Below are 144,179 nucleotides of genomic sequence, written 5' to 3'. Positions count from 1 at the left end.
ATGTCTTGAAAATTAGGACCAATTAGTATCTAAGAATACAATTCACGCATGTGCTTTCCCTGACATGCAATACATTCGGCTATTATCACAATTTTAGCTGTATATTTTAGAAAATGTCTGCAAATTTGCAAATTCAGTGACACATATTGCGTTTTTTTTTTATGTTAAAACATCCGGTCATATTTTTGGGATATAAAGAAAACTTTACACAGCCTTACATAGATGAATAAATAATTTATTATGAAAATGATCCAAATGTATCAAAAATAATTTCGTCACAATTAGAAGTAAATAGAAATTAAATTAATACGTTTTAATTTGGTTTGTCGTAATTTTTATATCATACAAAATAATATTGTCGCCTGAATGAATACGTTTTATTAAAAAAAAAAAAAAAACGTTTTGGCGAATCTGAACCACTTAAACCGACCGGTTCTTGAATGTATAAAAGAATACATTGAATTTTATTGAATGTATGCATTAATATTTATGAATTTAGTTTTGGTAACATGTGATTAAAAATATTAAAACAACTATTTTATTAAGACGGCTTACGCAATAAGTTTTATTATCATGCTGGAAAGAAATGTACAAGTTAAAGTAAGCGAAAGTGTTTAAATTAATAACAATCTTATTGCCTACCAGTACCATAATAATTGGTGGCGATCGTTACGCAATACGAATGTATTATGAGTACGTGTTTAGTTTTACTTTCGGTTATGATAAAACAAAGCCGCTCTTTAGGGAATTCAAACGAAAATACCTACTAATGCCAAACTGTATTCGACTTTAGACAGAAAGAGAAAGGTATAGATTACCATTGTACCCACTGAACTGCTGGTTAATACGTTATTAATATCGTTTTGGTTTCGATGATTTCAATTCGTGTGTGAATATTTTATGTGTTTTAAGTTACACACGAAGATCATACCAATATTTAAAGACTCGGTCTAGTTAAGGAGACAAGACAAGCCCAATAATGTTTTTTTTCGTCTCTCTCCCTCTTGAGCATGTACTTTTGAATCGACATTTTACTTGATTAAATTTAATGTAAAGCAACTGCACCGAAAAGACCTAGTGATTATCGACCAATCTAGATTTTGATTGGTTACCTTATTTTGAATGAATTGGAAGATTATGAATGAGACGAATGAACCAATCAGAACAACGTATCTTCAAACTTTACTACTAATGAACAGTTGAGTTCCTAATTTAAAAATCAGAACACATATCAATCTTGTATTTAAAATCATTAAAGATTTTACGAAAACTCTTTATTAACTTTTTAACTCTATTGTTCGACCTTGAACGACATTAAAATATATTCATAAAACTAACATAATACTATCATAGACACGCCACCGTCGTGAGAAAGTTCGTCGCAATGCTAGAGATCAAGATCAAAATTCATTACAAAATAATTGAATAATAAAATAGATTCACCGCTGTTCTGAAAAAAAATATCTTAAATGCCAAAGGATAACTGCAAGAAAGCGTTCCATATGGAATAATCCATACAGATTTGAAAAGTATAACTGCAAGAAAGCGTTTCTTATTCCATACAGATTTGAATTTGATGCAAATAATTTTATTACAATTTCTTGTAATGACAATAATAATAATTTTGTTCGATATAGATTCGTTTAAACTATTAATTTTTTTTTTTGGAAATATGTATTTAGTTTAAAATTCAATATTGGCTCGTTACTTTATTCTATGTAGGTATTTACGTTTTTTTTTATGTATAGCAAATTAGAGGAATCTTTATTGGTTAATGTTCCTTTATGTAAACTTAGTTATTATAGTTAAATATACAGTTAGTTCCAGTTGAAAAATATATTATATTAATATATTTTTTATCTATTTCATTTTTATATAAACTTAGTTTACGGCGAACGGCGTTCTAAATTATTAAAGATAAAAACCGAATAAATGCACTGAATTTTTATGTGCTTAATTTGTGTTTCAATGAAATTCTGCCACGTGACTATCTACCAACACCCAATGGAGCAGCGTAATGGAATATTCTCCAAACCTTCTCCTCAAAGATAGAGGAGGCCTTAGCACAGCAGTGGAAAATTTACAGGCTCTTACTATCATTTAAATAATATGCCAAATGTAAAAAAAATATTATCAAAAAATGTTTATTAATTAAAATGTGAGTTTGTTAGTCTATTTAAAAAATAATGTGTTGTCGTGAAAATTTTGGACCTAATTAAATATACCTACAATATTAACCCGTATATAAAAAAAAATATTATAAATAAAGCGTAAATAAATATTTTTACGACAGAGTAATATTACAATTAATTTGGGTTACAATTACACTAAAGCTATAAATTTATATACTAAAAAAAAAAAAAATAATATATTGAATAATTATATTGAAGACAAATTGTGTGGATCGTATTCGTTGATTTCCATAAAAGATAATATTTAAATTGAAATGTAATTTAATTGGTGGAATATAGAACCTTACTACAAAGTTTCATGGCGCTTCATCTCAGTTGAATCTACATTACAAAACGGTTGCAACTTTAAATTAATTATAATCTTATGAAATTACGATTCAACGGTGTTTAAAAGTATCTTTTAAATCATATCTATATTCATTCGATTCATTGAACTATAAACACATATATTAGGTTTGCTATAAATTACTTATAAAAAAATCTATATAAAAGGATCATAAAAGTTAAACTTATTTTAATATTTCTTTTTAATATATGATCTTGTCTATTAAAATAATATTTATTATGTAATCAAGACGTAATGTCATTAATACATAAATGTCGTCAACTTACATAACCTTTATAAGAGCTTGGAAAAAACGGTCTACATACTTAGTTTAATTTTATAAAAAGATTTATTAATTATAGCATTAAATGCATATAAACACCGAATCCAAGCCGCATTCGGTGTTTACATGCATCAAAAATCACGGAGGCTCACCTGATGGAAAGTGACTACCACACCTGTGGCTTGCAGCTGCGTTGACGGCCTTTAAGGAGTACACTCTTTTCTTGAAGGTTCCCAAGTCGTATCGGTTTGGAAAAACCGCCGGCTAAAGCTGGTTCTACAGAGTGGTTGTACGTTCTTCCACACAAATTTTTACCCTTAATTGCGCCCACTTTACTTTTTTACAGTAGACTTAATATGTACATTCATATTCGTTTATTATATAGTGTAAAAATATTTGTAACATCAGATGTGATGATTTTCGAAACACACTTTCATCCCCATTTATGAGATGAATTTTGAAAAATTTTCTCATGGTAATGACCTGCGGTTTCAAAATTTCACCTCGTTAAATCCATTGGTTTAAGTTAAATGCACATCTTAGCAAAGTTTCCAAATATATTTTTCTTCTGCATATAGTGTCATCTGTAATCTGTTTAGTAGAGTAGACAACACTAATTAATATTGTTGTAATTTTGTTTGAAGGAGAATTTTGTGAGAGGAGTGTAGTTACAGGCCCAAGAGGCATAACTACCCAAGGTTGACTGACTAGGGGCTATAGTTATCAGTTACAGTGGTATTACAGTATGATTACAACAATATTATTTACGTCCAAAATATATACAGATTTTGATAGCAGCAATGATGAACACTGTTTGAGCACGAGAAGAAAAAAAAAAGTTAAAACAATGAGTTTCCATCTCAGAAAAGTTATTTCATCCTTGAGCGAGGTGTTCGCTTAATATTCGCTTCTATAATGCCGATGGGCTTACCTAGTAAGTAACATTATTATGCATTAAAATACTTTTTTAAAATTTTATACTATTTTTGTAAAAAAAAATGTTACTAGTATATATATATAGTAAACTTATACTTATAATATATATATAGTTCTTCCCGTCATACTGTTTGTCGTGAACCGGTAGTAACTATAAATTTCTCAAAAGTTCTAGTTTTCTAAGTTCTACTAATACTAAAGTTCCACCTACCAATTATTTTATCGTTGACTTAAATTCTCATACTCTATCGAGTAAGTATATTTAGTAATTTTTAATAGGAGTAGTATTACAAAAGGTGCTTTAGGATGCTAAATGATATAGGAGTGACTTTGTAGAAGGTAGCCCACCATCAGAATGAAATAATCGCCTCGAAGACATTTCTAAACATTTTGTAAAATCATAACATTATCTTTGAGGTACAAAGTATACCAAGATTTTTTAGCTGATTCTTCTCTGGCATTTCTTTCCAATTAGACTTTTGATATTAAAATGCAAATAATTAGCTTCGATTTTGGGACAAGCTTGTACTTACTAGCATTATATGTCTTACTAAAATTATTTTTAAATAGGGACATAACGTCCATAAACCTGTATATGTCGGAAGAAATTTCAAGAATTAGCATGAAACCGGCTTAATTTCTAAGTGATGGATTGAAGTCGAAGTAATTCTCCTAAATAAGAGTTGAGGTCATTGACCAGCGGATTTATATGTTCCGGTTGTTGCTTTACCGAACAACTGTATAAGGAACGCTAATATATCAAAATAATTAAATGCTGTATTCAAATTTATTAAGCATTGGTATTACAAGTACATTTAATGAAAAAGTCAACGATTACACGATTAAAAAAAATATATGTGGTTGATGTCTGTGGCATTTAACATTTAAAGTGGAAAAATTCTGAAATTAAAATATAATACAGTAAATACAAATTTCGATTATGGCATTCAATTGTGCGAAAATTGGAATTCGCTTGAAAAATAACGATTGTAAACTCGTCGAATTCCTGCAACCTCGCTGTACCATTTCAAAACTTTTACAGAACGTAGGTACTAAATACTATTTCTTAAACAAACCTGTATCTTCAATAACGAATTATAAACTTTAAAGCCAAGTTTTAAGCAAATACAAGATAAACTTTCAAACACCAATTAACAGTTTCAGAGTTAGATTACTAAAACTGCGAATCGGTTTTCATTAATGTATAATGTATTTGCACTTTAAGCGTTCTAATAATAAATAAATAATCGTAAAACAGTAAAGTAAAGTAAATAGTACTAATAGTAAAAAATACTGAATAGTCTATTAAATTCAATTGTCATTGGAACATTTGGGCTCTGCTAGTTATAGGTCGGGTTCATTTATCAATCAGATAATCGGAACGTTCAACACTAGGATAGGAAAATGCTGCCATTTTTGTCTTTTTCAGTTTATTTAATTATCAAAAAACATGCCATTAGTAAACGACACTCTCGCTTTTATTTCGAAATATTTCTCTAAAATATTTGTATCGATAAGATTTTTTGACGAGCAACGAAATAAGAAAATCAATTATATTGATGATATCATACTGAGGAGAAAAATGTAATTAATATAATCGCATTACTTCCATAATTACACATTTAATGTTGCCGAGACCACCAAAGTAAAAATTAATAATAATTCAGAGCTATATCGACCAAGCCGGACAATATCAAATAAAGCTAGCTAGTATTATATTAGAATTTAAATTAACATGGTTATTTTTATTACTTACAATGTTTAAAACGGGATATTTACCATGTTTTTTATTTTCATTTGTTTAAATACTGTTAGTATTAAATTCTTTTATTATAGGTCATTTTAAGCTGTGTACGTGTGTACACAAAGATAGATGTATTAATTATTCTGTTAATCTTTTAATTAAATGAAACTGCAATATGATACGAACAAAAAGAGTTCAGGCTTTTGGTCCGAAGTTATATAAGTCACTAGAGATCAACGAAGCAGTGAAAATACAATAAAAATATCGCTAAGATAAAATAAATACAGCGTGTTATAACTGTCTAGTCACAGACAATGCTTTCGAGCCCATGAACAGTGACAAAGCGCCGGTAACCTTGAGGATCAATTTGTCTATCAGTTAACGCATACAATTACAAAGGTCCCTTCACGATTCCCATTCCACAATACACAGTATTGTCGCTTGGCGGTAAATGTATAACTTCATAAAAACCGGAGATTGCATAAGTCAAAAGGCCGGTATCCAATCTGTATACAATATATAAAGAAATCTGCATGTGAAATCGCCTAATAACGTAAGATTAAGCCCTGAGTTTAACAAGACAATAGTGCATGTTTTGTCTGACAGCGTCAAATGAAATGAAGGTAATGATTTCACTTATCTTTGTATTAAAATCTCGACTAATGTAAAAATACACGTATTATATTATAAATTTAAAAATAATTTCATTTACTATTATAATATTTTTAATAGCACTCACAGAGAACTCAATTTCCAGTTTTACGAGGATTAATAATCCACCTTTTATTGACTTATCCAGCATTTCCCAAATTATAAGCGCTGGTCCAATGGTAAGTCGCAAGCTGATATTGCGTGGGCCCTGCCAATCCTTGTTTTGCCTCATTGATAAAGCTACGAAAGTCCTCCTACCCTTCAGTAATACATGCCTTCGCATTCATGAGGCGATACTTTCGGTTGATTCATATTACAAATTAATACCGAAATATATTTGACTTGACAAAATTGAACATCATTATATCTTCAAAAATAGGAAACAAATACATCTCTCTCATTCGTGTAGTTATTATATGTATATTAATTAGTATATTTCATGATATCAAAGCAGTAAGTCCCGTATTTGAAAAATGAAATTGTTTTTTTTTTTTTTGATGCTGTATCGCGGTCCAGTTTCTTTGAGAACCATTGGACAGATCTATTTATAGAAATATTAATTATTTGAAATGGAAAATGTAATTTTAACAGAGTTTAATTAGTACATGAGTAGGAACGAGTATGAAGCGATATTCATTCGTCAATGTTGTTTATTGTGTCCTACAGTTATATAGGTTATTTAACATTTATACAATGTTATATATAACGTTAAATATTGTCGAACATTAACGTCATAATTAACATTGTATAAATTTATATTCCTTTTATTAATTAACTAGCGACCCGCCCCGGCTTCGCACGGGTGCAATACTGATACTAAATATACTACAGAATGTTTCTAAGATTATCAGTGTTTCTCTACTATATTGTGCATGTATTGTACATATAAACCTTCCTCTTGAATCAATCTATCTATTAAAAAAAAAACACATCAAAATCCGCTGTGTAACTTTAAAGATCTAAGCATACATACGGACAGACAGCGGTAAGTGACTTTGTTTTATACTATGTAATGATTTAGTATTGTTACTAGAACCACCATGTTCAACATTTCAACAGAATTGTTTGAAGTACTAAATTCAACAACGATATTAGAAAACAGTTGACCCGCACACTAACAGGCGAAGTTAAATAAAAAAATCATAATCCAACGAATTGTTAACTCTTACATACATTTTTCATTTCAATAAACATAAATCACGAACTATTGAAACGGATTGCAGTATGAAAATATAATTTAAAAACGATTTGCATTCACGTCCGCCTTTGCTTTGCTTTGTTTTATAAACCGAAGTAAAAGGAATTGACTATAAACGGAGCTTTAATTTGGTATGAATGTTTGATACTATGAGTGTGACTTTATATCGATAAAAATATAACTAGGAACTTTGATACTATGAGGCGACCTCCGTGGTCGAGTAGTGTGTACAGCGGTTTTCATGGGTAAGACACTCCAAGGGTTAGATTCCCGGGTTAGATTCCCGGCCGAGTGATGTAGGAAAAGTTCATTAGTTTTGTATGTTGTCTTGGGTCTGGGTGTATGTGGTACCGTCGTTACTTCTGATTTTCCATAACACAAGTGCTTTAGCTACATACAATAGGATTATACAGAGTAATGTATGTAATGTTATCCAATATTTATTTATTTATTTACTCGCGGTTACTCTTGCATGTGACGGGGTGGGTCAGGTGATCCTTTTCTTACCCCTGACGATGTAATATATGCAAATATGACCGGAATACTATTCCAATTATCCGATTAAAATAAGCAAAAAATTCTGTGATCAAGATATCAAGAATCTTATGAAATGCTTAAGTACCATAGCTTCAAGGTCAACGTCATAAATGAGGTTTCATCATTAAAATCTTAAGCAAACGTGCAATATCCTAACGAAAATACACGGAGATCAGTTTTAAACTAATATGATCGTGAAACAGTTTACCGCAAAGTTCAAATCGAGAAATGTTATGTCATATGCGTTAGCTTTACGGTGCAGAACAACCTTAAACTGAAACGCTCTTGTCATTTAGATTTTAGCTCACGTTTGAGAGAAAAGTTTAATGCTAAGTCAAAGGTAAATTAACAATTAACAAAAGTTTAAGCCTCACTCATATCCTAAACTATGTTGTATTTCCAGTTCTATTTTCAGTTCCATATAGTTTGAGGACTAATTTTGTTTTAAGCGTACGTACGTCATCTACATAATTGGTTTTGCGTTATTTGAACGTTGAATTTATCGTAGCTGTACAGTACCACGGTTACATATATAATTAAATACCTATTATGAAAGTAACAAATAAACATGCCCTTAAATATAAATATTCAAATTACATTTCGGACTAATGTCACAGCGAAGTAAGTTCTGTACGGTTTTGTTTTTGGTTTCACTCAAAAACTACCTTTACATTTTGATAGTTTCAGGACGGATTTAGGCTATTTAAATATATATTGCGTTCGAATGTTTTATAGGATATGCCTCGTTGGTCTAATAGTTGACGTATAAGGCTCAAAGGGTTTAAGAAAGAAATCAAATAATTACTGTGTTATAATTTCATTTATGTCTGTTATATAAAATTACGAATTATTTACAAGCAGCTTAAGAAGAAGAAAAAAGAAGTTTACCGAGCATTATTGTAGAATTTTCGATATAAGATAAAGTTAGCCGCCGTTCATCCGCCCGGACGCTTTCTTAGACGTTCCTGGCACCGCTTCAATCTGTCATTTGGTGTTTTATGGGTATCACTTGATTTCTCTTGAGAAGATTTTACAATATACGATCTCTTTATTTTGTTTTGGCATTTTGACGAGCATGTTGCGCTATATTTGAATTAAAAAAAAATTAACATCATATATATTCACTATAACTATTAAACGCTAATTTTCATTCAACTAATCGATTTTGAAAAGAGCCGGCGATTAAAAAACACAAAAGAACGTCGTTTCTTCGTCGTTTCGAAATTTATACTTAACGGAAATTATGGGATGCAGCGAAACGATCTCGTAATGGCGTCGCTTCCCGCTCGTATCAGACACAATACTTTGATATTTTAACTATCACCAGTTTTAATTAAATTTTGCATGTAGATGAGAGATGTGCAGCTACTACGCCAAACTGTATCTTCCGATTTTGATGTCATACGTTTAATGAACTTCCTCTCGCCATCTAATTTAAACGCATATTCACGCCAAAACTAATCTCATCTAAGATTCGTTTATTTGATTAGCATAATTATATTTGCCTTAAGCATACTCCGTTTCTATTGTATCTTCAAGTAAGTCTAAAGTCATAGAATATTAAAATTGAAATTATTTATCTTGAGGGTTGATAAAATATTTATTCATATGATTTTAGTTTGTTCATTACTCACTGCGTTCACTCATTTAACTCGAACATAGGAATAAAATTGCTATCAGAATTCATATTGGTTGGATTAGAGGTACCAATAAAGGATCGAATTGTCAAACAAAGCTGTAGCGAAGGCTTTTCAGGGACTAGGACAAAAGCTAACAATATACTCAAACCATAAACAAAAGTTTCAAGCTTGAAGTCACAAATGTCTGTTGAACATTTGACGATAATAAATACACATTTATATTAATTTATCAAACTTGAAAACTATATTGCAAAGTTTTTGAGCTGGAGCTTAGATATTCTTGCGGGTCAAGTTTATTATTAGTTAACCAAGTGTTCTATGTGTAGGAACATAAGTTACAAGATCTATGTATATACTAATAATTATAAGGAGACAAACATTCATACACTTTTTGTAATGTCTAACATAAAAAAAAAGATTCTAAACCAATATATGTAAAACAGAAGATGCAGTGCTTGTAAGTTTTGGCTTAGCTTCTCAGTTTCACATGCTTTATATTTAGACTATTCATCTGACAAGCCTATTTTTAATGTTCTTGTTATATTATAAACTAAGATAACATTATTGTCATGATAAGTATTATTTAATTTTGATAAGTTTATATATAAGTATATATTTTTTTCAGTTCAAATGTGTAAAATAGAAACAAAATGATTGATAATAAGTTAGTATTAGATTGATTACACTGTTAAGTTGTAAATAACTTAACATTCAATAATTTTGAAATTAAAAATTTCTGAAAAATATATTGATAATCTTCCAATCTAATTTGAACTTGGCGTTACCGACATAACGCTACGTAGCGTACGTTAGTTAGTTAGGTGGCTGTTTCATAGAACACAACTTACACACCGTTATTCTAACCCGGCGATTCAACAGTACTCTACACTAAAGCAGATATGATATTGTAAAAATGAAAATTATCCCAATAAATACATTTAAAGCTATAACATAAAAAATAAAGCACGTATGTAAAAGATTATATAAGACAGACCAGAAACATTTTATTGTACGTCATTTGATTGATAAAAAAGGGCAACTGCTGAGTTTCTCGCCGGTTATTCTTGATAGAATCTACTTTCTGCACTGGTTTTGTATTAAATTAAATCATGTAAAACGGCCATTAAAAGTGCTTGTTAAACTATACTCGAATAAAGTATTATTTTATTTTGATATTTGATTTCTATCGACATTTACGTCGTGACTTCGCAGCATACTTACGTGCTAGGACATTTTTACATTCCTGTCTTTATATGACGCGATGTCAAGGAAGGAGAATAGCATACTCCGTGTGCGCTGCGCCGTGTTGTACTCGCATTCATGAGAACTCTTCTACACTAGACATATCTTATCGCAAAGGCAGCCTCTGCATTGAACCGTGTCTGTACACGTCCGAGCGATACAACATGTTAACGGCACGGTCGTCGTAACCGAGTACAACATTTAATATCTTGTAACTTAAAAAAGGGATATCGAAGACCATAGAACGTGTGAATCTTAAAATAATATTCGAATACGGACAAGCCCTTCTTCATTTTCATGTTCTTAATTCACCTATAAATTAAATCTCGTGTTTGGTTATATGCAGGACCCGATCTAACATATGGCTTTTTGGGCTTCAGCCCAGGGCCCCGTGGATTCAAGAGGGCCTCAGCTAAGCCAAGTCAAAGTAAAAAAAGACGATGATGCGAAAGAATCCATAACTTTATTAAATTAAGCAGATAGTATGGTTTGCAGCCCTGCGAGTCCTGCAATTAATCAAACCCATTCAATTAATTTAATTCAAGTCTACGTTCAGATATGCCTTAGGTCCCTAAGTAGTGTTAGCCCAGGACCCCCTAAACTTACGGTCCGGCCCTGATTATATGTATACAGTGGGTTGTTGAATTGGAATTGCATTGGAGTAGCTTGGTTGGATAAGCTTCAAACCGTCTCGTCAATAGCACATTAGGCTTAACTTATAATGAATGAGATAATATGACACTCGCTTATATATTATACAAACGATAAACAGGCATGGCTTGGCTTTAGCATCCGTTAACAGTTATATAATTAAAGATGCATAAAATTACGTAGATAATATTTTTTAATTTTTAAAAAAAATAATCGTATAGTTTATTAAAACGAATAGTACAAAACACATGAAACAGTTCCAGTAACGAAAATAATCGAAACAATGTCGTGATAAAATAATATTTGAATAACAATTATTCAAATATTATTTTATGAATATAATTATGTTTATAATGAATATATAACGTTATTACATGAATGTTGTCATTAAATTTTAATTAATTTGCAATCAATGAAATGGAACCTAATTAAAATTTTATATTAAGCATCGACATATCACCTCGATGCGAAAATAATGTGTATTACCGGCGAACGATCATTTCATTAAAATTACTAGTAACTCAACATGAAATTTATTCGTTACGTAAAATAAAATTGTTGGCGTAAATTTGATGATGTATGAATTTATTCACGTAAAAAAATATGCTTCGAAAGCGTATTTTAATCGGGATATGGGAAATAATTGAAACTGCTGGGATAAGGACTCCTCTCCTGTTCAATGATGGGAATTGGAGCTTATATTAGGTTAGATTAGTGGATATACATATGGAAGACTTACACTTGAAACATACATTCCTTACGATATTTTTCTTCACCTTATTGTTGGCTGATTCAAATAACGATAATATTTTACTCTATTATTACTCATGGCTCGATCCAAGAGGCCGAACGAACACTTTTGACTCCCAATTTTGCTCAATCGCTCGCTCGTCTCTGCTGAAAGCTCAGAATTCCTTCGTCTACGCCGTATTTCGCAGAATTTCGTGCCTTCATCTCACAGGATTCCTACCACTTGCTCAAGTTCCTGGTCAAACTCGGTTGTGGTTTTCAAGGCAGGGAATTGATGCTCCAGTTTTAATTGTAAAGCTTTGAAGCCAACTACCCTGAAGTACATAAGATGGCCAAAATCTAAGGTGATTGTGTCCTCTCCCTCTCTTCGGACTTCGCAGAGACCTAAAACATACTATTTTATATACTTCAGTTCCTCTTACATCTGCACCAGGTGTTCATCTGACCTAATCGTCTGTCCATTGTACGTCTCGAGGGTCAGTTTGTTTGGGTGGCCGTTTGTTACGCGGATATTCTTGGCACCCCCTGCCCTACATTTACTGTGGTCGCCGCCGTAACCAGGAATGCTAGGGCCACCGTGGACTGGGCGGGCCGATAGTGTCATGATAAGTCCAATATACCCAATATTGGACTTATCATGACACTGCTGCCCGTTACCGGTCTTTGTAACTTTCAAAAGCTTATACCGCCATCAATCGGTCGTCAGAGTCTCATTGGTTAATCAGCAGAGTGTACCACGAGCAGGTGAGGTTGATTTGGAGCATTGAGATATAGTCGCGCCCTTACCCCCCCCCCCCATGCAATTATGCAAAGAGTTCAGATTTTTGGCTGTCACTATGCAAATGTAACACTACAATATTGAATAAAGATTTATAACTTTGACACAACCGAGCATGAGTAGAACTATAAACACACAGAGTGTTCTGGCAACGTGGCAACCCGGCATTACTTATACAGATAAAATATATTATTTCGGTTATTCCTTTTATATCGATTTCTTGTTTGTATGAATAGAGCTGTGAACTTATATTATGAAGCATGTATAAACTTTATGTATCGATTTACGGACGGTAGCAATTATTATTTTCAACGATTCGCAAGTGCTCAGTCTAAGTCTTGTATAAAATATTTGTCTTTTTTTATCCTGTGCTTATAAATACACGTAGTTATATTGCGATGCCACTAGTCTAAACAATCAGTTGTAGTAGAAGCATTTATCTTTAATTACTTCTAAATTAAAATAACATTGAATATTTCAAGAACTAAATTTCAAACAACGGAAGATATAAAAATTGTTAAATATTTAAAAATATAGGATTTTAAAGATAAGTGTATATGTAGTTTAATTCGGAATCATATCCACTCGTCAGTTATTCGGGTAGAATATTATCAGTATTTACTAGTCATTGTATTTCAGTTTAAAGGATTAGTGAGCCGGTGTAATTACACCTACTCGTTAGTAATTACTAACGAAAGATTTAAATTATCATTTGGCGTTCGATGGTGATCACTTACCGTCTGTACCATTTGCGGCTCATTTGTCACTCTGCTTACACATGCAATATAAAAGACAAAGAGAACGAATAGATAATGAATTATATTTTAGACTAGCTGAGCCCGCGGCTTCGTGCGCGTTGTTTGAATTTGCGCGTGATTTTATTTTTATTCTATATATAATTCTAAAATAAAAGTAGCCTAAGTTACTCCTAATTACATCCGCTATCTGCGAATATTGAAAGTCCCGTCGAAATCGGTTCAGCCAGAGATTAGCCGGAACAAACAGACAGACAGAAAGACAAAAATTGTAAAAAATGTTATTTTGGTATATGTACATATACGTGTATACATACATATTCATTTAGTAAAAATGGGTTATTTTAATATTACAAACATACACTCCAATCTTATTATATGTATAGATTTATTCAGGGAAATTAACTTTACATTTGAGTCTCTAGACTGAAATATTTTATAAAACGATGCATTCAATTTTATGATGACAAAATCATTTCATTTTGCAAACATGCGTTAAATGAAACAACGAGCAATTTATGGCAACAACGGTCCATTATATTAAATTTCCATTGAAGTAATGTTTACAACGAAAATGCAATATTATAGATTCTAAGTAAAACATACCTCGAAATTATCAATAATGTTAGCAATTCGGTAGTAAATACACATTACACATAACTCCATATACTATGTACAATCGAGCCCAACCAACAAAACAGCCAGAGACTGAAATTAGTTTAACGTGTAAGAGAGCGTCTTTGCCTTTTACTTGTTAAATGAACTGGCAATTATTCTTTCTGAGCTATACTTTTATTATACAACACGCATGTCCGTCTAACCGCGTCTTGGAACCATCAAATTGTTATTACGCAAAGAGTTCACAGTTTCTCCGCTTTGTGGTCTAATGTTTGCTCGCGGCTATTCGCGTAGAACTCGTATTTATTTTTTAATCGAGATATATTGTCAATGTGCTTTGCCGCGTGCTCCATTTAACCAACGATCGATTAAGGCGTGACACTTAAGAGCAGTACAGACGAAAATACGCTTTCACATCCGTAATTATTCGAATTCCGTTTTGCAAAAAATATAAATTTAATTGATAGTAATTCATCAATTAATATGATTGTTTATATGTAAAGTCAATATACTTTTGAAATTAGTTTCGATTGAGAATAATTGCTAAGAAATTCTCTACACCTTTTCATTTAGATGTAGACGTGAATATCCTTCTTGAAATTCAACGAGTACTAACTATTATTTCCAGTAATAAATAATTTATATTATATTCTTATTATTTATTTATTTATATATTTGTATATTATACGTGTATCATAACATATTGTGTGCTTATTGTACTTGTTGGCAGGGCTTTTTCAAGTAAGAGTAGATACCACCCATTCTTCACATATCTGATCCATCTTACTCATCATAATATATTGTATCACCTAACAGCAATGCTTAGTATTGTTGAGGTCCGATTTAAAGGTTGAGACACATTACATCTTAATCTCGGTTAGTGGTGCATTAGCATAATTAAGGAATACTTAACATTTCCTACTATGCCAATTTCTATGGGCTGTGTCTACTTAGAATCAGGTGATCCATTTGCTCGTCTCCTTATTTGATAAAAAATACCTCCTATTAATATTGTAATTAGTATGTATTACAGAACATATTAAGTATAAATACTCACCGTATAGTTTATGTATACAATCATTTTATATAAGGTATAGGTACACGTATATTCATATTACTTACTATTCTCTACAAACTGCGAGTCTTGACCGTTAGTTAACTTTATGTAGTAAGGGACATCGTTCAAATATATTTTATTTATATTTAATATCACTCAAATTTCAACCATAATCGTTCGGCCGTATAAAATAATTGTGGTTAAGTGGTTGTTTGGAATTTGAAGCTTCAGTCTGTCTACAGCAATGTTGTGTAGGTATATACTTGCCTATCTTCGACGACGTATGTTAAGGTATTATATATTTAAGAAATAAAGGTGAAAAAGGAATGTATGTATGTATAATAATGTATAAATGTCGCTATTTCGACATTAACTACGAATGTCTTCTTCACGAGACTCGTGAACAAGACATTCGAAATAAAAAACATGGTAGATGTCCTGTTTTAAATACTTGTAGTAATAAAAATAACCATTTTAATTTAAAATATTATATACAATAAAAAATACTTCCACTTAAGACAGCCGATACAAACACATACAATATACACCCAATTTAAATTTCCGAATAAGTTATTAGTAATTGAACTCTATTTGTAGTCCGGTCTTTTGATCTTGTTGTTATTAATTACGCCGTGATGGTGCAGTTAGAAGTTTAAATGCAGTTAGAAGACCTGGATCTCAACCGAGTTAAAATCCAGTCAGGCACCACTGAATTTTCATGTGCTTAATTATGTTTATAATTCATCTCGAGCTCGGCGGTAAAGGAAAACAGAGTGAGGAAACATGCACGCGGTGGATCATAATGTGTCACGTGTGTCAACCCGTTTTGCAGCAGCGTTGTGGATTGGACTCTAAACCATCAGCGCAAATGAGAGGAACCCTTACTCCATCAGTGAGACATTTACATACTTTAGCTGCCCTTGGTATCAATGCTATCAGGAAAAATCTTTCATTTGTATTCGTAATTACAGTGAGCCATTGTAACGAGGGATATAAAATATTAGTTCTCAAAGTTGGTGGCGTGTTGACGATGTACTAGAATATTAAAACCTATTTAGAATGTCGGTTGTCAAGTAACAGACGTCATTTAAAAAAAATATGTTCAAATTGCTCACATCACTATTATTTTTTAATAAGTGTAACAAATATTTAGATATACAGACACAAATTAATTGTAATTTTTATTCATGTGCTCCTTTTCGTATTTAATGTACATGAAAGAGCCAACTGTTTATATCTGCTTGTACTTATATTTACTTGAAATCCTTTTTAACAACGTCTCAAAGAGTTCTACCTGCACAGCTTTAATGAAGCGTTTTTGAGACTAAATCCTCTTCTAGTACTGAAACTAATTAGATATTAAATTAATAAAATTGAATATAATACAAGTAACGTTATTTTATAAAATTCAGTCCTGTTTCGTTTATTTATTTAAACAAGGTACAATTAAAGTTTCTTTTAATCATAGTTATTTTTTTCTCTGAGTATTTTTCTTCCGTGTCAGACACGCCGTTATTATAAAATTTGCAGTTTTATTGTTGACGTTTTTAAGCCCAGCATCACGATCTATGTCAAATGTTATTGATGTAATTAGATCCTGAAATGACTACTACAAGTTCAATGACCTGAAATGTCAATATACATGTTTTTTTGTGTCTCTTTATGTTAATCATCTGAAAACGATTGATTAAAACGATTTATCGTTATAGGACCATGGTCAACACGGAATCATTCATAGAAGCTATTTTTTTTTAAAGTTCGTTATAAGCTTCCCCTTTTTCAGTTTTATTTAATACCCGTCACAGGGTTTAATTAAACAGTTTTTATTATAATATAAAATGAACGTGGCCGTCGTGTTGCCCTCGATGACATGACACATTTAAATTGATGATTATTTAAAAAAAAAAAATAAGTAAAGAAATTGAATAAATAAACAAATATAACAACATGGTTTCTTTAATAAAAAACGAGAGGTGTCGAGGGACACCTGTTCGCAATGACGTTGCTTTCGCTAAATATTATGTATCAAATAACAGACAATAAAATAAATTAAAAATGTTTCAGAGTATGAAAAGAAATAAAATTGATAATAACATCCTGTCTGAATTAAAAGTTTAAATAATAAATCCGTATTTAATGGAAAGAGGAAGAGATAGAGGGGGTAAGGGGGAAAGGCTTTTTTTCTTATGTGACGATTTCTGTCAGTTCTAGGCATGGGCGATATCCGAATTTTGTGACATCGGTTGCGTAACGAATATTTGGATTAAATTTCGGTGTTGAGATCCGATTTCAAATAACGTCCTGTCTTTGTTTACCTTACATTGTACGATAAGTAAGAAAGAGATAACACGAATGTGATATCGAATTCGGTTTAGTATTCGCGTAATCTCTTTCTCGCAGATGGGTTACCGTAAAGTTAACGAGAGAATTGATCGAGAGTACTTCAAATGCTCGGTTCTAAAACGTTATTCATAGTTTTTTATATGCAGTGGGTACGTCAACATCAAATCGATGACATAAACCGACGACATCCGATTTTAGATTAGTTTCGAATATCGGACGCATGCCTACAGATCACTGTATTGTTAGCCGCATTAAAGCTAGACACAGGGTAGCGTGTCAGCCAAGTTCAAGTAAAAGAACTGGCTAGCAGCACCGTGTGTAATATTACACGAACCATTTGGAGCCACTTTTGACCTCCTCATAACTCAAAAACTATTTGACATAAACGTGTCAAATTTGGCTCATATACTGAGACTATATATAGGCAGACCTTAGGCAACAATATATTATCCTAAGCTATAAGAAGAAATGATATTTTATGTAGTTATAAATAAATTTCAGGAAGGACCATTGAACTTGGCACCTTTTTAGATCTCACTTCTTTTGTCGTTGAAGTCAACAACCAAGGTATATATCATAATATAGGACTTGGCTCTCCTTTTTACATTTATGTTTTTGAAGTTTATAGTATACGCGCCACGTAGACAGAGAACAGATAGGGAGAGAGGAAGGCGTCATAAAGTTTGTCATCACGGCATGCGAGTCGATCATTACCCCAAAGCCCCAAAAGAACTTACAGGTGAAACATATCTTGAGTTAATCGTACGAATAATAATACGTGTATTACAAAGGAAATGCTTTACATGAACGACGAAAGAGTATCGAAATAGCGATTCAACGGAAAGAGAAAGGTTAGCATTCTTGCCACCATTCCGTACGGTCATGATTTGTAAAATTTTTGACATGTAAATAATCATTATATAATGCAGTGACCTTAAACAACAATAATAATAAAAAAAACAATCATATCGAGGTTATCATTGTTATATACAACCGTTAGTAATCAAGTAAAAGATTTAAGACATATGTCACGGTAGCCGCCCTCAGTTCAATTGAAAAATAAGGAATTTTATTTCTGCTCATTTCTAATTTTTTGGCATATTTTATTGGTTTTATTAGTTATTATTTATATAGTAATAGTTCTTTTTTTGTTAACATAAGAATTAATAACATTAAGTGCTTCATTATATACAAATATGAATTAAAAATAGTTACTGTTTATAAATCTTGACCGCTTGGAATGGTGGCAAGAATGCTAGCAGCATTTCATGTTGGTCATCTCTAATCATTGATTATGTATTTACATTTTTCATAGATATTGTGTAATGTGATAGTTGAACATTTGCCAAGATAATTTTGATATGTATTTTCTTTTTCTTTGGTTTGATATTGTATCTACTGTTGGTTGTCCTACTGAAAATAAAATAAACATTGTTCTATAAAGTTACTTTGGTTAAAACCAACAACCTTAGTGATTTTAATATCTGCTTTGGTTTGATATTGTATTTACTGTTGGTTGTCCTACTGAAAATAAAATAAACATTGTTCTATTATGTTACTTTGGTTAAACTCTTACCTTAGTGATTTTAATATCTGCTTGAAAAGAATATAACTAATCCATAGTATTGCCCTACCCGAGATCTTTACTGGCAATTAACTAATTAATCGTGCGACTTCAGCGCGACAATTTTGTCGTGTCTTACAAACGCATACATTTTTATTTCTCTTGCGATATGTAATCAATTAAGTTAAATGTTGTTTTTTACCATCACCCTTAAATTCCTCAAAATAAAAACTACTAAGTTAAGTGACTGACTGGAAAAATGTCTGACTAATATAATATAATGAATAAAAATATATAAATACATTACTTAAGTTAATACTTAATACTGATAAAACTATATTTACAATGCTTAAAAGAAACCAATGTTAGTGGATGGATAAAAAAAAACGAGTTAAGTACTAAGTATACCATTATATCGTGTATAATTTGTACTTTGCTAGCGTGTAATGTTGAAGAGTATACACCAATAGCGCCGAATCATGACGATCTACCCAATTACAAAAGAACAAATAATGACAGTCATTGTCTCCTAAAGGTTGCTCAAGACGCGTGAGTTGAAGTCCTACTCATTTATATTTATTATATATTATTAATCAAAACGGTTCGAGTTATTCACATTAAAAAAAAGTAATCACTCTATTTTTTTTTTTAACGGACTTCTTTATTCTTTTTTATTTGTTACGTACCTTAGAAATCCGTCATTTAAGAAGTGATTCGGGAAATTATTTTTGTGTATACTTCCCGTTTAGCTCCATTTTAATTTGAATCCGGTTATTTTTATAACATTTTTTTAATAATATTGTTGCATTTGGAAGGAAGCAGGATGTGGAGCAAGGTCGGGAACCAGTGCAGAGAAAACTCTGTTTCTAATCAATCAATAGTTCAATTTTGATTAAAACAAATTCAATGAATATAATATATAAACGACTCAAGCACATGGCACACGTTGGTTCAAGCATATCACAAAGATGTTCTATGGTTGGTGAAGTATTTAATGTCCTAAAATTAAGACCGATTTCAGCCACAGAGGCCAATCTTATGGTGACTAGCCACCAACGCTAGAAACATTGCAGTATATAACCGCAAATATACACTCTATTACACTCACTACACTACACTCTATTACTGCTTTCTGATGCACGTGCTTTCTGATGTACAAGAGAATAAATACTTCTATCATTCAAACTTCGGATTGGTACTAAGAATTATTCATAAATAATCAATATTTTTTTACTATAGTCGGGCCCTCGAGATCTGCAGCCACATAAAATATTCAATAGACCAACGAGGCAATCAGTATTTTAACATTCGCAACATTACGAGAATTTATATCAACTTGATTCAATACTCGCATACTCGGCTGTATTTATTTTTTATTAAGAGTAATTTAAATTCATCGGGTTCATATACGCGAAAAAAAGCGTGTAAAACGTAAGAGGTTACTTAAAAATTCTTTGTGAAAGTCGACACGGAACCTTTATTTTCCAAATGAACTAGTTTAATATGAACTTATTTATATAACAAACATTTCATTAATACTATATAACAACACATAATATGTCTAAAGAATTACGTAGAAAAAATTGTGGTCGACGTGGGACGCCTGGTAGATGTAAACCATCGAAATTGATGGTATTTGAAATTATTTATAATGAAATAAAACAAATGAAAAAATAAATATAGTTAAAATTAATACATTTTTAATTGCATTGGATTACATTAATTACAATATCATTTTCTTATAAATAACATTTTTTATGATGTGAAATGTAATTACATTTGTTTGTTACCATTTTTATAAGACTTAGTTAAAAATTAAAACATTTTCAATTTATATTTGTAATGTAAAAATACATTGTAAATAAGATATCACTTTTAAAAACATCTATATAAAATACGTCATGATGACAAATGTCAAAAAAATTAAAATAATCGAATATATTTCTCTCGCTCTTTTTTGTCTAAGTAAGTGAGATAGAAGTACAAGGTGTGAAGTTGTTTATTACGAGCGACTTGACACTTAATTGGTGGTCTAGCGAGCAACTTCATCTTGTACTTTTCACTTCATTCTGCTCGCGCGCATCATAAAAATCTGTTTTTATAATTTATTTTGATAACACGCCAATATAAGTATAACTTCAATAAAGACAGCGTTCATACCATAAGTATTTTTCGCTTTGATCGCCTCGTTGGTCTAGTGGCTAGATATAAGTTCGTAGATCCCGGGGCTCCGTATTCAGATCCCAGGTCGGGCCGGTAATAAGTTGGTTTGTCCAACGAAAAATTATTAGTAACAGCTCATAATCTGGAAGTTGGAAGTATACACTCTCTCCGGTCGTGTCGGTATTGCCGTTCCATCGGATTTTGAGAGTGCATCTGTGTTAGCGCATACATACATTTGTGCCCTGTAATATGTCCTGTGTAGTTGGCTGATCATCCTTGGTATTGGTATAAGTCAATATAATACTATGGCAGCACTGGTTTTTGTTTTGTTTTTAGATATATAACGGGGCGCGGTCACTTTGGTTGTTGATTTGGATAATTAAGAAATCGAGTAGTTGGCAATAATGCTTGATGGCTGATTTACTTTTAAAAGCGGTATCATGGCAACGCGAGTCGTTATGTTTTGATAAGCGATTCGAATGCGATGGTTGCTTGCAAACCCATTTGCTCTTAATCGAGATGAATTATTGTAATCCTTTGATATTAATGTGGTGTACGATTGTTGAATCAATTCATACAGTGATTAGACGATATTAAATGTTTTATTTTGTGAACATCTCCATTGCACGCCCACATAGTCTTTCAAATATCGGATCAATCCCCGAACCCAACTGTTCGGCATCCTGCTCCTCCGATATATATATAGTCTATATCGACGCAGTGGGTACTATTGTTCTAGAAGTAAGTTGTTTTTTAATTAAAATAAAGAACTGTCAATTTAAAACTTGGTTTAACTTAATAATCGAACAGGTCAGGGGAACAGCGCCATAATCCTGGAATTTGAATTTTAATTGGAATTAAGTAAAACGAAAAAGGAAAAATTAAGACGGTGGCGTCGACGCGGTTGCATACGCCGACTTTGAGGTTAGGCTGACGCGACGCGGGCTCGGGATAATAAATATCGTACACTTGGGACCGAAATCGACCTGGACGTCATTATTATTTTTTGCTTATTATGAGGAGCTAAAGCGACGTTTCCAAACGGTCAACCAAAGACGAGCCATTCATAAATTTATCACATAAATTAATATTTTAATAACAGTATAACAATCACTTTATTGAAACACATATCAGTTAAATATAAATTCAAATGTATTTTTCACTTTGATTTCCTAACGAGAAATGGTCAACCCCGTTCGAAGGCGCTGAATTAAATATCAACCATTTCTTACATAGCCTTTGCACCAATGACCTTGAGAACTAACATATAGGTCTAGATACATTGGTGTACCTATCAAACTGGAATATAACAGTACTAAGAACTGCTGTGTGATATTGAGTGGGTGGTACCAACGTAGGCAGGCTTGCACAAAGCTCTAGTAAAACCTTAATGTAAAAGTAATATGTTCAACCAGTCCAACTTAATGCCAGCACTACAAAGATACAACAGTAAGCCGAGTGTTTTTAATATTTTATATAAAGTCAGTTGAAGTATGGAGAAAACAAGGGCGGTTAATAATTTGTTCAACTAAATGAACTGCATCTTGAAATCTCTTTAATAAACACTAAGAGCAAATGAAAACTATAAAACTGTTTTAATCTCGGCAGAATAGAAATTAACACTTTCAAAGATCAATATCACTGTACTTGGTATTCCAAATTCAAATTAATTTAATTAGGTATTATAAAGTTATGATTTTGTTTCATTTTTTGCTTACCAAATCTAAAATACCTACTCCTGTAACACGTAATATGTAATATCACATGGTCAGCAGTAAAGTAAACCATATGGTATATCGGATGAAAATCTGCCAGATGTATATTCACCAATACGAATTGGAGATGTGTGGTGGAATAAGCTCTATAAATTTCCTCATAAAGTAGAGGAAGCTTAGGCGAGCAGCGTGACACTAAATAACATAAGTTAATAATTAAAAATCTTTCTTACTAATTACTGAGTAAGGTGTAATAGTATGAAAGCAATTAATTGTCCTCAATTTTAATAATTTCGACAATCCATAATCAAAATTTTTTTAATTGGTAATTTAGTATGGATAGTTTAACGTCCATACTGGAAAGTTTGTCGGCGTTGTGACGTAACGATCGAGGTTTGGATCAATCGTAATTGCATCTGCAATTTGATAGTAGAAAACTAAAGTTCGGAATCGTTTTCGATCTTTGATCTTCAATCCGCCGATTGCTTGCTTCAAGAACATACTTTACAAGTCTAGTTCGTTCTCTCGAATAGGGAAATGCAAAAATGTTTGATTATACCTGTTAATAAACATTATTATAAGAAATCATAACAATAGTGTCACTTAAATATACTTACAATAAATGCAAAATAAATTACGATAATTCAAAGTTTGGGAACATTTAGTATGGAGGAGTATTTTAACACTAACTGCGGTAAATTAAAAATAGTATTAGCCTTATAAAGCATCCTCTCGTTTTCTAGTTTGAAGTTTATTCTGTCGACAGTGGTGGAATAATGTGTCACGTGGAAGATGCATCGAGAAGAGGATGAATGATAAACAAAAATTAGGTACAAGAAAATTCAATAACGACTGCCCTGATTTTAGCCAGTAATCTTAAGTTGAGATTCCATTACTCTTATGTTACGAGACTAGCCCTAGCCTCCAATACGGTGCTACGTCATAGGATATCATAATTAATAATATCATTAATAATGTCACATTATTATTATTACATATTATTACAATTATTATTGTAATTAATTGATCAATAATTTGTACAACTTTAGTTGATATTATTTTATAACATTTAAAACTGGCATGTAACACTATTTCTTATTTTAAAAGTGATTGAGCTGTCATAAGGAAAACAATTGGATGATTGGGGCATTGTAAAAAATATAGAGAGAGATTGAAACATCATGGTACAACATAATTTTATTTTGCCATCCCGAACTACTGAAATTACACTTAATAGTTCTCAGCTCGAAAGAATTAAGCACAATTAAGAAATATAAATATATATATATACTATTTAATATACACAAAAACAAAACAAAAAAGGAAAGATAATGTAAAAAAAAGATTTGCTAAGCAATGATAGTAATCGTGTCCAAAATAGGTGTACCATTCAGCTTGCAAGTTGGGTTCCAAGATCCCAACGCTGATTTTCAATGGTAGCCTATGTAGTAATGACGAGCTATGACAATCTTTCACTAACTGTATAACGACTAGACAGATCATAGACTTAGACATAGATATATCTTTTTATCTTGCACGTTGGACGCGTGAGATGAAGCGGTACTCTGGTACTAATATATATGTATTTACACAATGTATTCAGTGAGAATATATTAAAAATAGAAGTCGTAACAATTTTGTATTTGTGAGGCACGTGATTCTTATTTCAAGAACATACTTATTCTGCTGAAATCTCGAATTGGAAATAAAAATCGATGCTCGAATATGTACATTATTTTATTTTTTTATATATTTATATTTAAACTACGAGCATGTTCGTATTTAGTATAGATATATATATATAGCACGCTATTATTGTTTCGTAGCCGGATAACGCTATAAACTATAACTTTACAAAGACCGAGGGCAACGAAATATAATCCGGAAGTTTATAGCTGGAACCCCGTCACGCTGACCTCCATGACATAACGCAATTATCTGACTCATGCACTATAATTTTATGCGAGTCGAAATATTAACAAACTTCTAACTATATTAACAGGCGAATGGTATTACAAAATATTTTACTTACATTTATGTTACGTGGTTTTAACGTCAAAGCGGATCTTTTAACATCTTAATTCTTAGCTCCGGAAAAATGGCGCAATAGTGAATAGTTCAAATACTAGATTTTTATGGTATTGGAAGACGGACCAATGTACCACTAGGTGGTGGATGGTCACCACCGTCCATAGATAATGGCAATGTAAGAAATATTCACCATTCATTACATCACTCAATGCGCCACCGACCTTGGGAGCTGATTTCCCTTGTAGGTATAGTTACACAACCTCACTCACCCTTCAAACTGGAACCAAACAACACCAGGAATTGGCAGGACTACCGTTTATCGCGGTAGGATATATGTGAATGGTGCCTACCCACATATGCTTCCACAAACCCACCAAGCACAATTTTAAATATAATATTCTTCAATTATTTATAGAGTTTTGTTACAAACAAAGTAAGGCAGAAATCAATTATGGCAGCACACCTTCGAAGAGAAACGATCCATGCAACTTCTTAAACATATTAAAAACAAAAGAAATACAAAATACCCCGCTGAGATTATTTCCAATCCTCTCCAGGTCAAGGACGATAGTATCAGTTTCTCCCATCAATGTCAATTAAGTGTATAATTAAATAAATGTATTTTTAATTTGAAATATATCACAAGCATAACAAACTTCTATGAGCTTAAAATAATTAATCTTTCCAAAAATTAAACGAATTTATCGTTTAGAATTGAATGTTAATAGTTAATTCATGGGAACCTATAAAAATCATCATTCTTAACCCACAATGTGGCACTGTTAATCCTGTTAATATATTACTGTTTTCTAGAATATTCTCTTGATAACCTTTAGTGTAGATTCACATTTAGTAGCTGTAGATTATATAATTGTACAACGCCTACAAACTTTCAAACGTGACAATATCACTGTGATATCATAAGGTCATCGTATACGTGAATACAATTATAATAACTTACATCATTTTTTATTACGTGATTAATTCATGTCAAATTACTTCGTTCGAAGGCTATCATGAAATTGAACTCGTTAGTCGAATGACTAGCTAATAAAGTTGTACATCCGAAAGTTTTCGATTTCCGAAACCATATTAAATATTTTCATCCGAAAATATTTAATATGGTTTCCGCCAAGAAATTCTGAATAGCACGGAGTTCTACTTTTGACAATACTTATGCTCCTATGTATTGGAAATTTCGTAAAGTCATTGTTTTTGTAATTGTCTTTATATTCCGCGCACAGGCCTAGTCTCTCCATATCTCCGTGGCCAAGATCCGTCAGACGTACATTATCATCATGAAGTTTATCCCTCTTGAATTGCTAGACATCAAGCACTCACTAATTATTTTTAATATTATCAAAGTATTTTGTGCGTGATAGGAGCCACAATAAATATGATATATTATCATTGTTTCATATATGGTCGTGATGAGATGTATATTAGAATATTGAATTCTATTGCAAGGTAAATTAAATAAAAGATACGATTCTAACGGTTTGGAACACTACCTTAAAAGATTATTCACCGCAAATTTGGGTAACTTTCAAACGTGGTCGAACTGCGAACAAAGATGCGTAATAGATTTTAATATTTATGTCACGCTAAATATGATTATGTAAGTATTGCAACCAGCGTTGAATGGAACGCCAAAATACTGACGTCTTTAATAACAACAACAAAAAATAAGTAGCAATATTTTTCGCGTTGTATTCACAAATATATCAGAGTATTATATCGTAATAAAAAAAAAAACGTATTGTATATAATTAGTACCTTTTGGTCCGTTTTAAGCTTGACCTCTAAAGTAACTCTACAAATGTATATTTACAAAATACATTATTTAAAAAAAAAAAGAACTAATGACATATTTATTAACATAAGAATTGATAACATTAAGTGTTTAAATATTTACAAATATGAATTAAAAACAGTTACTGTATAAATTTTGACCGCGTGGAATGGTAGCAAGAATGCTAGCAGCATTTCAAAATACATACAGTAACAGTTTACAGTTATAAATATTACATTGCACATATACGATAGTAGATGAAAAAAATACATACTTTTCCTCTTAAAATAATAATCTCCTTTCAAAGAGAATACATTTAATTTTTTCTTTTATCAATCTGTTGTGCATGATCCGATTTATTAATTAAGACAATAGTTATATTAATATATAATTGTATTTTTTTAATTAGACCGCCAATAATTAGAATGCCCACGCACGAGACAAATAAGAAAATATAAGCCATTGAAACCTTTCGAAAGCCCACGAGAAGCTTAAAATATTGAATTGCTATTTTCAAATATTTTTGTCTGTTTTTTACAAACCAATTAACTGGACGATATACGAGTATAACAGCATCCAGGCCCGCAGTTACAATGAATGGCCAACTGCTGCGCCAACCAATAGTCAAAAGCTCTTTACTCAATATATGTCACTGTTTTTATTTCATTTATGAGCACACAGTTGAAAAAGAATTTGGCCGACACGGGACGCTCGGAAAATTTGAATCATCGAAGTTGATGTTAACTGAAATAATTTATGATAAAAAAAACGATTAATACGTATAGAGGATAATATATAAAAATAGGGTTAAGTTATTAAATATATATTTTCCCATTATAAAATATAGCAATTTAAACGTGCCACGAAAAAGAGTTATAGATGCCATGCTAGCCGTCACGGCATACGATGCGATCTTAATTATGACTCTATTTCATTGTGTTGAATGAGCGTAACATTTCACAATAATAAATGCAGACGTAACGTAACGTAAAGGTAAGTAAGTTTTTAATGGATAAGAAATGCTTTTGTACATCCAACAACGTCAACGTCACACCTAACGGAGTGCTTGTCTACGCACTAAAAACGACTTTTGTAGCGTCAGGGGTCATTGGCGCATACTACTGCCGTACTTATGCCACAATTTGAATCACTCAATATCAGATAAGATCCATTTAAATTCTATAACAGATGTAACATTAACCGATTTAGAAATATTAAACTATATACAAAATTTCCTTTAAACTCGCCGACTGTAACGGTACTAAGTATTATGCTTAACTTACACACACATACTTTTATTTGTAGATATTTTACATATTACACCTACACTTTCAGATGTGGTCTTATAAAATTTTATTTAAGCGTTATTAATTCGAGTTCAATTAGAATCTCACTGCTTCTATACATTTTCCAACATAAAACAACATCGGGTCGCTTAATTTCAACAATGATTAGTTTATTGTCCTCAAATAAGATATTAACATAACGGCTAATCTATAATTTGACCACTCTTACAATAAGTTGTGAACTTAAAAGGGATAGAAAGTATTGTGTTAACATTTCAAGACCTACGATATCCGTACGATATTTTATCAAAATGAATTCCACCATTTTAGAGTGAATTACGATGAGGGAATAACGCTAAATTAACCACAGAAACGTTCATTTCCCGAAATGAAAAGTATCATGTTTGCAATATACAAGACCTAAGCACTTAAAACTGAATTTCGTCAGACATTCAGTCTAGTATAAACAAGTAATTTCATTATTACGATACTTATCTTTGAGAGGAAAACACCAGCACGATCAATTGCCGTTGAAAGAAGGAAAAACAAATGAATACACATTCACGTGAATAATCTTAGTATTATTAGTCAAATGTTTATTTTATTTTAAATAATACGTAACTGGGAACGACTTTTTTTTTAATTACGTTTAACGTATAAGCAACGGTAATGAAATAGGACTAACCACAATCCATTCTTTAAAAAATGTATAAAAAAAAAAGAAACTTCAAACTTGCGAAATACTTTTATTACTGGTCATTCAGCACTTGTAGTATATTTCGAAAGTATTGGTACAATATATCTATATCTATTATCTATATCTTAAGAGCCGAGATGGCCCAGTGGTTCGAACGCGTGCATCTTAACCGATGATTTCGGGTTCTAATCCAGGCAGGCACCACTGAAATTTCATGTGCTTAATTTGTGTTTATAATTCATCTCGTGCTCGGCGGTGAAGGAAAACATCGTGAGGAAACCTGCATGTGTCTAAATTCTGCCACATGTGTATTCCGCCAACCCGCATTGGAGCAGCGTGGTGGAATATGCTCCAAACCTTCTCCTCAAAGGGAGAGGAGGCCTTTATCCCAGCAGTGGGACATTTACGGGCTGCTAATGCTAAAAAAAAATATCTTTGAAAACATTCGAATCAAATCTTTATAAAAATGTTCACGAATAATTCTATTTCCAAGGTCATATACAATTTATTAAATAATAAAGTGAATAAATTAAGAATTAAAGATAATAAAATTTAATTGCATTTATTTCTTTAAGCATTGTACACGTTCAATTGAAATCAAGTATAAATAAGATTATACGAGTATAACGAATCCGTTTTGAGCCGATTACGCAATGGGCGCCACTCCGTTTATATGTAATACATCGAGTCCACATTATACATGGATAACGTCCAATAAGGTGTGATATGAGGAAGCTTGGTAAACTGAACCAGGGCTGCCGCACTTCCGACTGACTTTTCATATAACCGTCATTCGTTAACTAAGAACCCATTTTGCATAAAATGATCAATTTATCCCGATGTCATTTGTCTGCGGTTGCATATCGGATATTTAGTGACGTTAATTGCGCATAATTCATTGTATAATCAATTTTTGGTTACATAAAATACGACGTATTTATCTTGAAATTGTAGTTCGCACCGCACATGTTGGAAACGAGATCGTAATTCATTACACAAATGCCAATCTGTTATAGCACAATGAGCGAGTGACGTCTATGTTTTAGTGCATATTAACAAACAAGCTTTTAACGTTGAACTTAATTTCAGCCTTACTATTACCAATTCATTTTATATTATGACAGTAAAATCTTGTTGGTTACTTTAATTTTCTAGGTATATGGATTTAGATTAAATTGGATATGGAACTAGATTTATTCTAGTAAGTTGGACAAACATCGAAATTCTCTTATTTAATAAAAAAAGTATATGTTTTACTATTGAAATTTCAAAGATGTCGATGATGACGCACTCAGGTTTCCTGACTACGCATATGATTTATAAATTAAGCCCAATACAAATTCAGTGACGTTCAAACGGGTATGAATTTTCGGTTAAAATTGACGTGTACCAACCATTGAGCCTTTATTGGTTCTCATTAAATTTATCTATTTTAATATATAATTAATATTTTTTCCTGTAATGGACAACCCTATGTCTTATCGTAAAATGGACGGCTCGCGGAAACCATATCAGAAAACAAGTTGAATTACTTTCTCGAACTTGCTTCGCCCTACACCCACGACACTAAGTAAAGAAGATATTAATAATTTTGTTAATTATATTTTTCATTTTTATATTTAAAATAATTTAGCAGCCGAAATACGTCCACTTATGGAAATAATCACCAGATCGTCACTTTAAGAAATTTTAACCGGACAACAGTCATACTTAGTATTTCAGTTAAGCGGTAGAATATAATGTATGTATACTATAAAATATTATTGTCAGACAACTATTTTGACCGCAAGAGATTGGTAAGATAAAAATTACGTAAGATGTGATAAACAATACCATGCTTGTCCGACTTCCGAGTCTTTATTGTTCAGTGATAGTTTATCGTTCAACGACCTGCGTGAAAGTGCACACTCCACTCTTAATATTTCGACACTGTAAATGTACTCATTACATTTACAGCGTCGACATATAGCCCAGTGGTTAAATACGTTAATATTAACCGATGACTGCGGGTTCAAACTGGAGCGCCACTGATTTATCATGTGTTAATTTGTATTTATGCTCGGTGGTAAAGCAAAACATCATGAGACATCATCATCCGTCTCACCAAATAAAGAAGAGGCCTTAGCCTAGTAACTTTACTTTTACTTTTTTACTTAAATGATAATAATCTGTATTTGTACTTTGTACAAAAATATATAATTAATGTTTATACAGAAGATCGTTTATTTTTTTCATTTATCGCATAGTCTAATACAACATTAAAACATGGCATTAGGGATACGATTGGTATGCAATGGCCTGCAAAAGAAAGTTTAGCAAGAGTAATCAAGCAATAAATCATATACACATAAAATATGCACTTATCCTTTCTTTGGTGTCCTAGTGCACCAACTTGCTTCATGGTGACTACGAGAGAGTCCATTAAGCTTATATAAAATTTTTTGTGGTAATATGTACATCATGAAAAATAAGCATTGTCGTATGTTGATGTTTTTATTATTTTATTGATGCTATTATTCTGGCAACTGAATAAAAAATTCCGTCTGTATTAAATGATATTTTGATTTATGTAAATTATAAAATCTTGCGATGCGCAATACGCAAATAAATTTTGTCCTCGGCAACTAAGATGTTATTTCCCTTATACCTGTAACTATACTGGCTCACTCACTCTTCAAACCGAAACAAATAGAAAACAACATAATATATATACCCAGACGGGCCACTCACATGTATTTTCTAGTCAATATATAACATATTCATACATTACAGTATATTCATACATATATGTCAATATATTAGAAATAATGTTTATGTTTCTGCGATGTTTTGCAATGTATATTGGAAATCTACCCAATTAGGACCAAATTAAGCCAAGCCGGATGACGAACGCTGGGTTACGTGGGCATATGAACATGGCAATAGAAAATCGTTATGACAACTCCTCTCCAATTGTTTGCCAATTTTGAAGATGTTCGTAACAGTCTGTTATGAACGTTACGGCTTAGTCATTTGGAAAATACGTTTAATATTAAATGTCAAACTTTGTTTAAATATGGAAACACCTTTTAATCGAATTTTATAAAGGATGATATTACCAAATTGATATAATGGTTGATAAAATAATATAAATGAGCTCAAGACTCATCTGTCATAGTACAAATTACTGTTTTTAAATAGCAACTTTCTTTGAGATCTGTGAGAGTAAATATCAAAGGTCAAATAAAAAAATATACTTAATTCATATCGTTCGTTAAAAGCACTTGTAGGTCTTGAATGTGGGTTCTATTGAAAATAATTGAGCAGAATTAATCTCAGTAGTTATTCTTTTGTATCAATCATACGTAATCATTATATACAATTACATTTATAGTGATGATATAATGAATGGATATTTTGTTCGAATTTTATTACAACGATTTAAGTATAATGTTTTAGATACATATATAAGGAGGGCTAAGTTTCACTTCTAACACGTGTTGAGTTGCGCTATTTTAGGGCCAAAGAACATTATAATCAATGTGACCTGATGCCTGTCGTACATAATTAATGTAGTATGCATTATAGCATGCATTTAAATGAACTTATAATCGACATACTATATTACATATTTATATATTATTATCGCTTTAAAAGGAATTTGCATAGACTTTAAATGTATCCTGTGTTTATATGTGATATTCAGTACCTAAATATATTTTAATATTTTATCACTTTTTTTAATAAGATAAATTTAAAATTTATACTGAGCATAATCAATACATATGTCTAGAAAATGAATACGATTTAACGAATTTATATTAAACATAAATATAATAATCTGAATTATAATAAATAAATCAAATCAAATTAAATAGTTTAGTATAAAGCGTTCAATTATTTGTTGCTAAGCGATCAAATAACAATAGTTTACTATTAAGTTAACTATAGTCTATTCCAATGGAAGTAGGAAAAAAGATACAAAACCTTAGATTTACGTATTTTATGCGATTTGCTAATAACTCAGCTACATTGCGCACTACTAAACGTTTATGATTAATATATATTTATTTATAATATGACACCATTGCACTTAACTACTTATTTTCACTTTAATTTTACTCGCAAAATTCTGATAACAGTTTCGTCGATGTTCAAAACGAATAGTGAATATCATAGATTATTGAATATGATAGATTAAACAAGCTCTCAAAAAATGATATCGCGTCAATTTGCTGTCAAGTGTTGTTAATTTGGCTTTTTTCCTGTTATGGTTGTAATAGAGTATAGGTACATTTTTTTATAATATTCTATAGGTATGCGGACTGACAGATGAGAAATTCGTACTGAAAGAAATAAATGTTAGAAGTACGTCGATAACAATGTTGTCATAGCAGTTTTAAACACATCATTATCAAATCAAAATATACTTTGTTCAAGTAGGCTTTTTCAAGCACTTTTGAAACTTCATTTAACAAACTATCAAATATATATATAAATATTAATATTAGGTTAAGCTACAACCGGTTCGGAATGTAGATTCTAACGAGAAGAACCAGCAAGAAACTCAGTAGTCACTCTTTTTCAACATTTAAAAATCCAGTCATATTAGTTAAATAAAATTATATACGTATGTAATATATCCTGCCTGGAAGTCAACAAGAAAGTTATCATGGAAATAATGAAAATATTTAAAAGTTATATATATAGATATATGTATATATATATATATATATATATATATATATTTTTTTTTTTTAATTAATTCTTGTTTTACTCGTCTATGGCACATTTGTCAAGATTTAATTAAAATGTACAAAACGATAGGATGGTTAGTTCGCGTTATGGTGATGTCATTGTTTGTACGTGACGCGGTGATTGATTTTATCATTAATTATGGATTCAACGAACCGAGGTTGTAATCAGTATATTTTCGACCAGTTGCCACATGTTAATATATTAATCGTATTTGAATTTCATCTCTTTATAAACAAACATTATTTTGAACCATTTTTTCACTATTTTTTTGTATGATATCTAGTCAAGATAGACTACGCACTAACACTTGCGGTACTGGTACTCTTCGATTCAGTCATGAGACCATTAGTTAAAGAAATGTCAACATATTATGTTTTCGGGAGTCACTAAAACCACGCCACATAATATGTTAAATAAATAATATGACAATAAAACATTTCTTTATATATAAGTATATAGACATATAGTTCATTAAGTGTTCGTTCAAAATGGATACCAGTAACCACACAAGTATCAGCACGGATGGCAATCCTAATACCGCTCAAATTTATATTTATGAATATACAAGATACCACCTATTTTACCCGAGTTAAACTTGGATTATACAAACCTTTTCCCATACATACATACTTGATTGATAGTACTATGATTTTATATTAATAGCTGAGATTATTTATACACATAGATAGTGTCGCACTACGAAATATGCCAACTTTATTATGTTGGTGTGCGTGACAGCTCGCTTGACACTACTTTACTAGTGCGTGTGCGACTAGCCAACCGCTGGTCATTATTTCTATATAACAATCAAAGATTAGTATATAACTTTTCAATACAATGTTAACATAAATCGCACTTGTAGTTCCTGAGATAAACGCAATACAACAAATTTATAAAAATTAACATTTCGATTGTATTGTAAATTAAAAAACTACATACTAAACTTCGATTTAATAATCGTTTTTGTACAATAGTAACTATACGTTTTTGAGTTACGAGTAATGGGCCGTTAAAGTCATTGCTACACGTTTTTACGTACCATTAGACATAAGACCTCGAAACTTACGAAGCGTTTTTATTTTAACGGGACTCTTTTGAATTACGCCTCGTAGACAATTTAGCACCGTGAGTAAAATGAATCACTTATTTTATACGAAGCATACTTATAAAAATAATATGCAACATCTTTTTTTTTAAGTTAATTATTTAATTACTTCGTCACGTCAATACGTGCGCTGTGTGTTACAGTATAATATTACAATATTAATTAACGATAGAATTGAACACAATATTATCTGTGTAATTGACGTGTTCATTAAATGAGTGGATTAGGCGATCCAGATGCGTTTAACATGACTGTTTGAAAATGGAACATGACAATTATGATTTCCAAATAATAAGGTTGTACTAGATTCAGACTAACGCTGAAAGTTAATATTATTATCGATATTTTGTCATTCTTTAATATTAACAGCGCGCATATATCGTTCGAAATTATATTAAGAGGATATGGCAGCGACCATCGATAGCGGTCACGTAGTGGTGACCATCGATAAGTTGATATCATGCTTCTACATTGAATAAATTAATTTTAACTTTAACTTGGATCAACAGTTTCGCATGACAGTAAGTACAAAATGGGCTGGGGAACAGCCAGCTTTATGCTCCACAGTTGTGTATCAGTGCATCTATCTAGAGATCATTGAATAAACTTGAATAATAGAGACAGGGCCGGATTTAAAGGTTGGTGATGCTGAGATTAAAGTAAATAAAATTATCGTTTATTTTTTAAAAATAGCAATGTGAATGTGTACGATTTATCTCTTTTATAGAACGGATGTTTTTTTCTTGTCCATAAAAAAATATAATAGTGCAAAGTAAAGACCTTAGGGCTGCTGTTGCTCTGCTCCAAATTTAGCTAAATCTATCTTATCTGAATAAGTCAAAATCCCCTCTACTTCTTATTTCCCTTAGTGCATTTTGTAAGAACTCACTTCGTATCTCACTCATGAAATATTATATTGAAATATACCATTCCATGCTGTCAAGTTTTATACAATAACTAATTTTAATTCATATTATACATATACATATCATCATCACCATCATCATCATATCATACAAAATATACTTATAAATACATTTAACGAAGTGTGTAAATTTTGAATGTTCTAATTAATAGTCAAAGACAGAATGTTTCATACGATTTTCTGGTACTGCATGGGTTTCTAACTTTTTTTTATATAATACCTCTTTAATGCATTATAGTTAAAATTGTGATATGATATTGGAACGCCCACCTAGGTAGGTTATATCGGTAGGTCACCACCCACTCATTACATTATATTTACTAAAAGGCAACTTCGGAATTATTCGGTTTCGGTTTGAAAAATGAGAGGGTCAGGCACGAGGAACACATTATCTTAGACCTAAGATTATTTTTGAAATTAGGGATGGCACATATTTCTTGCAATACCAATATATATAAGAACATGTTACCACGTACCAATTTGACAATTTGCCAATTCTCCTACCATTTAAAAAATATATATTTTCAAGTATTATTAAAAATTACATTCGAGTGCAGTCCTACATCGGAATGTTGTTATTAGTACTTAAAAATATTTCTTGTTCATGAAATATGCAAAAGCCGTCGCTTTGATACAACACAATAAATAAAGGGGATTATTAAATTTCATAAGATAAAGTTATCATGAGCTCGGGATTTAGTTCAAGTTGAACGGTTTTTGTTCGACGAATGCAATAAGATTATTCGTTTAACGCTTATTTTATCATTTTTGTTATTCTGATCTGAAATCATCTCAACCGTTTCGAGATAATTAGATCCTTATCCTCCTCCGCAGTAACGGAACTGCTTTATAAATTAAACATTAAGATTGAAATATTTGTAATTTTTATAGTAGTGGAAGTTTCCAAGTGTCGAGCGTCAATCTATAAATAATTGTTACCATTTATCATCGAGTACGAAAAAATGACATTTCCTTCTTTTTTTTAAAAAAAAAAATAAGATAACGAGTCACTTCATACGTCACGTTTGCAATGTATTCTTACATTATCGATGCGTTTCTTATGTTGGCTAATTCGTTACATCTCTTGTGGTTGTAATTACACTAGCACATATAAACTCGAATCGAATGGTCCACTGGTTCGAATACGTGAATCTTAGCCGAAGATTGCAGCTTCGATCCTGGCAATTATCATGAACTGGATTCATGCTTATGCTGCTCAATGTGAAAGAAAACATCTTTAGGTAACCTTCAAAAGATTAATGAAATTCAGCAAAATGTTTGTTAACAAGCCTGCATTGGAGCAGTGTTGTACAATGAGGTACTAAATAAGCTACAATTAATCTTAATAATAATAAAATTATATGATATGTTCAAAATTAGAGCAACTATATTTTGTTTGTGAAATACATCGTACTTCTAAAGATATTTCGGGAAGCTCGCTCCATAGCATGCTGAGCGACAGTGACGGGTAAAATGCATTAGTTGAAAATTTAATGTTTATATATAAATAGCATATGTATTATAATTTCCTTGATATTCTAATGAATAAAGAAATATTCTTATGCATGGTTATTGGTATTCGACGTATTCCCGTTAGATTAGGTTAAATACGAATTTCCACCAGCGTCCTTTCTGGTCATTTTATTTCAGTTTTGAGCTTTGAAATAAGTTTATCGTTGTTATACATTTTATATAAAAAAACCCGTGAAATAATCTGCAGAACTAATTTTTTTTTTTTGTTTTTGGTAAATATCGAACTAATATCGTTTTCCGCCTCGCATTTTTTAATTTCTACCGATAATTATTTTATTAATAATGACAAATAACCAGTGTTTAATCATTTTTAAAAATCAGAAGAAAAATATAGATTTTAATTAATACTTTTTTTTAAATAAATTTTTGAAGTTGCATTTTTGACTTATTTTGAAAAACTCTAAAAAACATGATAACTTAAAAATGGTTCACTTTTGCATGATGCATATGGGGGCTAAAATTATCGCAAATAGTCACACCTATTATCTCCTAACGGGAATACGTCGAATTACCAATATAACACTGTATGAATCGGATTGACGTGTCGTGCAATAGGTATTGATTTTGAACAAAATATAGGACGATTTGTTTGAGACATTTTTCTAAAGCCAACTCAGCTGGAACTGAAAAGGAATGGAGTTTGACGTAGGTGCTCAACACGAACTTACCCATGTGATAACTTAGTATAATTGAGGCAGATGCACATACATATTTATTTATATATATATATAATATATATATTGTATTTCCAGTTCACAGAAAGCACAAATACCAAATAAATAGACTGTCCGATCCTGTCGATTTCCCGTCTCGTCTTATTGTCAGAATGAAGGAAGAGAATATTGTGACTACAATAGCTCTAGCGCAGTTGGTCAGCATCCGTTGGGAATACTCGCCGTGGCCGAACTCGATCGGGAGGACACTACGCTGCTCGAAAAACTAAATTTGGAGAACCAAACGTTGAATCGCTTAAAGTTATCCTGCTATTATTTAATGTTTGATAAATATAGACTTTCCGTGACATTTAATACTCATAGTAAAACAAATACATATGGAATTTGAACCGATTCTCATAAAGCGAAACCAGGAATTATTGCAGGTTCTCCAAAATGTTATGTTTGTTTATTGATTTATTTGGCGGTAATGCTTTTTAAGTCCATTTGGGTAGGTACCACCTGCTCATTGTGTATTCTACCACCAAGCGGCAACACATAGGTATGTGTGATGTGAAGGGTAAGTGAGCCTGCTCCGTTATAAAAAATGAAAACTTTATATGTGTGTGTTTATATGTTGAAAATTACGTTTACGTCAAATAAATTCAATGATGTGGTGTGTGTGTTATATACAATATTATATTGTAGGGCGTTACATCCTTTCTAAGCAATCTATGAAATTTCATGTTCAACTATGTATTAGAAACATTATGTATATCAAGGAATTAGTTTGATAGTTTCAATACAGAGGAATTTTAAAAATCGAATAGGTACATTGTAATGCTGAATGCAAATATTCGTAGTCTAGATTTGTATTAATATTGAGAATGACATCGAACAATATGAATACTTATGGTACGTCGAATGCATAAAAATTTAAAAATAGAAAACTGCGGTGCATCTTTAAGGATTCGCTTCGTATCTCACTTTTAAAATATTGACAAGCGACCTACCTACGTGTACCTTTATAATTAATACAGCGTGAAATGACGTGAACACTGAACGTTGTTGCGTTGATGATGTTGATGTAAGTTTTTTTTTATTACAGAATAACCTGTACGAAATAACTTTGTTTTACTTTTTTGTTTTATTATAGGGCACCATAAAACCGACCATTTTTTTAAGACGTATAGCATTAATTTAATTATTATATATTATTGTAGTTAAATTCAATTTTCTTTATATAATTGTAGTTTATAATAATATTATTAAATAATATAAACTCGAATGCCAACAAAAGAACTTTGTTCCGCCTTAGATGCAATAAATGAGCAGATTTTGAATTTTATTAAGTTCAATTTTACGGACAAATTTACGGAAATTCTGAAAAAAATGAGATCAATCCGCTACCGATTACCATTACCGATACCGACCATTACCGATAGTTAGCAATTGCTCCGAGAAATCTTCAGCAGATGTATCATTTAGCAATGTAACTCTCATGTTTATTGTCAACTGAAGTTTCCTTACATAGCGCGATAGATTCGATGATTGGTGCCAAGGGTTTACTTCGTCAGCACCAGTTGATCTTGGAATTACTGGTAGTGTTCGACGGAAATAACCAGGCGGCAAAATCGTTGCACCTCCAAAACATCTCAAGTAATTGCGTACACATTTCAATGTTCGGCTAAGTGCTTCCAATGCACGTTTATGTGCCATTGTGTATTCGCTCCAGATGATGTTTTTTCGACGCTGATAAAACTTTGACCATTGCGGAGTATTTTTCCAATATTTTTTCTTGATTTCAATATGTTGGTTATTCAATAGTTTGAAGATTGAATGGCAAATTTAATGCTAAATGAGCCATACGGTATCCTTCTAATCAAGTGGCTGCTATTCCAGAAGAAGCAACTGCAACCTCAATGTTGGATCTCGCGCTAACAGCGGCTAAAACTACTGACATGAGAAACGTCTCACCAGTTCCACCAGGGGCATCCAGAAAATATAAACCACCATTTCCATCATCAATTGCCTTTATTAATATATCATAAACTTCTATTTGTTCAGGGATTTAACAGGGGTATATTCGTTTGAATTACTAAATCTAATTCCTGATGATCATATTCACGTTTCCTTTCCGAATCGGAATCAAAATCCTATGTCCACCTCCTGGTTCTAAGCTACTGCACTTCTCTACCAATTTTCAGCTAAATCGGTTCATCCGCTCTTGAGTTATAAGTAGTTTCATATTAACCAAAGAGCAAATTTGTAATGAATTCCGTAAATACAACCACAAAGTAGTTGGAGTCCTTTTTATATTAATATTAACATACGCGTATGTAAAGAAGCATTAAAAAATCCATTTTGTAATGCATCTACGAGATTAATTATTAAATTATAATTATAAAAATAACTTCCCATCCCCAAAGACAACGGCGATAAGCCGGCTTATTCACCCACACAGTGAAAATTGGACTTTTTTGGGAAAATGGTACTGGATATCTCACTAACGTTCCACTTATCCGGGATTTATATGTTATGTGTATATGCTTAATTATGTTATTTTAAAGAATAATATCAATGTTTATTGAAAAAATAACTTATACTCACATTTTATCTGTTTTACCTCCCGTTTAAGCGTAGATACTCCTAGGAGATACTCCTAGGAGTAGGAACGGACTTTGAAAGTATTGTACAGGCGAATTGTAATCTGTTAACTGTATAGCCACTAAAACAGTTACACATAACGAAGTTTTTATGTACTGATAAAAATAAACACTTAAATAAGTTAGTATTATAAATTATTAGAGTAATATAGAAGTTTTATTAAATTCCAAAAATTTTTTTTTAATCGAATATAAGTAAAAGTTGTGACATTTTGCCACCGGATGATAAGTGGTCACCACTGTACATAGACATTGGTACTGTAAGAAATATTAATAATTTCTTATATCACCAATGCGCCACCAACCTTGGAAACAAAGATGGGATGTGCCTTGTTTAAATCAAAATTTAAACCGGAACACAACAATACTAAGTATTTTATTTGTTTAGCGATAGAATATAATATAATAAGTATATGGTACCTACCGAGAACAAAGCATCACAAAACATTTTAAATTCTATATGAATGGGTTTTCTAAATTGTTTTTAATATTAACTTGAATTTAAAAAAAATGTATTGCAGTATAATACAGATTTGTAAGCCTACAAATTCGTATTAAAAAAAAAAGACGCGCGCCATAATCTCAATCCGCCATTTTGCTTTCTTTGGCAGTAAATTATTGGCGCGAATTGATTCGATATTTTATGAGTGAATTAACGTCAATTCGTATGATTCATTGTTTTATTTTTGTTTATTAATTCGATGTTTGTAAAAGGCAGTTCCGAATCTGGAAGCTAAATATATATATTTGAATTTCACGATGAATATTCGAAACCAACAATTTTCGTAACATGTCCGAGGATGAGAAATTGTCAACGAATTTGACGCAGTTGCTGCAGGCCATACTGTCTTCCCTCATGCATCTACATTAGACTGTTCAACGTTTATTCAATTTGAGTTACGTTTCCACAATGTGACTTATTACGAAACATAATTACTCCCACTGTAGTATATACACAGATACAATAAAGCAATGTCGCTTTTCGTATCGCATCTTGCGTAACGTTTATTTGCTTCATTCTACTAAAATATATAATGAATATAAATACGGTTTTCGGTATAGTTTATGGAATTATTCTTGGAAGGTTAGTGTAGATTGAATGATTGAATGTCTTATTAATCGATTTCAGCTATGGCCACCAATCTCAAGGGAGACCAGTCAACTAATTACGCTGGACATATTATAGTAAACTCAAACTCAAATTCCATTATTCAATATAGAAGTATTACACTTTCTTATTGTAGTTTCATATTAACCAAAGAGCAAATTTGTAATGAATTCCGTAAATACAACCACAAAGTAGTAGGAGTCCTTTTTATATTAATATTAACATACGCGTATGTAAAGAAGCATTAAAAAATCCATTTTGTAATGCATCTACGAGATTAATTATTAAATTATAATTATAAAAATAACTTCCCATCCCCAAAGACAACGGCGATAAGCCGGCTTATTCACCCACACAGTGAAAATTGGACTTTTTTGGGAAAATGGTACTGGATATCTCACTAACGTTCCACTTATCCGGGATTTATATGTTATGTGTATATGCTTAATTATGTTATTTTAAAGAATAATATCAATGTTTATTGAAAAAATAACTTATACTCACATTTTATCTGTTTTACCTCCCGTTTAAGCGTAGATACTCCTAGGAGATACTCCTAGGAGTAGGAACGGACTTTGAAAGTATTGTACAGGCGAATTGTAATCTGTTAACTGTATAGCCACTAAAACAGTTACACATAACGAAGTTTTTATGTACTGATAAAAATAAACACTTAAATAAGTTAGTATTATAAATTATTAGAGTAATATAGAAGTTTTATTAAATTCCAAAAATTTTTTTTTAATCGAATATAAGTAAAAGTTGTGACATTTTGCCACCGGATGATAAGTGGTCACCACTGTACATAGACATTGGTACTGTAAGAAATATTAATAATTTCTTATATCACCAATGCGCCACCAACCTTGGAAACAAAGATGGGATGTGCCTTGTTTAAATCAAAATTTAAACCGGAACACAACAATACTAAGTATTTTATTTGTTTAGCGATAGAATATAATATAATAAGTATATGGTACCTACCGAGAACAAAGCATCACAAAACATTTTAAATTCTATATGAATGGGTTTTCTAAATTGTTTTTAATATTAACTTGAATTTAAAAAAAATGTATTGCAGTATAATACAGATTTGTAAGCCTACAAATTCGTATTAAAAAAAAAAGACGCGCGCCATAATCTCAATCCGCCATTTTGCTTTCTTTGGCAGTAAATTATTGGCGCGAATTGATTCGATATTTTATGAGTGAATTAACGTCAATTCGTATGATTCATTGTTTTATTTTTGTTTATTAATTCGATGTTTGTAAAAGGCAGTTCCGAATCTGGAAGCTAAATATATATATTTGAATTTCACGATGAATATTCGAAACCAACAATTTTCGTAACATGTCCGAGGATGAGAAATTGTCAACGAATTTGACGCAGTTGCTGCAGGCCATACTGTCTTCCCTCATGCATCTACATTAGACTGTTCAACGTTTATTCAATTTGAGTTACGTTTCCACAATGTGACTTATTACGAAACATAATTACTCCCACTGTAGTATATACACAGATACAATAAAGCAATGTCGCTTTTCGTATCGCATCTTGCGTAACGTTTATTTGCTTCATTCTACTAAAATATATAATGAATATAAATACGGTTTTCGGTATAGTTTATGGAATTATTCTTGGAAGGTTAGTGTAGATTGAATGATTGAATGTCTTATTAATCGATTTCAGCTATGGCCACCAATCTCAAGGGAGACCAGTCAACTAATTACGCTGGACATATTATAGTAAACTCAAACTCAAATTCCATTATTCAATATAGAAGTATTACACTTTCTTATTGATTGTCAAGTTAAACACTACCACCGGTTCGGAAAAGAAAACACCCTTTTTTTTTTTTTACGTCAAATTAATTATATACATAATTATATATGAGTAGAAACAGCCAGGAGGCGATCGTTTCATTCCCAAGGTGTGCTATCAAACATAAACTCACTAATTGTATAGTAACCTTTCGCACACAAGCGTTCCTTAACAATTTTTTTAAATTTCGCAACAGAAGCATTTTGAACGCTTTCTGGGATCCTGTTGTAGAAGCGTATACATTGCCCCACAAAAGAGTTACTGACTCTATGCAGTCGAGTAACAGGAGTAACAAGATTGTGTTTGTTCCTTGTACCAACGTTATGAGAATCACATTTTCTCATAAAAACATTAATATTTTTCCGTACATACAAAACATTACAGAATATATATTGAGAAGCAACAGTCAATATCTTAATTTCTTTAAATTTATACCTCAAAGATTCCTTGGCTCCCAGGTTATAGATTGCGCGAATAGCCCTCTTCTGCAGCACAAATATAGTATGGATAGCGGCTGCGTTACCCCAAAGCATAATACCGTACGACATTATACTGTGAAAGTAACTGAAATAAACTAGGCGAGCCGTATCAACATCGGTAAATAATCTAATTTTTTTGACCGCAAATGCCGCAGAACTCAGTCTACCCGCCAATCCGTTTATATGGGGGAGCCACTGTAATTTGGCATCAAGAGTAAGGCCAAGAAATTCAGTTGTTTCAACTGGATCCATCGATTCCCCATTGATAAGTACATCGGGTTTTACATTTTGCACGTTTGGTGTGCTAAATTTTACAATTTTAGTTTTTTTATTATTCAGCCTAAGATTATTTACGCTAAACCAGTGTACTATATCAGACATAGCATTGTTTACATCGTCATACTGTACCTGTTTCCTATTAATTTTAAAAACCAAAGAGGTATCATCAGCAAACAATACTATATCATGTTTGTTCCCAACAAGAAAGGGCAAGTCATTAATATATATGAGGAATAGAAAAGGTCCAAGAATTGATCCTTGTGGGACCCCCATACCAACTAAGACCCCAGGAGACCTTGTCCCTTTAACGTCAACCCTCTGAATTCTATTGTTAAGATAAGAAGTCAGAAGGTCGAGTGCACATTCTCTAATTCCATAGTGATATAGTTTCCTGACCAGAGTTTCATGTTGAACACAATCAAAGGCTTTGGATAAGTCGCAGAAAATCCCTAAGGCATCCTGCGACCTCTCCCAGGCTTCATAGATATTTCTTATTAGTTCGATACCTGCGTCGGTAGTCGAGCGACCCCTCGTAAATCCAAATTGTTTTCTATGAAGCAGATTGTATCTATTGAAATATGCTAATAATTGATTTAAAATAATTACGCAAGTATGTCCGCAAACATAGGTGCTCTCTCTAGTTCTCGCTCTCATATTCCAAACGGACGGCAAATCCAACACCGTCGGAATGAATTTACACACAGGAAAAAATGGCTTTACTTGGTTTCCTGGAGTATACTTCAAAATTCCAGATTCCGTACTACTACGAGATTTCTTCGAAAGAAAAACTCGATAACTGTATATCGGCCCGACGTGGTTTTGAATCCACCTCTGGATCTTCGGCTTCAAAGCACAAATGAATATACATACATTCTGCTGAATCATAGATTTTTAAAGTAAAGGAAGTATATATATATATATATATATATATATATATATATATATAAATAAATAAATAAATAAATATTGTTATAGATATTGTCGAATGTCAGTAAATAACATAATATTGACAAAAGATAAATGATTATTCTAAATTTTATAGTACATAGTTAACCTTAATATTAATTCATTTTCGGGCTGTTTCTTCACTTTATTACTTCAAATCATAATAAATAAATAAATATATAACACAATTCAGCATCAATTGCACTAAGATTGGCTTATTGTTTCTATCGGCTTGTCCCAGAAAACTTTTGCTGAGAAAATTTTCGAACAAATAAGGGCCGGCCATGTGTCCAATAATGATTTCAAATAAAATATAAATATATAAAATAACATCTGAAACTATATGTTCTCATATATTTATTTACATAAGAGTTACGAGTACAAATCATTACCGCGTGGAATGGTGGCAAGAATGTCTGGGCTAATAATGAACCAGCCCTAGTGACCTCGGTGGAGGCAATAAGACGAGATGTTATACTTTTAATGTGTGTTACTGCACTACTACTCCACGGTCCAAGTCAACTGCAAATGGAACAGATATTTTCTCTGCTATTAATAAATACCTTTATACACACAATAGGAACGAACGTAATATATTATATTTGGTATAAATAAGAATCAAATAAATGTACCTACTCTGCTGAATGGTGGAATTATGAACTTTCATATATACTAATAAATATGGACATAATTTAATATACCTATAGTGTAAGTCTATAAATTAATTATAAATAATCATTAAAGGTTGTATAGCTTCAATCTATTGGGTTATATTCAATCACAGAAATTATATAAATGTAATGAATACTTTTTGGTTTGAAATTTTTAAATAAAATAAAAGTAGTAAAAGAATATTATTGAATTGGACGTGGGAATTGTTAATCTGGGTTGAAAAACGGAAGATAATGGATGATTGTAACAAAAATTGATAAAATAAATATTGTAAACTATATTCAATATTGTTAATTATTAATTCCTGTTTACTTAAAGCTGGGCCTTCAATAGTATTATCCATTATCGCATTGGCATAACAAGCTTGCTCCGTTCAAGTTTCATTAAAAACGGGTCAGGTTTACCCGTGAAATCGTTAAGTACAAAGAGACAATTATACAAAAATTTTTTTTTTTATATTTGTTTTGGTAACTCGCAAATAGTAATATAATTAAATTAATCGCAAATAGTAATTAATAAAAATACCTATATATATATATATATATATATATATATATATATATATATATATATATATTAAATTATATATATATTAAAGGCTAATTTTTAAATTCCATTTTATTTATTCGTATAGGTATTAAGCTTTCCAATCGGACCAAAATTATCAGTAACTCCACGGATTCCGGAAGTTGGGAAATGTTCATTCCCGTGTCTTGGAATGCGTGTAAACCCCCATGGCTTCCTGGGGATGAACTCTTTCCGAACGTGTCAGATTTGCCGTTCCATTGGATTATGAGAGTAACAGTTCTAGCGCACATGCTTGTGCACAATAGTGCACAAGTTTACTTGGTTCGTTATATATCGGTTCTTATGTTAATGCATTTTAAAAATAGTCTACACGTGTTTTTTGCTTAATAATATCAATACGAATAGTATATACTATTCAATAGTATATAACAGTATTCAATACTACATATACTATTTAATATTTAAAACAATTAGCGTCAACTGAATAAGCGATCCGGTATACGAGTCCAAATTGTAAAGTGTTAACAGGATATTGTATCTGTTTAAAACTTAGTAACATTTTAATTTGTAAATGTTATCAATTTTATAAGGATTATAAAAAAATATATCTATAACATAGTAATGAAAAAGAACATAATGAAATCTCCTCCTTTTTTTTGTTTGCTAAGTATTAAAATTGTCTTCTGTCTTTTTTCCTATCTATAAAAGATAGGAAAATAGATAAATAGAATAAAAAGGTCGAACCCTATCTTCCGTCCCGTTCAATTTTAGGAAAACAAAGTGAAAAGCGTCGTTTTAAAAATAACATTTTGTATAAAGTATCGAATACGGGCTAATGATACATGTGTAGACCCGGCATAACATGGTTGAATTGACTTTAAACTACAGAAATATCAGTTTCACTTATCAGTTCAACTTTTAGTGGTTACTTTTTTTAAATATTTTTAAGGGATTGTCTGATGTATAAAGATCGTTAAGCATATATTATTAATATGCATCATTAGGTTAAAAATATCATTATAAAAATTAAATATAACAAATATCTTTTTAAATATGTTTTAATGTTTTTGAAGCCGAGATCGCCCAGTGGTTAGAACGCGTGCATCTTAACCGATGATTTCGGGTTCAAACCCAGGCAGGCACCACTGAATTTTCATGTGCTTAATTTGTGTTTATAATTCATCTCGTGCTCGGCGGTGAAGGAAAACATCGTGAGGAAACCTGCATGTGTCTAATTTCAACGAAATTCTGCCATATGTGTATTCCGCCAACCCGCATTGGAGCAGCGTGGTGGAATATGCTCCAAACCTTCTCCTCAAAGGGAGAGGAGGCCTTTAGCCTAGCAGTGGGAAAATTTACAGGCTGCTAATACTAAAAAAAATAATAATAATATGTTTTATAATATAACTATTTATAATATTTTTATACAGATTTTTTTTCTACTTGTCAATTTTCAATGATTATGTACCTAACAGCAAACTTTTGTAAATATAATTTCTCATATAAGTAAATTGTTATATTATATTGGGAAATAAATCGTTTTAAACCTTATTTGGGGACTCGGGTGATTTATTTACTCGTGTTGTTCATATTGCCCTAGCTTATTAAACACAACGTATAACCCGACGGTACTGCTGCTCTGCCATCTATGTACCTACATATGTCTATGATTCATACTTGTAGTTAAACTTCTTAAAATACATTTTGGTACATTAAAATAAAACGATATTTTCCTAATATTAGGAAGGAATAATAAAAAACAACGGAAATTTAGAAAAACACATTTCATCACTCGTAATGAAATACTATCACTGGAGTTTTAATTTTTAGGGTTCCGTACCCGATGGGTCAAACGGGACCCTATTACTGAGACTCCGCTGTCCGTCCGTCTCTCCGTCTGTCACCAGGCTGTATCTCTTGAACCGTGATAGTTAGACACTTGAAACTTTTACAGATAATGTATTTCTGTGTTAAAATAAAATAAAAAATAAAGACAGAATTAAATTAATATTTAAATGGGACTCCAAGACAACAGATATAATTTTTTATATGCATAATGGATCATTCATGCGCAATTCCGAAACGCACTTAGGCGGATTTTTTTATAGCTCTATATATTTTTTAAATGTTTACGAGTCAACTTTGGTGCAGAATGTTGTTAACACGGGTAAGCAATTTAATTTTGACCGGTATAACTTTAGATTACACGTGGCTTATAGTGTGTACTGGCTTAATGAAGTGAAACCTCATTTGACACTCCATGTAAGGGTCAACATTAAATCCACACGACACTGGTTACCTATGTTAAAGACTACCTTTAAGGTACCAGCGGTAACATGATTTAATAAAACGTTCTCCGTTTTATTAAACTATTATTGCAAATAGATTTTCATAGTGGCAAATGGACCACCTGGTGGTATGGTAATATTGGCACTGTATTAATTATTTATCATTCCTTCCACCGTCAATGAACCTACCTTGGGAACTAAGATGTTATGTTCCTTGTGTCTGGTTACACTGGTGGATAGATGTGTGATGATTCAGAGCTAAATTATTACTAAAATTTTATAATCCGTATGTCTCAAATGTTATTAAAAAATACACACAAGCTTTGGACTTATCGCATTTATATTGACAATGTGATTATTTGTATGCGTAAATCTCGTTACACGTCGAAATGTTTTAAAATCAAAAGCCATTGTTTGTAGCACCAATATTTTATAGATGATTATTTTTTTTAATTCTTATCGATAGATGGGCTCGAAAGTTTCCTTCTGGTTGTTAATGGTCACCACCGCCACACACCACAGAAATATGTACTGAAAGAAATATTGATCGTTTTAGGGCCCTAGCCTTGTGAATGTGCTACCAAAAAAACTAAATAAGAACTGCTGCTTTGCGGTGATCAGCGCATCATATGATGAGTACAACAATATATTATACTCGGTATTCTATCGCTACTTAAATTAATATTCAATATAATTTCGAGAGAAAATGAACGTGAAAATTCAATCGAAGAATTGATTTAAATAGTTGATAATAAAATATTATAAACAGCTTAGTATAACATGTATAAAATAAACTGAAACAATATAAACTATGGAAGTATAATACCACTGATGCTGAAGGTAACGAGGCGGTATTTAATTTGAACCATTACGCATCGCAATTGCACCGAAATATTTAAATGCCTTCAGAAGTAATGATTATCCACTACACTCATTACACGCAATTACGTCCAACGTACCTTACTGCAGCTATTATTACGTATACGTTAACTCATTTTAGATTCAAGAATTTTAATTTTACGATGTTACTTTGCTAAATTTAATAATTTTATTTTTTTTTTATATTACGAAACAAGTTATTATTAAACATTTACAAAGATTTCGTTTAACAATTACTTTAATTATTAATTAAAAATTGCATTGTTAAATTATTGTTTGTAAATAATAGTAAGTTAATAGACAATAAGTATCATGTAAACTTAGTATATGTACTCAATTGCACTGAAAACCTTACCTTTGTTAATCCACTGAGCCATATTGGATATTTAGTAAATGATCTGTAAATTAACAGATTACATATGAAATGAACAATCCTCGGAGGAATAGGCGGCTGTTTCATCGTCCAGTGCACGGGAACACTCCCGTGGAAAAACATGGAAGAACTTCTCCTCCTTAATAAAACCAATTCTAGTAGTATTTGCACATTTCAACAATAGGAGTTGCTAGGAAGGAGTTTGTTGCTTAGGCTGTTGAATATTCAAATGCCTAAGCAACAAATATATATAATATTTTATTACGACCTACCTTTTTAACACCATCACTTAGAATGGATGAGTGTATATCGTTTTAATCGAGGGATTTGTAGTAGTCGGATGCATTATAGTTTTTTTTTTTTAAGTTAGATTTTAATTCAATAGAATAATTCGAAGTTTTCGAGAGACAGGGAGAGAGTATGGTGAATAAGTATCGGAAACTAATTCTATTGATGTATCAGAGGGTTCAAGAGGAGGATCAATGTCCACGGTAAAATTAAAGATAAAGAATATTAAAATGTTGTATACACCTACAAGATGTAAAAATGTTATAACCCAAACACCAAGTCAAAGTACTATTATGAGTAAAATATACTTCAGAACGTAAACACTTGAAATCTCTTAATACGTGTGTTAACCAGCGCTAACGCAAGCGAAGAACCCCATATGTGATTACAGTAAGGCTCCCTTGTTTTGACACTTGACAGTTGACACAACTTACAACTGCTTATTATCATTAAATGTCATGTAGGAAGTAATTGTACTTCATTTGACAAGATCTTGTGTTTAATTTGCAAAATATCATTTATTTTATTATGTTATATAAACCGAATAAAAATTTCTTTCTCAATTACTCACCGCCGCCGAGCTCAATATGAAATGTAAACACAAAATATGAAGCACGCGTAAACTCGTCGTTGTTTGCACGAATTTACTCGTAGTCTATATTTTTGACGTTCCATATTATAGATATTATCAACCCCGAAATAATTAAAATAATTTCTAACAATAATGATATAGAATTCTGATGATTCTGATGATAATGATATAAACTTCCTGCCATAACCTTTCCGTATGAAATGATTTACACGAAATGTATTAAGATATATAAAGCACAGTATATATTTATACTAAGAATTTCTGCATAAATCGCAAATATAAATCTCTATTATACTAAAAAAACTTGAAGGGCGTTTTTTTAGGTTACTTATAACAGTATATTATTCTACTTTTAAATACAGTGTAGTTAGTCTCTCTGTATTTAAATAAGTTTAGACAACCCTGGAAAAAGAAATCCAGAAACTTATTATAACTGTGTAAACTAGGTTATATTGTCAATAGGTCGCTTGTATTCAGCCGTGTTTGGCTTCATGTAGAGACAATGTATGCCAACTTATATTTTCGAGAATAACTCTGAGAACCGTCAATTTCCCTTGGGTTGTTCTTTAAGCATTTATAGATATATCTAGTGGACAATTCCAAACCGTCGATATTTGTTCCACAATAAGAAAATATTATAAACCTCAGATTTGAATCGAATATTTAAAATCGCTTGGCATTGCTTAATTTTATAAGAACGCAATGCAATACAAACATTTTTATAGATATAAGCGTCCTTTTTATTGATGAAAAAACTATAGGTAGGGTTGGTTTATAATATAGGTTTGCTTTATAAAGTAGGTATAGTTAATACGAAATATTTTCAAAATTTTATACAAGAATATACAATGAATGAATGAAATGAAATTATTTCGCTTAGTAAAGAAAAATCACGGTTATGGTAGCGACAAAAAATATTTCTTCTTAATTAAACAATAATATGACAATAATTGTTCAATTATTGAACTATACAGTATACTGAATCAGTCTAAGAAGACTGTAATTGGCAACAATAGTATATATAAGGAAATAAATTGTAAACTTTAAATTCATAAATAATTCAACAATTATTTTGAATTTAATAAACTATAATGAGTAATATAAAGTTATACAGTTATTTACATCGAAAACGAAACGAAAGTAGTCAAAAATACTTACTGCGCAAGGGCCCACTAAGCCACTACCACTAAAGCTCTGGATAACTGTAAGGTAGTTATGTTCCCCATGATTCATTTGCTTCTTGAGAACATCTTCTTCACATTTTTGAAAAACAGCACTAAACAGTCAAGACTAACTAGATAAGCCTTAAAGAAAATACACTGAGACGAACTCATCATCTTCGCCGTCGATTGTCTTTGAATTTAAATTGTATTTATATAAAATTATATATTTTTCTTTTATAATATACTTACTTAAAAAAAAACTTGATCGATTAAAAAGTAAATTAAAACAATAATTGGTAACATTGTTACAATTTGATTATATCTAGATATTTGTTAACTCGACGGAACCTCTCATGTGGAGGTCCCAGGGCAGTTGCCACGGTTGAACTCTTCTAAATCCGGCCCTGCATACACACGACTTGAATACCTGTGCTTCAAATCAGACAGAACACCAAATAGTATTATCTTTCAGAGGAACTTTATCTAGTTTTTTATTTCGAAGTTATTTGTTTCAACTATATTTTGTTAGAGGTTACAGACACAGTGAAAGATAAAATATGTGATATTAGTGTAATTTGTAACCTTACCTTAATCTGTTTTTCTCATTATATCATTAAACTATTAAACTATAAATACAAAGAGCAAAATGAAAGTGCGTACATTGAAGTACGCTTTGGGTATATCCGTTATCACGATTGAATTGACAGGTGATTAAATTCACCCGATTAAAATGGATACAAAAAAGTTTTAAAGCAAGAACACTTACATAACATTCCAGTCTGAACCGGTTCCATTTTATTTAAGAATGGGAGCAATTTGTTACTTAGTATGTATGTACTTGTCAAATTACGTTATGTTATTCATCTTAAGTATATGTATGTATGAGATAAGTCGAAACTTAAGACAGTTTACATTAAATTGGTGAATAGGATATTATACATACTTTCTCTTTGGATAGTCTATTATAGCCGTGATATTAATACATTATATAGACCACAGTTACAACATAAATATTATAAAAATGAGTTTTATATTCTAATAATAATTTTAACGAAAATTGTAATTCACGAACACACACTTGGCATCTTTATTTTATTTATGTCGAAGTAAATAATTATCATGCAATTGCGATAGGAATGGTGGTCTTCTACCTATTTACTAGGCTTAATCTAGTGTCGCAGTCCTAAATCAAGGGAAGCACTATAATTAAGTTTCTTAAGGTAAATTTATGTTTACGATTCATTTCGTGCTCAGCGGTAAGGGGTTTTACCATTGTGTTCGAAAGATATGTAAATCCGCAACGACAAACCAACGGGTTTTCTATAGAACAAAAAGTCTTGCAATTAGATGCATTTTTATACAAAATGCTTAAAGAATAAATAACTATTAAATTACTAGTTACAATTACCAGAAATTAATGAACAGAAATTCCTTGAGGACAATAAAATTATAATCAACAGTTTTAAAATGCATCGTTTATAAAACATAATAATTTCATATATCATACATATATTAAGCGAATGTTTACGTAAATCCCGTTTGAATACACTTCGTGATTGGAGATCTTGTTACGAATATGGATTTTACTAATGAATGTCATTAATTGAATATTAAGAGATATTGCAGTATAATTAAAGGTTCACTCGAATTATCGTAATTAACATTATATTCTTCAATATTTAAAGCTCATATTGTTAAATAAATTGATAAAATAGAAATAGCGACCAAGTGCGAGTCGGACTCGCCCATGAAAGGTTCCGTAGCAACGAGTAACTAGGTTTATGTTTATGAAATTAAAGGTTTTTTTTAATATTTGAGTTGATTGAATGAAAGGTAAATTGCGGTTTTCGATTTTAGAGATGTTGAAAAAAAACACTTACTAGATCTCGTTCGAACCAATTTTGGGTGGTAGTTTGCATGGTAATGTATATTATATATTTTTTTTAGTTTTATCATTCTCTTATTTTAGAAGTTACAGGGGGGGAGCACACATTTTATCACTTCGAAATTTTCTCTAGCGCAAGCTATTCAGTTTAAAAAAAAAAGTGGTATTAGAATCCTCATTATCATTTTTGAAGACCTATCCAAAGAATCCAAAAAAAACCTAGACGTATGGGTTTGAAAAAAAAAAATTTTTGTGTTCAGTTCTAGGTATGGGGAACCCCAAAATGTATTGTTTTTTTTTTCTATTTTTGGGTGAAATCTTAATACGGTTTACAAAATCATCTACTTACCAAGTTTCAAGAGTATAGTTCTTATAGTTTCGGAAAAAAGTGGCTGTGACATACGGATGGACAGACAGGCAGATATGAAGAATCTATAAGGGTTCCGTTATTTGCCATTTGGCTACGGAACCCTATAAAACTAACAAAACGTAAAACAAATACATGTAACTAAATATTTTGTATCGTTTTTACGGCATATAATTTAATTACAAATAGTAATAGCTGGTTTAGTTTCTAGAATAATTACATAGCAGGAGAGTTATGAACAATTATTTATTTACGGCCCCTACGCAAATAAAATAGCAAAGTTATAGGCGGAGAAATATTCTATTTCATTCGCATTTACAGTTTTAATTATTATTCTTATTAATTTAAGTGCTGATTCGAACTTTAATGTTGTCAATAGAGAATTTTAAGAATATAACGTTGATTTTACAAAAGATAAATATAATGATAAGTAATGATAATTCTTTACATTTCTTTTTAGCTTAAAAAAAACATGGGGAATTGCGTTGTGAATAAGTTTTATGTCTAAATCGCCATAATATTGTAATTTTCATTTCACTTTACAGGATCTTTTCTGTTTTGAGGTATTACCTTCTGGAACTATGATTGATTTTTGAGAATTGCAATATGCAAAAGTAATGAATAAAGATTTTCACTTTGATATTTAAATAGACAAAATAGTAGTAAGTTCACAATAACTCAGATAAACCTGAAAAATTCATATAGATCTTAATGTAAACTGAAGTTTTTAAGGATTCTACAGACCCATTTAACGTATTATGGAAAACTATATAGGAAATTTATCATAATTTTATAAATTAATATTGTACCTTAGTAGAAAAATGCCTCGAATGGTAACTCGTGTTTCATTGTACATAAAAGTACACCATGCATTTTTACTAACAAATTACATAATATTATGACTATGATCCTATATTATGAAATAATATAATTTGCTATGTACTTAAAATATGATTATACCTATGATTTAAATCAAAACAAAACCTACGATAGAATTGTAAAGTCTGCGCTCTCAATATTTTAGCTTTGATTTTTCTAATTACATTTAATTATTTGTTTTTATACGGCGAGCTAAACTTTGATTCCAAAATAACAAAAGGTCTCATGTACTTTATGAAACTAATTTCTTATGATGTACTCGACCTAATGAACATTAGTGTGATAATGCATCTGCAACGTGTTTTTTTTAAAATGTTAAGTTTAATTTATGTAATATAATGTATACATATTTCAGTAAATTTAAAATAGTACCTTTGTATTTACATATTTTATTTTGTATTCATTATTATTTGTAGCTAAAAGTACCAAAATTAAATAAGAGAAAAAAAAAACAAAAATGTATTTGTATCTGTATATCGTGCTAAATGTAATAAATGTCTCTCTTACATTGACATTTTATATGTCAGTGTCAAAAATAAAGTAAACATTGGTTGTTGTGAAACGGATTAACATATAAAATATTAGTTTTCTTCTAAATAGCTCAGATATGTGCCAAAATGAGTAATAAGGCAGCGAAGGTCGCAGAACTGTTCACAAAAACGATTGCTACAACAAAATGTTTTGATCATAACCTACGAAAGGTGATGTTATATTGTTTCATTTAATAATGGTAAAAACAGTTTTATCATCAATGAAATAGTTGTATCTAAATAAGAATTGTTTCTAGTACATGCTCCAGAAAATTCATTGAAAATGTTATTGCTATTACAATATGAATCTAACCTTGTTTTATGGAACGAGTTAAAATAAATTATGTAACCAAGATATTTGTTATTTACATAGGTAAAGGTAGTATGCTGTGACAATGGTAGATTGGTGACCCAATTCCAAGTTGGTCCTGAACATTTGAACCAACGTGGTACTCTACATGGTGGATTTATTGCACATCTGGTAGATGCAATTTCCACATATGCACTAACGGCTAATGAAAAAGTTGATACCAGAGGGGTCTCAATAGACCTCAGTGTGAGGTACTATTAGTATTATTAAGATTTTATTTTGCAATATCATAATATATTAAATGTCATAGCAAAAATATAAAAATTTATTTGTTAATCGAAGCAAAGATGATTGTTTGAGAGTATGTAAAGATTTTAACATTTCAGTTACATGAATGCAGCCAGAGAAGGTGACAATGTAGAAGTTGAAGCTGTTACCAGAAAACTCGGCAAGAAGGTAGCCTTTCTTGAAGTGGAAGTTAGAAACAAAGACAACAATCAATTATTAGCAACTGGTCGACATACAAAATATGTAGGCATTTGAACTATGTAGTTTATATTTAAAGTAGTAATGGCTGTATATATTATAATTTTTTTAAGAATAAATGATGAATTATTAGCAATATAATATGGTTATTTTATTTATGTCTTATAACATTTTATGAATTTATTGAAAATATATAACTTTTTGACTCCAAGCTGCGTGCATACATTTCTTTTTTTAAATAAAAGTATTGCTACTTAAAGTAGATTTATTGTTCAACAAGAAAAGGTGAAAAATAAAAAGCATATGTTTTTATTATTTTTATTTTCTAAGCATAATACACCAGTTTTAGTAATGTCTAGATTAAATATAGTAAGCGGAACCACTGTGAAATACAATCATTCGTAAAGAAGTAACACTATAAATTAAAAATTAAGAAAAAAAAACTTCTGTATAAGTATATTTAAAATCTTTGTATTTTTTATTACCTTTATATTATTGTGCTATATATTAAAGACTCTTGGCATCAATTTCTTTTATAATGCTAAGATGATTAAGATCAAGATGACCCTTTATTACTATATTTCTTATTTTATATAAAAGCAATAAAAAATCCCTATCACGAAAGTCTAAGGGACCTCGCCGGGAACATTCGTCTGCATACAGTTCATTAAGAAGGTTCTTCTTGCATCACATTGCACAACCTGTAATGAAAAACTTGTACACTCTGTTCCAACCATAACAGGAAAAAGCCAAATAAACAACATTTGACAGCAAATTGTCGCGATATCATTGGTTGAGAGCCTGATTAATCTATGATATTCAATATGGTTTTGCGAAAAAACGGCGTTTGAAGATCTTTGATTAAAATCAAATTTTATGTTGATTTACCACCATAAAATTAATATTAAAGAATATCCTTTAAAGTAACCTTCTTTTTCGAGTTTATTCAAATTGATCTTAATGTACTAACTAAAAAACGTTCCAAATAACAACTTATTGTTACTTTTTCTTAATGAATGTGTAAGTTTAATAATTTTCGTTACAACAATAGATTTATTTCGTTCTTAAATTAGACTAAATATACATAAAAAATAAAGCGTGGTTTCGCTTACTACACAAATACCTAAACATTTTACAACGCTGTAGTAACTTCTAAATCATGTTTTCTTAATTGACAGCGTGGCGTTTTGAACTATCGAATTAAATTAGGCTTTAAAATAGACCACGGCTTCATTTTGATCTAAAACATTCCTTGATTATAGGCAATAATCACAGTGTAGTTAAAATTTATCATCAACCCCACTGTCAATTAAACAATAGAAAGATATTTATAATATATATATATATATATATATAATATATTCAAAAATATATTGTATATTAAATTTTTACAATAACTCAATATTGTTCGAAGAAAAACGCAACTTTAATATATTGCAACTTAATCCGTATCCATTATTGGTTACATATACGTACATAAATATAAGTAAATTATCAAGAGACAAAATATTATGTATACCTAATAAACTTACTAAATAACAACAATTAAATAGATGTAGTAGATAAATACTCATACTTGACGAAGACAATCAATAAAAGTTACTACGACATTTTATTAAAACAGGACTACAACTAGGTTCATTATTGGAAGTCCTTAACCGAACTCTCTTTTATACGTTGTTAGGTCCAATATTAGAGTGTGTGATCTAAACATTAAAATTACAAAAACATTTATTTCTGCATACTGCGTTTTCCGATCTTAATAAATTGACTGTCTTTTATATATATGAGATGTTCTGGGTTCGTAATCGCCATTCGTTTTTCACTAGTAGATATTCAATAATTGCCAAAGTGGTTTCTCGAACTTCCATACAATCTTGCAATTATTGTACTTTTACGTCCTAGTTATAACCCTGATTTTGAATATGTTTATAGATATGTAAATAATTTGTTCCGCAAATTATAATTAATAAGTGAGACCGTTTTGCGCAAACAATTCATCATCGATTAAAATGTTTTATTAAAGTATTATTTGAGCTATTATTTAAAAAAAACGAAATATGTATCGGTAGGTTAATAAGCGGTTACACTTAGGCCTCTTTAATCACTCCGTCAGCGCATTATTGACTATTGCGAAATTATAAGACCGTCGTTTAGTAAATAAACGGCATATAACATGCATCCAATTTTTTATGTATAATTAAAAATACAGTTTGCTGAAACCGAGTTCAAATGTTTTTTAAGATTAACAATGAAGCCTTGTTTGCACAAAAATGTCCCACTTTGATAATATTATTTACATTTAGATCTTCATTTCATTTCAATAGAATTTGTACAAAAGGTAAAGAAACTAACCTAACCTAACCTTTAAAACTATTTTGTAAATTCACCTTAAATAAAAAGTTTAATTATTTTTGGCATTGTTGTGTAAATTTAAAACAACTAATATTGAAACTTACTTTATTAAAATCTGACAGTGATTTGCCTGATTTAATATTATTTTTATTATTTTTTTCTACATATTCCATTGAAATGAAGACAGTTATTATGAATAGATTTATTAGCATTTATTACAATAACTAAATTTCTATACCTATTAAAATTGCATAAAAAATACTCGGAGCGGATAAACAAAAAAGTATTCCTTGGCATATAACACTTTAGGCCTCCAAACCCTTCTATGTACGTATGTGGTCAATTACTTTTTAAATCAAAATACTGATCCTCATTCTGTTGTACAACATACCTCATGTAAAATAATTTGACAAACGAAATAACAGACCAAAGTGAAAATAATCTTTTTAAAAATTAAGTAAGAATATGAATTCTCTATGAATTTATTTAATCTGAACTGTAATTGGCTGAAGGTAACCAATGGTGCAAGAGGCGACCAATGAGCGTTCATTATTTTGACAGTTTAGTGAATCCGACTTTGACAATCAGAAACGGGAGATATAAACCTCTTTATTATGCTGTCATTACAAAGATTGTGTACAACATAATGAGCAGAGATAACAGTTTTTATGTACCTATAATAACATTTTGCTTTGAACTAATTTTAACAATGATAACAAAAAATATATCTCTATAATAGTTTGTTAAATTTGCTAGTATATAATTTATACTTTGATTTTGATTAAGAAATTCAATTATAATATCTAACAAATTAAAAATAAAATCGTTACTATTTTAACCAAAGTAAATTTAAGAACATAATTTGTAAATAATATGTTTAATGTAAATTTCGAATATTTATTAAATGTACTGTTAATATCGCTACAAGAAGGGAATGGGACGCTCCTGCTAAAATCTACGACATATTATTTTGTTGTCTTTTCTTAATTAAATTTGGTGTTAAACAAGCACAAATATATAATCTTGGTGTTGTATGCTTAGATCATGGGCGTACCCAGGGAGAATTAGAGATTACACGATCCTATTATTTAAGAGTAAAAATAATTTCCTTAAAATAATAAAATACTTAAATATATAAGAGCAACAACAATTTAATGAGCTTAAGGAACTGAGAAACAAAAATATAAATGCTCTTTTCCAATAAAACAAAAGATTTCAAGAGTCCTCCCTGAAGCTAATGCTGAGTATGTCCATGATAGACTCTTATCATTACACTTATATGACTTGACATCGATTAATAGATTTAATGTTAAATGTAAGATAAAAAAAAATGATGCAAAGTCTTTGTTTTAACATAAAACATTTAGATAACTATCTTAATGTTTTCTATACGATTTTATATTCGAAGTTATTATTATTGTAATTAAATACTATGCAGGCCATTTTACGTTACATTGTAATTTTTATTCTTCTATGAATTTATTCAATATTATTATTTAAGCTTACACAATCTTGCAATAAATGAATTTGACAATCTTATCGTGTTAAGTAATTCTCTGGTACAGTCAGCGACTGACATTTACGTCAAATATCACGGGTTCAACTTCTTACGTGACACAATAGTAGTATGTAAGTTATCGTATAACAACTCGAAATTCTATCATTTTCTATATAATAAAATTGTATCGCATATCAAAAAGCAATAATTATTACATCAATAATTTATGTTATAGCATTAAAATTAATTTATGTGCTATTAAAAGTGTCTTTTTACGATTACGGCGAAATTTTCGAGAACAGAATTTTTTTTTTGTATATTATTAATAATAAAATTAAAAATAACGACGAGTAAGAGGCTTTACATTTTCATATATCGTAGATTGTAAGGCTCGTTCTGATATTGATTTAATTAAGTAATGCAATAAGTGCGGATAAACTGGTTTACTCGTTTAAGGATTATGGAGGTCGGATGGAAATACTGCATTAAAGTTATTCAGTCAGTAGCGCTATTCTGCAAGGACTCACTCCGTATCTCATCCGTGTATCCTTTAAAAGTGAGTTTCGTGTTAGCTCTTATAAAATAGCCATTCAGGTGTAAATATTTAGTCATATTAATAATAATTTATCAATGACAGTGACTCTGCATCATTTTTTTAAGATAATTGAGATTACTCTACGAGATTATAAATGTATAATAGTAGATAAGGGTATTTTCAAACCGACCGCATGAAGACATAGTATTAAAGCCCGTAAATTCTTGGTAGAGACTCTTCTATTAAGGAAAAGGATTTAACCTTATTGCACTATTCTGCTCCACTGGACGTTCCAGCTATACAGACGCTATTGCTTGAAGATCTATGAAATCTAACAGATCAGTTAAGATCAATTGACTCTCGATTACTATGGGATATTTTTTTCCAAATTATAGAAGTAAGGTAAATCATGACGGGCTATTTTATTATCATTTTTCATGCAGCCTGTTTAAAATAAACCATACATTAATTGCCTACTGCCTTATAGAATTAACACATCTACAGAAAAAATCCATTCAAAGCGTATTAATAAATCGCGTATCGACTTTCAACTGTTCAATCAAGGGACCTTAGAATAGGTCTTCTAAGATGACTCCTACGAAAACGCCTACCTAATATATTATTAACGCTTGTGTATAGTTTTAAAAATGTGTCCCTTCAGTCAGAAATCTCATTAGCATCTGCCATGCTGCAGACTCATTCATTTAGTGTATGGAGATCTATTTATTAACATAATACGTAGACATATAAATTCATTGAAAGCGTATCAATAAAATTAGCGATAGGTATAACTCTTCCAAGATACTATTTAAGGGTAGCGCAGTCTCATCCACCTTATTTCTATAAACATTAATAAAGAGCAAAACAGCTTAAGTGCAATTCATAATCGCATAAATTTTAGCGTTCATTTATTATCCGAACTTGAAAAATACTCAGTCCTTATAAATACATTCTTAATTCGTGTCTCTGACCCCGCAAAATACAATTTAGGACGGATCTTGACCTTTCACCGTATGTACACATACCACGATACCCTTAAGAATCTGTTATTTAGTAAATGCAAATAACATTAATACAGCGAAACTTAACTCCTCGCGTGATAAATTACATAGCAAACTTAGCGTAATAATGGCACAACAGGTTGTTTAATTTTATATATCTGACGAATTACCGCAAATAAATACTATCGTAACTGAATCACAATACATATATTGTCAAATAAGTTATCCTTAAACTACCGTTTAATTCTTACGACTAGATTATGTTGCATATAGACACCTAACATTGAAAAGTGTAACAAGTATTTTATGTGATTATAATTTCAATGAAAAAATGCATAGTAATAGAGTTTTTTTTTGACAATACAGGCATGGATTCGAATTAAACAGAACCTGCAGTCAATTGTAAAAATAGGACAACAAAAATGTTTGTAATAAACTTATATATTTTATATATAGGTATAGCAAAAAATAAAATAATTATTTAAATGGAATTTAAATAAAATCTTAATTAGTTGGACCACAGAGAGAAGACTTACGAATACGATGAAGAATACTACTTTACACAAATATAGGGATAATATTCTGTTTTTTTTTTTTGTGTTTTTTGTTATGTACGAATACATATGTTTTTCTTCTTTAAATATTGGTGTACACATATTTTTTTGTATTTTTTGTTATTGTAACTTACATCAAAACATTTTTTTTGTTTTTTTTTTATTTTTTATGTCTTTTTTTGTATTTTTTTATTTTTTGAAACATCAAATACATCAATAAGAATATGAAGGATTTAAATATTATTTGTTGCCTTGTGTCCGGGAAAAGTCATTAAATTGATACGTAGCCTTAGTCGTTTGAAATATGTAGTTAGCTTTGTATAGCTTTTTATTCTATATCATTATTGGGACAAGATTCCTCCAGATGTCGAATTCGTGTTTTCAATTCTTCGATAGTTTGCTTCATCTCATTCTGAGAATCTTCCAATGTATTAATGCGATGATCGTTTTCTGTCAGTTGGCTATAATAGTCAACATCGGGTACAATTTCTCTGCGAACTCTATTTGTGTCGGTACCATAATTATCGTCACCGCAAGATTCACAGTCCGTCCAAAACCGAAGATCAATCGATGGTAGATCTTCACAAGAAATTAAACCATCTTGGACTTCTGGTAATAAGAATACATTTTCACCTATTGTATCAATATTATCACCGTTGTCGCACAGTATCCTTGCCAAGTTCGCCTTTTTAATTTGACGTAGTTGTTCGGGTTTGAATGTGGAGGGATTTTCAAACCAGAACCTATCACCATCTCGTAAACGCTTAAACTGTTCAATTAAGAGACAACGGAATAGAGGTCCAATTTTTCCACCTTCAACTTGGTCTTCTAAGATGCCACCGACCCAAACGTCAATGTTATGTACGGATCCATATAGTTCTTTAAGCTTATCCCGAACAGTTTTGTCGGAAATTTCAGTTGCCAAGTCATCAAAGTCATTAACTTCTGTCATGTTGCACACTTGCCGCCATTTAGTGTATGGAGGGATGGCATGATCTCTTCCTCTCTGTATATTAATAGCAGCTAAATCAAGAGCAACGGCGTGGGAAATATGGAATAATTTTTCTGTCAACTCCGTATTAAGATTTTGCGTTGATGTTTTAAGCTTAGCAGGTGTAGTAAACATACCCCTCAGTAAAGGATCTACTCCACCTTCGTCAACCAGTCGCCAAGGTGAGAAGAATGCATTGCGCAAGAGTAAATGACCCTGAGGAATAGGCTCAAAGTTTTCATCGTAGCGATGCAGAATTGGATTTATAATTGAGTGACCGAATCGTAAAGCCGCTGTTGCAAATACGTTGGAGATAGAAGGATTTAGATTTGGATTATATTCATTGTATTTACCAAGTTGTTCATATCCTTCAGGACCGAGTATAAGGGGCAGCCAGTGTACATATGTTATAACTTGCATTTGAGCTCCTACAATTTTTCTTGCTTCTTGGTACACTTTGTCTCCATCCCAGAAGGGGTTAAAGCCCTTCAATGCAGTAGCAATTCGATTATGTTCTCTCATCCAGATAGTATGCATTGCAGCCAAACCGATTTGTTCATTGGCTCTAATATCACCAGCCACAAAACAATTTCGGTTACTTTCCTCTAAATTACGTCTGCAATCCATACCATTCAGACCCGTAGTAGGTAGCAATGGCTTTTTCCCAGGAAATTTGGCTCCAACACGAAGAGTACCATTTTCGTTCGTTAGGTCTCGTAAATCTTCAGCAACAGATTTTTCGAATCCATAAACTTGTGAAGCGTCTAAATAGGATGTTAATTGATTGATTTGTTCTCTAGGTTGCAGCTTCCCAAAAAGTACTGAGGTCATGCCCGAGCCGCAAACTGAACTTGTTCTAACAAAATCAATGCATCGGCGGTTGGTTATTCGGGGATCACTTTCAGGTACGTCTATCGGAAAACACGGAGCTGCATAATCACACGTTTTTTTGCAATCAACGCCATCCCAAGTTTGTGAACTGACAGAAGGCAGGGCATGATCTAAATCGTGATCGAGCCACTGACCCCACTGCATAGTCATGTGTGTTATTTCAATATCTTCTGATATCTCTGTTGTACTTATTATAGCAGTAGATATCAGTCGCGCACTTGGTAAAGCATATCCATTGTATTTTAATTCCTTGTTCCAACCGGTTGGCTGACTGAATCCATTTTCATAGATGGGAAAAAGAATTCTTCGGAAACCACTAAGGGAACTGCCCCAGGTAGGAAAAGCAAAGTTGTTACAGCTCCCGTCAAAACTACGATACTTTTGGTGGAAGCACATGTCCGAACAATCTTTAGCTTCTCTATGTGCTACACAACCAGATAAACGAGCTATAACTTCTAAATGTTGAGCGGATAGTACATTTTCATAATTAAATGGTTGCACGGAAGTCACTTTTGAACCAGACTGTATAAATTCTCTAACTTTATCCAGAGTTCTCTCATAGATTTCCGCTGCTCGCGCTACTTCTCTTGCCGGTGCATTTGGAAATCTTGTTATTCTATACAGATCATGAAAGTTTGAATTTGAACTTTGATTACTAAATAATTCTTTCATAGTTTTTGCAATAGCCTGATCAACATCTCTCGTGGCTTCAGTTAGAGCAATATTTACATATTCATCACCAGGTAGTATATGATCCTTCACACTTAAAAATATTGACGCTGTGTCACGACCGTACTCGTTATAAACCGAACATTCATAGCTACCCGCATCACTAAGGCTGATGTTACTAATAATCAAACTACCAATAAGAGATATTGTAATCCGATCATTTGGTAAAATTCGGTTTCCATTTTTTCTCCATTCGACATTGGCTGGCGGCTCACTTTCATACTCACACGGCAGTTGTACGGAGGTTTCTTTAAATGCATCAGTATCTTCAGGTCTTAATAGAATTTTCGGAACGATAATTTGAAAATTTTGCACTTTAAGTATAGCTGATATTTCAGTAAGACCTTCAGAATTTTCAGCTCTACAGTGATATAAGCCATCATCGTCATCAGTTGTTTCAATAATAGTTAAGTTTTGGTTATCGTTACTTACTAGGATATTTTCACTCGGTGGTAATACCATAGTGTTTCTATACCATGTAATTACGGGCTTAGGAACTCCTCTAGCAGTACACATAAATTGTGCCGTATCACCAATCGTTACTGTTTGATCTTTCGGTACTATGATAAACGCTGGTGCAACTAAAACAAGCGATAAAATAAGTTTAGTTATAAACATTTTTGAAAATATTGATTAATTTATTTTAATTATTAAGATATTTACCCATAACTTCAAGAGTGACTGCTGCTGTTATTTTTCCGTTTATATTTTCAGCTTGACAAGTATAAAGTCCTGAATCTTCATGTTGTACATTTTCTATAATTATGGAACCGTTGTGTCTCATTGAAATTCTTTCACTCAGTAATATCCGTTTGTCGTTGAAATACCAAGATATATGTGGCTTAGGATTGCCGCGTGCCACACAATCAAAGCGTGTAATTGGCTGATTGATTTTAACTATTTGTTTTCTTGGCAAGATAGTAAATACCGGGTATCCTAAAAGCAAAACAGTATTTTAAGAAGACTAATCAGAAGTATAATACATGTGACTTTTAACCGTCTGAAAAATGGAAGAAGAACTATATGAAATAGAAGCATAGAGAAAACAAAAATGAATAAAAAAGTTTTTGTCTATGAATTAGATGGACGTTTGTACTTTTACGAGCATAACCATCAATAATATGCTAAAATTAAAAAAGACGAAATTAAATTACTTACAAAATGATTATTTAAATATTTATTAAAATAATTATTTCCAAACGGTAAACACAAATACGGGATATTACACATATGTCTTAATATAAATGTACATACCTTTGTTGTCTGGTTTGATTTTAACCATCATCCTGGCTGGTTTGGAGTGCACCTCTCCGGCTGGGTTTTTGGCTTTACATTCAAACACTGCAACGTCATTTTCGTCTGCATTATGTACCATTAAGGTTCCGTTATCCATTACTTCGTAGCGTGAATCATCAATAGGTATCACGGCCGAGTCTCGATACCATATAATATCGGGAGTCGGTTCTCCGGTTGCATTACAAGAAAACATTGCATCTTCTCCAAAATTTACTATAACATCTTCGGGATCGGCTGCGATTTCAGGTTGACCTAAAAAAACAAATAATGATTAAATTTCACGTTATTACTCTTTAATATTACTTAATCGTGGATGAAAAACTCACGGCAATGGAAGTCTTTCTCCTTCATTGAAGCTAAGGATGATCCAGTAGCTCCAGCTGGTTCGTAGCAAGTAGCAGCGATACTCATTTCACTGTGCTCAGCGAGCATTCGGACAAACCATAACATACCACAATCGCAAATTAAAGCGTTACTATCCAACCGAAGCTTTTGCAACTTTGGCATCCCTCTGAACGATCCCGGTGGAATGGTCTTCAGGTTATTGTTGTGTAAGTATCTAAAAATAATTGTGTCATTGAAAATATTTGACGCTATAAAAAATAAATATTAAAAAATATAAATATAACTTACAATCGCTCAAGTCGTGGCATGTTCGAGAATGTCTCCGGTTCAATTTGATGTATTTCGTTTACGTGCAAGTACCTACGGAAACATTATTATATATGAGTTATATATTATTCAAAGGTCTTGTTTAATACGAGAGGTATAGTCTAGTATAGTCGTGTTTAACATGGACTGTATGTAACGTAGCTTAACTAGCTCTTAGAATATTTCAAACTATAAATCACAATACAGCGGAGCAACGTAATACTCACTAATTACTTCAGTGTACCTTTTGTATCAGTACAAAACTGAAGTGAACTACTTATTTTGAAGATTACAACGTTTAGAAGGAATTTGTATTTCCCGCACTTAAATTATAAAAGTTCATTGACATGTGACAAGAATGTTATGCTGTAAAATACGGCTAACAAAAGGCTACTTGTGTGTGCATCGGTACGTAATTTTATAGAGCTTCAACGCTTCAGTCCCTTTGTACTAAGGAGCAATTTTTACGTCTGAGATCTTGAGATCAACATAAAAATGAGAAAAACGTAGAATTATATTTTGTCTGATGTAAATATTATTTATCTATCCTTATTAATTAGGTTTCGTTCACTTATATATTATATTATAAAATAAGCATTATTCCATACAACACTATATATTTGTTCATTATCTTTGAACTAAATTAGACTAACAAAGAAAGAAGAAACTAAATGGGATTCACTTTCAAAACAGTTCGCAAAACAGAGTTACAACAAGACGAGGTTGTTTATTTAATTTAAAGCGACTAATTAATGGAAATAATTTCGCAGCTGTTGTCGTTTTTAAATAAAGCCAGGCCTGCAACGTCAATAGGTGGCGTGTTTCCGCGATACGGCGTATCACTTAAGCAGCCTCGACGGGAACTACGTGTGGCGTGGTGGCTGGTCTTTAAGCTGACTCTTATTTAATACATCAATGTGATTTGATCTTATTATTATTGTTACTATAACGTTTCCTAGTGGTTGTAGGTATTTTATTTTTAATTAATCATACACTTTTATGTCACCAAAAAATACGTAAACCATGATTTATATATTGTTTATACGCTTTAGTTTATAAATCAAAGTCTCTTCGGTTATGACGCATATGATCATTTCCTAGTAATATATCGTTTTCGCTGCCATTATTATTATTATTTTACTCTAGCTAATAAGACACAACATTGTAAGAACAATGACATAATTTACTTGATAAACCATTTCGCGGTTATTGTTTGTGAAATAAATTTATTTATAGCTCAAAATATCTGTACTAATATTCTAAATGCGAAAGTAACTCTGTCTGTCTGTCCGCTACTCACAGTCAAACGTCACACTGAAACGAATTTAATGAAATTTGGTAGAAAGCAACATCTGACGACTAACCCATGACGTCAGCAACTACTTTATAATTTTAACAGGGTTACCATAAATAAAGTTTTTTTTTTAAAACAGGTGTTCTTGTTATATTGGCGGTGGTTTGTATGTTTGCTTTCGCCCACGATACTGCTCGTATTAGATAAGAATAATCCACCCGGGTTATTCTCCAAAACTTCATTATCCCAGATCTAACACTTTTAATTCCATGTCGGATAGAAAAATGTTTGTTTACTTGTAATTGTATCCTTCCACTAATTCCGAGTCAATCTTAAAGGTGGCCAATGTATCGGTCCAATTAAAGACTTGAAAAAATCAAACCAGTGGAAATTGACAAGCAATTTAAAAGTGATTGTAAGTGATCATAAATAATAATCGACGTGTCTATTACTTTTATGGTCAAAAGAAAAAAGAAACTAAAGTCAGATAGGGTATAATAAGTGCCAATACGTTTAATGAAACGATCGCCTCCTGGCTATTTCTTTTCATATTCAATATATGTAAAAAATAAAATTGACAAAAAAAAAAAATCCCGCTAAGTAAAAATTTTTAAAATTATATTTGATAGAAACTTCCGTAAACCCGTATATAAAAAACTATATTTTTTAAACATTAACATGTTATCTTTGCTTCACTTTTAATAAAAAAATTAACACAGTTATGCTTTTTCTCGTTTATTATATAGGCCTGAAGATTGTGTCATAAAATTCCAAGTCATTTGCTATAAGTATGGCGACCATTCAAAGGGCGAATGAAACAAAACAATGGTCATATCGTTGGCAACCTAATTTGCAACCTTCTTCATAAAATGAGCTGAGGTCTTTGTCCAGCACTGGAGCAGTTAAGTCCGTCACTACTATTTATACTAAATGTAATAACTCGAATTTAAATTTTAGTTACAATACTATCTTTTAAAAAATAAATGTTTAAGTTATTACCTTTTTATTATATATTTTTATACAACGGGATTTTTTTAATCAATATATTTAAAACTCAATGCATATAAAAGCTTAAGTTCACTTTTAACAAATACATATTACATTAAAAAATAATTAATTTAAATTTAAATGAAAACTTGTGATTTTTATTGTATGTACCTAATAATGTAGGCCGTTTGTTTTAACACCAGGTCAGAGATATTACAAGCAAGGTAAACGAGTAACAACTACAATATAAGTAATAATATAATAGATAATACTTTATAATCTATTATATTTTTCTAGCAAACCCGGCATACATTCTCCTGCCTGTCTATATACTAATTGGTATGACGTAAACGTAAACGGCATAGAAAGTTGATTTTCAGCGCCATCAAGCGGCTGCAACAAAGTCGATGGTACAAAATTTTTCTTCATTTTAATTATATAAAGCCTACCACGGTGAGCGGCCCAAAAGGCCTCGAAGTCTACTTGTAACATTACTATAAATTGATAATTTCCTAGTTTTATATATCACAGTTTTTGAGCGGCTGATCGTTTGTGACAAATGCACAGATTTGTGGAAATATATCCACTGTGTTTCGCTAACGTAATGAGCGAGAAACACGAACCATATAATAAAATCGTATTATTCTCTTTACGGTCCCCTAATAGATTTCCTGTCGTTGATTTATTGGATCAAACGTCACGAACATTTTATAATACGCAGCATCAATAAACTTTGAACGGAAAGCGCTTATCAGTGCAAATTGTCGCCGGCTACAAACACTGCATTAGAACTTATCTTTGGTGCTATCCCGGATCGAGCTTGTTAAAGTCGTATTGTTATGTTTAATACAAAATCAAGCGCGAAAGAAATATTTGTCACCAATACAGGATATAATAAATATACCAGATATTTCTCACTGATGAAATAAAGTCGAAAATTTAGCCATTGTTTTTTAAGTATATATAACTATATAAGTAGAACTATTATGGAAGAACAATCTCGAAAGTCATCGCAAAACACATTGACCATGATAATTAAAACATTTAAAGGATACTTGTATCGAAATGGAATCACCGTAAATCGGTTTCTAGTTTTTCCTAAGTTATATACGATGCATGTAAAAAATATATTAATTTGATTAGACTTCTTAATAATAGCGTTTGATTTTTATATAAAAACACGGGTAAGACGAGAGGGTAAAGGTGCATGGTGCGTATGCCTACTGTATGCTTCATAGCGTCTCCGTGTGAGTCTGCGTACGGAACACGAAACAAAAATATATCCGTTTTACTAAAAAAAATCTCTTACAAAACTATTATTTATTTGACACCATCTTAACATAATGATTTTCTTTTATTATAAATTCTAATAATAACCATCAACTTTGACGTTTCACATCTGCCGAGCGAGCCTTCACAGCGTTCATTTTAATTTATCTTGAGAAGGCGAATAAACAAACGCTACATTTTTAATGATTATTAATTATCACATTTACCCATAGACAACGGTTCTGCGTGAATTATAAGCCACTTACACATCGTAAAATTGATGACGACTTAACATTCACCTCGTTAAGAACACCCAGCGGTGGATTTACACTACGGGCACTCGGAGCTAGACCAGTGGCTATGACTAGCGACAAAACTGCAGAGGCGTTTTTGACTAACCTCCACAGCATTGTATATACAAAAGTTCTCCTATTGGTAAAATTAGACTTTGCGCATCGATTGTAATCATAAGACAGCGCTTGGATAATTATTTGATACACACCATACAAAGCGCCTTACGCTACACGTTCACACTAACAAGACGCATTGTACTAATACACTATACCAACACTTAAACTATGCAAGCTAACGAAAACATTAGAGAGTAGCTGCCTTGATGTTAAGCAGTCTGTTTATACATATTTCAGAATACTAATGAGTCTTCCCAAAACTTAATTATTCACTACAGTTTGAAATGTTTTATATTGTATTTTACGTAATAAAGCAGATGCATTAAAAGCATTAACACTAAAAGGACTCATACACACAAGTTGTGCATTTGTTGGTCAAATAAGACTTGATCCTGATATTATGTTGTGGAATTCGACCGGAAATATAAGCTACGTGATGGTAAGTGATCGCCAACCATGGATATTGGTGGTGTAAGAAATATTTACCAATCCTTACATCACGAAAGTGTCACCGACCTTGGTAACTAAGTTTTTATGCCCCATGAGACTGTAGTTACATTTTCTGACTCACTCTTCGAACCGGAACAACACAATTATAATTTTCTGTGTGGCGGTAGATTATCTAATGAGTGTTAAGGACGGGCTTGCCTAAAGCCCTACCACTAAGTAAAGTATTTTTTAAGGGGACATACTTAAATCTTTCGCACATTCGTTGCTTGCTCTAGTATTTATTTATCAATTTATCAAACTATTTTTATCATATATTTTGATCGATTAATAATTATTAAATATAAATGCAACGCTAATTTAATCATCGTTTAATAATCAACTACATTTTTAAACGGTAATAAGTGATTGATTTTATAAAGAATAAAACCTATTCAAACAAATGATATACTTACAGTTGTTCCAAATGCACCATTCCGTGAAATACATCGGAGTCAATGTGTTGTATGCGATTGCGGTAAAGGTAGAGATATTTGAGTCGTCGTAAGCCATGGAACGCACCGGAGCGTATTGCTCTCAGTTGATTGTCGTTCAGGAGCAATGAGCGCAGCCGGTGTAGATGGCTGAAAACGCCTGGTGCGATGTCATAGATGCGGTTAAAACGCACGTCCCTGTAACAAAATGCACGATTTAATATAACACGTTTTACATAATTCCTCTCAGTGGACCTTCGAGTGTCCTTATACACGATTCTCGAATATGTTTTTACTGTTTTAAGTATACATTATATAATTTTAACTCATTAAAATAAAATTAAAATTATGTAATCCGATTAGCACACTGCACGAGCAATAGGTAAATAATAAAATTAATCTCTCTAAAAAGTTATAGGTGTTAGCCTGGAAATGAATAATTTATTTTGCGTAAACGTTTTCTATGCAGTGAACCATTTCGGCTGTATATAATTTAGATTAAAATAAATACGTAAAATATAAAGTGATTTAGATTTAATATTTTCGCTAAAATTCGAATCTACGTATTAACAAACATTTTTAAATGTATTTTTGTAGTTTTAAAATTGAACTTATTATGTTTTGCAAATAGCTCCTTGTTTTATTATTAATGAGATTTTTAACTATTCCAGATATATCACGCGTTGAAAATTTTATTTTGATACATTCGTAACTGTAACAACAAATTACTTACAAAAGAGTTAATCACTCAGTAATCGGCTTTTCCAGATAACCTAACAGACAGAGCGTACAAAAAGTAATAATATAATAGTGCTATATTCGTAACACATATTTGAATATGTAAACATTGGAATTCGTTTTATTAAGTTTTTTATTAAAAAAATGAGATAATGAAATGAAATGAGTTACGTAATGGTAAGTGGTCCCCATCGCCCATATATATATGTACTATTAAAATATTAACCATATCAATATTTTTAATCTTTCGCGAGTCACTATGCCAAAAGGTATTTACTAATTTTCTTTAAAAAATGAATGAATTTTAAAAGCGAAAACTATTGACTTCTTGACGTTGTCAGTAATATAAAAAATTATACATCATCATCCTCCTGCCCTTATCCCAATTTTACTTAGGGTCGGCGCAGCATGTCTTCTTCTTCCATACTTCTCACAAGTCTAGTACTTTGGTCGTCCCCTACCTCTATTTCCATCCACATCCATTCTCAAAACCTTTCTCACAACACGGTCCTAATTCATGACGGTAATAGAAATTATACAAAAGTGCAAAATGTAAGCACTCAATAAAAATGATACTAATTTGAGTGAACGTCGAGTTGCAGGATTCATAAGCGGTAAGTAATTAAGCTAAGCGTTTATGTTACATAATCAGGTTACAGTTTCCGTTCATTTCATTCGCTTCGATCACTTCATCGTTGACATCAATGTCCAGAATATAAATCCCATTTAAACCTAAGATACCATAGTATATATAACTTACAAATTAAGTGATTAACATAAATCTGATAACATGATATCATGATATCTGGAAGAAATTCAGCGTTGGAAATGCCTTTTGTTTTTCCCAGCCACGATGTTTCAAAGTCGATTAAAAAGTTCAATCAACGAAGTATACAAACATAGATTTTTCAAAATTATTCACTATTATATTTGTATTAAAATATTTGATATATAAAGTAGTAATTTACAATCAAATATAAAATTTAAGATTCCTTCTAATTATTGTTTACTTGGATATTGCAAATACAAAAAAATAATGTGTAACCGTTTTTTATAAAAATACTTTTTTCTGCATTTTTTTGTATTTGGGTGTAAAAAAGTACACGACTATTTATTATTCGATTTTAAAAAGAGTATAGGTTTCAACACTCGAAGCGTTGATATTTTTAATTATTTAAAAATTATTTTAAGAAACACAAATGCAAATAAAACTTACAAATGCCTTCATCATCTATAAAGGCCATTCATCACGCTCCAGAATATAGTAATTTAATATTCTAGTTTAAATCATCTGAAATCAAGGCATATCACAGGATATGTCAGAACGAGTTCATCCCGTAATAAATTATTTTAATTGAGACTATATTTGCGAATATAGACAAAGCCAGTATTCATTAATATACTATGGAATTAAAAATTCAATCCTAATAATGGGCCGAGTCTGGCTGCTCAGTTTCAAAAAAGGCAAAAGCTATGAAATTTATGGGAAGAGAGATAACGGCCATGCTGTAGCAAGAGGAATTTCACTTGTTAGTCGCTTTTGAGGAAAGTTTGTAAAAAAACTGAGCGAATTTGGAATGTCTACCACATTCCAACCTAGCTAACAAGTAATCATAAGAGTCCATCTTCCTGTTTAAAATATTTTTTTGGATTGATGCAGTATTAGTATTTGGTCAAAAGGATCCAGAATGCCACTCCGTGTGGATTGTAAGTGCGTGTGTTTGTGAAAAAGTGTCGCTATGCTTTAAAAATAAATAAAAATTGTGAATATAAAAATGTGTTAAAAAATATTTCACTTATTAATGCGATGAAAATAAATAATAATTTATGTTGAATTCACTTGGAACTTTGTTAATTTGAGGACCAAATGAATTTTCATTTAAAACGATAAAACGGTTAATTATATTAATAGTGCGCAGGAAAATTTGTAACTATTTTCATCAAGTACCCTTGAAGGAAGCAATTAAACGTTACGTCATAATAAAATTAAATTTAAATTAGCTCTATTTCAGAAATCATTTTTACACATTTAGTGTCTACAGTTATTGTATCGCGTCCTGCATGTGAAATGTGTTGGGATGCATTGCATTTTGTGAAAACGAATTATTTAAATGGAAGTACTGCGTACTTTATGACGTAACTTCTATTCCTTATTTTTTTGCATTTTTTTGCTGCCAAGTGTGAACTTCAGTCAACTTAATTAACTGTTTGTATTTTTCTGCTGGAGTTTAAGTTCTCTCTGGCTCCATAATTATAAGTCCTTTATAAATATATTTATTTAAGATGATTATGGTTCTCTTATTTAACAAAAATGAAACAAATTAAATTTATGTATGTAATTATAGATAATATATTGGGTTTTGTCTGTTCAAAATGAAGTTAGAAAGTAATTTAAAATTAAATCCTCAATTATAAAACTGGTACACAGATGCCCGACTATTTCTTACTTCTGGGCAAATCTTAACAGTGTGACGGAGCTTTTTTAAAAAAAAAAAAATATACCTGGAGTAACCTTCAAATTTAGACATTGGCATTATAAAAAATATACTCCCCCCTAATGTCAATGTGCCAATAACGACACTGTCTTATATCTCCTTTGCTTGTATATTATATAATGATGGCTCTCTTCCTCTTGAACTAAGAACATAACATATAGTGTATTAAAATATTGGCTATAAAATAATTTACAGCCTATTCCAATGGAAGTAGGAAAAAAGATAAACAAACCTTAGATTTACGTATTCCACACGATTTGTTAATAACGCACCTATATTATGAACTATTAAGAGTTTATGATTATTATATATTTATTTATAATACAACGCTATTGCACTTAACTACTTATTTCCATTTTAATTTTACTTCCAAAATTCCGATAACAATTTCGTTGACTTTCAAAACGCCATTTTTTCACAATTCCATAGTGAATATCATAGAGTAATCAAGCTCTCGACCAATGATAACGCGTCAATTTGCTGTCAAATGCTCTTTATTTGGCTTTTTTCCTGTTATGGTTGGAATAGTGTATACGAGCGGATGAGTGATCGATACCACTAACTTCTTTTCTTTTCTCTTAAACGAATATTGAGTTCATGTTATTTGTGCGGAACCCAATTCATAATAATCCAAGACCATATGATATTTACATTGAACCATTCGACTAAAAGTAAAGATGCGACTGTAAATATATTTTATGTAAAATTTCATACCAAAGTTAATAAAATTCTTGTATTTATTCATTGTCAAATAATAACCCAATGAAATGAATTTCTATTTAAATTCATGTTATTAATATCTATTATATATTCAAATAGAAACCGTTGCCAAGCTAACTCGGCTCGTAGCCGCGGTTCACATTCAACAGGAGCCGTATAATGGTAATAACAAAAAATATATATGATTTTATGGGAGAGAATACTTAGGATTGAATTTTAAATTTATTTGTTCCTGCATATTCATAGTTTTCGTTTATAAATGTTATGTTATTAAAAAAAAAATCACTAATTGAATAAAAGTCATTACGATATTCAGGGTTACAATTTTAAGCCTGAACGAGCACCATTGAATTTTAATGTATTTAATTTCTTTTTCGGTACATTATAATTCATCGAAGTGATTACTAGTATATACAAATCACTCAAAAACTATTGAAAATTATTGTTTCCCGTGAAATAGATTACATATAATCTAATAGTTTACAATTTTACGTTTTCATATATGTATATATATTATTTTTTAAGCTCTCAATATAAATAGTTCTCATCTCAAGGTGCTATTGGAAATATATTTAGAAATATCACTACTATACTCTTTTATCTCAACAGCTACTTGAAAATGTTGAACTGTACTTATCTAAAAAAATCGACATCGATTCCCAAGTTACTTGGTAATAGGGCTTCGTGCAAGCCTGTCTGGGTAGGTGCCACCCACTCATCAGATATTCTAACGCCAAACAACAGTACTCAGTATTTCGTATTATTGTGTTTCGATATAAAAGGCTAATAAGCCAGTGTAACGACAGGCACAAGAGCCATAACATATGAGTTCGTAAGGTTGGTGGCGCATTGACGATGTAAGGAATGGTTAATATTTTGTACAGTACCATTGTCTATGGACGGTAGTGACGACTTACCATCAGGGGGCCCAGTTCTGTCCGCCAACCTATGCCATAAAGAAAGATAAAACTAAATATAACTAAAACATTCAAATATAATTTATTTCTTAAGGATGTATATGCCACTGAGTTTCCAAACGCACACAAAAGCAGCGACAAAGCCGCCCTCGACTGTTCATTCAACTTACGAGTACATTCTTTTAATATCGTCGCATAAAACAGTCACACGAAACAGTCCAAGTACCATTTGAACTGCTCTCTATTCTACCACGAGATCCTACTGCTAATACACAAAGGCCAAGCTCGAGAGCCAAGCGAGAAGAGGGTCCTGTGAAATAAAGTATGTAGCAAAAAAGATTCCAGTTTCATTTTCGCTCCTATACAAAATATGCTTTCTTAAATATGATGTTGGATAGTAATGTATTTAAGTATACAATATTCTCCTACTTCTCTTTTCTGTTATCGTAAATCAACAGCCAGTTTGGCGTCAAACCAAACAATACACGATCGCCTAATACGATAACGCCGTATACAATATCCTTCTATACGAGTCGCAGTTACGGTTCATCGTACAGATGTCAAGTCCTCGAGTTTAATCTAGATTCCGCATGTATAATTAACAATTTAAAGTCACGTATTTCATTTCATATAGATATGTCAGAGTTTGATTAGTACGAGTATACAGTTAGATAATGTGTTCCACCTCGATCTCAGACCGTTTTCATATAACCGGCTTATACATGTATAGCTTCATGACTTTCGTTATAAACTAGACAATCGAGGCGTTAAAATTTAGTACATAAATACCAATCAACAACCTAGTTTATTAATCTTCTTTATACATTAACAGCGTAAACCTATTTTTTCCCAGTGATTATGGGATGATAGCTGCACATAAAAAATCGGTAATGGCCAAATTTTGAAGAGCTTCAGCCGTTGACAGGCAAACCATTGCGTTTTCCATAACACATGATTGATGAGTCATCGTCTGGCATAACTATACCAGTGTTGATGGTAACATGATCATATGGGCCGAAGCGCCAATGGCATCAGGAGTAGCTCTCTAAAGGCAGTTGATCGATTTCTCCGTTTTATCACCGGCAATAATCATGTGCCATTTGGTGGCAAAGTCGACTTACTTGGTGCTGATTTTCGGCAGGTTCTGCCCGTGGTGGCTCTCATCTTGTCAAGACTTCTACCACATAAATTAAAATTTAAAATTGGTTCAATTGCCATCCTGCTTCGTAACTTGACCGTGATGAACGGAACCCGATTGCAAGTTATCTGGATCAGAGATAACTGTCATATTCTTGACATTATCTCTGACTCAGTTAAAGGCGAACGAGTGTTTTTGCTCTGTATCGATTTCACACTTTCAATCACAACATTCCCTTTCCTTCTGAAACGTCACCAATTTCCAATGAAGTTCTAAAAGCCAAGGACTAAATTTGGACAAAATCGGCCTTTATTTGCCGAGCCCACGGTCAACTATACGTTGCAATATCTCGAGTCTGTTCTGGAAACTAACTTAAGATACAAATTGACAACAACTCACAGCATGGTATCATTAATGGAGAAGGACCGTTACTTGGCATAAAAATTTTATTTAAAAAAAGGTTTTATAATTTTGGTGCAAAATTTAGATGAGCGACTTCAGTTTACAATGAAATGAAATCAGAATAAAACCTGTCATAGGTTTCGAAATACATAAAAAATTTTTTTAATAAACGCGTACGCGGGCGAACCACTATTATATATAAATCTTGTTCTATATTACACATTGAACCTTGAATATGCTCTGAACATACCTTTGTGCCTATGAAAATAAGTAATGCTTATGTAATCTGAAGTCAATAAGAGCTATCAATAACGACTGATTTCAAGAAACACGACGTAACTCGTCAATAGTTACTAACTTTCTCGTACGACATATGGTATATTTGATTAAACGTCTCGTCTACTACCACCAACAGAATTAACAGTATACGCAGAATTCTCCGGGTTTGCAATCGAATCTATCCAATCGTCAAATAAAGGTAGAATTTTTTAAACTGTAACATATTTCTGAGCATCACACGAATGCAGCATTTTTATAAAACAAGTGTTCGCCCAGTGGTTGAAAATCAACATTTTTTATTTTCAACTATAATTGGCATTCCTTTATTGATAACGATAAAGTTCATCAATACCGAACAAAGAAATAATAAAAAATAAATGATACCAAATATAAGGAGGCAAGGTATTAAACTGTTTTGAATTTGTGTAATTATATGAGATAACTAACTTTTTAAACACAAATTTTCATTATTATACTTACATTTATAAAATATTATTTATATAAATAAAATTACTTTGTGTTTTGAATAGTAACCCAGTTGGACGAGCGTTCGAGTGCAAAATATTCTATAGTTTGTCAATCATTAACTCCGATCAACGAACAATCCCTATCTCGTAAAAACGGGTTTATAGTGACATTCGCTTGGTATACGTCTGAAACTAAAACTCGATAGCCGGTGAACGAGCATGTGCAGCGAAGATTGAAACGTAAAACGAATTCGATTTTTAAATTTGGCAAAAGTACGATTCAAAAAAGTACCGTTTGAAAATAAAGTTTATATATTTTTTTCTTTTGCGATAATAATGTCAAAGAAGACAAAACATAAATTTTTACATTACGTCCACTAGTAAACATACATGACAAAGTTTTTCATGTAAATACTGAAAACCTTGTACTGAAGAAATAATTATGAGGTAACTTTTTCTATGTCTATTTATGTTAAGCTAGGACTCAATAATGTTTCATTCATTCATTCATTGAAAATAACCTATGACTATTACGTAAGGAAGTATATCAGCGTTTAAGGTATCCATGAGATCCTGAATCATGTAAAATACATAGCGTCATGTTTAGAATGGAAATATAAAACCAATGTTTGCTTCTTCGACAAATGGGTACTGACTTTGTATACAAATAAATCTATATTTATCTAGATATAGATTTATTTGTATACATACATATAATAAAATGGGAGTGTCCGTTTGTAATATTAAAATAACCGCTTTTTACTGAATGCATATGAATGTATACACGGTACATATACCAAAACATTTTTTTTATGATTTTTGTTGTCTGTCCGTTTGTTCCTGCTAATCTCTGGAACGCCTAGACCGATTTTGACGGGACTTTCACTGGCAGAGAGCCGATGTAAGAAGTAACTTAGGCTAATTTTATTTTAGAATTATATATAAAATAACAATAAAGTCACGCTACAATGTCCAAATAACTTAAATTCAAACGCGCACGAAGTCTCGGGCACAGCAAGCTAGTTATCAATAAAACGGTAAGTATATACACTGTTAGGTTTAGACTTTGTACGTTTCTTTGGGATACGTTCTCTAACGTTGACGATATGACGTTACTAATCACATGCGAATAAAACAAAGTGAAAATTTATATCGTTCAATCGAAATTTAGATGAAAAGAATGTAGTCGATTATACGTAAACATTAAATTCGAGTGAGAGTTAGAACCAACTCAAAGACACTTTTGAGGCTTTTACTCGCTCAATAACACTTATATCAGTATTTATAAGCGACAAATAACTAAAATAAAAGAAAAAGAGATTCTTCCATCTTAAATAAAGCAGGGCTTAACTCAGTCATCACAGTTTATTACATTATCCTTTATAATATTAATGCATAGCAGGTACATAGGAAAACCGCTTAATCTCGCCAATTTAATTAATATACAATCAATATTTAAGCCATGCTGGGTTAATTAGAGTGCAGGTTCAATGTCTGAATTTTCATGTGCTTAATGTATCTTTATAATTCATTACGCGCTCGGCGTTGAAGGAAAACATCGTGAGGGAACATGCATGTTTCGGCGTGGTGAAAAAAGTTTCAGACATTCGTAAGCCCTTGGAGGATGAAATTAAAAACCTTTACTTTTTACTTTTAGTTTAAACATTCGAATATTGCATAGAGAATTGGCAACCATTACGTAAGCCTTTGGTTTAACTGCATTACATACATTAACAGCCTGTAAATTTCCCACTGCTGGGCTAAAGGGGACCTCCCTTTGAGGAAAAGGTATGGAGCATATTCCACCACGCTGCTATTGGAGCAGCGGATTGGTGGAATACACATGTGGCAGAATTTCGTTAAAATTAGACACATTCAGGTTTCCTCACGATGTTGTCCTTCAGCGCCGAGCACGAGATGAATTATAAACACAAATTAAACACTTGAAAATTCAGTGGTGCTTGCCTGGGTTTGAACCCGAAATCATCGGTTAGGATGCACGTGTTCTAACCACTCGGCCATCTCGGCTCATAACTGCATAGCTTTGATATTCTTTAACGACTAAAAGATAAAAAGTAACGCAAACAATTTGGTAAATGGATTCATACATTGTGAAAAGATTCTTTCCACGCATAATTATTTACACGAAAACATCATTCCATTGTTAATTTCAAAGAGTACATATGTACTACACAACGTCTATTGTTCTCACACGATTCCAAGGGAGCGTCGCCATATGTAACGCGTCACGGTTCAAAAGAGATACCTTTATTACAGCAAGGCCGGAGTCCAACCTAATATCTGCTACTCGATACAATGGAGACATAAGGTATTAAAATATGGAGATATAAATTAATATTATACATTTTGCATCGTATTTTACGTCATATTACATATTATAGGCAGGTCATTAAAATAATTATATTTAAGGCTACTGATAATGCTAAAATTATTATAATAATTACATTAAAAATATTTACGTATGACAAATGACTCAATAAGATAACTTTCATCAATTTTTATCTACACGTGCAGTAAGAAATAGTGCACACCACTATTGCTTACTTTGTCTTGTATTTAAATTCTCTATAATAACCGGGTAGCATTTTCGGGAGTGCCACTAGGGTTAAACTTTAAGCCGACTTTTTTTTTAATTTTCATTGATAATTATATAATATATTATATATAATTCATTAAAGCGTATGATCTGAAAATTTAAAAAAAGAACTTCGTATAATGACATCGAAGTTTTAAATGCTTTCAAGAAGATACTAACGATTTGTTAGTTTATGCAATATTCATAAAGAGATGGTAACACTAAAAATTTTCTCATGAAAACTACAGTTTTACAGAAAAAGAATAGATGTTTCGGTCGCAGGATTTCATCCGTGATAAGCTCCGAGCTCCAAATAATTCTCCTCAGATAGTGAAAAGGCGCTTGCTCTTCACTGGTACACGCCACTTTATTATTTCTGATCAGTTAAGACGATAACCTAAAACTCGATATGCAATTTGCTGATATTCATGTAATGTTGATTACTGAGCCTTTGCTTAACAACTAACGTATGTATTTCTTGGAATTGATATTTAATTATAAAAATTAAATATAAATCATTGACTGTGTCTACAGCAAAATAATCTGTAATGCAAATCCACATGGTATTCGTAACACAGAAGTATTTAACTGTAGTAACACATGACTTCGTTTTAAAGAGGAGTTAATTACCACTGGCGTAATTCACGCGGAATGATCAAAACAAATTAAATTAAAAGGGCATAGATTATAAAAATAATTTACATCGTAGAAAACAGTAACAGAAAGCAAATTTGGTGGAATGTTGTTTATCGAAAATTGTATTGAGATGATAAGGAAATTTAAACTTTTGACTATATTTAACCATCTTAAAAAAAAGGAAATCCTAATGTAATCCTAATAATAATTATAAATGAATGAATATTTTATACCTAAGGTATTATTTTTGACTCACAAAACAATGAAATTAGCTGGACAATGTGATTAGCTAATTCTTGATTTTTGCTTTTTAATATTCCGCTTATTGAATAAGGTTATGGGGTTCCTTCAGACTTCAGACAAAATGACAAACTACATATATCAGACACGCATTAAAGTAAAGGGATTAAATATAAAATAATACTGCCTAAAAGTTGATATTGACACCGACATAATAAAATAAAGTTATGTTCAGCATTTATTACTTCATCAAATATGGTGTCCATGTTTTTTATTTACAAAAAATGTATACATTAAAAAATTTAAAATTTATGACGCCGATAAAATAAGTGTATTAATCTTTATATTCGAAAAAAATGTGAACGACAGCACATTTTTTTGAAACACGTAATTAATATGTAATTACTAATGAATATCGACCCAAATAGTCTAATTATAAATATGACAATTTACAATATAGAATATAAGAACCATATAATAAGCATTCAATTATGTCATGTTAAAGGAACTTCATGAAGTTTGATCAAGATTTGAGATATAATTGTTTTAAAACCAGATATCTATTATTATATTAAGGCCTTAATGTAAATAATTCTTATGTAAATAAATATAACATGTCTGATATATTTTTCTTAATGTTAACATTGGTATAAAGCTTGATTCTGGCGAAATAAAAATAGGTAAAATTTGAATATGAATTATGTACTTTAAAGTTTATTGATAATATTATTAAGAGTGAAAATTTTGTGGAGAATTTAATTCAATTATGAAGCTACCCATTACCGAGAAGTGCGCTTTCAAATTAAAAACAAAATTTGGCCGTAACGAACCCAGCCAGCCGACCTGATGTAAAATATCGATTTTAAATGAAAGAAATCCAATAACAAAAAATTAAATAAAACCTTTTTAGAAAAAAACATATCTTATAATAATTATTATTAAATTATTAATTATTATCTTATATTATAATAGTTCATAGCGACGAACGTGACGCTCACAAAATAAGAGAAGGAGAGAGCAGAGAGATAAATAGTGGAGAAGCCGTCACGGCATAGGATCGATTCTTATTACCCCTAAAGCGTTAATAAATGTTTCACATAAAAAACAAAAGAATATATTTTATATTGACGTAATGGCGGAAAAGTCTGCTATATTGTTATTTCATATTTATTAGAATTTATATTCAAATAATAGAGCGCAATGATTTTATGCTCATGAAGTAATCATTATAATGGTTGGCATTGCTGTTGGCCGCAGGCCTAATGAAATTACTATTTCGATGTAATTAAACTCGGACAATATTCCTAAAATGTATATATTATAGCCACTATAAATCATTTATTAATATTCAATGTTTCTTTTTCTATGTAACTCATTGATACTGTCGTAATTATTATATATGCGCTTGAAATATACAAAAATCCACACTCAGTCATCCTATTTATTGTTGCTATATTACAAATCACAACCAAGAATATAATATCTTTAAAATTATTTAATATAAACGCCTCGTTAGATGTCACACAATAAAAATAAAGTATTGAATCATCAAACCTGCACTCGAAACTGATAAGAATTTAGATGGTTAAGCATTTAATCTCAGCTCTTAACATGCTTTTAATTATATTAACGCATGTTTCAATTACAGTATTACTTCGTTTATCTTTAATAATTAAGTACGTATCTTTATGCCTAATAGTTTCTTCAACCAAATCGTGACTATTATATTAGATGTCTGAGTAAGGAGCAAGGTCAACCTTGTTTTTATAATAATTATCAGCTCTAAAGTGTTAATATGGAGTGGAATTTTGTTTGGATGTATATCATATTATCATATGAATTTAATTTATTTTGAGCATGTTTTTTTTTTATGGCATTGGTTGGCGGACGAGCATATAGGCCACCTGATGGTAAGTGGTCACCACCGCCCATAGACAAAGGCGCCGTAAGAAATATTAACCATTCCTTACATCACCTATGCGCCACCAACCTTGGGACCTAAGATGTAATGTCCCTTGTGCCTGTGATTACACTGGCTCACTCACCCTTTCAACCGGAACACAACAATACAGAGTACTGTTATTTGGCGGTAGAATATCTGATGAGTGGGTGGTACCTACCCAGACGGGCTCGCACAAAGCCCTACCACCAAGTAAATTAATGTGTTTTAAGCGCACAATGACTGCGATCTTTTTACAAAGTTTTGACTGTGGCATAACTCTACAATCAACTTCAATCTCCGATCAATCCGCATTGGAGCAGCGTGTTGGAATAAGGTTCTAAACCTCAAAAAAGCTTCTCCTCTAAAAGCTAGAAGATATTAGTCCAGCTGTCGGACATTTACGGACTGTTGGACGATTTATAAAATTGCCATTTTTCACACTTGTAACATTTTAGAATATTCACAAAGCTAACATTTTCAATAATAAATATCGTGCGAGAATAATTTATACGAGAGTACTCGTAAAAGTGTTCACACTTCTATGATGTCTTTTAATAGATATTTTAAAATATCATCGAGTTCTAAACATTCGCTTTTTAAAGACGCTATATACAGAGTGAGCCATAACACGTTTGCACTTTTGAAGTCGTGCTAGCGGGAATAACGAATGGGGATTAGTGAGGTTAGCCCCGCGCGTTTCCTCGAAACTGGGAAGTTTAGTTAAAACGGATATCTTCATTGGATACGAACGCGCGTTATATATGAGCAATCATACTTAAACTAATATTTTAATGAGGTAAGGTTCGGATTTCATGCAAAAAGTACAAAGTTCATCGTACATTATATTGATACATATATGTTTTATATTTTTGAAGTTTTCATTTGTCAATTTATAGTCTGAGGTCTCATTAAAGAATAATCAAACATATCATGAGTAAAAAAAGAACAAGGAAACAGGTGTGACCAAAAACAAACAAGTTGGCCAGGGAGCAGAAAGGGCAAAGGGAAGATAGCATGTCGGTACGGCCCGATACAAGCTGGTTGAATCGCAAGTGCAGGCGATTATTTAGCGACATCCTAAACCTATTTGCGCCAAATTAAAATATATTTAATTCCTTCTTATATGACACAGTTGCTAGTTGGTACAAGATTTATAGCAAAATGATTTTCAAACATACGTCAATTCAATGCTGAAGCGCCTTAAAATTTACTTTCAATTAAATCTAAGAATATTTTCAGACGAAGCCCATATCTGACATGTTAATTTATATAAATGTGAGATTTGATTGCAGTGAGAAACAATTATTAAGATAGCAAATGCCTTTGTATTCTTAAAACTTTCAACAGTCTGGGTAACTATGTCCTCGAAGATAATGTTATCAGCCATATTTCTTGGAATACGCATGCGATAGTCCCGTCACAGAGACTTTCGTTAGACCGTTTTTTAAGTGGAAATCGGGAGTACGAAAATAAACCAAAGATAATATTTCAACATCAGGAAAATGTTACTCAAAAACATCGAAAAACTTAGCGCCTAATTTGTAGAATGACAGCGGTGAGTTGGTCTAATTCTACATTCTTCTTTATACATCGAAATGTAATTTGTAGTGCGTAGTCAAGCAGAAAGCTTGTTTCTAAATTAATTACTCAAATACAGTACTAAACACACTAACTATCTGAACTTAGCCTTTTACGATTTTCAATCAAATGCCGTAGATCGCTTAACTGAGCAAACTGCGCGATATTAGTTGATCATTCAGTTGATCAATCAGTCATTTATCGATCATGATTGCGTATAGAAATAAAATAAAATATCAAATTATTCGTTAAAGTAGAACGATGGCATTTTTATCCTTGAATTCGATTTTTGTTGCTTCAATTCGATTGAAAGCTTGTCCAGGCGACTCAAATAGCCATTAATTAGTAATGACAAAAATTACTTGATGTGAGTACATTTCCATCGAAGATCCATTTGTAGTTTGACTTTATATTTTACTTTGAACATTATATTAAAGAGCCTTTGTATATTAAGTAAAATCTTTACCGTAAATATTACGTAAAAAAATAATGTGACATTTGAAATCACAAGTAATTTTAATTAATAAATATCTTACACAAATCTAAAATACTAAAATTGTATTATGAAATATAAATTATAAATTAGGACAGAGATTTCGTCACGATCATTTATTTCATAACAAGATTTACTTTGAGCGATTCTGGTCAAAAAGAAGAACAAAATTCGTCCATGTTTAAAAATAAATTCACAAAAACCGATGTTGATACGCGGTATTGATGCTTCCGTCCGTTAATTAGAATAATTATTGTAGTTGATATCGCTTGTTCTGAGAATTTTTTTATTACTTTTTCATTACTGTATTCATCGTCAAGTTTTGAAGTTTTTTCTAACAGAACTCTGTTGCGCCATTTTTATTTCCAGATGTGATTTAAGCGTAGCTCGCAAGTTCATCTACTCTGAAAACTTTATCCTCATTGCGATTAGCTTTCAAGTTTACAAATGCAAGTATATTTTACAACATCCTATCATTTTGTTTGAGTATCGGATTCAGTTTATGCAAGATGAGAAAAGGTTATTTCTATTTTCATTACTGTTTATTTTCCTTTTAGTGCGACATTAATCACCAGAACTGACTATAAAAGTAATTTGATATTTTAATTATTAAAAATAATTAATAAAATATATGTATTAAATAATTAATGATTATTAAATATGTTTTTATTCAGACCGTTGCTTAACTGAGACGGGGTTTATAAAAAAAGAGAAAAACAAAAGAAAATCTAAAGACAAAACTAGCGTAATTATGATTCGCCTATTTTAACTCGGGTAAATTTCCGTATGACACGTCTAATTTAATGAAGATGCAGCAAAATTGTACGTTATTAATTATGATAAGAAATAATACAGTATGAGAAATTAATAGAGATAGTATAATTACTTATATTCTTTCTATTTTATATATCAAAACGCGTTGATTTCTAGACATTTCAGAGATCTACAAATTAAACGAATAAAGTTTCCGTGTATCTGAAACGGCTTCCGCAGCGTTCGCTTGAAAAGCGCTTGGGCCGACAATTTTCTCTCCGTCTACGTTGAACTAACAAGCTAAATCTAAAATACTGCATACAACCATACAATTCGGCTGTGTGCGTTCACATTGGTTGTAACTAGAAACATCCTTAATACGATTGTGAGATACCAATCAGACGTGTCGTGATTGCGCAACATACAACTGAGCAAACAAAACTAATTGTCAATACACTTCGGTGTATGCGATATTCGTCTTCACGCAATTTTACATTCAAACATTGCTAAGCTTCAAATCATAGAACTGATATTCGATAAGACAGCTATTGTACTTCGGAACAATACATTATACACTGTTATATGTGTATAGCCTTATGAAATCTTTGAGATTATTAAATTCAAGCTTGTCACTTGAGTTGTCCAAATTTAGAGCAGATGGAATTACGAAGGGCAGCTCCTTAAATAATAGTATGATATCCCAAAACGCGTTGCATCTTCTGGTAAACCTTTTATATATTGCTCATTATATTATAAAAAGAAAATATAACGAATTTAGTTCCTCATTATGATATAGATACCCATCAAGTTGTCACTTGTTATTAATACTAAGCGATTATTATTATTAATAAAAGCTATTCATTGATTATGAAATTGAATTCCTTTGATAAATTCGACATGTGCTTCAAATGAATGTATTTATATAGAGTCGAATGAATACAGTTAAATGAAAATCTACGAAATGTTATTATGCTTTAATATAAACAGTCCAGGTTGCATTTAATTTTAATGTCTATATTTAGAGACGCTGTTTAACATGGTCGATATTAAAGCGTCACAAATACATATATGCACATGTGTATTTTACACGACACTATATTTATACTTTGATAATGATTTATCATTTATTATATACTAGCGACCCGCCCCGGCTTCGCACGAGTGCAGTGCTGATACATGAATACTACAGAATGTCTTTATATACAACGTTCAAAGCTATTTTGTCATTAGTCAAAACAATCGCTATCGCCTAATCGCCGTGCATTTTATATCTGTATTATATTCGAAAATATTCATTTAAATATTTTGGGGAATTTATTGTATAAGGATTTAATGCTATATTGTTTAAAAACGCTTCCTAAATAAGCCATTATTTCTCATAAAAAGTAAAGGGTATAGAATGTTTATTGTAGCTTATTCCTAATAGATAGATATGTATCATCCCGGTTTTTTTTGTATAATTTTTTAAGATATACAATATTGTAGTGCATTATTTTGATCTATTTCATAGAGTTCAGCCAGCATTTGAAATGTAAGGGTAATAAAAAGTGTTTATTTATAGCACCACATTAGAAACCTTTAAAAGTATCAGTGTTTCTCTACTATATTATACGTATATATCTCTATTTATTCAAAACCTCATTAAAACGCATCAAAATCCGTTGCGTGATTTTAAAAATCTAAACATACACAGGGACAGACAGACGGCGGGAAGTGACTTTGTTTTGTACTGTGTAGTGATAAAAAAGGACCGTTCGTTTGAAATAAACAAACTTCGATACTTTTTCGTTTTCAACGCTTTCCATAAAATTTGGTGCATATATTTGTTTTCCACGGAGAAGGTTTTTATACTAGTCAGTTTACTGTAACTCGTCACCAACAGGCTTCCGGGCACATTAACTTATATAGAAACGTCTGTCGGGTTTTCCTATTTATTAATTATATAAAAGCTTAACTACGAAATTTAATTATTTTGAAATTCGAACTTGTTTGATATAAAGGAGTCTGTACAAACATGTGTCACTTTAGAGGTTGATCATTTAGCAAATACGAATGGTTTAATAATCATCATACCCACGCTGGTATTCAGAATTTGAATCTATCAATAATTAAAATACCGTAATCTATACAATTTTCATTTCAATTAAAATTCTGTTTTTATATAAAATGAATAAATTATTTTTTTTTTGATTGAACTGTATACATCGATAAATGTAAGAGTTCAAAAGAGTCATTAATGAAATCTGTACTGACACTTGTCAGAGGTCATATTACGAATTGATTGCAGACATTTATATTGAATTCTCATGATATAATCGAGTTACGAATTAAATAATATTTTACTTTGTACTTCTGAATTTTAATGACATACATTTATGTGTTTTAAAATGACTTGCAACACAAGGATGCTTTTGACGAAAGCATCACATTTCATCATCCTAAATATATTTCTTAGGTTGTTTCGTAGTTGCACTTATGTGACGTAACTTATAGGACTTGTAACTCAAAAACGGCCAATAATATACGACAATGATTCGTTGGTAAGTCACTGAGGCGACCGTAATTAAATTTGTCATAGATGGTCCCTGAGATATAAGAACATAGGAATCTAAAGAAGCGAACGTCGCCGGAAACAGGTTGTAATACAATACTTGAGATTTAACTGGCCTTTAATTATAGAGCGTGTTTATTTATATAATAAGTCGGACATAAAGATAATCAGACATCTGTTAAATGTGCACAAGTATTCTCGTTCATTCCGTATACTGTCCGTCGACATACTTCGCTTATTGAATCACTGATATCATTAAAATTATGTTCAAACCAGGGCTTACTTTTTATACAGTACTTATATAAAAATTAGGAGATTAATTATAAAATATTTAACCTTCAACCATATAATTAGGCAAACATAATAAAGAAATGATAGCCGGACCTCACATTCCAGTGGATATGAATGCACACACAAGAAATACCAATACCAAACCAAAGTTTGGCCCATAAAAGATTATCCTGGCGCGGAGATAGAGTCCGCGAGCTTAAAAGCTCTTAGTTGTTTTGTTCTCTTCACCTTTTGTACTGGCATGACATGTTTTTGATGACGATACACATTATACCATTCAACACTTCTACTAATACAAGCTAATCAATAATAAAACAGAATCAGAATGTTCATTATCGTTATATAAATTTTACAAATCGTAAAATATTACTTATAAAAGTCAGTACATCAATACGACAATGTGACAAGATATGCTATAAAATTCATAGTCAAGTATATATCTAAAATAAATCATAAAAATAAAACTAAAATTTCTTCTACACTCGTCGCCCTTATCAGCAACAGCTAACAGTACCGCTAATTTTGTAAACACACAAACGAAATTATCGTGAAATGTCAGAAACTGATATATGAAATTGGTTGTCATAATAATTTTAACATTTAATTCACGCATTAATCACCTTAGTCGGCTTTCAAAATTTAACAAACTTTTACGTTATTGCTACTGTGGTTATTCAAATCGTAATATAGAGTAGTTTTTTTATAGCGTAGACGGGCATATGGACCACCTGATGGTTAGTGGTCACCGCCACCCATAGACAATTGCGCTGTAAGAAATATTAACCATTCTTTACATCGCCAATGCGCTACCAAGCTTGGGAAGTAATATTTTATGTCCCTTGTGCCTGTAGTCACACTGGCTCAGTCATCCTTCATACACGAATACAACAATACTGAGTACTGTGATTTAGCCGTAGAATATGAGTGGTGTATGATGAGTGGGTGGTACCTATACAAACGGGCTTGCCTAAAGGCCTACCACCAAATGATAATAATTTGTAATATTAATTACTTTATATTTAATTTTGTTTATCGACTTATAACATAACTTAAGATTTTATCATCTGTGGCATATGTAAGGCTAAATCATTAAAAAGATAAATATAATTCATTGATGCACTAACTATCAAGTGTGACTGATAAATAAATAAATTAATTAATTAAAACTACAGAAAGGAGTTTCCTGCACATGTTTGTTTGAAACTTTGAATATTTATATATGTCTAGGCCAACAGTTAGTTACTGAGTACACGCACACTCGTAAAGTAATAAGACGTTAAGCGTCACGGCGATAGACGTCACGCACACCAAGATAATAAAGTTGGTGCGTTGTTGTTTTTAATTGTTTTCTGCGGTACTCTATCTAGATATATAAATACTCTAAGGTTTGAAACTAACTATTCTTAAGACCTTGTTTACTTATGATTATATTAATTATATAGGTATATAACATACAAAATAAGTAAGAATGATACTGACATATTCTAATTCTACGTAATAATAAATTATTAACTGTCATAACAAATACTAGTGGGTCTCCAGTGAAACTTCGCTTTTATTCAAAAGAGTTTTTAGGAATTTCGGAAACTAAGACAGATTTTATTTCGATTTCTTTTCATTGTAAACAGCATGTCACTTATCTACATTAATATTTTTTTAACATTATTATTTCGTTAACCGCCAAAAAAACACCATTCGTGGTATCTCCACGATTCGAGAACATTCCGATAGCCGCCACAGCTAGTATCGGAATACTTGGCGTTGATATTTCGAGCCTCGTTCAGTTCCAACGGTTCCTCGGTCAACTGGAAGGCAAAGCCAAATTGGCATCAAAAAAGCTTGGTGTGCTCAGCAAGGCAAGACAGTATTTCACGTCGGCCTATCCCCTAAGACTATACAAGGCGCAAATTCGGCCTTACATGGAGTACTGCTCTCACCTCTGGGCGGGTGCTCCCCAGTACCAGCTCCTTCCATTTGACCGTATCCAACGTAGAGCAGCTCGAATTATCAACGATTAAGCCCTTTCTGATCTGCTCGATCCTTTGGCTTTGCGTAGAGATGTTGGATCACTCTGCATCTTCTACCAAATTTTTCAAGGGGAGTGTTCCAAGGAATTGTTTGGATTAATCCCGGCAGCTGAATTTCACCTTCGGACATCTCGTCAAAATCCTAAATTTCAACCGCGCCACTTAGATGTCCGTAAATCCAAAACAGCGCGATTTTTAAGGTATTTTCTGCCTCGCACAACCACTCTGTGGAACCAGCTTTCGCCGGCGGTTTTTCCGAACCGATACGACTTGGGAACCTTCAAGAAAAGAGCGTACTTATTTCTTAAAGGCCGGCAACGCACTTGTAACCCCCCTGGTGTTGCAGATGTCCATGGGCGGTGGTAATCACTTTCCATCAGATGAGCCACCTGCTCGTTTGCCCCCTATAACATAAAAAAATATATATATATATCAAGTACTATACGTTAGTTCAGATAGAATATTAGTTTGTCGAAAACAATCTACTTTAATTTTGTTTGCGTTTTTCCCTTTTTTTTTCTTATATCGCTCTCTAACCGTCCAGTAACATTTTTCCGCTCTCTAAAATTAATTATTTGTTAAATCGTAACAATTTAGTAAATTTCAATCAAGAATCGTCTTGATTTTTCCGCACATCTATGGCAGGTGCTCTTCAAAATGAGACCATAACCGATTTTTTATATGTGCAGCTACCGTCCCATAATCACTGGGACAAAAATCTGCTTACGCTATTAATATATAATAAGATATTTATTGAACTGTTTCTGTCAAACAGTCGCTATAACTTTTTTTTAATTTAGCATGTGTTATGAAATGTAGACTGCTGTCTACAGTCATCATTCGACAGCTTTTTCGTCATAATCAATAAAACAAGTGAATGATTAAATAAAAATTGATTTCAATGTCAATATACACTTCCTATTTCATCGAAAGATTATAATAGGTAATCTTTAAAGTATTTCATGACCAAACCTGTTTGAACGATCACGACGAATATTGGCACATACATGTATTTTATCATAAAGGAAGTAAGGAATGGCTCTCTAGCACATAAACAATTATTTCGTTCAACCAATCGGCATGGCAAATGGTTAGCACTCAAACACGAAGAATATTTCAGCGTAAGTCTTATTTGAAAATAGTTTACAAACACGTTTAAAGACGTATTGCAGCATGCCGAGCATTAGCTTGTGATATAATTGTATCGGTACCTAATCTTGTCGAGATCTACAAATATCTCGTACAAAGACTTTCTTATTTGTTATACTTTGGAAACTTCGTTCAGAACACCTGAGTCAACGAATTATTTACGTTCAATAACATTAGCTATATCTTATAAATGATAATAAATTTTATAATTATTATTACACCATACAACGTCATAACACATACAAATAATGAAAACAAACTTTTATGTGTCACTAACTTATTTTATATGAATAATTAAGCCATCACAAATTCCCATACTCGTTAAACAAACAGTGTACAGTTAACAAAAACAATATTTTTTTCTGTGCCAAGCAGGAATGTATATGTTACTGTAAAAGCTCGAACTACGGTAAATCTTAAGATTTTCCAGTAAAATCTAAGATTTACCGATTATGAATGGTAAATGTCCATAAAACTTTGGGATTCAAACTTTTACCATCATTCACTTGGTAAATCTTCGGATTTACATGTTAGCTTAGATTAGGTTGGAATGGTAAAAGTCCGAAAAAGTCGTCCCTTGATATATTGATAAAACGAGTCATATTAGCAGCCCGTAAATGTCCCACTGCTGGGATTAAGGCCTCCTCTCCCTTTGAGGAGAAGGTTTGGAGCATATTCCACCACGCTGCTCCAATGCTGGTTGACGGAATACACATGTGGCAGAATTTCGTTGAAATTAGACACATGCAGGTTTCCTCACGATGTTTTCCTTCACCGCCGAGCACGAGATGAATTATAAACACAAATTAAGCACATGAAATTTTCAGTGGTGCCTGCCTGGGTTTGAACCCGAAATCATCGGTTAAAATGCACGCGTTCTAACCACTGGGCCATCTCGGCTCTTACGAGTAATATGAGAATTATTACATTTAATTAGTTATTTCATTCCTTTGATTGCTATTTACATAACACGATATGCAGTTGATTCGTAGTAAGTAAATTTATGCAATATTACTCAGTATTGAGTAAGTTTGAATGTCATTTTTGTCACAGCGTCACGTCCAAACTTAACAGCTACCCACCTAAGAAAACAAAGCTACATGTACGTATTAAATCATAATAGTAATTACTAAATTAAATAATCCGCTCAATGAAATATGAGGCAATTGTCTTAATCGGTAATGTAAATAATTTGTACCTACGCAGTTGTATACGAAATTCTACCATTCTAAAAACATTTTTAGTACTCATAAGTCGAACTATTATTCTGATGCTTTAACAAAATTCACGTTTAGCCCGCTTAGATCTTAACATAATATATAAAGAGAGATAGTTAACTCACATCAGTTTGAAAGCCTCGTTTGTTATAAGTTAAGCATTTCTTAAGACTAATGGAATTTATGACTAGGAATATATTTTGGATTAATATCTGAATAAATCAAGTAGATATTTCGTAAAGTTCTTTTTAATTTATTATTTGTTTGTGTAAAATTATTTGCATAAGTTTTCCTTCATGGTAAAGTTTAGGATATAATTAATTAATAATTATTTATATATATATATATATATATATATATATATATATGTATATATTGTGTAATTTCAAGCCAATTTTTGATACTGTTATTATCTTTATTGGAAAGATATAAATAGGGCTATTTATTAATACCATACGTCTATACAATATATAAATGTCTGACCCGGTCCTCTATTGGAGAGAGAACAGAGAGTGCGCCTCAATTCGCGCACAAACTTGTGCATTATAATGTATCGTGCGTAGTTTGTTAATCTCCATGAGTTGATGATGATGAGATTGAGTCCCGTGATTGAAATCGATGAGGACATCAACATGATATAAATAAGACAAAAAGATATACTAAGCTAAGGAATTCAATATGGGGATAGTTATACCAGATCAGAAAGCTTCGCATTCGAGGAGTTCAATAAGAAACAAATGAATCTGAGAGATGAAATTAGGGTATAGAATGCGTATATTAAATGAAGATTACGAGTTCAAATCCCGACAAGCCCAATTTTAATATAAAAATATATCGTTATTAAATTCGTGTTTGGCGATTAAGAACATATGGAAACATGCAGGTTCGGCCAAACTCACATTATATCCATATAGCACTTAAGTAGCATTTTAGTATGAAGTACAACATTTCCCTAAACAGAAAGCCTTTCTTCAGTTAACATTTACTGCGCTACTTTACTTCATAAACAAAATCAAACTAATATTAAGTAGCTCAAACAGTTAGTTGTCTGGGTGAAATTTGATATGGATCAACATCCCGTTTGCTACACACATAAGTGATATATAAATACATCTATACACGCCCACACACGCAAACAGAGAACCCTTTGTAAAATTCTATACTAAAAGTTGAATTTGGAATACGAAATATGCAACGAAAATGCTACAATACTATCTGTTAAAACTTTATCCTTTATAAGTTAAAAACGTCGTATATCACAAAGTATTTATAGACAAAATATTTCTCTCACGTTGCGAGTACAACCAGTAGGAAAAGCATTACAGATATCCTCCTCCTAATGAATACTTCATGGTGACATTCGTCGCAGCAAGTTACATGCGACAACATAAGTGGATCTAACTGCAAATAAAAAAGATTCCAATTGCAATTGCAATAAAGTCTAAATTTTATTTTAACATACACATACATAGTCCATTTGTTTCGTTTGTATTGATTTTGAATTATAGCAATTATGTTATGCTTTTCTCCAGGTACTCGTGTCTTTCTGGAGTATATACTATTTATAAATGGTATCAAAATTTGTCCTAAAGTTTTCATTATTAACGTTTTTTAAAATATTATTAGAGATATTGCCTGGTCTGGAGGATTATATGAATAGCCCCGACTCAATGAGATTATGAATGCAATGAGCAGCAGAACCTAATTTATTTTAAATTATTTTATTTTTTCACATTTATTAGCATTAATTTGGTCTGAGATAAATGTTAGGATTTCACAGTATATATACGAAATTTCATAATAAAACATGGCCGTTCCGGGACGCCATAAACGTAAAATATCGACATCGATTATTATGGGAAGAATTAATAATTAAAGAAAACTATAGTTTCGTTTGTAAATAAATATGTTTCCTCTATAATAATAAGAGAAATATATTATGATAAAGCGAAATACAATAAATAGGTCGGTGACGAAGAGTACGAGTATAAGAGAGGGATTTGCTATTGGCCGTCACGACATATGAGTCAATCTCACCCCCAAGGTGCACCAATAGATGTTCATCATCAATATGAACGTTGAAAAAACAGTGCTAAATAAGTTTTGGTCAAATTTTAAAATATAATTAATTATTTTAAATATATAATTTTCATAAAACTTGGCGTGAAAACTCATTGCACGTAGTGGTTTCTCTTCAGTTATTTTTTTTTTAAATAGACATTGGTTGTTCTCTGTACTTTTATCGAAGGACGTTAGAAAGTAAATACTCGGGCGACAGTGTGACTATCCATTATAGCCTATTCCAATGGAAGTACGAAAAAAGGGGAAACAAACCTTAGATTTACGCTTACTTACGCTTCGGCGCAACGCTTCACTAGAGCGCCGTTCAACTCCCATTGACACTTTTCCAACTAGTATAAATCAAAAAGATGGCGCAACATGCGCCGTCAAATTTTATCTCTAATAGAATAATTAAGTGTAAATAGTAAAAGTAATAACAACAGAGATTCTTGACATTACTCTTAATGCTAAATTGCAGTGGATATGTCCAAATAAATGGATTGGTAAGTTGATTGAGCTTTGTAGCCTTTACAGTTAAAAATATAACACCATATAGTTGTTGATTGATAGATATTTGCGAACATGACTGAAGCACGCCTTAGGCAACCTAACACCGACACTTTCAAAATACATAAATAAACATTGCATTGGTTCTAATTTTTAAAGTGCTTGTAGTGAAAATATTTAATTGCATCATTTTTTCAAGGACTCTCAAGGATTCTGACGTGTTTTGGCAATATGTCTGAATGTCCCACTGATGTGTTAAGGCCACCTTGCCTCTCGAGAATAAGTTTTAGAGCTTTTTCCTACGGTCTGAGTGAATGCGAGTTGGTGGATTCACAGGTGATTTCTTCACAATATTATCCTTCACTACCAATCACGAGGTGAATTATAAACACAAATCAAGCACGATTTAATATTTCTTGACCTATTGTGATTTAGATTCAGGTATTCTAATCACTAAATATCTATAAGTTTATAAACAATAATTTTAATCGAAACAAACTTTATAAAAGTTAATTGTGAAGCGTAAATGAAAGTATTTTGAACTATTATATTATACCGTTTCTGTTTATAGGTACAATCTGTTTGGGCAGCTTTGTCCGCGTGTAATTCTGCTTCGGCCATTCGGATCTTAATTATAGTCATAAAACTCTGGCAAAATGCCGGGAAAATGCTACAATCACAGAGTACTTTTCTTTGTATTCTTTCAAAGACGGAACGTTATTTGTCAAATTACTTTTTTATATCTGCTTGTAATTAGAGGGTTGCGTATTCCATATAAATGACATTGACAGTTCCTGGGTCTGTTTATATATATACGATATATGCCTCTTCTCCGTCAGCGCTCTCTGCTGAGATACTATATATTTTTTTAATAATAAAACACGTATATTCATTTTATTATTAAAACTCTATACTTTCGTATTTTACTCTGTGTTTATTTATTGGTTTTCACTAATTATATACATTTTTCAATAACCATAAAATTTTAAGTTGTGACATAAGCATTTTTATCTACATTAATTTAATTAAAATGTTAAACAAAACATATGGATTTAAAATATTTCTTAATTTGTATTTTAAAGCAACATTAATGATTGAATGAATGAAATATTTATACAAGTTTGAGGTGCACCTATTAGCATATGTACGTCACATGGTTGTGAAAATATATTATTTCACTGCTTTGAGCATGAACGTCTCTACCGATTAGTTTAATCGTGCGTTCATTTCTTAAGCAGTTCAATCGATTATTAGAGAAGGTATTTACATACTAAAGCTTTATATTTTATATTTTGTACACGAGAGCGGAATGGAAGAGGCGAAGCGCGAGAACGACGGTAACACTAACACTTGCATCGGCCGGCCGCCATCGCTAAAGTTAATCAAAGTAAAATAATTTCGTACTTTAATTAAGAACTTCTTGAAGAGGCAAATTACATATATTTTGTTTTTGTAGCGAACTAAATGTAATAAGTTAAATTATTGTAGTTTGAGAGAGACATGCAAATCGATATTGACACTATTTGAAAACAACTGTAACTTACAGTGTTTGTTAAATTACTTTTAATTACCTAAATAAATAGTATAATGGGCATTATCGTGTAATTTTTCTTATCTTGTAAACTTTTAAATGATTAAAAATTTCAATTTAATCACTTTTAGCGAAGATTGTGGCGGTTAGCGATTAATCGGCTTTGGCTTCGGCAGGAAATCGATCGGTCCGTAAAAAGTAACAAAAACAAATGCCCTTGTATAATCCTATATTACTCCCAGTTCCGTATGTTCGGGTTGATATCGCCACAAATATAAAATTTGAGACGAAAGCCGAATAATCGACCCGTCCGACCGATCTATCGTTGTTTGTAATAACAGAAGTTTAACACAAATACAGGAGCTATATCGCCATCGGAGACGAGGGAAACGAAGTGTGGGTGGTCGGTGCTTGTTATAGGAAATGTATGTGCATACGAATATATGTATTTATTCAAGTGAATAAATAAATCTGAAATGAATAATACCTATAAATAGACATTTATTAGAAATCTCATATTACTACGATATTTCAAGCAATCCGTCTGTTTTTACCAACGTTTATTTTATTATCGTACGATTTCTTAACGCTTATTTATATCAAAGCACATTCCATTATTAAATTTATTGGACAATCCAAGACAATACATCGGTATTTCATTCCGCACGCCAAGCAATATTAATCGACCAAATTGATGCGATTAAATTTGATCTTGAAATTTTACTAACAACGCACTCAAGGTTGGAATTTATTTAAACTTAAATTAAAACTTTAATTCCAGTTTAAATAATATCTAGCGAAATTTCCATAGCACTTGCAGTAGCTAGATATTAAAATTATAATATACTGTTGATACACTGCCGTGACGTCACCAGTGTTACTTTGACTGCTAATGATGAAAATTAAGTCGAAACGTGTTTATGTTATTAATAAGCAAAGTTCGCGTTTCAATTATAACTTCTTAACTTACTAAGAACATTAACCTTTTTCATATATGCATTACATATATCAGTAATATCTTTGAGCTTGTTTTTATCTGAACAGTGAACATAATAGATTTGGATATACATAAATGTTCGTATTACTAATTATGTTCTCTGGCAAAGTAATCTAAATCATCAAGCTTCATTCTACACTGTACCTATTTATCTTAATGCTGATAAATATTACGCAGTTCGTTTTGCTAGATCCCATGTGCGACAAATTAGATAATATACATAAATAGCCTGTAAATTTCCCACTGCTGAGCTAAGGCCTCCTCTTCCTTTGAGAAGGTATGGAGCATATTCCACCACGCTGCTCCAATGCGGGTTGGTGGAATACACATGTGGCAGAATTTCGTTGAAATTAGACACATGCAGGTTTCCTCTTGATGTTTTCCTTCACCGCCGAGCACGAGATTCATTATAAATACAAATTAGGCACATGAAAATTCAGTGGTGCTTGCCTGGGTTTGAACCCGAAATCATCGGTTAAGATGCACGCGTTCTAACCACTGGGCCATCTCGGCTCACACATTAGATAATATTCCTCTTGAATAAATTACAGAAAAGGACTTGAAGTTATTATAGATTCCAAGCTTCGTTAAAACATTCATATACATTATATGTAGGGGAGAAATGGCATAAGGAGGATTTGGTTGGTAATTTATTTTTAAGTGGCAATACTGATTTCCCGTCACCCACAAACATTTGATAATCCGCCGAAGCCAACGGACGCTGACACATCAAGTCAAAGTTTTTGGTACTAAAAAGAACGTATTTTACTTAATTTAACTTGTTTTTTGGTATTTCGTTGCAAATAGCTATAGATAAATGGATTATAGATTGAGTTTGTGCATATAATCGGCCTTGTCGATGTTGTATAGTGTTGTTATTTTAAGGATTATATATTTTTTAAGGAATAAGTTATGAAAGGCCAGGGTCATGGGGCTTTGAAAGAGTCCCTAAATTTTAATTTTGTAAACAAAAATATATATATATATATATATATATATATATATATATATATATATATATATATATATATTATGCTTTCTTCATATGTATAATAAATAATTTGCCTCAGATATTGCATTATGGAAATGATAAGACCGTTTACTTAAGCGGGTCCAAGACAAAACACGGCACGCAATATATAGAAAAATGACGTCTGCCAACGTGGCTGAATCTCCCGAAAAAAAATTTATTAAAGAAATAGATGCTAATGGAATGAAACCCAAAATTATCATTAAGAAAATGACCACAAAACAGTCTAAAAAATTCTAAATAGATATATATAATCTATTTAATATTCTTGAAATATTCAGTATTTTGCATAACGACTTTTATTTTCTGATTCTATCGTATTTAATGAATTAAAAAAAGTTTTGAAACAAAACCGAAACAAATAAAAAATATATAAGGAATGCGTAGTTTTGCAAATCAAAAATCATATGAAAACAGTGATCAAGATTGGTTTCTGTGCAAAAATTCTCGTGTTTCTGTGCAAAGGCTCGTAAAGCCTGTGACTTAAAAAAATTTTTTAGAATATATTTTTTTATATAAATATTTTGGTGAGTGTTCCGTAGTATTTAATGTTATTTCGTATTAAATTACGTTCTTAATAGACGAATAATAATTGAAGAAAAAAGTCATTATTATTTTCGTTACAAGTATACTTTTTTGATCCGTTTAGTAAACTGGCTCTTTAGTGCTACTGCTTTGTTAGTAACTTGAATAAATAAATAACAATAATATCATGCACGGTGTTATTGGAAAACATTGAGAGGTAGCCTGCTGGGTGCGTCTTAACCGGGTTTCGGGTTCAAACCCAGGCAGGCACCACTGAATTTTCATGTGTTTAATTTGTGTTTATAATTCATCTCGTGCCTGCCTGCATGTGCATGTGTCTAATTTCAATGAAATTCTACCACATGTGTATTCCACCAACCCGCATTGGAGCAGCGTGGTAGAATGTGCTCCAAACCTTTTCCTCAAAGGGAGAGGAGACCTTAGCCAAACAGTGGGAAATTTACAGGCTGCTAATGTTATACGATATTCAAGCAATTAATTCTTTGATATCATCGAGTGCAAGCCCGCATGTTTTGGAACAATACTTAGAAATAATTACGAGATGTCTTTTGTTCGGAAGATGAATACGAAATTTAATCTGAATACTATCTTCGTTGTCTACAATTCCAACGAGTCATTATCCGCTGGATGGTAACCAATACTGAAACAGTTGGCTTGATTTGCAGCCTAGTTTAGATAGCCACCACTATATATTATTACGTTTTATCTTTCCCTGACTATGATTTAATTTGAATCACTGTAATATCAACCACAACGGTCTTACCACCTTAATAATAATGTTGTCTGTTGACGATGTCAGTTATAACTTCTACGTAAAAATCTATGATATTGATCAACTCGATCGCACTCCTAGAATAAATATATAAAAACATAATATATAAATATCACGTGACATATCAACTATTTCGAAAGCTGTTAGTAGTAGCTAAGCTGTTCTGTCGTTTCGAAAAGTGAATTTTATTGGAGTTTATAAATAACGTGACTGCGCCCGCGTGAACTTTTAACTGTCTACACAATTTTAACTATACAGTCCGGAGTATAGTATTTCCTGGGATAAAAACTTTTACATATGCTGCTAGTGCCATGTCGAGTGTCATTAAAAGCGATCCAACAGTACCAAGTAACGCGCGCTCAGACAGTACATGTTCAAGTATTAACTATTCAACTTTGATGTAGTTTGTAGTACCTACAAATTACATAAAAGTAACTACATCATCATTTTGGTAAATTTATACCTCAATAAGGGATCGAAGCGTGTAAAGTAGAAATTTCTAGAAATGCAATGTGATGTTCGAAACTCAAACATATTAGTATTATTAAGCGTCGTCAGCCTAATCGGTAGTTAAAGAGTTTGCAGGACATGATATCCAACATGGGTTCAATGAAAAATTATTATTATTATTATTAATTTAAGAGTGTATTACTTTTTATTGTAATTCAATAGTGCTGTAAATACCTGTAGTGGTGTATCACACTGCATTGGTCCGTGTACTTTTGATTGAATTGTTTTTATGTATATGCCGATGGTGTTTCAAATAAATAAATAAAAAAAAAAGCTAATGATTCAAGAAATCCTTAATAAAACAATTATCTTTGAACTAGAGGTTAAGTATATGATACTAAATCATACATATATATAATGTATTATTAGCAATTTACTAAATAATCTGTGAATTGATTTTTTTTATTCTCTATATATTTTTATATTGATATTGTCTCTCAACCCCACGCTATAAGGACTTTAAATACTTACTACCGCACTAGTACAGACAAGTAAAAAAGTTATCCAAGTTTTATTAGAATTAATTAAATAATTTGTGTAGAGAATATAGCTTTATTTTAATGAATAGTTTTTGTATAAAAATAAATTTATTAATAGTAATGATTTTACATTACAGATGTTTTATTATATCCGACTTTATATTTTGACACTAAAAGCTCATTCCATATATACGGTGAATTTATATACTAAACTCAGCAGTTATATTCTGTAAGTATGTATATTTTCAAACAACTGTACTCAGTATTGTTAAATTCTGGTTTGAAGGGTGAGTGAGCCAGTGTAACTACAGGCACAAGAGACATAATATCTTAGCTCCCAAGGTCGGTGGCGCATTGGCGATGTATGGAATGGTTAATATTTCTTCGAGCGCCATTGTCTATGGGCCTAGCTTGTCTATGCACTTACCATCGGGTGGCCCCTTTGCACGTCCGCCTACCGAAATCATAAAATAAATCATCCTTTAAGACTTATAATTTACTATAGTCAATATAGCATATTCTCACTTTTTGACATTGCCATTGTGTTCAGCGGCCTAATTTGTTTTTTTTTTTAGGATTGCGCGACTGTACTTTGTTCCCAGATAGCTTGTCGTTATTGATTTTATTAATGTTCTCCAATAAGTAAATTAATATAGGTATTTTTGTCTTTACAGTTGATAACAGGCATTGAACATTATTTCAACTGATATTAGTTCATGAAATTAACTAGTTCGACGATAAAAGTTTTCTAACATAAAATATTTGTAAAGCGCAGTTTTAACGGTGTTAAAATTGTACATAATTGTTTCGTAAAGTTAGTCGCATTGGTGTGCTGACGCTTTTGGTAACTGTTCCATTCTGAATGGATGTAGCATTTTTTAAAATAGCTTTAACCGTATGTAAAACGGACGCAAATGGCACAATCACTTCCTAAGTGTCACCTACAATCAAACCATTCTATTTCATTCATTCATCTAATATTATAATATAAAATTATATGATATGTATGTATCTGTTACCGCCTCGTTGACCGCCCTGAGTTACTGGTCGTAAACCCGGATTGTACTAATAAAAAGTTCTAGAATTTTTGGTCACAGCCGGAGTCTAAAACCTGGTAGTGTTGATACTCCCGTGCCTCAGAAATCAGGTAAAGCCGTTTGTCAAGCGGCCGAACTTTTTCCAATCGCGTCTGAGATTCGATCCCATCAGAATTAAGAACGCACTTGTGTTTGTGAACACACACTTATGCATTATAACGTCTCGGCTTATCTGGCTCGAAAATGACCACGGTGCAATTAAACGGTGAGTTCAGAAGAACATCGCTACTCCTTCTAACAAAAATTATAAATTATTATAATTATATCTAAATATTGGAAAATTTCAAATAGGTATATTATTTTTCCGCAGTCAAATTCAGCCACATGTGTATTCCGCCAACCCGCATTGGAGCAGCGTGGTGGAATATGCTCCAAACCTTCTCCTCAAAGGGAGAGGAGGCCTTTATCCCAGCAGTGGGACATTTACGGGCTGCTTATGTTTATGTTATGTATATTATTTTTAAAGCATTATTAGTAGTCTCTAGCTCGCAGGTCGTATCAATGCTGTTGCAATTGATTTTCTCATATGATATCTGTGTTCATGGTTTATCTCATGTTCAACCGATGAACATTCAACATCTGAACAACGCAAAATCGAGCAGGGTTGTAAAATTATATTTACATTAATCTTAACGCGACGCCCTTGTCATATATATATATATATATATATATGTAATTTTGAAATAGTGCTATTTTTTTTTAAATTATATGTGACTCATTGAAACAGTCGGCGCAGATCTTTGTATTAGCATTTTTTGAATTTTCTCATGTTAGACAAATTAAATTTATTAGAGAAACTAAGACCACAAAAACGTTCATGCTAGCTCCCCAATTTCCCTTTGTAGAACTCGAATTAGACCCGGCTTAAGAATGGTCTATTCCCGAAGAAGATTTTTTTGCTGAGCGTATTTATTTATTTTATATTGATTCACGGTAATAAAGCTATCATCATTACACTAGGCCGAGTTTCATTGAAACCCATCCAGACGGGAACGCGCCATGCGTCAAAAGATAGACATAATATTTGGAGTATCTGCATCTATAGTTTAAACAAAGAAAAATATAATCTTTGCTTATTTAAAAAGATATGTACTTTGTTTTAAAGAAGTAATTAAATACGTATCATAATTTTTCTGAAGTTTCCTGTATGTAAATTCCTCCCAGATTTTTATCCTTATTAGCGATGCTATGGAATTGTTTAATACAGGTGTGTTTTTTCCTCCATTAGGAATCGAACTCCTTGATTCTTGAATATTGTATTTTCAAATAACCATTGATGCTATTTTATTTTGCATCAAAATTACACCTTTTTGTTTTTTGTTTGCTATTCCTCGTAGTTACTACTCGTAGAAGATAAGCGTGAATTTTAATCTCTTGTATACTTGTACTGGCAATATACGACACACTGTTCGATGGGACTCAATAGAAGTTGAATTACTGCACCGCCATCTTGCGTGTTACAAAGTGGATTTTATAAAAACTTTCATAATTATCGGCCACACAGTGTCGAAGTGTTTGAATCTCAGAGTTACATTTTTAACACCCCTCCGTATATAAGAAGAAACAACTAAGAAAATATATTAAGAAATAAAAGACAACAATAGTTTGACACAAGTAATACAACCTCTTTTGATTCAATATAATTTTCGTTTAAAAACAAATGGCCATCAAACATCTATTACAAGAATTCATTCATGTACTTCCAACATAACTATAGAATACAATTTAAATATCCAACTATACGTACAGCCTTATTAAAAAGGGTAGATAACTCACTTGTTAGTAGTTATTCTATTGCAATACATGAATACTTTATATTGTTGCTTCCGGTTTGAAGGGTGAGTGCATCAGGGTGAGTGCATCAGAGTTTATTTATAGTACTAGTTTAGTTGGCGGCGCTTTGGCAGATAAAGGTATTTTAATAACACTCTATGAATTGCCAGTATCAATGAGTACCTCATACTCACATATCTTTTGGTTGTTGAACGTATAATGAGTTTATAAATACGTCGGAATTGAAATGTCTCCTGCCTTTTTCTATTTATTTACTTTTAAGCTGTGAATTTCTCACTCCGGCTCCTTTTAGATGGGTATTTTATGTTGCGAATCAATATATTTAATAAAGTAATAAGAATTTCCAACAGCAGAATTATTCATTTATCTTCCAGAACTAAAATAATAAATTTAAATGAAGGACAATATTATTTACTAGGTCCTCCTGTTTCCTTCTCATAACTACGTCGTTCATAAAGACCAATACTACTAGTTAGAATAATAATTCATAGCAAAACAGTTTAATAAAGATTAATTAGATTATAATATTCCGTTCCTAGCATTAAGCGCCTCAAGTATAGTGTCAGTGATTAACATCCATTCAAAAATATTTTAAAAAGCTTTGAAGTAATACTCCATTAAGCGCGATGAGATCAAAAATTTCTGGAACAAATTCGAAATTCGTATTCAACAAGTTTCAGCTTAAAGTAGAGTTTGAGTAGGTTCTAATATAAAAAATAATAAAATACACGTGTCCCTTACACTGATATATTATTAAATTCTAAATTTAAAATAAATTATGTCATAAACATATAAGCGGTTTTATTATTGTATTTTATACGAATCGATTTCGATTAAGTAATTTTTCTGCCAACCAGGATTTACTTTATATTCTAATCCCTTGATTTGATAGGTCAGTTGGTACAGAATTCCATCCGATATTTTATGGCACCTATAAACATTGGATTGGAATATTTTATCGCGGCCGCGCTACATACACTGCGTGTAGGCTATACGGATGGTACGTTCGGTTTCCAATAACATAATAGATTAATATCTGTGGTCAACAGGTATATCTGTTCCAGGAATTAACGCAGAAGACATAACCAGTCTAGAACCAAATCATCACCAAATAATTATTTTGTAAATAAAATAACAAAATAAAACCAAGTTTTTTTTTTGTATATAATATCCTATTTAATATATGATATAAAAATATTATAGTAAACAACGCTGCCCGTAGACATGAGCGCTGTAAAAACACTAATTCCTAACATTACCTATGTGCTAACAACCTTGGAACTAAGATGTTATGAGCCTGTAGTTACACTGGCTCACTCACCTTTCAAACCTTAACACATCAATCGTTAGGATGGCTGTTTGGCGGTATAATATATTGTGATGAGTGGATGATACGGGCTGGTACAAACCTACCACTAGTGTTAATATATAATAATTAAATTCCTTAATTAGTACACAGATTTTTCCTACACATGAGACAAAAAACAATAAAATTTATACACAGATATTTACAAGTAGTAATCCGAGTCAACTGTGAAATGGTTAAAATAAAAACAAATTTTATAAAACTATTTCACGTGTTAATAAACTTAGCAATAGAACGTTTTTAAAGCTATTTTAGAAAAACCTTTTGCATATTTTTGCATAAAGGTAGCGCCCGAAGAGCAAAATAACGATATTACATTGACGTATGGCGTACGACTGACTGAACAATAGAGGTTAGTTCGATGGAAATTTATGACAATTCCCTTTTTATTTAGAACTCAAACGCTCCGAATTTTTTTATCTAACACAAATTACAGACATGTTTCAAAAAGCGTTTTGTAGAATTTAGGTGAACAGTTGTGTGGTTTCAGAAAGACTTATGTCTAAAATATATATTCCTATAAGAATTAATAATTTCATACAGATACTATGCAAATAATGCCCGCATAGATTTATGGCATTAATTCTAACAGCATTTATTACTACTAGTGGGTCCCACGCGAAACTGCTCGTTCCTCGTTTCAATAGATTTTTACAAATTTGGAAACCTATGAAAGGTTTTTTTTTTCTTTCATCATTTAATTTCATTTTAAAATGACGACGTCTGTTCCCACGATTTACAATTGTTTTTTTTTTTAAAACAGCAATAGCGCCGCTCTCTATGTGGCCAGTAACTTTTTCCCGCTCTCTAAAATTAATTATTTGTTAAATCATAACAATTTAATAAATTGCAATCTGAAATCCCCTTTATTTTTCTACATATCTACGGCTACAGCTCTTCAAAATGAGACTATAATCGAATTTTGGGTGCAGCTATCGTCCCATAATCACTGGGACATAAATCGGCTTTCGCTATTAATATATAAGATTATTATCAACCAATAAGTAGGTATGTTTTATCAAGGAAAACACATGAAATAATTTATAAGATAATTTTATCAAAGTTTAATTGAGATATTTGTGTTTAAGTGTCGTGTTTTGGCAAGAACAAACTTTGTGGAATATTTGGAACACTTCTACTTCTTCTATTCTACTTGGTGGATATAAAAATCCAAAATATCCATATTCTCTGTATGACAGAATTTCATCCGAATCGAACTGTTGCCAGTATTTGAGTTAGTGTGAGACGTGGACTTTTGAAGTGAGCGAGCAAGCTAGGCACTCTTCGTTTTATTCAGACAGAATTTGTTTAGACAAGTTTGATTAGATGAAATAGATTTATTTTTATTTTCAAATCAATGGCCTTGTTTACATCCAAAATGCGATGTATTTTAAGTATTTTTCTTGAATGTCTATCAATTGTATATCAAAGTTGAAGGCGGGATGGAGGCCGTCCGAATATTTTTCAGCCGCAGAGCAATGGAGGCTATGGAGAGCAAAATTTCGTTTGAGCCGATTCTTCTAGGGCCTAGAAGGATTATTTCAACTAAAGAGCAAGAAGCCAATTTAATTCCACTACGATTTGTGCGGTTAAGACGTGCCCTTTAAGTAGCCTTTTATAAAACTTGGCTTCAATATTGACTGGCTCTCTACGTTAATGTCTAAGAATTTATTGAAAAAAAAAAATACTTCAGTGAAAATTAAAATACTTATGATGAAAAACACGAGAGCGAACACAAAATTCTTTTAAAATGTATTAATTTCAGTTAACTATTTAAATGTCACTAGAATATCGCTCTCATTGAATGTTACGTCGATATGCTTGTGACGGAATTTATGCTCGGAATATTGAGATAATTGTTTGTAACACGAAATCGATATACATATATATATATATATAAATATATATAGTAGTTTAGTATAACTATTCTAATGAAATTAACAGTCAATATAAGCAGAAAGCTAGCTAGACACACCCAACCATAAAATTGAGTTTTATTGAACAAAATTTGAATGAACTGCGTTAGGAAGTCATTATTTATGTTAGAAACATTCGATACAATATTCCCTTCAAAAACTAAAACATTTAAAGCCTATTGCATCTTTGTCTAATATAATTTATTTAACTTCCGCAAGAAGAGGACACACGATTGCTTAACTCGATCCCTACACAACCATTATACGCAAAACCGTTAGTGATAAAATCAAAAATATAAATTCGTCATCAGTTTCTTTTTTATTTGATATAACTGATCTTTCAACATCCCAGTTTTAGAGGCCTCTTATCATTCCACAAACTTATAATTCAAAGTTAAAAATACTTTATAGAAGTCATTTGATAAATGAAATATCGTCCGGCCTAGGTCATTATTATCATTATCAACAAAACAAGCCGAATACATTTTAAAACCGTTGATAGTCGTCCCATAAACGTTAACAATACTTATGTCACGATGTCCGCATCTTAATAAATATTTAGTTACGTTATGACAAATATTTTAAACAAACGAAAATGCGTGATGAATTTTGATTAGATCGCCTATTCGTGTTATCGAATATTGAAAATGCGAAACTCTGTTCGTGCGTCTGTTTCTTTTACAGCCAAACTGAACTGGATTTGATGAAATCTGTTATGAAGCAAGCTCGAACTTCAAGCAAAGACAAGTTACTTTTTTGTACCATTGACAAAACGTCACTCCCTCCACGACAACTAGTATCAAATATTATTAAGTCATTTTTATACGCCAATATAAACTGTAGACAAACACAAGCGTTTTTAGAAGTCTTAGAACCTTTTTACAATCGATAAAGAAGTGCATATTCTCAGGACTCCAGAGATAAGAGACACTTACTCTCTATTCGTTTTACGTTAGAAATTACAACGAGACATTTTCCAATAAAAGCAGCAAATGTTTTATGAAATGTTCACTAAAACAATTTATCACATTTCAGATAGTCTCTCAATTATCTGTATTTAATAATAAATAATAATAACCTACACTTAATAATTATGAGTATTAGGGTCGAAAAATATTTTATTAAATTAATATTATAAATGTGAAACGGCTGAAATGATTGTAATGAATTTATCTATTAATAGTGTTTCAATCATTCATAAAATAAATATTATCAAAATTTAATTACCGAAGCCGAACGAAATAGGTAGTTAGACTAATATTTCGTATATAAATACAATAACATACATTTTTATTTTATTTAAAACACAATAAATATTACGTCCATAAAAAGCGTAAATCATTAATTTAAAATTGTAAAGTACTGTATCTATTATCCGTTCACTCAGTTATTTTACCAAATATTTTTAACTAAATAATAAAAGCTTATAAAGAAACGAAAAAAATTACGAAAATAATGTTTTTGAGCTTCTAAACAAGCATACATTTTAGCCTTACATCCTTCAATCTAAAGTTAGTTAGTGCTATCAGAATGCCTGCCTGTGTATTACACGAACTACCCGTTTAATAAGGGCTATGGAGCTGAAATTGAATTTCAAGAACAAAAGTGTCAACTTCCTCTCGACTCTGGGAATTAAGGAACTCTTGAAACGGAATGACGATGCAAATATTATATTTCATATGTTTATCGTGCAGAAATCAATATTTGGCCTTGGTTTAAATATAGACTACGATTTATGAATTCATTCATATACTGGCATTACATTAAGGGACCTGTTTCGTTCTTTCCTTCTATAGAAATACATATATGTTGTAATAGTAAATCGCGTTACGCCGTCTGTACGGTTATATCTTATAAAATTCGCAACGAATTATTTCGTTTTTCGTCAGTAAAACAAGTGACTCGAGGGAAAGGTTTATGTATATAATTTATTAGAAGCGTCAATAGCGCAATGGTTTACGGGCCACCTAGCGATGTAAACAGGCGCAGGATCGATCCTGACCCGTTGAGTCATTGTCGTCCCCACTCCTAACACTAGTGATAAGCTTAAAAGGAGAGATAAATAAAATTATTAGTAATAAGACACGCATAATATGGTACAGAAAGCCGAGACATTCCATTTTAATAGCAGGAATTAAATTATTTTCCTTTTATGTTTTCTTTAATCTCAAAGTTGTATATAAACTTATTGTACCCCGTGTGGCGGCGGGACGGATAGCTAGAATGGTACAGATATATGTCCGTTAAAGAGTTATTAAATATTATATATGTATATATCAGGTTATTTAATAAGATGACAAAATGTACAATATTTCAGATTATACAAAGAATACTTTCGCGATTCATCTTAAATAAAGTTTTTAACGTACGCTTGGTATATAAATATATTATACACGCGAATAGTCTGATTGGATTGAAATTAAATTTATTCATAAGTTAGTTAAAGTCACGGCTTATTATATTATATAATTTTTTTGGATTATATTTTTAGCAATATAGTTACTATTAACTAATACAGTGTCAAACCAATGTGTATATATATTTTGAAATGTTTGAAAACTATTAAATAATAGCAAATAACTTTACTAAGCTTAATATTTCCTACTACTGGGATAACAACTTCTCTCCTTTTGAGGAGAAAATTTATAACTTATTCCAACTAAAAAATAAACTGTCGAGTAGCGACTCCACAGTTTCTTTTTCCTGCCAACGCATAGAGATATCCCTATAATATTACTTCTCAGCCAAGCACTAGATCATAAAAACAAATGAAGAGCATGAAAATTCAGCGCTACTTCACGTGCTCTAATCACTAGAATATTTTTTAAATTCCTTTTCCTTATTATCAATATAAGTAAAACTGTTTAATAATTTCAAATACCGATAAAGATAATTCTTAAATAGATTTTTAATAGCTAATGGAACATATATTCCAAGACTCTTGAAATATACTTAAGTAAACGTCACTTAAATATCAGACTAGGAATTCAGAAGTTAAATCACAATTTTAAATCAGTTCAAAAAGAAAAAGACGTCGATATTTCAAATGATTTATCCAAGTCGTGAGCATTCTTTAGCAAACGTTGCGTTTTCTTCGATAAAGATGAAAATGGATTTAGACTTGATATCAAATAATTTATTACACTAAATTGACAATTTAACAAACTGAAAATATTATTCTTAGTTACACAAAGAGCTGAGATGTGCCAGTGGTTAGAGCACTTGTATTATTACCGATGATAGCGGGTTCAAACCCAAGCAAGCACCACTGATTAACTATCTTATCCATCTCGTGCTCAAAGATGAAAGAAAACATCGTGAGGAAACTAGGTAACTAAAATGAGTGTGTCCACAAACCCCCATCGGAGCAGCGTAGTTCTAATCCTTATCTTCCAGAAGGCTTTAGTCCAGGAGTGACAAACTTGAGCTGTTACTTTTTTGTTTAAGGAATATAAATACATACCTAACTGAATAAAACTTGCTTCTGGAATTTTAATCAAACTGAATTATAATTATGATGATTTTCGATTAATTAATATTATTGTTAATATTATAGCAAGTTTCCGCTTCTAAGATTTTCTTAATTACAACCTTAAACTGCATAGACATATGATTCGTTAACAGTCTAGAACTGAATAGCTTAATTACGGTTCAAAGTTTTGATCTCACCCACTTCCTCTGACGAAGTATCTATTCGTGCGAACGAATATGTATCAGAAGAAATTTTAAGCTGGGCCAACGCAAAGTGCATAGGAACGATGTGCTAAGACCCGTATGCTTTTGACAGACTTTGAACTCGGATGTAGTATCACTCGGATGTACACACGGCAAAATACTGAGTTGGTTAGAGTAACAAATATTTTAAATGTGAAAGTGAGGTTATTCTTTACTTTTATATGTAATTATTTTTTTTTGCTGTTAACAGTAAAGTGATCTACGGCCAGTTCACAAATCTTTACGTAAAGATAAAGCATTACGTCCCCTCTAGGCAACCCCTCTCTTTTTGGATATATTACATACGGTTTGAGTTAGCTTTATTTTAACTATTTTTTTAATTCCCAAACATTGTTTTATTTAATTGCTTCTGCTATTTAATACATAATATATGACGAAAGCAACTTCATTTTAACCGGGTCCCAACTGCTCATACTAGTTATCAGGGTTACAGACTAGGATAAAGGATATGTAACACCTGGACACCCCTCCCTTAAACGCGACTGAAGCCGAAGCCTGAATTTCGTCTCTAGCTTAAATACTACTCCGCAAGTGGAACTTGGAGACTTGGGCGCGAAATAAAAAGACGAAGCTAAGTTATTTGACGGAAATCGTGAAGAACTGTTTCGAAGTATTTCGTGATTAAAACGTACTTTTGTACAACTCTTAAAAAGTTGTTCCCTAAGTTGAATAATTTAAATCTTATCTTTCCGAGTTCCGTTTATTATGATTCTCCAAAGAAGGAATTCTCAGGACTCAAATCATTCAGCTTGAGAATACATTGATATTATTATTCTTAGGACTGTACAAACAATTTTACTACTAAGTGTTGTTCTTTTACCTCGCGTGTCCGTCTACTGCGATACTCAAAACATTTGACTGCTTTGTTGATTTTATATGTTATTTCAATATTTGTAATGCTGTTAATTAAATAATTAATTATTATGAGAGAAAATTACTCTGCGCTTGCTTTAAGTCTTACTACCTTACCGTTCCGACTTCGTAAGGGTAAAATTAGAACTGCATCGGGCTAACTTTTAATGAATTAGATATAACATTTGCCAACCGATCTATTCGCCCGAGCTGTGAGGTCTAACATGTACTTTCTCATTCGTCTTATACAAAACTTTTTTAGAGTCTTTTTTATACAAAACGCCTAGTTTGGGCTTCACATCCCATCGCACCGCTTACCGTCACCATCATTATTTTCGTTGCGCGAAAGTTTTTATTTCACTATTACTCCAAAAATATTTTAAGCTTATTGAAAAAAATAAAATATATAACGGGGCGAGATTACTTTGATTGTTGATTTGGATAATTAATTAATAGGTGGCAATAATGTTTGATGGCTGATTTACTTTTAAGAGCGGGTCACCCCGAATGGAGTTGTAAGTGTCATGGCAACGCGAGTCTTTATGTTTTGACAAGCGATTCGAATGCGATGGTTGCTTGCAAACCCAATTGCTCTTAATCCAGATGAATTATGGTAATCTTTTGATATTATTGTGGTGTACGATTATTGAATCAAATAATACAGTGATTATACGATATTAAATACGTCTTATTTTGTGAATATCTCCATTGCACGCCCACATAGTCTTCTAAATGTCGGATCAATCCCCGAATCTAACTGTTCGGCATCCTGCTCCTCCGACATATATAAATATATTATTCCGCGATAGCATATAATCTATGTAAATACATAGATTATATGCTATCGCGGAATTGTTTTTTGAACATTTAATGAGGATAAAATCATACAGGACTTTTTGGTAACCTTAACTATTCACGTAACGGATTCCGTGAAGTATGTCTAGATGCACGACTCTATCCGACGTAGTGAATGAATATCATCATGAATTTAGTTCATTTATAGGCTGTAGTTCGTAAGATAACTCTTCGCATAGTCACAAAATCTGAAATTTATAACATTAATTATAACTATTTAACGATGACATCTATTTCTATGCTGAATGTTATTGGAATCATCACTCACATTACGAGCGTGTCTTAATAACAAATATACTAATTTTCAAAACAGTCATATGAATAAGATAAAATATTATTTGAAATTCAAGTAATTTCGGTCTTACTTTATATAGTTGAGTATGATTTAAGTAGTCGAAGTTTAAATTTGAAAAAATATAACCACGATACTTCCTTTGAATTCTAAACGAGTTCCTGGTTCTTATGTACGTTTCGGTCCGATAGTAGAATGATGTATAGAGGTAACTCAAAAAACAATTTATATGCGTCGTGTCCGTATGCCACATGTGTAGCTAACGAACAAACTTCAGACGTATACTAAGCAGATAAGACTATGAATATTTAAGTACGATAATCCGTACTGATATAGTCATGGTGTCAATCATTAGCCATTAAAGAGTCGACGCACATAAAATACATTGGTTTATTTGTAATAGGGTAAAGTTATACATTATATCTATCTACTAAGATTTTGGGATTAGTGGTATGTGTAGTAAAACGTATTTAAGCACTAGGTTTCATTGTGATGGACTTAAAGATGTCTGGTCGCTATCCGCGTTTTTGGAAAATGTTTGGTTATAATTCCACATCACATATGATAAAAGGGCTATTGTGCCATCACCAGCTTTTTGTTTGCTTTTTGTCATGTTATTACTATTTTCCGTATGAAACGCTCAAGGATGAAATAAATAAGTAATTATATATATTTTAAATTTATGATGTTGATTTTATGTTACGATTATAAAAATTGAGGCGAGATATTTGTACACTGAACTCTTTGTTAATATGAAGTTTGGATATTAGTTTTTATGTATTTTAAATAATAGTCAGTAGTACAGAATGTCAAGATAAGCGTTTTACTTGAAACTGAAACTAAAATGAAAAGATTGTCAAATGATTCTTGATTCATGACGATAAACAATCCAGAATTAAATCTAATAGTGAGTATTATATTCTGAATAATATTATCACTTGTCGCAAAGGTATCTAAATAGATACCGCTCACTCATTCTAACTTATTCTACCGCTAAAGAGTTTGTATTGCGGTGTTCCGATCTAAACCATTCGTGAAGCAATGTACAAGCACAGCGACATAACTTCTTAGTTACCAATGTTCATTGCGAATATTTACTATCCATTCGTCAGTCATCCTTCCAATTGTAATAAATAATAATTAAAAATAAATATAACGACACATTGCCATTATCATTATCTTCTGTATCCATCTGTGGCTACCGAGCGATCGTGGGTAGGCGTGCGAGGAGAATTAAAACCACGTGTTTGAAGGTTTTACAATATAACAATAATACAACCAGCACTTTCGATTTATTATAATAAAGTAACGACGCTCCACCAGGCACGTCTTGCTTACGAAAAATGCCCATGCATTACACAAAAGAGCCTGAAGTTTGCGTCAGAGTGAAGAAACGTCAAACCGACATTTTTGACAGTAAAATATCCAATGTTACTGTCAAAAATGTCATTATTACTTTTTTTCGTTTCTTGACACTCTCAAAACACATTGGCCCGTAAAATAATTTAAAATGAATGAATCTACGTGAGACTTCGCTGACATTTAATAACATTAATTATATACTCAATGAAACCATAAACAACGCGATGCTCGTAAGCTTTCATTAGATTGTAAATGAATACTCTATATACTTCAAACAAATAAAATTACAAAAACTGTAAGTGTATGAATCTCGTTCGATGGTTATATGTACCTAGTATCAAAACACGCAGACAATATTTTTTAATTTTAACTAAACGAAACATAATGCTCTTCTCACTAAAGATATTATTATCTGTGCCTTATGTGTAAGAGAAATATATTTTTAGTGTTTACATACACAATTATTGCGAAAAGCATGTGTTAGAATTACAAAAAAAAAAAAACCGGTGGATATGAATTGTGAAAAATATATTATAGAATTTATTCCGTATTTCAAATCGGTACTAGAGGTTTATATAAGCATGTTCTATCCACAAGGCTAATATTTCAGCTCTAATAAATATGCTCATATCTCGCATTATTCGACATGGTATCGGATGTTCGACTCGAGCCCCGAGTTCCTATTATAACGTTGAAATCTGTTAGTATAAGCTATGCATTCTGACTTTGCGTGGGCGGAACGGGATATATTAGCAAATGTTTACTGAGTGACGTTATTTTATTACACAAAGTAACTCAAAGTTAAGGGTGGTGGAATTATCTCCAAATTTTTACTTTGGTCATTAAGTTATGTTTACTTTGAGACACGCACGAATATTACAGCTATCATACAAAATACTTTTGTTTAAAATAATCTCACGCAGTAAAAACGCTCTGTATTAACTTACATTAGTTTGTATCGGAACAAGGTTCACTTTACTGTCTACAAACAATACCTACACCAGACTTCTTCTTTACATCATAACAATGAGACACAAACACCGCCGCCGTATACTGAGAGCGTACAACGATACGACCCACGGCAAAGTAGCTCGTTTGAAACATTTTATAGTTGATTGATAATATCGGTAGGTCGGATTTACTCCGTACATGCTCGGTACGTACAGAGAAAATAACAATGAATGAATTTCAATTTTAATACTGTTCAGCATCGTTGTGTAACGCTATCTATAAATAATTTAAATATGAAACATGAATTCGCATCACGTTCAACACCGTAGTGTTCGAATCCGTCAAACAATAACACAGAACCCTGCGCCTTCCATCGCCATTTTAAATATAAATTCACTATTTGGTTTGAACAGAGTAATAAAAAGGGCATGAAATGTTTTTTTGTTCGAGTTTATCTCGAAATGTACCGAATCGTTGTAGTGTGTTTTACACAGACTGAATAAAAACTGTGGAAAGATTAATTAATGCATATTTTTTGTATTTTGTCGTCTAAAATAAATAAAATTTAAATGTACGTACAAATTAAGACGTGGAATGGTAGCAGGACAGCGCCACGTCACTGTTGACACGAAAATAAAGAATATTTTTTTCACCAATAGACGGATTGTTCCATGAGGAAGGTTTTGGTGTAACAATTCATTAAGATTATGTGTAAATTGGCTGATATATGACACCCTGATAAAATAATGAAAAAAATATGACAACTGGGAAGCTGTACGGGTGGCGTAAAAGTGTGTGTTACGATATTTGAAAGATCTTATGATCTATTTTCATCAGTGCGAACGCGAGACAAGAAACTAATTAAATAATAACCTAAAACTTTTTACGTAAAATCACGTTGCGACTTCTAAATATATTACTCGACATAAGCAGGCATTAATTTTTAACGTGATTGTACAAAATATATTGCACTGAGATCGTGAACTTTATATTAAGTGTAATATATTTTCTCCGAGCTATTGCAGATTGTACGCTTATTTCATTATTATGTTACACAAGATTCTGCTTTTCAAACTATTTTATTCTTATACCGGGTTCAATTTTAGCTCTTATTTTGACTGTCTGTATCTGTATAAATCAAGCAGTTCCAATCGCTATTATATTAATAGTTTATGAAACATTACGTAATATAATAAAATAATGTCATCCCAACCCATTATGTTTTCACTTAGGTTAATTTCAAAAAGAAACTCTCAACGCAGGAGATTTCATAGTGACAAAACTGTGCCCACAAATATATGTCACCTACCTTTTCCTTTATACTCAAAGTCCGATCATGTATGTCCGGCAATCTGACGTGACCAGGATAAGAGCAAAGAGCTCAGGTGCCAGACTGAGAGCTTAACACTGCGTGTAACAATGTCAAACTTCCTAACTACAAACTTCTGATAAGAAATTCTTAACATAAAACCATTTATTAGCTCACAGATTTGGATCTGAGTTTATGCTACTAGATGAAGCAGATTGATAGGCAATTGAATTTATAAATAATACCTTCAAATACATAGAAATGTAACAAAGATTTCGTTGTTATATTCCAATTGGTCATTTAAGGTATCGATAGATCAAAATTTTAAACTGTTTCTACTTGTGAACATGAAACGTTACTACACCGAAACAGAACCTTTGTGGTGAATATATTCTGCTTGTACGACACGTAGATATGACAGAGTTGTACCGGTCTGGTTGAATACATAACCAAATGAACTAGAGAATGCGATACGTGGAACTCAGTCAAATTAGAGAGGGCACACGTGGGTTTTTCAATGATCAGAGGATGCAATGCTTAACCAAGTATCGAGAGAAATATTTCTTGAATAACTAAAATTTTATTGCATGTTTTAAAAGAGAAAATATTTACAATTCTTTTCTCACACTAATATCCAAAGTTATTATAAGCCATATCGCTTATAATGATAAGAACAATATTTAACATATTCGTATTTAGTCATAGTAATAAAGATATCAAATACGATACATCTTGTAAAGTGTATAAGTGCGTTACAATACGCCTCCCTCGACTTGTTACCCTGCGATGATCGATTGACATTTACAGAACGACGACTGTGGCTTTGAGATATTAATATATAAAAATAAACTAAAATTAAGTCACAGAGTATTTAAAAGTAATTCGTACAAAACCTTATGTGACCAGAGTTAGGCAATTGACTGTAAAAGAAGACATTTTACTTGGTGGTAGGGCTTTGTGCAAGCCCGTCTGGGTATGTACCAACCACTCATTAGATATTCTACCGCCAAATAACAGCACTCTGTATTGTTGTGTGTTTGGAAGGGTGAGTGAGCCAGTGTAATCACAGGCACAAGGGACATAACATCTTAGTTCCCAATGTTGGTGACGTATAGGTGATGTAAGGAATGGTTAATATTATTTACAGCGCCTTTGTCTATGGGCGGTGTTGACCACTTACCATCAGATGGCCCATATACTCGTCCGCCAACCAATGCCGTAAAAAAAGACATTCAAAAATAGTACAAATCCATTTTAATTTTTGAAATCTAAAAACGTAATAATTCTGAAATTATGGCATTTTGTGTTTAGGTTTCGACGCATTTATATGATTTAAATTGTCACTGTTTCGTTTTTAAAAGTTCCGTTCACTTAATTTATCGTTGATAACTATTAAAAGAGATGGCCTAATTGTGGGTTATACTTGAAATCGCGGGTTAAAATCTGGGCTGTTTTTTTTTATTTTTTCTTGCATTTGCAATGTAAGGAATGATTCATATTTTTTACAGCGCCAATATGTATGGGCGGCAACCACTTACGATAAGTGACCAATTAGCCAGCTTGCCTACCAACTAGAAGTAAATAAATAAAAGATGAACAGCGTGGTGGACTACCCTCCAAGTCCTTTCACCAATTTAAAAAGTAATTTCAACTGTAGCATAAAATTCCTGAGTATTTACTTCAAAACATAATTGAAAAATTAAATAAATATCATTATATCTGATCATATTATTTATTGGCTGTAAAACGCAATCTTTGAAACGAATACAATTCTTCAAATAACTTTTCAAAATCCTTAAATATTTTATTTGAATACTCATTATATTGCCACAGTGGCCAATATAATTTGATCCTAGTTTAAAACCCCAAACATAGATTCCTTATTCCTACTAATTTTTGTCTTGCCTATTTTCGTGGTCGGCCACTACATGCTCGCTCCGAAGTGGTTTTAAACCACACGCAAAAGTTATTCCAAATTAACCACGTATAACCGGTTTAACCACAGACAGTTACGGTGACAGAATCGTTGAATACTAATAGCATTTTCAGCATATTTATACTTTCCGCACAGCTTTATACTACTTTTGACAGGATAACTAAGAAGAAATTTAAATATTTATCATTTAAATTTCGAACGTATTATTAAATATTTAAAAAAAAAACCTGAATTCTAAAAAAATATTTCTGATTTTCAACGTTCTTAAACGTTTTTTTTTTTTGAGAAAATCACTAAAATGTATATCATAAACGAAAGAAAGACTTTTGAAGATTTTATAGGAAATAGCAAAAGATTCATACAATTTTGATTTTCAGTCTCGATTCTCAAACGAACCTTAGTCTTGCTGCACATAGAAACAGGTTTAGCAAATCCAAAGGCACGTTTGCACCTTGAACGTTACAAAAAGAAACAACAATAAACGCTTCGTTTTAAAATATCTATTAAAACGAGGAGCAAATGGTTGAAGTTGTTTTGATTTCTTTTTACACTTTAAATCTATTCGTGTTTACTATCTAACATACTTACATATAATATATTGTTATGTTTTATTCAAACGTATTGAAAATAAAGCTAATATATAGTCGCCAATCGTTACGATTAAAAGAAGACTTTAAAAATAAATTTTATAACGATAAAAATAAAAACAAATTCAGTAGGAATAAATCAAGTGATAGTGGCAAAAAATTTACCGTGATTTCGCGGTTGAATAGCAATTCAGATTATCAGGATTTCACAGGCAGGATATAAACTTCACGCTAATTAAAAAATTAAATGGCTTATTAATAGCTTACATACAAATTATTGTAATAATTTTTATTTCAAACAATATCTGTTCAATTATTGTTAAATTGTTTACTTCGCGGAATTATATTAAACTAGTCTTGGATTCGTAGCGTCTCAACTGCTAGGATTTTGTTTTGGCACAAAATCGTTATTTCGTATCGATTGAATAATTTTATTTTTCATTCGAATACTATTTCTGCATTCAAAATAACATTCTATCGACTATTTATTGAATGTCTTCTCGTAACTGTAATTATTATTTGATTGCGTTAATATGTAAGACAGTCAGGCAATATTTTTTTGATATAATTCTACATACTACGAGTTAAAAAAAAAGAAAATACCACTTATCGATTTCAAGAATTCGTTTTATTATCGACCCCACTATTATGATATTGTCTATTCGATAATAATGATTCTTAATTATAACTACCACTCCCACTGCTGGGCAAAAGCTTACTAAGCATAATAATATAACAACTCAATTTTGGTTTCCTTGATTTAAATCCGCAATCTTCGGTAAGATTCACGTATTCCAACCACGGGACTATCGCGGGTCTTATTAAGTAATTGCAGTATGTCACGCGTAGAAATAATTAATTATAACAGCAGTGTTTTAAAAGATGATTACAATGAAAATGAGGCATGAGGAAGTTAGCGAGTTCAGTTAGAGTGCGCTAAACTTTAGTCCGCCGGTGAGTGTGTTCATAACTTAACATTATTATAAACTAAAAGGATGGCTTAATCTTGGAAATGTAAGTTTTCTCTTTATATTTGTATCTTGTCTGAGCACACGTTACGTTTAGCAATATATATATTATATTACGCGAGTTGTGAAGGAGTTATTTTTGCCCGCCTTGGGATCATAATTGTGTTACGTAATGTAGTAACCATAAAAATGTAATGGATAATTAATGATGTCTCGCTTTATACGACTGATAAGGAACACCTTTTACGTTTCTGAGCCATTTCAGAATGAAACTTTAACAATAGTGACGAGCAGAAGTGTTTAGATTATATTCCATCAAACAACCATGATAGTTTTACGAAAAAAAAGCGTGTTGAAACCTGTCGCGATATAAATCACATACTATGAGATTAAGGGTAATACGTTGGTGAGAACGTTATATAAAGATTTAGGGTTAACAAAATTCGGTAATTAGAGGTAATTATAGTTTTTCTTGATAACTATCAATTCTCAACTAAGAATTCGTTATAAAGAGGTTATTCGCAATGTAAAGGTATTTCTTATATTGACTCTTATGGGCGGTTCAAGGAGATTTCGAAGAATTTGTTAAATCGAGGAAGTTTTTTACTTTACACAGACTCCCACGTTACCCGTTTTATATTTATACGTATGAACAAGGAATCAGACTGACTTGTAAATTAATCAGGGCTGTGTGACTTCTGTGAATGGAGATCCGATACGACGGATATATTAGGTATTCGACACATTGCACTGCCGGGTGTTACAGAAGTAACGTACATTTCATTAAAAGTTTACAGTACCGTTCTAATAATAGAACAAGTTTTGTGGAAATTCGAAAATTTTGAGAAAATGAGTGATTACTGGATGTGTCCACCGAGTAATCATTGTAGATAATTCAATTAACCTTCCGCTCATTTGTCACCTATAACATTAAATATTTTTAAGGTCCACGTACACAAAGAACGTGTCTGGAGAATGATTGCAACTAAAGAAATAAAGCACTGTTTAAATTATAAACAAGGCGGCGTTCATTTATCTCAATGAAGCTTCTGGGAGCCAAGGAAAAATAATTTGCGTGATAAAGTGCAAGTAATTTATTTAATATGACATCAATATTCTGAACAACATTATATCTTAATTTAGAATTAAATATAATTTTATAATAAAAACTTTCAGCTTGGATAAAAAAAAAATTAATCAAGTTTATATATGCAAAAGTAGTCTATTGAATTTTTGTCCGAGATAATCGGAATTTCGATTTTAGGCCATCATCATGGTCTGTATAGATTTTTTTATACAAATTGAATTAAACCGTTTATATATTATTTCACCTTTTGTATAAAATTAAAAACTTTAATCGATACGCAATTAGATTTAATATATTTAGAATGACCTGTCACGCATAATTAATTTGTTTAAAATACATTTAATCCTTTTAAATAATACGATAATCCTTAATTATTCATTGAGTATGTTTAAATTGAATAATTATTATGCAATCAGCGAAACAAATGGAAATTATTCACAAATATATTTATACATAATAATAATAGAATCGTTTGTATAATTGTAAATCTAATGTGTGTATCCGTACACTTTGTTGTAGAGTTTTGTGCAAGCCCGTCTGGCTTGGTAACACTCAGTCACCATATTCTACCGCCAAACAGCAATGATAGGTATTGTTTTGTTTCGCTTTACAAGGTGAGTGAACCAGGAATTACAGGTGCAATGTAAATAACTTTTTAGTTGCCGAGGTTGGAGGTGCATTGGTGTTATAAGGACTGAATTAATAATTCTAAAGTAATAATGACCATGCACAGTGGCCCAGTTGGCTCATTTGCCAATATGCCTAACTATATTGATTATTTAAAAAAAGTGTATGTATTATAGCGACACAGAGTAAAAACCTTGATATATTATAAGTACATTAGTGATATACAAGAGGTAAATTAAAGAGTTCCCGTCGTAAAATCAAACTGTATCCGTGAACAAAATTATATGACCTACTGTAATAACATTATTTTTCATTAATAATTAAAATTAACCTATATATTATGATAGAATTGTGGCCAGCCTTAAGGCGTATAATATTTATTGTAAATAATATGAAAGACTAAATGAAGCGTAAGTATCGTTAACACGTATTTTCGCCTTTATAAAGAACGTATTGGAAATATCGACTTTTTATTCGATTCGTTCTATTTCTTTCATAAAATATTAACTATCCGTCACTGTTTCGCAAGGGTAGAATAATACTATACTCAAACTTAAACTCAAACTCAAATTCCTTTATTCAATATAGAAGCATTACACATACTTATTGATAGTCAAATTAAACACTACCACGGTTCGGAAAAGGAAACACCCTGACCTGAGAAGAACCGGCGAAAGAAACTCAGCGGGTTTTTTTTTGTCAATCTAACATATAAATCGTTTATAGCGTAGGTAGGTACTAACTACTAGGTAGGTACGTGGGGCATGCCGGTAACACACCCAGTCGATATGATTTTATCCGACATATTCAACATAGTTTTGAGTTTATTGCATTGTAGATTGTTTGTAAAGAATCGAACATAAAATCAATTAATTTCAATTGTATTGTATACATTTATATATTATGTATATTATGTATGTAATTTATATACAAATCACAAGTATTCAAAATCATTCATTAAAAATGTATTAATTGCTTCCCTCATATTGTAAGTATTCCTCGTACATCGAATAGAAAATTATAGTTCGATGTTCTATCTACAATATTATTCTTGTAAAATGTTTCCTATGTTTATAAGGTTAGTTACAAATACACGAGTAGATACAAAAACAAAGACCATTTATCAAAAACGTCGCATTACTATCAAGAGCTTATAAAATCATTACTTATTTGACTTCAAATATGTTTACGTCATATAAATAAGTTACGATCTGGAAATCGAAGGAACTAGACGTTGCGTTGCGTCAAATAAAATGTCGATTCGAGGGAATATGACAATTTCACATGTATCCGGTCGGTGTGAAAAGCATACGATTATAATATAGACAACATGTGTAATACGTTGACGAACACTGCTACATTGTACTTTAACAGTAACGAATTTTTCATTTATCGTGTCTATTTTTTATATAAAGGGTGTACTGTCTGGTATACAAAATATACTTTGCTAAGCTTTATCTTTAGACTTAGACATAAAAAGAGTGTACTGTGCCCTGTTTCAGTACTACTACTTAAGTAACTGCGCTAAATACTGGTGGGCTAAGACGTCTTCGCTTCTTGAGAAGGTCTGGAGTTTGTGCACCACTCTGCTGTTATTCACAATTCGCGAACATTAGCGATAGAATGACATCCGACACATACAGGTTCATGATTTTCTTCTTCGCTAAACATAAATAAACTATACACTTGTCCGACTATGAACCAGCAATCTTTGCTTAATATTCGTATGTTCAAGGCACGGGACCATCTAGGTTTAATAATAATTTTCCTCAATACACGCACACACACACATATACATGAATATATTGGTAAATATAAATCGTCTGTGGAATATTATTTTTATAATATTAGTTGTACGTAACTGTAATTAATTACTACGATTCCTAGTGTGTTTCAATCTGTTATTATAGTATCGTCGAGATATTTAATGTATATTTTACGTCTGTTACATTTTACTGTTCCCTAGTGCATTTATTTGCATATACATAGATAACTTTTATTTACGTTTTCCTGTTATTCAAAGTTATGAACGAAATTGTCTCGTAAAATAAAGGAAATTGTGTCCTGAGCACGATTAAAAATTTTAAAAATATATCACTTGTCGCTCGTTTTCTTCATATTAGGCGTGAAACATGTAGAGTCGGAGTTCATAACGTTGTTATTAGATTAACGATGTTTTTTACTTATCTATTTATTTATTTATTTATCAGTACACCGTCCCGTCGGCTTCGTTTAGCGTCACATAAGTTAGAACAATTTTTTTATGAATTAAATAATTAAATTATATCCGATTCCGCAATACATCGACTTCTATGCTAAAGTATAGCTTATCGACATAGTATGCCTACTAAGATAATGTTATCATTATGTCACGTCACTCTTTCATAAATTTATATATCACCAATTCTTACTTGTAATACAATGGGATCTAATATATATTATCAAAATCAATTTATTCAAGTAAACTCACAATGAAGCGTTTTTGAATCGTCAATATTTAAATACTACCACCGTTTCCGAAAGCAGCTTCCAACGAGAAGAAACGGCAAGAAACTCCTAAATCCAGGCGTTTTTTTTTCTAAAAAAGTATTCTTTTAATGAATAATAAGATTTATTTATTAATTTATTCTTAATAATAAATTACTTCCGATTTTCTTATACAAAACTGTATTTGTTCTAGTGATTTATTAAACTTTCGTTTATGTCACTACAAAGCATATCAAAATTAAAAATTTAAAGAATTATTTCGCAAAGAATAATGCAAACGTGTTTAAAAAGACGTACAAAGTTTATTTTCAATGTATCGCAGACGAGCAAAATATAATAATATTTCAATTTATGCCACATTACAAAAAACAAAAATTAAAGTGGGAGTAAACTGTCAATTTGATCTAATAATTATTTTATTAGTATAATTCTTTTTAGTGGTCAATTTGCCGCTTTTTAATTTATATTGTCGCAAATTATAAACTATATATATTTATTTAATAAGAAAAAGACTTTAAATTTTAAAAGATTAATTTAATACGCAAAAAATATCGTTACTGAAATTACGCACATATCACGATATATTTCTATTTGTATTTCGAACGCGACAGGTATTTTGTATTTAATTTATCGATAATTTGCAATAAGTCAAATAAAATTACATTACCTTCAAGTTTCCAACAAAACTGTGTCACGAAATACAAGTCCAAATCTACACGCTGATTTTCGATTTAAACTTTTACAATTTTCGAACACTGAGTTTAAAAATCGAACCATCTCACTTCAAAAATTAATCGCAGTAAATCGAACCGATAATCGCAATGCCCAAAATTTACTCGTAAAAATCTTTCGCATCGGCATTCGCTCGCATATTAATAACGCAACTTTATAAATAGACGTTAAGAACTCAAGTTTGAATACTTACAAAGTGTGAGCTTCGTCGGGAGTTTTCGGAATCGCCTGGAGATCTTGGTGGAGGCAACGAACCGAGTTGTGTACGCATTGACACTTGGGAGGGCATTTTTCAGCGTAGGATAGGTAGATGAGAGTTAGGAAGAGGTAAAACTTGAGTAAGTTTGGAGGCCGCATGGTTGGCGGTGGTCGCGTCCGCAGTGCACTGCCGACTGCGAGGGCCGCGATGCGAGTGACTAGCGAGACTGACTCCGCAACGGTCGGTCACAAGTCGCCCGAGACCGCCTCTGCGCCGCAAACAGTGACGCCACCACATATTAAATCTCACAAAAGTGTTGCTACATATAATCATGTTTACCAATTGAAGCTTTTTTCTTAAAAACTTATATTTTAATTTTTTACAAATTTAACATGTTAATATGTTAAGATATTTTAAGAAATAACTGACTTATTCTTTAAAATTATGTAAAGATAACTCAAACTACAAAGTTAAACTGGTAAGTTTCCGAGTTTTGCATTATTAAGTAACGAGCGAAAACTTACGATTTTAATCTTTCACATGCCCGTCGGATGAGTATATATGGTTTTCATTATTTTATTTATTTTTAATCAAAATAGGTATACACATATAAGAGCCAATGACACTGAATAAAAACATTTTCATTAAAAAAATTATTACACCCATTTATTAATGATAATATCCTTAAAATTAGGTTAATATTTACGTAAAATTTTTGATTCCATAACATAACTTTACACATTTAATATTTTTATTGGTAAGTAATTTATAAACCATACGGATTATAACTATAGTAGTACAAGAAGTATTTGTTTACCCAGGATATTTGAAATATGATTGCGTACAAATGTACTTTCGTTGTACATTATAAAACAATGTGTAAATATCGACTTACAGTTACATAGACGAGGAGCACACATTGTTTAACTAATTCAAACTTCATTGATTTATAACATAAAACTATAATACAAAATAATTTGTTCATTACTCTTTACCAACCATACCTTACTCATTTTATATATTTCTTATTGACTTATTAAAAAACCTACTCAACGATTAATAGTTAAAATGTCAGCTGTACTATAATATTCTATAAGAAATCACTTCGTTTGTCATCGGGGATATGTTGATAATCGATGTATTGTGAAACGCTATTTCGATACATGTAGCCTTTAAATATTTTTATTGATACAGTTCACATCGCATAAAACGTACTGAGGATGATTTCGAATAATTACTCACGAGCTATAATCATTGCTATTGTCAGTCATGCTAATTATTGTTGTAGCACCAATGACTGCGTCGTTAATCTAGTGGCTTGCTTATATAACGGATCCCGAGGTCCCGAGTTCGAGATGATCATGTATTTCGTACTGAATATCTTGTCAGTTCCAATCGAGAACATTAATTGGCTGTATCTTTACATTCAATGACTTCGTGTAACATTCCAGAAAAATATAAGGGCGAACTTTTATAATGAATATTTTGTTTGTTATTTTGAATCCCAAGTGGGTTTAATGGTCATTTCTTTCAAGTAATTCTCAGATCGGAGTTAAAAGGTTCAAAGTTTTATACAATCGTGCTTCGGAAAGACCGTAAAACGATTGGTCTTTGCTCGTGAAGGTACGCCGTCTTCTTGGGAATAGAGTGCACCTGCGTTTGTACACAATACTACAGTCGTACTACAGATGACTGTTGAAATGTATTCTTAGTTTTATTTTCTGCAGAGTTCAATGACGATAAGTGCAATATTACGATGAAAAATATGAAATGAAATGTAGAGCTGTAAATATAAAATTTCTATCAAATAAATAATGAACCTTGTCGCGTTTTAAAATTACAAGCACAAGGTTCTATGTGGCCGTATTTTTTAACAACCACCCCATATTAACAGGTCGATTAATTTTTCTGGCCTCTCCAATACGCGCTTTGTTGAAAAATAATAACCAAATTTAACCATAATTCAAAAACATGGCATGAAAAAGTTGCAGCTAAAAAAAATGTGGTTGACCTAAAAAGTATAACAGTGATATCAGATTTTCTATGTAAAATGACAAACAGTTTCTATTATTGTTTTATACAATTCTATTTTTGCGTTGGTAATATACCTCTGTTTCACAATAGGACACAACGCTGTCATATCGAATTTCACTTTTCTACATTAATACATTAAACAAGAAGTTACTCTAAAAGTATAAAGTGACAAACGAGTTCGCTTTATAAACATAAATTAATATTTTTCATTATGTACGAATAACAAAAAATCTTATGACCTATTAATAAAAAACGCATTTAAGCCTCTATTAATTCAAAGCTGCTGTCATTCGTGTAGCCGAAATAAAAGTCGCATATAAATAGTTTAATAAATAGTTTCATTTCCACCCATATAATTTTAAATACAAGATAGAATAATGTATATTTAAACGCACTGACATGAACGTGAAGTTCAATCATTATAATAAGCTTCGTCTGAAGAGATTAACAGATATCACCTGTAACACAAAATGCACCATCCTTTGCACACTGACAATTAAAAAAAAAAGCAGATTAAAAAAAAAATTGAGAGTATTTCAATTTATTATGACATGAAGTTCAGAGCTCAATTATTTAAATTAGTACTTTTATTAATAATTTCTACGGGTATAAATATAGCTGACTGAATTGCTAATCTCTTCGGACGGAACGCTTCGTATTATAATTATTATAATTGAACTTCACGTACAGGTAAGTTAATTTAATGATCAATTACATTCGAGATTCGTCCTTGGGATTAGGAGATATTATGTACATATGTTGAAAGCAGTTTGAAACATCAGAATAAACATAAAAACTTCTAGTTACCTTCGAGAGTTTACTTTAATTAATATTTTATTTTAACTATCTAACTTCAAGTAAATAATCAATCTTGTTAAAAATATGATATTATTTAGAACATTGTGATTGTAAAAAAATATTAATTGTCAAACCAAATCAGTTCTGACTATTTGCCACGAATTCATCTTCAACCACGAATCATACTGTCTGACAGAAGCTTCCGGAAGAAGAAGAAGATAACGGGTGATTGCTACTCAGCAATAATAAATACTTATTATTCTTGTTGCATTATCTTAAATATTTTTTCTTAATTTTTAGAATCATTGTGATGGGGGGTCGCTGTGTCAAATGGTTTCATTTTGCTTTCGCCTTTCAGATATCTTGTGATAGATTTCGATTTTCCGTGATAAGTTTTAGATTTCTTATAATTTTCTATATAATAATAATATATATATAAAAAAAAAATAAAAAAAATTAGTATCAATACGTTTTTATTTATATAAAAAATATAATATGTTGTTAAATCCATCTGAGTATCTACCATAACATCTAACGAAGACCTCGATTGGATGTCACGGATGTGACGCCGGTGGCAACGTTGGTGGCGGAGATCGAAACTGTCCTCGCAAAGATTTCACGAGTTGATTTGTTGAGCACACTGCCTCATTTTTTGTGTCTCTTTTTAAAAGGTTACTCGGCGTTGGAGCTTACCAGTTAAATGAATACTTTGTTGAGAGGCAAAATAGTCTTGTAAAGTTAAACGTTTTTTTATTATTTTATTATACAACAGTCAAATAGTTTTATATCAGAAAGAAGTTGTCTATTTATTGTTTTATATAATTGTTCGTTTATTACTCTTTGAATATTATTAATAAAAAAATTATAACGTGTCTACTTACATTGTATATTATATCATACAAAATACCCTCAAAACATTTTTTTTAATGTTTGGTTTATTTAACTCTCAATCTGCTTATCTTAAGCAATAAGAACTAATATAATCCTATATAGACAACTAATTTCGCTCTTTTACACTCGTAGTCACTCAGTAACCTTTAACCACTGAAGTGCGGTCTGTAAAGACACAAAGAAGACGAGGGAGAGGTGGGCTAAATTTGGTACGTTCAAGTTTTGTAGCGAGTAAAGCGAGTGTAATGTTTAAGTTAACGAGATCAAATTCGCTAAATTGCATCGATTAGAGCGGCCTGTTCGGTTAAAACTTCTCTACGGTCTTAAAATTCCATGTCGATAAACTGAACAACATGTCAGCAGAATAAATGAAAATAATAGAATATGCCCACTTTTACCCACTTTACACACTTTTCACTTTACATTTGTACACGTTTCACTTATTAATACCGACTGTAAAAACTGTATTGGATCATCTATAGCCTATTCCAATGGAAGTAGGAAAAAAGATTAACGAACCTTAGATTTACGTATTTCATGCGATTTGCTAATAACTCAGCTATAGTGTGCGCTTCTAAGAGTTTATGATGAATGTATCTTTATTTATAATACAACGGCACTTAACCACTTATTTCTACCTTAATTTTACTTCCAAATTTCCAATATCAGATTCGTCGAAGTTCAAAATGTCATTTTTCGCAAATCCATAGTGAATATCATAGATTAATCAAGCTCGACTAATTAATAAAAATTAAATATTGCATCAATTTGCGGTCAAATATTGTATGTTTGGCTTTTTTCCTGTTATGTTAGGAATAGAGTATATTATGCAGAATGAGCTTCGGCACTTCTTCAAAAGAAGAGAGAAGACCTTCCACTAGCAGTGAACAAGACACTGAAAATGTTTTACAAATATTAGTACCTTGAGATTGTGAACTTTTTGTTTTCAATTTAGCACAACAGTATTTTTATCTAGTGTGGGCTATGAATAAGAAGGATTATAAATTATGACAAAAACTTTACGATATTGTTTATTTATTTAAGCATGCTTTAGATAGCTAGTAAATCACAACTCAATACAAAACAATTCTCGTTAAAATAAGTGGTTGCCGGCTGTATTTCCGTCCGCATCGAGTGATATTTTCTCTGCTCCTCAAACAATTCCATAACTAATTTTATTACACGACTAAAATCAAGATACAGTAAAATAGTTCCGATATAATTTAAGAGATGATTGGGTGTTTAAATAATATATGATCTAAAACATTGACATCAACTTATTCGAAAAATAAACAATCATTAAAAAAGTACATGTTTATTTATACATCAAACTACGTAGTTAACCATTTTTTTTTATTTCTCCCTATATCTCGTGTTGACGGCGATTATAAATATTTGAAAAACTTCCCAGTAGAACAGAACACTCGTACCGGTAAATTAAAAAAAAGTATACGTTGTAAACTTCGGCAGAACATCAGTTTCGTTTCATTCCGATTAGCATCGCCGAGTTGATATATTTTTGCTGTAACGATACACGGACCAATTTAGTTGTTAGCTAAAGTAAAATTTTTGTATTTTTAACAATATTTTTAGATTTATAAATAAACATCGCAACATTTCATGCTTTATGTGTGTGTGTGTGCGTCCCATAACCACAGAGTGTAACAAATTTGACATATAAAAACGTCAAATCCAGCACGATCAGAAAGAGTTCAGATGCCGAATCTTCTTCAACAACACATATAAACCATAAGTTAAATAGTCTACCAAACAGCCAGTAGCACAAAATCCTCCTTTCTCTTAGGGAGAGAGTTTGAAGCGTTTGTCACCGTGGTGCTCGAATACTGATGAAGACATAAATGGCTTAAAGTATACAACGCAAAAAAAAACAACGATTACTTTTTTACATAAATACTAGCAGAATTCGACATACGTAAGGCGTTCAGTTCAACGGCCTAGGAATTAAGCGCTGCACCGTCATATATCGGCGAGTTTCGACAAAGTAGATGATTTGATTGGCGGTCATGACGATCGTTCAAACAGTCTCGAAGTCTGTTAATAACTGTCAATTTTTCGATTGAAAAACACAACTTTTTTTTTGCGGATTTGAACTTAAAACCTCGGAATCTGCGGCTTTATATCTAGGCAATTTAAATAATAATAGTTTTAAGTATAGATAAAAATTAAATATACATCCGTTGCCGATAATTTTTAAACATGACTTTATTATGCATAGATAAAAAAACATATTATTCAACCCAAGATTATAAAAAATGTGGTAGATATTATGTTGAGGTCACATGAATTTTGATATCAACGGTAACCTAGCAACGCTTTTGTTATTAAATGTTTTATCTAGAAAGTTCACTCTTACGTTCACAGAATGAATACAAGCTTGTAAATTCAATTACGTCGACACACTCATATGGGTCAAATAAATCATTAATATCAAATAAGACAATTAACACGCTAAACGATTTACGAGTCACATAAAGAGAGTCAAATTGATAAACTATATTTTATAATTCAAATGATCGATTCAATTGAATGTGTCATTCTTTAAAAAAAATATTTATGATTTCTCTGCGTTCATTCATTCATTTTGAAACAGCTCAAGTAACGTTGTCAATTTGATTGACACAGAAATTACCGTGTAATGGGGGCTTCGTGAGTCGATTTAATCTAATGTCAATCATATTCCGTGAATCGTTCATCAATCGATATTAATATTGAAGATGAACTTTTAATGACAATTGTAACTTTAGTGTTTATTTTGAAATATTTACAATATATTTTTACTAATATTATCAATCTCATAATTTGGTTCGAACGTGCTCAGCTCAGGATCTAGGAGGCAGTTCTGTAAAATCTTCTAGCTAGTTAGGTAGTTTTTTTACGGGGAAAGGTTACACTATAATATAAAGCTTCGTCCAACGGCAGCGAAGCCGTAAAGCTTAATGCGGAGGAAATCGCGCAAAACAGCTTTTATTTAATATGTACATACTTATATATAAATGAATCCATTGGTCAAGCCATAGAATTGAATTGAATTGAGAACGATTTATTTCATATTTTTTTTAAGTTTCTAATAATTTCTAAAATATTCTTTTGGAAAGAAAAATTATGAAAAACGTGCAGAAAATTACATATTAAAAAAAAAGGTTTATTGTAACGTTTATAATGTATACGCAGCATATTGTATATCAAAAAGCATTACAAGAACAGTATATTTTGATTTCTTTAAATATTACTTCGAATTTAATATTCATTGTTAAGACAGAACTACTTCTGTCGGGTCAACGGTCAATATATTGTATAATATATATTGATTTGAAGTCCTTTTAGATTGTTTGAACATCTTTTAGGATTATTGAATTATATTGATGACATATAAAAAATAGTAAAATTGTCTGTGTAATATGAATTTAAATTAAAATTGAAAATAATCAAAGACAATGAGATTTAGACAATTACTAATGTTTATAATGTTAGATTACCTTTTTTAAAGTTGGCCTATTTCCCAGTCCGTCTAGCTCTTCTATAAACTCATTTTATCATAGGGTATGTTTCTTTTGTTTTTAGAGTTTTTAAAAAAACTATATAATTTAAATCACACCTCTAATATTTTTATTAACCTTTTATTAACATTAAGTGAGATATTTGCTCTAGAACTACGTTTAAACTTCGCAAGTTCGCAACGCTTGCTTTTACCGAGAACTGAATATAAGCCTTAGGTCACATGTTTTTCAAAGGATCGTTACGTTTTTTGGATATAATAAGGAATTATTTTATAATATAAAATATTTAATGTTTATGGTAAAAATATTCTATGTATGTATATAGTTCGTAATATCCCAATACGGGGCAAAGTCCTCCTTTCTTTTGAAGATGTGACGCTGGTGATGTGTGATGTGTAGCACATCATTCTTGTACTGGCTGGTGTTCGTGTTGTGCACATCGTGTTGTGGCATTTATGAGAATTTTATCCGACCAAATAGGTTTATATTTATAATTATGTCATTTATTACGGAGCAAGATAAAAAATATATAGAAAAGAGACAATTTAGAGATATGAAAATTTACAGGATATGAGAAAATATTGAATATAATAATCTTGGATTATTTTCTATAATTTTCATATAACACGTATTCATAGAATAATAGTGGTAAACAAATTTAAGAGTTAAAAACGTGACACTCAAACTTATTTAAACGTCAAACACAAATTTGATAGCAAAAGTATTACATCGAAAACATTATAGTAATTTTAAGTTTATTTTTGAATTTACTATTAAACAAAATGAAAAAAAAAAAACCAAAACAACCAAAAAGAAATATTTAGTTGAATTAAAGATAAAATTGATTTATCGGCTCAGCTTAAAAAAAACGACAAATTAAAAACATTGAATCTTCTATACCATAAGAACGTTAAACTCACTTAATACTTCCACTGAGGTATAATACTTAACTTGTCTTATAACTAACTACTAAGTGCGTATTTTACCGCTCGTGTGACCGCAGAGTGAAAACACAAACGTTTAATGTCACGACCGGCTCCCTCGCAATTATATGACATTGTAGCGTCGAGGCAATCCCTATTGGATTAAGACAGCGTTTCTCAAACTCTCTTTCTTTAACTCGGTTATTTTTATTCTCTCCTTATAAGATTTTTCCACTATATTGCATAAGTACATATTTTATATGTATTAATAAGGTCACTAAAGAACACTTAAATGTGCATTAGTGTGCACTTTATGCATAGGTATTTGAATTGTCTGGAGTACCTTATATATCAATTACTTTCCTGCTAAACGGTAATTTGAACTCATTATTTCCGTGAGTGAGTTAGTGTCATTCAAAGGACAATAGACGTAATTCGTGGATTCCCATGCTTATGGTGAATTTACTGGAGGCTTATAATGAGATGAAAAATATATCTATTTAAAAAAGTAGGTATTTTATCTTAAAGGCCCGTTGTCAGGTCGTCGACCATTTGAGAAACTAGACTTATATGAAGAATAACAGTCTCATGCAGTCGGTAACGACCGTTGGAATGTATAAAATAGTACTAAATAAACATTTGAAAGGTTAGCAACAATAAATAAAATAATTACTTGTTTATATTAGATTATTTATATAACTAGACAGAGTGTTGCACTGCAAAAAAAATTAAAACATTCGAGCTACCTTAAATATCTTGGCATAAGTGACTGCTACGCTTGACACCAAACGTAATAATATTTTACTAGTGTGCGTGTGCGTAATGGCCAATATATAGCAACTTTTTTTTTCGTTGCGTTCTCAGCTTTGACAGTCTATCAGGACAAATATTCAAAGTTGTTTATGTAGATCTGTTCACTCGTGAAGGTGCGTTCTTCGACGTTAAATTGAAACTTCAACAAATACAGCCTAATTTGTATTTTTTTCTGTCTTTATTCCGACATTAATCATGAGAGATGATTAATGTAAACATGATGACTAAGTAGTCATCTTGTAAGCATAATGTCGCTTTAATAAAATATACAAATTAATTAGTTTTTTATTATTACTTTTAGTACTAAAAATATGTTATAGTATTTATAATATATATAACATAGTATATTTGTAAATAACATCAACAGCCAGTAATTTTCCCACTCTGGGCTAAGGCAGGCCTTATAAAATGTAATGGGCTAAGGCCTCCTCTCCATTTTGAGGAGAAGGTTTAGACTGCCGTTAAAAGAAACAGCTGTGTACTTAACTTTATGATATAACGTATCAAATAAGATAATAAAGGATATTAAGAATATTTTATTTTTTAACATAACTAAGAACTACATCAAAAACTGTGTAAAAGGTTTGCTTTAACTCCAACGAACTTCCAATAAAATTTTGAAGATAATCTAGCTAACGTTTTTATGTGCCATTGTGCGTACTTGTGCGAACCAGTTTGCGCAGTTAAGCGTAATACAGTCAACATCTTGCAGATACACGACTTACATGAGTAATTATTGCTTTACAAATAAAATATTTAAATTATTTAGCCATCGTAAAGATCTATTCACTTACGACTCTTTTATTGTAACAAAATAAACTTTACAAATATAGTCTAATTTGTACTGTATGTATGATTTCAACTGTCTTTACTCTTAGTCGTCTCACGCACGCTATCTTGTAAGCACGAAGGTCACTCACTCGTAGGAGAGCCGCGCCTTCGTGATTGAATATACATACGTTCCGAAACGAAAACGAAATAACATCCAGATACGTTCCGTATTACTCGCGCTGTTGGGTCATCCTTATTGTGAACTATAAAATTATAATCATTAGTTGTCACAATGTCTGCGCCACAGTAATAATTCATCGCTGTAAATTAACGCTGATGGGCGACCGTTCGCACTGTTAAATAGGTTATCACATGTAAACTGATAATTATTGATCCTATATATTATCGAAGTTACGTATGCTTCGATTTGTATTTTTTTACAGTAATATAGCATATTTATGCAGTTATTTTCGGTAGTAGTACAGAAAATACTACTAATCTTCGTTAATAGCACAAAATCCACTGGTGACAGGAGGGCTGGTAAATTTGCCCAGAGGAACGGAAATATTCTTGCCGCCATACTACGCGAACAATATGTGTAATTATTAAATGTGTATTATGTGTATGTAATTAAGAGCTTAATATAAATAAAAAAGATAATACAACATATCTTATCTTGATTACATTTATAATTTTGCCTTTTATGTTATAACTCTTCAACGTGTAAGTTTCTGTTAAAGCTACATTAAAAGGTAATGTCAGAAAATACTTATTCCGCCTGAACGTGATGTTCCTTTACATGAATAGTAAATTACGCTCACTCCGAATCAATAACAATTACACTTAGTCTTCCTTATATCCGAAATATACGCATAAAATCGGGATATTAAATAGATTAAAAACTTTTTTGTAGCTACTCTCTCCATGTCACTTAATGCTTTTTGTAAACGAATTAATAAAATTCATTGGGCATTGAGTAAGATTCGCGTAACAAAGCGTAAAAATAATTAGTTTTGCGCAATATTACGCATATTGTAAATTATAACTTTACAGTCAAATCACTGGTGTTAATTAATAATTCTCTATCTTTACTAATATCATAAATACGTAATTAACTCTGTCTCTCTGTCTGTCACAGCAAACCAATGATCAGAATTTTATGAAATTCGATATAAAGGATTCTTGAATCTCAAGGAAGGTACAGTACTACTTTTGTACCTACCTTAGGTACAAAAGTAGCCCATGCTACTTTTTAACCTAAAATCTAACCGAACTAACCCCGACCTAAAACTAGACCGAATCCGCGGGCAGACGTGCTAGATTCTTACGATCCTTCGTGAAAATTAAAACAAAAATATTACTTACACCGAATAGGTAGTAACTTCTCATTTATTTTAAAATATTCTGCATTAATTTAAATAAACAACGTATGCAAAGCTACCATACTCACAATATAGATATGTGGATTCAATTTCTGACTATTCCGTGGAATTTAAATTTCCAGTACAACTGGTCCAGCGAATTAGCTATGAAGATTTAACGAAAATAATTTCTGAATCTACTTTGTCAAAGCGTGCAAACACTGTCCTTAATTTTTTTTCTATATATTTATAGCTCCAAATATTAATTATTATTAAAGCAACTAATTCATTTTGGACTCAATAGACGTTTTCTATTTAATATCGCTAACATTGATGACTCATTTCACGCGGCTAATGTTTGTACTATAAGTAAGTATTTATGATTTTGATTTGTATATATGTATCTATAACCTCAATGTAAATAGTTCTTACATCAATTAATTCATAATTATAATACGATATAATAAATATTTTTTGTGACTCTATGCTCGCGTCCAATAAAATACCAAATACGGAAACTACATCTACACGAATATTATTGAAGCGAAATTTATGGCCAAACCAATGACACTGAATTCGATGAAATTTGATAAGGAAGCTTGAACAGCAAGGAAGGACAGCTTAGTTTTTATATCTATAACACCTGACGACCGCCCCAAAATAGCGAGCGAAGCCGCTTCTAACAACTATTAAAAATAACTAAATAAATAAACATACATCTTTCTTTACAAATATTTCTCAAGATCAGATATCGAACTTGCACTAGAACCAAGTGTAAAATAAAACGATAATTACTTGCAGTACTAATTAGCTACACTAAGACCTAAACCTGCAACCCTTGACCGGCTAAGCAGAAACATAACTTAAAACAAGAATTAAACACAATTTTGAAGAGTTTGCTGTGATCCTTACTGTTTACACAAATATGTTACGTACATGGTTAGCTTAAAGTTTATTTTACATTGTATTCGATATCTTCAGAGAACGCAGGGCAAGAGGAGATAAAAAGTAAATCCTTCAGGTATTGTTAGGAGGAGGGATAAATACAACATGAGTGTTTTATGTAGAACGATAATAAAGCGCTCTGTTATATTTTTCTAGTTTAGTAATTCGAGATAAAAATAATAAATTATGTCCGTCGAGTCAATTAACCTTAAGAAAATAATAGTTCTTCGTAATTTAAAATTCATTTCGAGAATATCTTGAAATACAATAAATTTCGAGCTGACGTTTGCAAACATTAAAGTAACTCTATACCAAATTGTACCTATTTACTGCACTAACCGTAAGACCAAATAAGGAGTAGGTATTCCGCAACAACTACCACTTGGTGCTTCAATAGTTATACTATGGTTACCTTAGCAAGAATCTTAAAGTAAGATCTGGTTCCAGATCCTCTATCATTTCATGCGCCTTATTTTTGCTTACAATTACCAATCTCGCGAGCGTGATACCTGCCTATTTCGGACTTAAAACAGTGCATTGCGAAATGAACTTCAAAACTTATTCTTAATTAAAAGGAGAGAACCTTAGCACAGCTGTTCTGACTATAAAAGATCTCATTCTGACATATTGTCCTATTATATTAACTAGTACTATATTACTTCAGCTACAAAATCTCTTAACTCTGTATAGTTAAGTAAAACTTATAGTGCGTTGTTACTGGTTATCGCCGCGGCGAGTTTTATTAAGCATCACTTGACTTGCTTCTTGGTGAAGATTTATCCGTTAATATTTTTTATTGCGCCATTGTCTATGGGCGGTGGTAACCACTTACAATCACATGGGTTCATGTCCAAAAAGAACATATATATTGATTGAATATGATCTCTTTCACTATTATACATAGGAATTATATTTATATAACAGTCTGGAACAAAGCTTGAAGTATCTTATCCTATTTCTTCACAAAACATTTATATAGCATCTGTCGTCAAACTTTGTACGCGCACTTCATGCGTGAATCAATTTGTTCTCTGCAACAGTTTTAATAACTAATGTCTTAACTGTCCAAACGTTTATTTAAACTTTCAAATATCCTCAGACTTATTGTCCTTTATCTTTATCCTGTATCTTTCTATTATTTTGATAATTAAATCGAGTATGTTTTTTGTTTCACGTCAGCATCACTCGATTTATCTGAATTACTTTTTAATTATATTTTTCGCACTTAATTATAGTTTTGTGCCAGTTGAGTTTACAATAGAGTACATCAATCTCTGGTGACCTTGCCAATTACATGCTGTTATGATAACCCTGGTAGGCAAGTAATGTAGATCTAGAAATTATAAATACTACCTAAAATTAAATATATACTAGGCAAAAATAAAAAAACATTTTAATATTTCCTGGAAACGCCGACCTCTTTTCTGTACTAGATATGGCCAAGTTGTTTAAATTATTTCCTCATATTTAAATAACTAAAGAAAAAAAATTATTCACGACATCAAAGGCATGGATAAAAATATCTCTTTAGAAGCTTTGACGAAGGTCCCAATGAAAAGTATGGTTTTGGTTTATTTGTAGACTATATTTACCTACACTTTTTCGACATGAAACGTCCTTTACAAAAGTAATCAAAAATGATTAGTGTCTGCTGGTAGATAAAATTGTTGCTAATAAAATAACAGTTGAAACAGTCGAATATGTCTAAACATTTTCTTAAATCGCTTGAAACTAAAATCAGTTACAACGGAATACGGACATAGCAAGAACAGAAACAAAACAAATTATAAAACGGATTCTCGTTATTTGCCGTTTCACGACAAGAAATATGGAACAAATACAAACATTAATTCTTCAAACTATGTTTATATTGTGAACGGTAGTAGTTTATATTTTCTATTTTAATATTTGAGAACCTAATTAGCATGACAGGCAGGAACTACAGTTTCTTCATATTTATTTTCCATTTTCCAAGTTATTAAGGACTGATCAATTTATAGAACGAATAAAAAAAAAACGGTATTTACAAAATACGGTTTTTCTTAAATAAATCATAAACACAGATTTCTAGGAAACGATTTATTGTTTTTATTTATCAATCGTTTGTTTACCTTCCTATACTTACAAAAGGTAGATTTATATTGATTGTATATTTGTTAAAATTAGTGGTCGCGCATTGGTCGAAATTCGACCATAATTAATTGCTAATAAAATATGAAATGCGTTGAGTCGAAAGTTGCGTAGGAAAAATGAGGCTCAAACGGACGGTACCTTGTCACTACAACAATAAAAAAATTCAAATGTAAAAAAAATATCATTGGTTTCATCTTTGACACGACGTGTGTCATTGGCAGTATGAAACGTAAACTATGATCATTTCATATAAAATAGTATGTAGATATCGTGTATATATATGATGTATTAAGCGTAGTGTGTGTAATGTTTTTTTTTATTAATTTGATGTATTTTTCGTAAATATTAGCTTCTTCATAAACTTCAATAGTGCCAAGTTTAATACACCGTCCCCGTCTTTTTGGTAAGAAGGGGTACAAAGTTATTACTTCACGTATTAATATATAGATAAACTAGAAAGGCTTTAATTTATAAAATATAAAATTACTCTTTAACAAATCCATACAACACCACCAAAAGTCTCACAACAATCACATTATATTAATATAAAAAATGTACCGTATTAATAACGGCGTAGCAGCTAGTTCATAATAAAACTTAATAAATTATCCTCGCTGTATTTTATATTCAGGGGTGGATCTACATAAGGACAATACTGAAAAAAATTGGATAATATTGTAAAATTATAATTTTAACACGAAAGTAGACGTTTTTAGCTACTAAAGGCTCTTCTTCTGCAGACACCGCAGTAATAGTGATGAGAGCGATACGAGGTTATCGTACGGTGTCGTCGATAGGGGATGAGTTACAGGACTCACTTGAGTCGCTAGGAAACAAGAAAAGGTCACTGATCTTCAACCCAAAGCAGATGGTTCCCGAGCATAGGTGTTTTAGTAAGTACGGTTTGCCGTATGTGCCGTTTGCGGCCTGGCAACCATAATCGGTGCAGACCTCTCGCTGCCGAGCGGGGTAATATAGTACCTGGTGAAGGTGATTTCCTTCTACGAGAACCCCCTCCATCTATTCATTGACACTTATAGCGCAGGAAGAAAGAGCGCATATCACAAGACAATGTTGATTAATAAAGCAGGCGCTTACGTAGTATTAGCCTAGGGTCACAAACTCACGCCGCTGGTTGTATCGATTATTTATTTATCACAATTAATTGAGGTTTTGGGATTTGTTAAAATACAATTATAAAATTTAACATAACCCCATTATAATATTAAATAAATCATTAAATAAACGAATGAATTGTTTCATAAGTGCACGAAATAAATATACAATATAATTTATTTCGTGTAATTAAAATCAACGGAATAAGTTTACCGGTTATTCGGCAGCCATGTTATATAGATTTGTTTTGCTGTTTTGCTTTCAGTGGTAAATGAGTCAGTGTATTTAAAATCACAATAAATATAATATCTTCTTTACTGTGCTTTACCAGTGGACGCATTTAAGCTTAAATCAGTGATTTGTATTTTTACGGTCCTCGTGCATAAGGGTGAAAGACCACATAGCGTCAAGAAGCAACTCGTCAAAGCTGTAATTAAAAATAAATGTCCTCAGAACTTTTTATTTCAATATAGTATAAAACAAAGTGGCTTCCCGTGTGCTCTTAGTTTTTTTAACCTACGTAACGTAATGCAATTTTTATGAATAAACAGAGTGATTCAAGGAAAATATTTACATGTATAATACATACAATTATTGCTAGTATAGCGGGCGTGTAAATAATAATAACGGTCTTAAGGAAATACACTTTAATGCACGTAAATAATCAATAAAATTAACAAACAATTTATTTCGGCGCAAGAGCGTACGCTATTTTCGCGCGCGTACCGAGTCGACTCTCTCAAACGTCCGTGTTAAAACGTGTGAAAACTTGAAGAGTCTAGTCTATTAGAAAATATATTAAGGTAAATATTAACGAATGCCTTTGACGGACGGCTCTGTGAAACTGAAACTGAACATGCCAATTGTTTAGACAGCACTCATCAATCCAATCCTATTCTAAATAAAAAAAATGGAATTTTACTAGTTTTAAAAACAAATGAAAAAAGTACAAGGCCATCACTGGTTTTATATACTAGTGGGTCTCCCGCGAAGCTTCGCGTCTGTTCAAAAGATTTTTAAGGAATTTCGAAACCTATAACAGGTTTTATTTTGATTTAATCTCATTGTAAACTGCATGTCACTCTCGTTTGGCGCCAATATTATGAAACATTACTTACATGTAAATTTTAATATAAAATAGTATAAATTCGTTCAGTTAGAATTGGAATAAGTCGAAAACAATTTACTTTAATTTTGCTTCAGTTTTTAATTTTTTTTTCTTACTGCTCTATAGTTATAGAGCAGTAAGAAAAAAAGTATCAGTTGATCAGTAACTTCTTTCCGCTTTCTAAAACTAATTATTTGTAAAATTGTAACAATTTAGTAAATTGCAATCAGGAATCCTGTTTAATTCTCGGCATATCTACGGCTGGAGCTCTTCAATATGAGACCATAACCGACTTTTTATGTGCAGCTATCGTCCCAAAGTGACTGGAACAAAAATCAGCTTACTCTAAAAATATAAGATAACCATTATTTAAAACAAGGTGATCAATCACAAATTTATAATATTTTCGAGTTTTAGTTTCTTATTTCGTTCTTTTAAATTTTAAGAATTATACATGTCTAAATTTACATATATTAATTATTATTTAATTTCGTAATTTACTTTGCATTTTCATGACACAACCGAATGGATCGCCGCCGTAGCAATATGTAACAAAGTTAATGACGGCGTCCCGATGTCAATGTCACGAAAGAAATTACGAAACAAAAAATTCCGGATAAACCTCCTGCTTCACGTTACAACACGTGTTATAACAAGTATTTATTTAATTAAAATACTTGGTAGACTATTTAATTTAGTGTTAGCGCTTTATGCTTTGTGTCTGATTCTGGACC

The 144,179-nt window shown here is 31.6% G+C and overlaps 2 protein-coding genes across 2 annotated transcripts; one reads left to right on the top strand and one right to left on the bottom strand.

Moving 5' to 3' along the window:
- The first annotated feature begins 55,643 nt into the window (after positions 1-55,643).
- Positions 55,644-56,552, top strand: LOC125076006 (acyl-coenzyme A thioesterase 13-like). The gene is made up of 3 exons (XM_047687926.1): positions 55,644-55,814; positions 56,017-56,204; positions 56,340-56,552. The coding sequence occupies exons 1-3, from the start codon at positions 55,731-55,733 to the stop codon at positions 56,494-56,496; spliced, it is 429 nt and encodes a 142-aa protein (XP_047543882.1). The 5' UTR covers positions 55,644-55,730; the 3' UTR covers positions 56,497-56,552.
- Positions 56,553-57,938: 1,386 nt separating this feature from the next.
- LOC125075881 (peroxidasin) lies at positions 57,939-127,946 on the bottom strand. Its single transcript, XM_047687711.1, has 8 exons — positions 127,942-127,946; positions 127,029-127,251; positions 71,803-72,018; positions 66,923-66,994; positions 66,616-66,848; positions 66,248-66,541; positions 65,657-65,929; positions 57,939-65,574 (listed from the first exon to the last, which is right to left on the bottom strand). The coding sequence occupies exons 2-8, from the start codon at positions 127,190-127,192 to the stop codon at positions 62,711-62,713; spliced, it is 4,116 nt and encodes a 1,371-aa protein (XP_047543667.1). The 5' UTR covers positions 127,193-127,251; positions 127,942-127,946; the 3' UTR covers positions 57,939-62,710.
- Between the last annotated feature and the right edge of the window lie 16,233 nt (positions 127,947-144,179).

This window comes from Vanessa atalanta, chromosome Z (assembly GCF_905147765.1).
Source record: "Vanessa atalanta chromosome Z, ilVanAtal1.2, whole genome shotgun sequence".
Classification (NCBI taxonomy): Eukaryota; Metazoa; Arthropoda; class Insecta; order Lepidoptera; family Nymphalidae; genus Vanessa; species Vanessa atalanta.
Note: the sequence above shows the minus strand (reverse complement) of the source record. Positions and strands in the feature narration are given on the sequence as shown.

What these genes read in the sequence shown, in the direction of transcription:
- LOC125076006 (XM_047687926.1), top strand. Translation starts at nt 55,731, where the DNA reads ATGAGTAATAAGGCAGCGAAGGTCGCAGAACTGTTCACAAAAACGATT. An exon ending in TTGATCATAACCTACGAAAG is followed by an intron (nt 55,815 to 56,016) that starts GTGATGTTATAT and finishes TTATTTACATAG; the next exon opens with GTAAAGGTAGTATGCTGTGA. An exon ending in TCAATAGACCTCAGTGTGAG is followed by an intron (nt 56,205 to 56,339) that starts GTACTATTAGTA and finishes TTAACATTTCAG; the next exon opens with TTACATGAATGCAGCCAGAG.
- LOC125075881 (XM_047687711.1), bottom strand. Translation starts at nt 127,192, where the DNA reads ATGCGGCCTCCAAACTTACTCAAGTTTTACCTCTTCCTAACTCTCATC. An exon ending in CCCGACGAAGCTCACACTTT is followed by an intron (nt 72,019 to 127,028) that starts GTAAGTATTCAA and finishes ATTTTGTTACAG; the next exon opens with GGACGTGCGTTTTAACCGCA. An exon ending in ATGGTGCATTTGGAACAACT is followed by an intron (nt 66,995 to 71,802) that starts GTAAGTATATCA and finishes ATGTTTCCGTAG; the next exon opens with GTACTTGCACGTAAACGAAA.